The sequence below is a fragment of the Hyla sarda genome, unplaced genomic scaffold (genome assembly GCF_029499605.1).
Source record: "Hyla sarda isolate aHylSar1 unplaced genomic scaffold, aHylSar1.hap1 scaffold_815, whole genome shotgun sequence".
Taxonomy (NCBI): Eukaryota; Metazoa; Chordata; class Amphibia; order Anura; family Hylidae; genus Hyla; species Hyla sarda.
In genome coordinates this window covers 10,129-126,033 of record NW_026610842.1, presented here as the reverse complement: position 1 = coordinate 126,033, position 115,905 = coordinate 10,129, and the positions used below count along the sequence as shown (strand labels likewise).

Here is a 115,905-nt window from a genome sequence, read left to right as displayed (position 1 = left end):
GAGACCGGTCAACTTGCATAGCCTCCACGGCGGGAGGCACAGGAACGGATTGCAGAGGACCAGAGGAGAGAGGAGCCGGGGGGAAAAAACGCCTCGTGCGAACAAAGTCCATATCCAGGCGGAGCTCCAGACGCCATCCGGAAGAACGCATGTCAATGCGAGTGGCAAGATGAATGAGTTCATGTAGGTTAGCAGGAGTCTCTCGTGCGGCCAGAACATCTTTAATGTTGCTGGATAGGCCTTTTTTAAAGGTCGCGCAGAGGACCTCACTATTCCAGGACAACTCGGAAGCAAGAGCACGGAACTGAATGGCGTACTCTCCAACGGAAGAAACACCCTGGGCCAGGTTCAGCAGGGCAGTCTCGGCAGAAGAAGCTCGGGCAGGCTCCTCGAAGACACCACGGACCTCAACGAAGAAGGACTGGACTGTGGCTGTGGCAGGATCTTTGCGGTCCCAGAGCGGTGTGGCCCAAGACAAGGCCTTTCCAGAAAGGAGACCACGGCAGAGTCTAGAGTCCCCATCAAATTTGTCCGGCAGGGACAAGCAGGGGTTAGGAGCGGCCGGACGCTGCGGAGGAGTTGCAGGAGCCGGCGGAGGAGATGGTTGTTGCAGTTGCAGCTGCTGTGTCAGTGACAGCAGCTGCTGTATCTGTGACTTCAGTTGCTGTGTCACGGTGGTCAAGTATGCCAGCTGGTGATTTCGTTGGGTGATCATCGTGGAAATGTCGGCAAGACTTGACAGCGGCACCTCAGCGGAATCCATGGCCGGATCTACTGTCACGATGCCGGCTGGCAGGAGGTGGATCCTCTGTGCCAGAGAGGGATTGGCGTGGACCGTGCCAGTGGACCGGTTCTAAGTCACTACTGGTTTTCACCAGAGCCCGCCGCAAAGCGGGATGGTCTTGCTGCGGCGGTAGTGACCAGGTCGTATCCACTAGCAACGGCTCAACCTCTCTGACTGCTGAAGATAGGCGCGGTACAAGGGAGTAGACAGAAGCAAGGTCGGACGTAGCAGAAGGTCGGGGCAGGCAGCAAGGATCGTAGTCAGGGGCAACGGCAGGAGGTCTGGAACACAGGCTAGGAACACACAAGGAAATGCTTTCACTAGGCACAAGGGCAACAAGATCCGGCGAGGGAGTGCAGGGGAAGTGAGGTATATATAAGGAGTGCACAGGTGAACACACTAATTAGAACCACTGCGCCAATCAGCGGCGCAGTGGCCCTTTAAATCGCAGAGACCCAGCGCGCGCGCGCCCTAGGGAGCGGGGCCGAGCGCGCCGGGACAGGACCGACGGAGAGCGAGTCAGGTACGGGAGCCGGGGTGCGCATCGCGAGCGGGCGCCACCCGCATCGCAAATCGCATCCCGGCTGGAGGCGGTACCGCAGCGCACCCGGTCAGTGGATGAGGCGAGCGCTCCGGGGAGGAACGGGGACCCGGAGCACTCGGCGTAACAGGTAGATACCAGCTGTACACAGGATCTGTATATCATATAAGTGATTACATACAGGACCATATAGAGGTAGATACCAGCTGTACACAGGATCTGTATACCACATAAGTGATTATATACATGACCATATAGAGGTATATACCAGCTATACACAGGATCTGTATACCATATAAGTGATTATATTCAGGACCATATAGAGGTAGATACCAGCTGTACACAGGATCTGTATACCACATAAGTGATTATTTACAGGACCATATAGAGGTAGATACCAGCTGTACACAGGATCTGTATACCATGTAAGTGATTATATTGTGGACCATATAGAGGTATATACCAGCTGTACACAGGCTCTGTATACCATGTAAGTGATTACATACAGGACCATATAGAGGTATATACCAGCTGTACACAGGCTCTGTATACCATGTAAGTGATTATATACAGGACCATATAGAGGTAGTGGGCTGCAAAATCTACAAAAGCAAATCTGCAGCAGAAAATATGCAGGTGTGAACGTAGACATAAAATTACATCTAGGGACTCACAGATAGTGTCTTTTCTGATCAGCGGTGTCCTCTTTCCTTTTCTTATCCATTCAGATCAGACCAACATGATGGCTTTTTCCAGCCAAAACTTCATCTCTTCGGCATGTGCAGGACAAACATGCCAGATTCCACATTTTTCCAGTGCCCTCCAGTGCCAATACCCTCCTCTACACAATCTCCCAATCTATAGACCTCCATATTGTTTAAAAAAAAGCTCTCACGTTGTCCCACTCAGAAAACATGGGCATGTAGTTAGCCAAGTATGTAGGTAGGTAACTAGCCAGGTAGCATTTTTTTTTAAGGTAAGTAGGTAGATAGTCAGGTATGTTGCTAGGCAGTTAGGTAGGCATGTATGTAGATAAGTCAGGTAGCCCAGTATGACAGTAGGTGAGTGTTTCCCAACCAGGGTGCCTTCAGCTGTTGCTAAACTATAACTCTCAGGATGCTGAAACAGCCTTTGGCTGTCTGGTCATGCTGAGAGTTGTAGTTTTGCAACACCTGGAGGCACCCTGGTTGTGGAACACTGTCTTGGAAGCCTTTCAATGCAGTGTTTTCTTTACAACCAAGGTGCCTCTAGATGTTTCAAAACTACAACTCCCAGCAACACCAGTCTGGGCATGCTGAGAGTTGTAGTTTTCCTACATCTACAGAGAGACGTAAGATGGCGGTGGGGTCGTGGTGTGGCAAACATCTCTACCCCACCTCTTCATCATGTGGGTCAATGTAGGCAGCATAGTTCCCCCACATTAGGCAGCATAGTTTCCCCACATTAGGCAGGTAGCATAGTTTCCCCACATTAGGCAGCATAGTTTCCCCACATTAGCAGGTAGCATAGTTTCCCCACATTAGGCAGCATAGTTTTCCCACATTAGAAGGTAGCATAGTTTCCTCACATTAGGTAGAAGTTTCCCCACATTAGGTAGGTAGCATAGTTTCCTCACATTAGGTAGAAGTTTCCCCACATTAGGTAGGTAGCATAGTTTCCTCACATTAGGCAGCATAGTTTCCCCACATTAGGTAGGTAGCATAGTTTCCCCATATTAGGTAGCATAGTTTCCCAACATTAGGTAGCAGTTTCCCCACATTAGGCAACATAGTTTCCCCACATTAGGTAGGCAGCATAGTTTCCTCACATTTGGTGGCAGTTTCCCCACATTAGGTAGGCAGCATAGTTTCCCCACATTAGGTAGGTAGCATAGTTTCCCCACATTAGGTAGGCAGCATAGTTTCCCCACATTAGGTAGGCAGCATAGTTTCCCCACATTAGGTAGCATAGTTTCCCCACATTAGGCAGCATCGTTTCCCCACATTAGGTAGGTAACATAGTTTCCCCATATTAGGTAGCATAGTTTCCCAACATTAGGTAGCAGTTTCCCCACATTAGGTAGGTAGCATAGTTTCGCAACATTAGGTTGGCAGCATAGTTTCCCCACATTAGGCAGCACAGATTCCCCACATTAGGCAGCACAGTCTCCCCACATTAGGTCGCAGTTTCCCCACATTAGGTAACATAGTCTCCCCCCAAACACCCCCCCCCCCCCCTCCCCTCCCATGCCCCAACACACACAGACAGACACAAACACAGATACACTCACCTGGCAGCGCTTATTTTCTCCGGCAGTGGCCTGAAGAGTGACGTCACTGACATCCTCATGCGCGGGTCTGCGGAGGAACGTCACTTGCACAACATCCCTCCTCAGACCCGGGCTAGCCGGCAGACTCACTGTCTTAAAGTGGCCGCTGCGCTATTGTGCCGCGTCTGCTTTAAATAGCGCCGAACCCGGGCTATTGGGGTTACTCCCCTGGCGACGTCCCTGTACATTTCATTGCTGTCCTCCGACGCCTACCTTTTTCCCACCCTTAGAGACACATGCACGCTCAGCTTGGCCAAGTGTGCATGTGTTCTGAATGGAAAGAGGGTAAGCAGCAGCAGACCCCTCTGTACCCCTCAGACTATTCAGAGATAAAATAAGACCTTAGATCTAACGTCTGACCGTTCTCTCCCCTAAATCTGCTGTTGGAGCCCCTAAATATTATAGGGTCAGTCCCTTCCGTTTATAATCATCACATACGTGTAAGTTACACAGATTGTCTGAGGAAGGTCCTGCATCTACATCTGCACTGTCTATGGCAGTGTTTCCCAACTAGGACGCCTCCAGCTGTTGCAAAACTACAACTCCCAGCATGCCCGGAGAGCCAAAGGGGTGGTGTATAAAAACTATATATATACTGAGCCAATAGAGATAGTATCAGTATACAGATAGAGCTGGAGGGGAGGGGTATAACAACTATATATCCTGATCCCATAGAGAAATAGCAGCAGTATACAGATAGAGTTGAAGGGGAGGGGTATAACTACTATATATCCTGATTCCATAGAGAAATAGCAGCAGTATACAGATAGAGCTGGAGGGGAGGTGTATAACAACTATATATCCTGATCCCATAGAGATAGCAGCAGTATACAGATAGAGCTGGAGGTGTATAACTGCTATTTATCCTGATCCCAAAGAGATAGCAGCAGTATACAGATAGAGCTGGAGGTGTATAACTGCTACATATCTGGATCCCATAGAAATAGAAGCAGCAGTATAAAGATAGATCTGGGAGAGGAGGGGTATAACTACTATATATATATATATATATATATATATATATATATATATATATATATATATATACTGATCCCATAGAGACAGCAGCAGCAGTATACAGATAGAGCTGGGAGAGGAGGGGTATAACTACTATATATATATATATATATATATATATATATATATATATATATATATATACTGATCCCATAGAGACAGCAGCAGCAGTATACGGAGGGGTATAACTACTATATATATATATATATATATATATATATATATATATATATATATATATATATACTGATCCCATAGAGACAGCAGCAGCAGTATACAGATAGAGCTGGAGGGTTATTAATAAAGATTATCATCATTATCATCATCAGCGATAAAGTGCTGCAATGACCCTGGTCCTCCAGCAGATGTCAGCACAACACACCAGAAGTGAAGGAGACGTCAGCGTCTGATGTGTGATGTCAGCGGGTCACGTGACCTCAGTTTCTATGTGGGATTTTTCCTCCCTTTCTTGTTACCATAATAAAATGTTTCCATCCATTAAAACTGATGGGGGGTGCACCAAAATCTGCAAACCATTAAATGGTGAGGGGTGATGATATTGGGCGGGGTGAGGGCTCTGCGCTCTGTGGGGTCTCTGAATCTGACAGGACAAACAGGACCCCACAACCAGACAAATAATTATATTATGGGGGCACTCTGAAATTGTTTATGGTGACCATTAGCACTGTTTATGGGGGCACTCTGATGTTGTTTATAGGTATCTCTTCATGGGGCACTCTGATGTTACTTTTAGGTATCTCTTTACGGGGGCAGCACTCTGATGTTACTTATAGGTATCTCTTCATGGGGGCACTCTGATGTTACTTATAGGTATCTCTTCATGGGGCACTCTGATGTTACTTATAGGTATCTCTTTATGGGGGCACTCTGATGTTGCTTATAGGTATCTCTTCATGGGGCACTCTGATGTTACTTATAGGTATCTCTTCATGGGGACACTCTGATGTTACTTATAGGTATCTCTTTATGGGGGCACTCTGATGTTACTTATAGGTATCTCTTCATAGGGACACTCTGATGTTACTTATAGGTATCTCTTTACGGGGGCAGCACTCTGATGTTGCTTATAGGTATCTCTTCATGGGGCACTCTGATGTTACTTATAGGTATCTCTTCATGGGGACACTCTGATGTTACTTATAGGTATCTCTTCATGGGGACACTCTGATGTTACTTATAGGTATCTCTTTATGGGGACACTCTGATGTTACTTATATGTATCTCTTCATGGGGACACTCTGATGTTACTTATAGGTATCTCTTTATGGGGGCACTCTGATGTTACTTATAGGTATCTCTTCATGGGGCACTCTGATGTTACTTATAGGTATCTCTTTATGGGGGCACTCTGATGTTACTTATAGGTATCTCTTCATGGGACACTCTGATGTTGCTTATAGGTATCTCTTCATGGGGACACTCTGATGTTACTTATAGGTATCTCTTTATGGGGGCACTCTGATGTTACTTATAGGTATCTCTTTATGGGGGCACTCTGATGTTACTTATAGGTATCTCTTCACGGGGGCAGCACTCTGATGTTGCTTATAGGTATTTCTTCATGGGGCACTCTGATGTTACTTATAGGTATCTCTTCATGGGGCACTCTGATGTTACTTATAGGTATCTCTTCATGGGGCACTCTGATGTTACTTATAGGTATCTCTTTATGGGGGCACTCTGATGTTACTTATAGGTATCTCTTTATGGGGGCACTCTGATGTTGTTTATAGGTATCTCTTTATGGGGCTACTCTGATGTTGCTTATGGGTATCTCTTTATGGGGGCACTCTGATGTTGTTTATAGGTATCTCTTTATGGGGGTACTCTGATGTTGTTTATAGGTATCTCTTTATGGGGGTACTCTGATGTTGTTTATAGGTATCTCTTTATGGGGGTACTCTGATGTTGCTTATAGGTATCTCTTTATGGGGGCACTCTGATGTTGTTTATGGAGACTTTTTAGCATTATTTATCAGGGCATTCAGACATTGTATATTGGGAGCTATAGCACTTTTTTATGCACTCCAAATCATTGTTTATGGGGGGACTCTGTTGTTTATGGGGAGCTCCAGCACTGTTTATTAGAGAACTCCGACATTGTTTATGGAGGTGCTCTGGCACTGTTTAAGGGGACATTCTAGCATTATTTATAGGTGTAGTCTGGCATTGTTTGAGAGGGCACTCGGGCACTGTTTTTAGCAGCTATTTGGCAGTGTTTTTGGGGCATCTTCCCACTGTTTATGGGGGGCTCTAGTACTTTTTATAGGGGCACATTGGCACTATTTATGAGGTGCACTGTGACACTGCTATGTGGGCACACTAGCACCGTTTATGGGTGCACACTGGCCCTGTTTATGGGTGCACACTGGCCCTTTTTATGGGTGCACACTGGCACTGTCTATGGGTGCACACTGGCACTGTTTATGGGTGCACACTGGCACTGTTTATGGGTGCACACTGGCACTGTTTATGGGTGCACACTGACACTGTTATGGGGCACACTGGCACTGTTTATGGGTGCACACAGGCACTGTTTATGGGTGCACACTGGCACTGTTTATGGGTGCACACTGACACTGTTTATGGGTGCACACTGGCACTGTTATGGGGCACACTGGCACTGTTTATGGGTGCACACAGGCACTGTTATGGGGCACACTGCACTGTTTATAGATACACTCTGGCATTATTTATAGGGGCACTGTTGCTACAGCGAATTTGTCTATATTTCCCCTTATTCAGAATATAATCACATCACATTTGTCACGATGCCGGCTGGCAGGTAGTGGATCCTCTGTGCCAGAGAGGGATTGGCGTGGACCGTGCTAGAGGATCGGTTCTAAGTCACTACTGGTTTTCACCAGAGCCCGCCGCAAAGCGGGATGGTCTTGCTGCGGCGGTAGTGACCAGGTCGTATCCCCTAGCAACGGCTCAACCTCTCTGGCTGCTGAAGATAGGCGCGGTACAAGGGAGTAGACAGAAGCAAGGTCGGACGTAGCAGAAGGTCGGGGCAGGCAGCAAGGATCGTAGTCAGGGGCAACGGCAGAAGGTCTGGAATCACAGGCAAGGAACACACAAGGAACGCTTTCACTGGCACTAGGGCAACAAGATCCGGCGAGGGAGTGAAGGGGAAGTGAGGTGATATAGGGAAGTGCACAGGTGTAAACACTAATTGGAACCACTGCACCAATCAGCGGTGCAGTGGCCCTTTAAATCGCAAAGACCCGGCGCGCGCGCGCCCTAGGGAGCGGGGCCGCGCGCGCCGGGACAGAACTGACGGGGAGCGAGTAAGGTACGGGAGCCGGGGTGCGCATCGCGAGCGGGCGCTACCCGCATCGCGAATCGCATCCCGGCCGGAGGTGGTAACGCAGCGCCCCGGGTCCGTGGAACCGACCGGGGCGCTGCAGTGAGGGAAGTGTAGCGAGCGCTCCGGGGAGGAGCGGGGACCCGGAGCGCTCGGCGTAACAGTACCCCCCCCCTTGGGTCTCCCCCTCTTCTTGGGGCCTGAGAACCTGAGGATCAGACTTTTGTCCAGGATATTGTCCTCAGGTTCCCAGGACCTCTCTTCTGGACCACAACCCTCCCAATCCACTAAAAAAAAAGTTCTTCCCCTGACCTTTTTAGAGGCCAAAATCTCTTTGACAGAGAAGATGTCCGAGGAGCCGGAAACAGGAGTGGGAGGAACAGATTTAGGAGAAAAACGGTTGAGGATGAGAGGTTTAAGAAGAGAGACGTGAAAGGCATTAGGGATACGAAGAGAAGGAGGAAGAAGAAGTTTGTAAGAGACAGGATTAATTTGACACAAAACTTTAAAAGGACCAAGATAGCGTGGTCCCAACTTATAGCTCGGGACACGGAAACGGACATATTTAGCGGAGAGCCATACCTTGTCTCCAGGGGAAAAAATGGGAGGAGCTCTTCTTTTCTTATCTGCGAATCTCTTCATGCGAGAAGAAGCCTGTAAGAGAGAATTTTGGGTCTCTTTCCATATGGTGGAAAGATCACGAGAAATTTCATCCACAGCGGGCAGACCAGAGGGCAAGGGGGTAGCGGTTCTTAACCGTGATTTTATTAAGACCGCGGTAGTCAATGCAAGGACGTAGAGAGCCATCTTTTTTGGACACAAAGAAAAATCCGGCTCCGGCAGGAGAGGAGGATTTACGGATAAAGCCCTTTTTTAAATTTTCTTGGACGTATTCAGACATGGCAAGAGTCTCTGGGACGGACAGAGGATAGATTCTGCCCCGGGGTGGAGTAGTGCCCGGGAGGAGGTCAATGGGACAATCATAAGGCCTGTGAGGAGGTAGAGTCTCAGCTTGTTTTTTGCAAAAAACGTCCGCAAAGTCCATATAGGCCTTAGGGAGACCGGTTACATGAGGAAGCACAGGGACACGGCAAGGTTTACTGGGAACCGGTTTTAAGCAGTCCTTGGAACAAGAGGGCCCCCAACTCTTGATCTCCCCAGTGGACCAATCCAGGATTGGGGAATGGAGTTGAAGCCAGGGAAGTCCAAGAAGGATTTCAGAAGTGCAATTGGGGAGGACCAACAGTTCAATCCTCTCGTGATGAGATCCGATGCACATTAGAAGGGGCTCCGTGCGGAAACGTATAGTACAGTCCAATCTTTCATTGTTTACACAATTGATGTAGAGGGGTCTGGCGAGACTGGTCACCGGGATGTTGAACCTGTTGACGAGAGAGGCTAAGATGAAATTTCCTGCAGATCCAGAGTCCAAGAAGGCCACAGCAGAGAAGGAGAAGGCAGAGGCAGACATCCGCACAGGCACAGTAAGACGTGGAGAAGCAGAGTAGACATCAAGGACTGTCTCACCTTTGTGCGGAGTCAGCGGACGTCTTTCCAGGCGGGGAGGACGGATAGGACAATCCTTCAGGAAGTGTTCGGTACTAGCACAGTACAGGCAGAGATTCTCCATGCGGCGTCGTGTCCTCTCTTGGGGTGTCAGGCGAGACCGGTCGACCTGCATAGCCTCCACGGCGGGAGGCACAGGAACAGATTGCAGGGGACCAGAGGAGAGAGGAGCCGGGGAGAAGAAACGCCTCGTGCGAACAGAGTCCATATCCTGGCGGAGCTCCTGACGCCGTTCGGAAAAACGCATGTCAATGCGAGTGGCAAGATGGATGAGTTCATGTAGGTTAGCAGGGATTTCTCGTGCGGCCAGAACATCTTTAATGTTGCTGGATAGGCCTTTTTTAAAGGTCGCGCAGAGTGCCTCATTATTCCAGGATAATTCTGAAGCAAGGGTACGGAACTGTACGGCATACTCGCCAACGGAAGAATTACCCTGGACCAGGTTCAACAGGGCAGTCTCAGCAGAAGAGGCTCGGGCAGGTTCCTCAAAGACACTTCGAATTTCCGAGAAGAAGGAGTGTACAGAGGCAGTGACGGGGTCATTGCGGTCCCAGAGCGGTGTGGCCCAAGCCAGGGCTTTTCCAGACAGCAGGCTGACTACGAAAGCCACCTTAGACCTTTCAGTGGGGAACTGGTCCGACATCATCTCCAAGTGTAATGAACATTGGGAAAGAAAGCCACGGCAAAACTTAGAGTCCCCATCAAATTTATCCGGCAAGGATAGTCGTATTCCAGAAGCGGCCACTCGCTGCGGAGGAGGTACAGGAGCTGGCGGAGGAGATGATTGCTGGAGCTGTGGTAGTAACTGTTGTAGCATAACAGTCAGTTGAGACAGCTGTTGGCCTTGTTGCGCAATCTGTTGTGACTGCTGGGCGACCACCGTGGTGAGGTCAGCGACAACTGGCAGAGGAACTTCAGCGGGATCCATGGCCGGATCTACTGTCACGATGCCGGCTGGCAGGTAGTGGATCCTCTGTGCCAGAGAGGGATTGGCGTGGACCGTGCTAGAGGATCGGTTCTAAGTCACTACTGGTTTTCACCAGAGCCCGCCGCAAAGCGGGATGGTCTTGCTGCGGCGGTAGTGACCAGGTCGTATCCCCTAGCAACGGCTCAACCTCTCTGGCTGCTGAAGATAGGCGCGGTACAAGGGAGTAGACAGAAGCAAGGTCGGACGTAGCAGAAGGTCGGGGCAGGCAGCAAGGATCGTAGTCAGGGGCAACGGCAGAAGGTCTGGAATCACAGGCAAGGAACACACAAGGAACGCTTTCACTGGCACTAGGGCAACAAGATCCGGCGAGGGAGTGAAGGGGAAGTGAGGTGATATAGGGAAGTGCACAGGTGTAAACACTAATTGGAACCACTGCACCAATCAGCGGTGCAGTGGCCCTTTAAATCGCAAAGACCCGGCGCGCGCGCGCCCTAGGGAGCGGGGCCGCGCGCGCCGGGACAGAACTGACGGGGAGCGAGTAAGGTACGGGAGCCGGGGTGCGCATCGCGAGCGGGCGCTACCCGCATCGCGAATCGCATCCCGGCCGGAGGTGGTAACGCAGCGCCCCGGGTCCGTGGAACCGACCGGGGCGCTGCAGTGAGGGAAGTGTAGCGAGCGCTCCGGGGAGGAGCGGGGACCCGGAGCGCTCGGCGTAACAACATTTCACACATCCTGACAACTATTCCCAGTCATTTGTACAGGTGTGTGTCTTGGGGGTACAGGGGTGTGTCTAAGTAGTACACATATGTGTCTCAATGGTACAGGTATGTGTCTTGTTGGTACAGTTGTGTGTCTAGGTTGCACAGGTATGTGTCTTGGTAGTACAGGTATGTATCTAGGTAGTACAGATATGTGTCTAGGTGGTACAGGTATGTGTCTAGGTAGTACAGGTGTGTGTCTAGGTTGCACAGGTATGTGTCTAGGTAGTACAGGTATGTGTCTAGGTGGTACAGGTATGTGTCTAGGTGGTACAGGTATGTATCTCAGTGGTACAGGTGTCTAGGTCAGTATTTCTCAAGCGTGGTCCTCAAGAACCCCCAACAGGTCATGTTTTCTGGATTTCCTTGGTCTGTCACAGATGATATAGATTTGGTGATTCCTGATTCACTAACCATAATTATATCACCTGTGAAAGACTAAGGAAATCCTGAAAACATGACCTGTTGGGGGTTCTTGAGGACCGCGCTTGAGGAAAACTGGTCTAGGTGGTGCAGGTATGTGTCTCAGCAGTACAGGTGTGTATCTAGGTAATACAGGTATGTCTCAGTACTACAGGTTTGTTCCTAGGTGGTAAAGGTATGTGTCTCAGTAGTACAGGTGTGTGTCTCAGTAGTACAGCTGTGTGTCTCAGTAGTACAGGTATGTGCCTCAGTAGTACAGGTGTGTGTCTCAGTAGTACAGGTGTGTGTCTCAGTAGTACAGTTGTGTATCTAGGTAGTACAAGTATGTCTCAGTACTAAAGGTTTGTTCCTAGGTGGTACAGGTATGTGTCTCAGTAATACAGGTATATGTTTCAGTAGTACAGGTGTGTGTCTCAGTAGTACAGGTGTGTGTCCCAGTAGTACAGGTGTGTATCTAGGTGGTACAGGTGTGTGTCACAGTAGTACAGGTGTATTTTACAGTAGTACAGGTGTGTTTTTCAGTAGTACAGGTGTGTTTCTCAGTGGTATAGGTGTGTGTCTCAGTAGTACCGGTGTGTGTCTAGATAGTAAAGGTGTGTGTCTCAGTAGTACAAGTATTTGTCTCAGTAGTACAGGTATGTGTCTCAGTAATACAGGTGTTTTTCTAGTTTGTACAGGTGAGTGTCTCAGTAGTACAGGTGTGTGTCTCAGTAGTACCGGTGTGTGTCTAGATGGTAAAGGTGAGTGTCTCAGTAGTACAAGTATTTGTCTCAGTAGTACAGGTATGTGTCTCAGTAATACAGGTGAGTGTCTCAGTAGTACAGGTATGTGTCTCAGTAATACAGGTGAGTGTCTCAGTAGTACAGGTGTGTGTCTAGATGGAAAAGGTGTGTGTCTCAGTAGTACAAGTATTTTTCTCAGTAGTACAGGTATGTGTCATAGTAATACAGGTGAGTGTCTCAGTAGTACAGGTGTGTTTCTTAGTGGTGCAGGTGTGTCTCCTGTACCAGCCATACAAGTCCCCCCCCCCCATAGTCCCTTGCAGGGATCCGGGGTGAGGAGAGGACAGGCTGAGCCTCTGCCAGCATCACAGGCACATGACTGGGTGAAGTGGGTGACTGGATTGCTATTTTGGACCTTACAACCTGTGACTGCCATATAAGCTGTTCCTATAGGAGACCCCCAGGTGCTGCTCAGTCAGGGCTCTTCCACCTTCCCTCAGGTCACATGACTCAGTTCCAGCAGTAAATATGCAGGAGTGATCTCCAGGGGCCACACCTGGATGAGTGTGAATAAGCGATGCCAAGAGATCTGGGGGATGCTGTGGCCCCGGGGTGAATTCTTTTAGAATCTGGATATTAGGTTGGCAGAGACATGACAGGTTGTAGAGCCGATGCGGATGAGGTATGGTCACATGATGTAATACCGCCATACCGCTCCTGTTCACACACTTCTGTCTAGTCATCTCACCTCATTGTCCTCTTCTCTATCTTATAGTAGAGGCCGGGCTCATGGCACCAAACAATGAACATATCTTCTCCTGTCCTCCCTCACATGTTCTCCTGCCCTCCCTCACATGTTCTCCTGCCCTCCCTCACATGTTCTCCTGCCCTCCCCCACATGTTCTCCTGCCCTCCCTCACATGTTCTCCTGCCCTCCCTCACATGTTCTCCTGTCCTCCCTCACATGTTCTCCTGTCCTCCCCCACATGTTCTCCTGCCCTCCCTCACATGTTCTCCTGCCCTCCCCCACATGTTCTCCTGCCCTCCCCCACATGTTCTCCTGCCCTCCCCCACATGTTCTCCTGCCCTCCCCCACATGTTCTCCTGCCCTCCCCCACATGTTCTCCTGCCCTCCCCCACATGTTCTCCTGCCCTCCCCCACATGTTCTCCTGCCCTCCCCCACATGTTCTCCTGCCCTCCCCCACATGTTCTCCTGCCCTCCCCCACATGTTCTCCTGCCCTCCCCCACATGTTCTCCTGCCCTCCCCCACATGTTCTCCTGCCCTCCCTCACATGTTCTCCTGTCCTCCCCCACATGTTCTCCTGCCCTCCCTCACATGTTCTCCTGTCCTCCCCCACATGTTCTCCTGTCCTCCCTCATATGTTCTCCTGCCCTCCCCCACATGTTCTCCTGTCCTCCCTCATATGTTCTCCTGCCCTCCCCCACATGTTCTCCTGCCCTCCCTCACATGTTCTCCTGCCCTCCCTCATATGTTCTCCTGTCCTCCCTCACATGTTCTCCTGCCCTCCCTCATATGTTCTCCTGCCCTCCCTCATATGTTCTCCTGTCCTCCCTCACATGTTCTCCTGCCCTCCCTCACATGTTCTCCTGCCCTCCCTCATATGTTCTCATGTCCTCCCTCACATGTTCTCCTGCCCTCCCTCATATGTTCTCATGTCCTCCCTCATATGTTCTCCTGCCCTCCCCCACATGTTCTCCTGCCCTCCCCCACATGTTCTCCTGCCCTCCCCCACATGTTCTCCTGCCCTCCCCCACATGTTCTCCTGCCCTCCCTCACATGTTCTCCTGCCATCCCTCACATGTTCTCCTGCCCTCCCTCACATGTTCTCCTGTCCTCCCTCACATGTTCTCCTGCCCTCCCTCATATGTTCTCCTGTCCTCCCTCATATGTTCTCATGCCCTCCCTCATATGTTCTCATGCCCTCCCTCATATGTTCTCATGTCCTCCCTCATATTTTCTCCTGCCCTCCCTCATATTTTCTCCTGCCCTCCCTCATATGTTCTCCTGTCCTCCCTCATATGTTCTCCTGCCCTCCCTCACATGTTCTCCTGTCCTCCCTCACATGTTCTCCTGCCCTCCCCCACATGTTCTCCTGCCCTCCCTCATATGTTTTCCTGTCCTCCCTCACATGTTCTCCTGCCCTCCCTCACATGTTCTCCTGCCCTCCCTCATATGTTCTCCTGTCCTCCCTCATATTTTCTCCTGCCCTCCCTCACATGTTCTCCTGTCCTCCCTCATATGTTCTCCTGCCCTCCCTCACATGTTCTCCTGTCCTCCCTCACATGTTCTCCTGCCCTCCCTCACATGTTCTCCTGCCCTCCCTCACATGTTCTCCTGCCCTCCCTCACATGTTCTCCTGCCCTCCCTCACATGTTCTCCTGCCCTCCCTCATATCTTCTCCTGCCCTCCCTCATATTTTCTCCTGCCCTCCCTCATATTTTCTCCTGCCCTCCCTCATATTTTCTCCTGCCCTCCCTCACATGTTCTCCTGCCCTCCCTCATATTTTCTCCTGTCCTCCCTCACATGTTCTCCTGCCCTCCCTCACATGTTCTCCTGCCCTCCCTCATATTTTCTCCTGCCCTCCCTCATATCTTCTCCTGCCCTCCCTCATATTTTCTCCTGCCCTCCCTCATATTTTCTCCTGCCCTCCCTCACATGTTCTCCTGTCCTCCCTCATATTTTCTCCTGCCCTCTCTCATATGTTCTCCTGCCCTCCCTCACATGTTCTCCTGCCCTCCCTCACATGTTCTCCTGCCCTCCCTCACATGTTCTCCTGTCCTCCCTCACATGTTCTCCTGCCCTCCCTCATATGTTCTCCTGCCCTCCCTCATATTTTCTCCTGCCCTCCCTCATATTTTCTCCTGCCCTCCCTCATATTTTCTCCTGCCCTCCCTCACATGTTCTCCTGCCCTCCCTCACATTTTCTCCTGTCCTCCCTCACATGATCTCCTGCCCTCCCTCATATGTTCTCCTGCCCTCCCTCATATTTTTTCCTGCCCTCCCTCATATGTTCTCCTGTCCTCCCTCACATTTCCCTACTCTCTCTAATTTTTTTCTTATACTTTATCCTGCCATTCTTCTTACCTTTATGCCCTTTCTCTGCCCTGTTGTGTCTCATATTCTCTCCTGCCCTATCTTAGAGTTCCTCATGCTCTTCCTCATACTCTCTCCTGCCCTCCCTCAAATTATCCTGCCCTCTGTCACAGCCTATTCTGCTACCTCTCATACTCTCTATCTCTGGCCCTTCCTCACACTTTATCTTTCCCCACATACTCACCCCTGTCCTTCATACTATCTAACTCTGCCCTACCTCATACTCTCTCCTGCCCTTCATACTCTCTCCTGCCTTTCACACTCTCTCTTGCCCTTCATACTGTGTCCTGCCCTTCATACTGTGTCCTGCCCTTCATACACTATCCTGCCCTTCATACTGTGTCCTGCCCTTCATACTGTGTCCTGCCCTTCATACACTATCCTGCCCTTCATACTGTGTCCTGCCCTTCATACTGTGTCCTGCCCTTCATACTGTGTCCTGCCCTTCATACACTATCCTGCCCTTCATACTGTGTCCTGCCCTTCATACTGTGTCCTGCCCTTCATATTCTCTCCTGCCTTTCAAACTCTCCTGCCCTTCATACTGTGTCCTGCCCTTCATACTCTCTCCTGCCCTTCATAATCTCTCCTGCTCTTCATACTCTTTTGTCCTTCATATTCTCTTTCCCTTCATACTCTCTCCTTCCCCTCATACTCTCCCCTGTCCTTCATACTATCTACCCCTGCCCTACCTCATACTCTCATGCCCTTCATATTTTCTCCTGTCCTTCATATTCTCTCCTGCCTTTCAAACTCTCTTGCTCTTCATACTCTCTTATGCTCTTCATACTCTCTCCTGCCGTTCACACTCTCTTGCCGTTCATATTCTCTCTAGCCCTTTGTACTCTCACCTGCCCTTCATACTCTATCCTGCTATTAATACACTCTCCTGCCCTTCATACTCTCTTCTGCTCTTTGTACTCTCTTGCCCTTCATATTCTCTCCTGACCTTCATTCTGTCTCCTGCACTTCATACTCTCTTGCCGTTCATATTCTCTCTTGCCCTTTATACTCTCACCTGCTCTTCATACTCTCTCAAGCTATTAATACTCTCTCCTGCCTTTCACACTCTCTTGCCCTTCATATTCTGTCCTGCCCTTTATACCCTCTCCTGCCCTTCACATTTACATAGTTACATAGTTAGTACGGTCGAAAAAGACATATGTCCATCAAGTTCAACCAGGGAATTAAGGGGTAGGGGTGTGGCGCGATATTGGGGAAGGGATTGGATTTTATATTTCTTCATAAGCATTAATGTTATTTTGTTCCAGGAATGTATCTAATCCTGTTTTAAAGCTGTTAATTGTTCCTTCTGTGACCAGTTCCTGAGGTAGACCGTTCCATAAATTCACAGTTCTCATGGTAAAGAAGGCGTGTCGCCCCTTGAGACTAAACTTTTTCTTCTCCAGACTGAGGGAGTGCCCCCTCGTCCTTTGGGGGGGTTTAACCTGGAACAGTTTTTCTCCATATTTTTTGTATGGGCCATTAATATACTTATATACGTTTATCATATCCCCCCTTAAACGTCTCTTCTCAAGACTAAACAATTGTAACTCCTTTAATCGCTCCTCATAGCTAAGATGATCCATGCCCCATATTAGTTTAGTCGCACGTCTCTGCAGCCTTTCCAACTCCGCAGTGTCCCTTTTATGGACAGGTGCCCAAAACTGAACAGCATATTCCAGGTGAGGCCGTACCAATGCTTTATAAAGGGGGAGTATTATGTTCCTGTCCCTTGAGTCCATGCCTCTTTTGATACATGACAATATCCTGCCGGCTTTGGAAGCAGCAGCCTGACATTGTGCTATTCTGTAGTCTGTGATCTACAAGTCACCCAGATCCTTCTCTACCAGTGACTCTGCCAGTTTAATCCCCCCTAAGACATACGATGCTGCAGGTTATTAGTATACACAGCCCCCCTCTATATACACAGCCCCCCTAAGACATACGATGCATGCAGGTTATTAGTATACACAGCCCCCCTCTATATACACAGCCCCCCTAAGACATACGATGCTGCAGGTTATTAGTATACACAGCCCCCCTCTATATACACAGCCCCCCTAAGACATACGATGCTGCAGGTTATTAGTACCCAGATGCAGAACTTTACATTTATCCACATTGAACCTCATTTGCCAAGTGGATGCCCAGACACTTAGTCTATCCAAGTCATCTTGTAACTTATGCACATCCTCTATAGACTGTACCCCCCCTCTATATACACAGCCCCCCTCTATATACACATCCTCTATAGACTGTACCGTGCTACAAAGCTTGGTGTCATCTGCAAAGATAGAAACAGAGCTGTCATTACCATCCTCTATATACACAGCCCCCCTCTATATACACAGCCCCCCTCTATATACACAGCCCCCCTCTATATACACAGCCCCCTCTATATACACAGCCCCCCTCTATATACACAGCCCCCTCTATATCCACAGCCCCCCTCTATATACACAGCCCCCCTCTATATACACAGCCCCCCTCTATATACACAGCCCCCCTCTATATACACAGCCCCCCTCTATATACACAGCCCCCCCTCTATATACACAGTCCCCCCTCTATATGCACATCCTCTATAGACTGTACTGTGCTACAAAGCTTGGTGTCATCTGCAAAGATAGAAACAGAGCTGTTAATACCATCCTCTATATCATTGATAAATAAATTAAACAACAGCGGGCCCAGTACTGAACCTTGGGGTACACCACTAATAACCGGGGACCAATCAGAGTACGAATCATTGACCACCACTCTCTGGGTACGATCCATGAGCCAGTGTTCAATCCAGTTACAAACTAAAGTTTCCAAACCCAAAGACCTTAACTTACCTGTCAGACGTCTATGAGGGACAGTATCAAACGCTTTAGCAAAATCCAGAAACACTATATCCACAGCCATTCCTCTATATACAGAGCCCCCCTTTATATACACAGCCCTCCTCTATATCCACAGCCATTCCTCTGTCAAGGCTTCTACTCACCTCTTCATAAAAGCAAATTAGATTGGTTTGACAACTTCTATCCTTAGTAAACCCATGCTGGCTATCACTTATAATACAATTATCCCCTATGTATTCCTGTATGTAATCCCTTATAAGTCCTTCAAACAATTTACCCACAATGCACGTTAGACTTACCGGTCTATAATTGCCTGGCGAAGACCTAGAGCCCTTCTTGAAGATTGGCACCACATTCGCCTTGCGCCAGTCCCTTGGCACAATACCAGACACCAGAGAATCTCTAAATATCATGAACAGGGGTACAGATATTACTGAACTTACCTCTCTAAGAACTCTTGGGTGTAGTCCATCCGGCCCTGGGGATTTGCTTACCTTTATATCACTTAACTTACCTTGTACCATCTCTACATTAAGCCAGTTCAGTACATTACATGATGTGTTACCAGCACTGACCTGTACATGATGTGTTACCAGCACTGACCTGTACATGATGTGTTACCAGCACTGACCTGTACATGATGTGTTACAAGCACTGACCTGTACATGATGTGTTACCAGCACTGACCTGTACATGATGTGTTACCAGCACTGACCTGTACATGATGTGTTACCAGCACTGACCTGTACATGATGTGTTACAAGCACTGACCTGTACATGATGTGTTACCAGCACTGACCTGTACATGATGTGTTGCCAGCACTGACCTGGCCAATGTCAGCTCCTTTTTCCATAGTGTATACAGAACTAAAGAACCCATTCAGTAGCTCCGCTTTCTCTTTATCGCCCGTGACAACCTCCCCATTATCATTATTAAGGGGTCCTACATGCTCTGTCCTTGTTTTTTTTGCATTTATATATCTAAAAAAATATTTAGGATTAGTTTTGCTTTCTTTGGCCACCTGTCCCTCGTTTTGAATTTTTGCTGATTTTACAGATTTTATTAAGCTCTTTGTACTGTTTAAATGTTATCGCTGACCCATCAGATTTGTATTTTTTGATACTTCATACTCTTTACTACCCTTCATATTCTCTCCTACCCATCATATTCTCTCTTTCCCTTCCTCACACTATCTCCTGCTCTTCATACTCTCTCATGCCCTTCATACTCTCTTTTGCTCTTAATACTCTCTTGCCCTTCATATTCTCTCTTGTCCTTCATATTCTCACCTGCTCTTCATACTCTCTCCTGCTCTTCATACTCTCTCCTGCTCTTCATACTCTTTGCCCTTCATATTTTCTCCTGCCCTTTATACTGTCTCCTGCACTTCATATTCTCTTCTGCCCTTCATACTGTGTCCTGCCGTTCAAAATATCTTGTTCTTCATACTCTCTCTTGCCCTTCATATTCTCTTGTCCTTAATATTCTCTTGCCCTTCATACTCTCTCCTGCTCTTCATACTCTCTCTACTGTCATTCATATTCTCTCTTGCCCTTCATATTTTTTCCTGCTCTTCTTACTCTCTCCTGCTCTTCTTACTCTCTCCTGCCCTTCACATTCTCTTTTGCTCTTCATACTCTCTCCTGCCCTTCGTATTCTCTCTTACTCTTACCGATCATATTCTCTCTTTCCCTTCCTCACACTCTCTCCTGCCCATCATACTTTCTCCTGCCCTTCATACTGCCTCATGCTCTTCATACTCTCTTGTCCTTCATTTTCTCTTTTGCTCTTCATACTCTCTCCTTCTCTTTATACTCTCTCATGCTCTTCATATTCTCTCTTGCCCTTTATACTCTCTCCTGGTCTTCATACTCTCTCCTGCCCTTCACATTCTCTCTTGCTCTTCATACTCTTTACTACCCTTCATATTCTCTGTTTCCCTTCCTCACATTATCTCCTGCCCTTCATACTTTCTCCTGCCCTTCATAATCTCTCCTGCTCTTCATACTCTCTCCTGCTCTTCATACTCTCTTGCCCTTCATATTCTCTCTTGTCCTTCATATTCTCTCCTGCTCTTCAAACTCTCTCATGCCCTTCATACTCTCTTTTGCTCTTAATACTCTCTTGCCCTTCATATTCTCTCTTGTCCTTCATATTCTCACCTGCTCTTCATACTCTCTTGCTCTTCATACTCTCTCCTGCTCTTCATACTCTTTTGCCCTTCATATTTTCTCCTGCCCTTCATACTGTCTCCTGTACTTCATACTCTCTCCTGCTCTTCATAATCTCTTGCCCTTCATATTCTCCCCTGCCCTTCATACTGTCTCCTGCACTTCATACTCTCTTGCCCTTCATATTCTCTTCTGCCCTTCATACTGTGTCCTGCCTTTCAAAATCTCTTGTTCTTCATACTCTCTCCTGCTCTTCATACTCTCTCTTGCCCTTCATATTCTGTTGTCCTTCATATTCTCTTGCCCTTCATACTCTCTCCTGCTCTTCATACTCTCTCTACTGTCATTCATATTCTCTCTTGCCCTTCATACTTTCTCCTGCTCTTCTTACTCTCTCCTGCTCTTCTTACTCTCTCCTGCTCTTCTTACTCTCTCCTGCCCTTCACATTCTCTCTTGCTCTTCATACTCTCTCCTGCCCTTCGTATTCTCTCTTACTCTTACCCATCATATTCTCTCTATCCCTTCCTCACACTCTCTCCTTCCCTTCATACTTTCTCCTGCCCTTCATACTGCCTCATGCTCTTCATACTCTCTTGTCCTTCATTTTCTCTTTTGCTCTTCATACTCTCTCCTTCTCTTTATACTCTCTCATGCTCTTCATATTCTCTTGCCCTTCATATTCTCTCTTGTCCTTCATATTCTCACCTGCTCTTCATACTCTCTTGCTCTTCATACTCTCTCCTGCACTTCATATTCTCTTGCCCTTCATATTCTCTTCTGCCCTTCAGACTGTGTCCTGCCGTTCAAAATCTCTTGTTCTTCATGCTCTCTCCTGCTCTTCATACTCTCTCTTGCCCTTCATATTCTCTTGTCCTTCATATTCTCTTGCCCTTAATACTCTCTCCTGCTCTTCATACTCTCTCTACTGTCATTCATATTCTCTCTTGCCCTTCATACTTTCTCCTGATCTTCTTACTCTCTCCTGCTCTTCTTACTCTCTCCTGCTCTTCTTACTCTGTCCTGCTCTTCTTACTCTCTTCTGCCCTTCACATTCTCTCTTGCTCTTCATACTCTCTTCTGCCCTTCGTATTCTCTCTTACTCTTACCCATCATATTCTCTCTTTCCCTTCCTCACACTCTCTCCTGCCCTTCATACTTTCTCCTGCCCTTCATACTGCCTCATGCTCTTCATACTCTCTTGTCCTTCATTTTCTCTTTTGCTCTTCATACTCTCTCCTTCTCTTTATACTCTCTCATGCTCTTCATATTCTCTTGCCCTTCATATTCTCTCTTGTCCTTCATATTCTCACCTGCTCTTCATACTCTCTTGCTCTTCATACTCTCTCCTGCTCTTCATACTCTTTGCCCTTCATATTTTCTCCTGCCCTTCATACTGTCTCCTGTACTTCATACTCTCTCCTGCACTTCATACTCACTTGCCCTTCATATTCTCTACTGCCCTTCATACTGTGTCCTGCCGTTCAAAATCTCTTGTTCTTCATACTCTCTCCTGCTCTTCATACTCTCTCTTGCCCTTCATATTCTGTTGTCCTTCATATTCTCTTGCCCTTCATACTCTCTCCTGCTCTTCATACTCTCTCTACTGTCATTCATATTCTCTCTTGCCCTTCATACTTTCTCCTGCTCTTCTTACTCTCTCCTGCTCTTCTTACTCTCTCCTGCCCTTCACATTCTCTCTTGCTCTTCATACTCTCTCCTGCCCTTCGTATTCTCTCTTACTCTTACCCATCATATTCTCTCTTTCCCTTCCTCACACTCTCTCCTGCCCTTCATACTTTCTCCTGCCCTTCATACTGCCTCATGCTCTTCATACTGTCACGATGCCGGCTGGCAGGAGGTGGATCCTCTGTGCCAGAGAGGGATAGCGAGGACCGTGCTAGTGGACCGGTTCTAAGACACTACTGGTTTTCACCAGAGCCCGCCGCAAAGCGGGATGGTCTTGCTGCGGCGGTAGTGACCAGGTCGTATCCACTAGCAACGGCTCACCTCTCTGGCTGCTGAAGATAGGCGAGGTACAAGGGAGTAGGCAGAAGCAAAGTCGGACGTAGCAGAAGGTCGGGGGCAGGCGGCAAGGTTCGTAGTCAGGGGAGATAGCAGAAGTTCTGGTACACAGGGTTTTAAACACACAAAACGCTTTCACTAGGCACAAGGGCAACAAGATCCGGCAAGGAAGTGCATGGGAGGAGGTTAGATATAGTCAGGGACCAGGTGGGAGCCAATTAAGCTAATTGGGCCAGGCACCAATCATTGGTGCACTGGCCCTTTAAGTCTCAGGGAGCTGGCGCGCGCGCGCCCTAGAGAGCGGAGCCGCGCGCGCCAGCACATGACAGCAGGGGACGGGAACGGGTAAGTGACCTGGGATGCGATTCGCGAGCGGGCGCGTCCCGCTGTGCGAATCGCATCCCCAACGGCCATGACAGAGCAGCGCTCCCGGTCAGCGGGACTGACCGGGGAGCTGCAGGGAGAAAGACGCCGTGAGCGCTCCGGGGAGGAGCGGGGACCCGGAGCGCTAGGCGTAACAGTACCCCCCCCCCTTAGGTCTCCCCTTCTCTTTATCGGGTAACTGCCTCCCCTGGGATGAGGACACCGGGAAAGGATGGAGGGATTCCTCAACGGCAGGCAGAACCGCAGGAGTAGGAATGGGGAGAGAGGGCAGAGGGCGAGACCTGGCACGGGGCAGTGTGACACCAGGACGAGGGCCATGAGGGGACACAGAAGCTTGCCTGATGGAACTGGGAGGGGGGGAGGGGCATTTCCTGTGGCAGGCAGAGTCCTTAATGACCTTAGGGGGACCGGATACAGGAGGAACCACAGGGTCACGGCAGGGAGTACTGGGAACCGGTTGAAGGCAGTCCTTGGAACAAGAGGGACCCCAACTCTTGATCTCCCCAGTGGACCAATCCAGGGTTGGGGAATGGTGTTGAAGCCAGGGTAGTCCAAGGAGAACTTCAGAAGTGCAATTAGGAAGGACAAAAAATACAATCTCCTCGTGATGAGGTCCGATGCACATTAGGAGGGGCTCCGTGCGGTAACGCACGGTGCAATCCAACCTGGCTCCGTTGACCGCGGAAATGAGGAGTGGCTTGACAAGACGGGTCACCGGAATGCGGAATTTATTCACAAAGGACTCCCGAATAAAATTCCCAGAAGCTCCAGAGTCCAGGCAGGCCACGGCTGAGAGGGGAGAGCTGGCTGAAGTGGAAATCCGAACAGGTACCGTGAGACGTGGAGAAGCCGACTTGGCATCAAGAGACGCCACACCCACGAGAGCTGGGTGCGAGCGTGCGTTTCCCAGACGTGGAGGACGGATTGGGCAATCCACCAAAAAATGTTCAGTACTGGCACAGTACAGACAAAGATTCTCTTCCTTACGGCGATTCCTCTCCTCCTGGGTCAGGCAAGACCGATCCACTTGCATGGCCTCCTCGGCGGGAGGCCTAGGCGCAGATTGCAGTGGAGACTGTGGGAGAGGTGTCCAGAGATCTAAGTCTTTTTCCTGGCGGAGCTCTTAATGCCTCTCAGAAAAACGCATGTCAATGCGAGTGGCTAGATGAATGAGTTCATGCAGGTTAGCAGGAGTCTCTCGTGCGGCCAGAACATCTTTAATGTTGCTGGATAGGCCTTTTTTAAAGGTCGCGCAGAGAGCCTCATTATTCCAGGATAGTTCAGAAGCAAGAGTACGGAATTGTATGGCGTACTCGCCAACGGAGGAATTACCCTGGACCAGGTTCAGCAGGGCAGTCTCAGCAGAAGAGGCTCGGGCAGGTTCCTCAAAGACACTTCGAATTTCCGAGAAGAAGGAGTGTACAGAGGCAGTGACGGGGTCATCGCGGTCCCAGAGCGGTGTGGCCCATGACAGGGCTTTTCCAGACAGAAGGCTGACTACGAAAGCCACCTTAGACCTTTCAGTAGGAAACTGATCCGACATCATCTCCAAGTGCAAGGAACATTGCGAAAGAAAGCCACGGCAAAACTTAGAGTCCCCATTAAATTTGTCCGGCAAGGACAGGCGGAGGCTAGGAGCGGCCACTCGCCGCGGAAGGGGTGCTGGAGCTGGCGGAGGAGATGGTTGTTGCTGCTGTAGCTGCGACTGTACTTGCTGTAGTTGTGACTGGAGTTGCTGTGTCATGGTGGTCAAGTACGACAGCTGGTGATCTTGTTGCGCTATCTGTTGCGACTGCTGGGCGATCTGACGAGCTTGCTGGGCGACCAGCGTAGGGAGGTCAGCGACAACTGGCAGAGGAACTTCAGCGGGATCCATGGCCGGATCTACTGTCACGATGCCGGCTGGCAGGAGGTGGATCCTCTGTGCCAGAGAGGGATAGCGAGGACCGTGCTAGTGGACCGGTTCTAAGACACTACTGGTTTTCACCAGAGCCCGCCGCAAAGCGGGATGGTCTTGCTGCGGCGGTAGTGACCAGGTCGTATCCACTAGCAACGGGTCACCTCTCTGACTGCTGAAGATAGGCGCGGTACAAGGGAGTAGGCAGAAGCAAAGTCGGACGTAGCAGAAGGTCGGGGGCAGGCGGCAAGGTTCGTAGTCAGGGGAGATAGCAGAAGTTCTGGTACACAGGGTTTTAAACACACAAAACGCTTTCACTAGGCACAAGGGCAACAAGATCCGGCAAGGAAGTGCATGGGAGGAGGTTAGATATAGTCAGGGACCAGGTGGGAGCCAATTAAGCTAATTGGGCCAGGCACCAATCATTGGTGCACTGGCCCTTTAAGTCTCAGGGAGCTGGCGCGCGCGTGCCCTAGAGAGCGGAGCCGCGCGCGCCAGCACATGACAGCAGGGGACGGGAACGGGTAAGTGACCTGGGATGCGATTCGCGAGCGGGCGCGTCCCGCTGTGCGAATCGCATCCCCAACGGCCATGACAGAGCAGCGCTCCCGGTCAGCGGGACTGACCGGGGAGCTGCAGGGAGAAAGACGCCGTGAGCGCTCCGGGGAGGAGCGGGGACCCGGAGCGCTAGGCGTAACACATACTCTCTTGTCCTTCATTTTCTCTTTTGCTATTCATACTCTCTCCTACCTTTCGTACTCTCTCCTGCTCTTCATTCTATCTCATACTCATCATACTCTCTCCTGCCCTCATATTTTTCTCTTCCCTTCATATTCCCTCCTGCCCTTTATATTTTTCCCTGCCCTTCATACTCTTTCCTGCCTTTCAAACTCTCTTGCTCTTCATACTCTCTCGTGCTCTTCATACTCTCTCCTGCCTGTCAGATTCTCTCCTGGTCTTAATACTCTCTCATGCTCTTCATTCTCTCTCATGCCCTTTATACTCTCTCCTGCCCTTTATACTCTCTCCTGCCCTTTATACTCTCTCCTGCCCTTCATACTCTCTCATGCTCTTCATTCTCTCTCCTGCTCTTCATTCTCTCTCCTGCCCTTTATACTCTCTCCTGCCCTTCATTCTCTCTCCTGCCCTTTATACTCTCTCCTGCCCTTCATTCTCTCTCCTGCTCTTCATTCTCTCTCCTGCCCTTCATTCTCTCTCCTGCCCTTCATTCTCTCTCCTGCCCTTTATACTCTCTCTTTCCCTTCATATTTTTTCTTACCCTTTATACTCTCTCCTGCCCTTCATTCTCTCTCATGCTCTTCATTCTCTCTCCTGCTCTTCATTCTCTCTCCTGCCCTTCATACTCTCTCCTGCTCTTCATTCTCTCTCCTGCCCTTTATACTCTCTCATGCTCTTCATTCTCTCTCCTGCTCTTCATTCTCTCTCCTGCCCTTTATACTCTCTCATGCTCTTCATTCTCTCTCCTGCCCTTCATTCTCTCTCCTGCTCTTCATTCTCTCTCCTGCCCTTCATACTCTCTCCTGCTCTTCATTCTCTCTCCTGCCCTTCATACTCTCTCCTGCTCTTCATTCTCTCTCCTGCCCTTTATACTCTCTCCTGCCCTTCATTCTCTCTCCTGCTCTTCATTCTCTCTCCTGCCCTTTATACTCTCTCCTGCCCTTCATTCTCTCTCCTGCTCTTCATTCTCTCTCCTGCCCTTTATACTCTCTCCTGCCCTTCATTCTCTCTCCTGCTCTTCATTCTCTCTCCTGCCCTTTATACTCTCTCCTGCCCTTCATACTCTCTCCTGCTCTTCATTCTCTCTCCTGCCCTTCATACTCTCTCCTGCTCTTCATTCTCTCTCCTGCCCTTTATACTCTCTCCTGCCCTTCATTCTCTCTCCTGCTCTTCATTCTCTCTCCTGCCCTTTATACTCTCTCCTGCCCTTTATACTCTCTCTTTCCCTTCATATTTTTTCTTACCCTTTATACTCTCTCCTGCTCTTCATATTCTCTCCTCCCATCATATTCTCTCTTACCCTTCCTCACACTCTTCCCTGCCCTCCATACACTCTCCTGCTCTTCATGGTCTCTCTTTCCCTTCATATTCTTTCTTACACTTTATACTCTCTCCTGCCCTTCATACTCTCTCCTGCCCTTCATACCCTCTCTTACCCTTCCTCACACTCTCTTGACAAATCTGCTAATAATATTATTATTAATGATATTGTTGTTATGATTATTATTAGGCAGCTTCTATGTAGTGCTCTGTGGCTTCTTCCCTTTTCTCTCCTCTCACTTTTCTCTTTCCTTCCTTCTCTTTCCTCATTCCTTCACTCTCTCTCTTCTCTCTCACTTCCCTCCTCCTCCTCTCTCCTCCGCCCTTTTCGTCACATTTCTGGGGGCGGATAGAGGAAATGGGACAGACCTAAAGCTTAAGGATTCAGGATACCGAGACTGAGTCATTCATTCCTGTACAGGGAGACAGTCAGAGGGGGGAAAGGGAGAGTGCAGGCAGGAGGGCAGAGACTGAGGGCAAAGAGACTACAGAGGACGAGGAGGAGAAGAAGAGGCATAAAGAAAGAGAGAGAGGGATAAAGAGAGTATAGGATAGATAGAGGGATAAAGAGAGAGAGGGATAAAGAGACAGAGGGATAAAGAGACAGAGGGGGGTCAGTGACTCATTCATTCCTCCAGACAGTCAGAGACAGGCAGACAGCACAGAGCTCAGTGCCAGGACTTAGGAAAGTGACTCATTCATTCCTTGGAGGAAAGTGAGGGAATGAGGAGAGGGAGAGACCGCTGGCACCGGTAAGTGGTCACCCATCTCTACACGTGGCAAGTGAGCAGCGGAGCAAGGGCCACCCGGGCAACAACTGAGGGGCCACAGACCCTGCGGAGATGATGAGAGTCTGCCACCTGCTGCAGCCCCTGCTTATTCTTCTTCTGATGAGAATGAGCATGGGGGAGTTCACAGGTAAGACCTATGGGGGGTCTACAGCGGGGGTTGGGGGTCTGCCACAGGGGGATAATATTTATATGGCACCAACATGTAGCACTAACTACTAACCTACTAACTATAACATGTACCAACTATAACATGTACTGTCTATAACATGTACCAACTATAACATGTACCAACTATAACATGTACTAACTATAACATGTACTGACTATAACATGTACCAACTATAACATGTACCAACTATAACATGTACCAACTATAATATGTACCAACTATAACATGTACCAACTATAACATGTACCCACTATAACATGTACTAACTATAACATGTACTGACTATAACATGTACCAACTATAACATGTACCAACTATAACATGTACCAACTATAACATGTACTAACTATAACATGTACTGACTATAACATGTACCAACTATAACATGTACCAACTATAACATGTACTAACTATAACATGTACCAACTATAACATGTACTGTCTATAACATGTACCAACTATAACATGTACCAACTATAACATGTACCAACTATAACATGTACCAACTATAATATGTACCAACTATAACATGTACCAACTATAACATGTACCCACTATAACATGTACCCACTATAACATGTACCCACTATAACATGTACCAACTATAACATGTACCAACTATAACATGTACCCACTATAACATGTACCCACTATAACATGTACCAACTATAACATGTACCCACTATAACATGTACCCACTATAACATGTACCAACTATAACATGTACCCACTATAACATGTACCAACTATAACATGTACCAACTATAACATGTACTGTCTATAATATGTACCAACTATAACATGTACCAACTATAACATGTACCAACTATAACATGTACCCACTATAACATGTACCAACTATAACATGTACCCACTATAACATGTACCAACTATAACATGTACCAACTATAACATGTACTGTCTATAATATGTACCAACTATAACATGTACCCACTATAACATGTACCAACTATAACATGTACCAACTATAACATGTACTGTCTATAACATGTACCAACTATAACATGTACTGTCTATAACATGTACCAACTATAACATGTACCAACTATAACATGTACCCACTATAACATGTACCAACTATAACATGTACCCACTATAACATGTACCAACTATAACATGTACCAACTATAACATGTACTGTCTATAATATGTACTAACTATAACATGTACCAACTATCACATGTACCAACTATAATATGTACCAACTATAACATGTACCAACTATAACATGTACCCACTATAACATGTACCCACTATAACATGTACCAACTATAACATGTACCAACTATAACATGTACCCACTATAACATGTACCCACTATAACATGTACCAACTATAACATGTACCAACTATAACATGTACTGTCTATAATATGTACTAACTATAACATGTACCAACTATCACATGTACCAACTATAATATGTACCAACTATAACATGTACCAACTATAACATGTACCAACTATAACATGTACCCACTATAACATGTACCAACTATAACATGTACCAACTATCACATGTACCAACTATAATATGTACTGTCTATAACATGTACCAACTATAACATGTACCAACTATAACATGTACCAACTATAACATGTACTGTCTATAACATGTACCAACTATAATATGTACCAACTATAACATGTACCAACTATAACATGTACCAACTATAACATGTACCAACTATAACATGTACTGTCTATAACATGTACCAACTATAATATGTACCAACTATAACATGTACCAACTATAACATGTACCAACTATAACATGTACCAACTATAACATGTACTGTCTATAATATGTACTAACTATAACATGTACCAACTATCACATGTACCAACTATAATATGTACTGTCTATAACATGTACCAACTATAATATGTACCAACTATAACATGTACCAACTATAACATGTACCAACTATAACATGTACCCACTATAACATGTACCAACTATAACATGTACCAACTATCACATGTACCAACTATAATATGTACTGTCTATAACATGTACCAACTATAACATGTACCAACTATAACCTGTACCAACTATAACATGTACTAACTATAACATGTACCAACTATAACATGTACCAACTATAACATGTACTGTCTATAATATGTACCAACTATAACATGTACCAACTATAACATGTACCAACTATAACATGTACCAACTATAACATGTACCAACTATAACATGTACTGTCTATAATATGTACCAACTATAACATGTACTAACTATAACATGTACCAACTATAACATGTACTGTCTATAACATGTACCAACTATAACATGTACTGTCTATAATATGTACTAACTATAACATGTACTAACTATAACATGTACCAACTATAACATGTACCAACTATCACATGTACCAACTATAATATGTACTGTCTATAACATGTACCAACTATAACATGTACCAACTATAACCTGTACCAACTATAACATGTACCAACTATAACATGTACTGTCTATAATATGTACCAACTATAACATGTACCAACTATAACATGTACCAACTATAACATGTACCAACTATAACATGTACCAACTATAACATGTACTGTCTATAATATGTACCAACTATAACATGTACTAACTATAACATGTACCAACTATAACATGTACTGTCTATAACATGTACCAACTATAACATGTACTGTCTATAATATGTACCAACTATAACATGTACCAACTATAACATGTACCAACTATAACATGTACCAACTATAACATGTACCAACTATAACATGTACTGTCTATAATATGTACCAACTATAACATGTACTAACTATAACATGTACCAACTATAACATGTACTGTCTATAACATGTACCAACTATAACATGTACTGTCTATAATATGTACTAACTATAACATGTACTAACTATAACATGTACCAACTATAACATGTACCAACTATCACATGTACCAACTATAATATGTACTGTCTATAACATGTACCAACTATAACATGTACCAACTATAACCTGTACCAACTATAACATGTACCAACTATAACATGTACTGTCTATAATATGTACCAACTATAACATGTACCAACTATAACATGTACCAACTATAACATGTACCAACTATAACATGTACCAACTATAACATGTACTGTCTATAATATGTACCAACTATAACATGTACCAACTATAACATGTACCAACTATAACATGTACCAACTATAACATGTACCAACTATAACATGTACTGTCTATAATATGTACCAACTATAACATGTACTAACTATAACATGTACCAACTATAACATGTACTGTCTATAACATGTACCAACTATAACATGTACTGTCTATAATATGTACTAACTATAACATGTACTAACTATAACATGTACCAACTATAACATGTACCAACTATAACATGTACCAACTATAACATCTACTACAGTGTTTCCCAACCAGGGAGCCTGCAGCTGTTGCAAAACTACAACTCCCAGCATGCCCGGACAGCTAACAGCTGTCCGGGCATGCTGGGAGTTGTAGTTTTGCAACAGCTGGAGGCACCCTTGTTGAGAAAACACTGATCTACTAACTATAACATGTAAAATGATGTGACAATCTCATACAGGTAGCAGTAGGGGGGGTGATAGGTGGCCCTGCTATGTGTACACAGCTCCCTGCAGGGACAACTATTATCTGCTACCAGGAAACTGACACTAAATATCAGAATAGGAAAGTGCAGAATGTTGCAATCCCAGTGATGTCATCCTGACGGCGAATGTGTAAACTGAGGCAACTCTGCTACATATAGCGGGGGCGGGGGTCAAGATCAAGGGGGAGGGGCGGGGGGGGGGGGTCAAGATGAAGGGGGAGGGGCGCTATAAGGAATTGAGTAATAAATGGCAGGGAGGTTGGAGCACAGCTTCATATACATGTGCTTACGATTAGAGTCCATCACTGGTGGCCCACAGTACTTACCTGCAGTCCTATGTAACCACAGATAACAGTGATAACTCTCTGAGTACAGATAATGTATAGATGTGATCTGCAGTCCTATGTAACACCACAGATAACACAGTGATAACTCTCTGAGTACAGATAATGTATAGATGTGACCTGCAGTCCTATGTAACACCACAGATAACAGTGATAACTCTCTGAGTACAGATAATGTATAGATGTGACCTGCAGTCCTATGTAACACCACAGATAACAGTGATATCTCTCTGAGTACAGATAATGTATAGATGTGACCTGCAGTCCTATGTAACACCACAGATAACACAGTGATAACTCTCTGAGTACAGATAATGTATAGATGTGACCTGCAGTCCTATGTAACACCACAGATAACAGTGATATCTCTCTGAGTACAGATAATGTATAGATGTGACCTGCAGTCCTATGTAACACTACAGATAACACAGTGATAACTCTCTGAGTACAGATAATGTATAGATGTGACCTGCAGTCCTATGTAACACCACAGATAACACAGTGATAACTCTCTGAGTACAGATAATGTATAGATGTGACCTGCAGTCCTATGTAACACCACAGATAACACAGTGATAACTCTCTGAGTACAGATAATGTATAGATGTGACCTGCAGTCCTATGTAACACCACAGATAACACAGTGATAACTCTCTGAGTACAGATAATGTATAGATGTGACCTGCAGTCCTATGTAACACCACAGATAACAGTGATATCTCTCTGAGTACAGATAATGTATAGATGTGACCTGCAGTCCTATGTAACACCACAGATAACACAGTGATAACTCTCTGAGTACAGATAATGTAGTAGATGTGACCTGCAGTCCTATGTAACACCACAGATAACACAGTGATATCTCTCTGAGTACAGATAATGTATAGATGTGACCTGCAGTCCTATGTAACACCACAGATAACACAGTGATAACTCTCTGAGTACAGATAATGTACAGATGTGACCTGCAGTCCTATGTAACACCACAGATAACAGTGATAACTCTCTGAGTACAGATAATGTATAGATGTGACCTGCAGTCCTATGTAACACCACAGATAACAGTGATAACTCTCTGAGTACAGATAATGTATAGATGTGACCTGCAGTCCTATGTAACACCACAGATAACACAGTGATATCTCTCTGAGTACAGATAATGTATAGATGTGACCTGCAGTCCTATGTAACACCACAGATAACACAGTGATAACTCTCTGAGTACAGATAATGTATAGATGTGACCTGCAGTCCTATGTAACACCACAGATAACAGTGATATCTCTCTGAGTACAGATAATGTATAGATGTGACCTGCAGTCCTATGTAACACTACAGATAACACAGTGATAACTCTCTGAGTACAGATAATGTATAGATGTGACCTGCAGTCCTATGTAACACCACAGATAACACAGTGATAACTCTCTGAGTACAGATAATGTATAGATGTGACCTGCAGTCCTATGTAACACCACAGATAACACAGTGATAACTCTCTGAGTACAGATAATGTATAGATGTGACCTGCAGTCCTATGTAACACCACAGATAACACAGTGATAACTCTCTGAGTACAGATAATGTATAGATGTGACCTGCAGTCCTATGTAACACCACAGATAACAGTGATATCTCTCTGAGTACAGATAATGTATAGATGTGACCTGCAGTCCTATGTAACACCACAGATAACACAGTGATAACTCTCTGAGTACAGATAATGTAGTAGATGTGACCTGCAGTCCTATGTAACACCACAGATAACACAGTGATATCTCTCTGAGTACAGATAATGTATAGATGTGACCTGCAGTCCTATGTAACACCACAGATAACACAGTGATAACTCTCTGAGTACAGATAATGTACAGATGTGACCTGCAGTCCTATGTAACACTACAGATAACACAGTGATAACTCTCTGAGTACAGATAATGTATAGATGTGACCTGCAGTCCTATGTAACACCACAGATAACACAGTGATAACTCTCTGAGTACAGATAATGTATAGATGTGACCTGCAGTCCTATGTAACACCACAGATAACACTGTGATAACTCTCTGAGTACAGATAATGTATAGATGTGACCTGCAGTCCTATGTAACACCACAGATAACACAGCGATAACTCTCTGAGTACAGATAATGTATAGATGTGACCTGCAGTCCTATGTAACCACAGATAACAGTGATAACTCTCTGAGTACAGATAATGTATAGATGTGACCTGCAGTCCTATGTAACACTACAGATAACACAGTGATAACTCTCTGAGTACAGATAATGTATAGATGTGACCTGCAGTCCTATGTAACACCACAGATAACAGTGATATCTCTCTGAGTACAGATAATGTATAGATGTGACCTGCAGTCCTATGTAACACCACAGATAACACAGTGATAACTCTCTGAGTACAGATAATGAATAGATGTGACCTGCAGTCCTATGTAACACCACAGATAACACAGTGATAACTCTCTGAGTACAGATAATGTATAGATGTGACCTGCAGTCCTATGTAACACCACAGATAACACAGTGATATCTCTCTGAGTACAGATAATGTATAGATGTGACCTGCAGTCCTATGTAACACCACAGATAACATAGTGATAACTCTCTGAGTACAGATAATGTATAGATGTGACCTGCAGTCCTATGTAACACCCCAGATAACAGTGATAACTCTCTGAGTACAGATAATGTATAGATGTGACCTGCAGTCCTATGTAACACCACAGATAACACAGTGATAACTCTCTGAGTACAGATAATGTAGATGTGACCTGCAGTCCTATGTAACACCACAGATAACAGTGATAACTCTCTGAGTACAGATAATGTATAGATGTGACCTGCAGTCCTATGTAACACCACAGATAACACAGTGATAACTCTCTGAGTACAGATAATGTATAGATGTGACCTGCAGTCCTATGTAACACCACAGATAACACAGTGATAACTCTCTGAGTACAGATAATGTATAGATGTGACCTGCAGTCCTATGTAACACCACAGATAACAGTGATATCTCTCTGATTACAGATAATGTATAGATGTGACCTGCAGTCCTATGTAACACCACAGATAACACAGTGATAACTCTCTGAGTACAGATAATGTATAGATGTGACCTGCAGTCCTATGTAACACCACAGATAACAGTGATAACTCTCTCAGTACAGATAATGTAGTAGATGTGACCTGCAGTCCTATGTAACACCACAGATAACACAGTGATAACTCTCTGAGTACAGATAATGTATAGATGTGACCTGCAGTCCTATGTAACACCACAGATAACAGTGATATCTCTCTGAGTACAGATAATGTATAGATGTGACCTGCAGTCCTATGTAACACCACAGATAACACAGTGATAACTCTCTGAGTACAGATAATGTATAGATGTGACCTGCAGTCCTATGTAACACCACAGATAACAGTGATAACTCTCTGAGTACAGATAATGTATAGATGTGACCTGCAGTCCTATGTAACACCACAGATAACAGTGATAACTCTCTGAGTACAGATAATGTATAGATGTGACCTGCAGTCCTATGTAACACCACAGATAACAGTGATAACTCTATGAGTACAGATAATGTATAGATGTGACCTGCAGTCCTATGTAACACCACAGATAACACAGTGATAACTCTCTGAGTACAGATAATGTATAGATGTCACCTGCAGTCCTATGTAACACCACAGATAACACAGTGATAACTCTCTGAGTACAGATAATGTAGTAGATGTGACCTGCAGTCCTATGTAACACCACAGATAACACAGTGATAACTCTCTGAGTACAGATAATGTATAGATGTGACCTGCAGTCCTATGTAACACCACAGATAACACAGTGATAACTCTCTGAGTACAGATAATGTATAGATGTGACCTGCAGTCCTATGTAACACCACAGATAACACAGTGATAACTCTCTGAGTACAGATAATGTATAGATGTGACCTGCAGTCCTATGTAACACCACAGATAACAGTGATAACTCTCTGAGTACAGATAATGTATAGATGTGACCTGCAGTCCTATGTAACACTACAGATAACACAGTGATAACTCTCTGAGTACAGATAATGTATAGATGTGACCTGCAGTCCTATGTAACACCACAGATAACACAGTGATAACTCTCTGAGTACAGATAATGTATAGATGTGACCTGCAGTCCTATGTAACACCACAGATAACAGTGATAACTCTCTGAGTACAGATAATGTATAGATGTGACCTGCAGTCCTATGTAACACCACAGATAACAGTGATAACTCTCTGAGTACAGATAATGTATAGATGTGACCTGCAGTCCTATGTAACACCACAGATAACACAGTGATAACTCTCTGAGTACAGATAATGTATAGATGTGACCTGCAGTCCTATGTAACACCACAGATAACAGTGATAACTCTCTGAGTACAGATAATGTATAGATGTGACCTGCAGTCCTATGTAACACCACAGATAACACAGTGATAACTCTCTGAGTATAGATAATGTATAGATGTGACCTGCAGTCCTATGTAACACCACAGATAACACAGTGATAACTCTCTGAGTACAGATAATGTAGTAGATGTGACCTGCAGTCCTATGTAACACCACAGATAACACAGTGATAACTCTCTGAGTACAGATAATGTATAGATGTGACCTGCAGTCCTATGTAACACCACAGATAACAGTGATAACTCTCTGAGTACAGATAATGTATAGATGTGACCTGCAGTCCTATGTAACACCACAGATAACAGTGATAACTCTCTGAGTACAGATAATGTAGTAGATGTGACCTGCAGTCCTATGTAACACCACAGATAACACAGTGATAACTCTCTGAGTACAGATAATGTATAGATGTGACCTGCAGTCCTATGTAACACCACAGATAACAGTGATAACTCTATGAGTACAGATAATGTATAGATGTGACCTGCAGTCCTATGTAACACTACAGATAACACAGTGATAACTCTCTGAGTATAGATAATGTATAGATGTGACCTGCAGTCCTATGTAACACCACAGATAACACAGTGATAACTCTCTGAGTACAGATAATGTATAGATGTGACCTGCAGTCCTATGTAACACCACAGATAACACAGTGATAACTCTCTGAGTACAGATAATGTAGTAGATGTGACCTGCAGTCCTATGTAACACCACAGATAACACAGCGATAACTCTCTGAGTACAGATAATGTAGTAGATGTGACCTGCAGTCCTATGTAACACCACAGATAACAGTGATAACTCTCTGAGTACAGATAATGTATAGATGTGACCTGCAGTCCTATGTAACACCACAGATAACAGTGATAACTCTCTGAGTACAGATAATGTATAGATGTGACCTGCAGTCCTATGTAACACCACAGATAACACAGTGATAACTCTCTGAGTACAGATAATGTATAGATGTGACCTGCAGTCCTATGTAACACCACAGATAACACAGTGATAACTCTCTGAGTACAGATAATGTATAGATGTGACCTGCAGTCCTATGTAACACCACAGATAACACAGTGATAACTCTCTGAGTACAGATAATGTAGTAGATGAGACCTGCAGTCCTATGTAACACCACAGATAACAGTGATAACTCTCTGAGTACAGATAATGTATAGATGTGACCTGCAGTCCTATGTAACACCACAGATAACACAGTGATAACTCTCTGAGTACAGATAATGTATAGATGTGACCTGCAGTCCTATGTAACACCACAGATAACAGTGATAACTCTCTGAGTACAGATAATGTATAGATGTGACCTGCAGTCCTATGTAACACCACAGATAACAGTGATAACTCTCTGAGTACAGATAATGTATAGATGTGACCTGCAGTCCTATGTAACACCACAGATAACAGTGATAACTCTCTGAGTACAGATAATGTATAGATGTGACCTGCAGTCCTATGTAACACCACAGATAACACAGTGATAACTCTCTGAGTACAGATAATGTATAGATGTCACCTGCAGTCCTATGTAACACCACAGATAACAGTGATATCTCTGAGTACAGATAATGTATAGATGTGACCTGCAGTCCTATGTAACACCACAGATAACACAGTGATAACTCTCTGAGTACAGATAATGTATAGATGTGACCTGCAGTCCTATGTAACACCACAGATAACAGTGATAACTCCCTGAGTATAGATAATGTATAGATGTGACCTGCAGTCCTATGTAACACCACAGATAACACAGTGATAACTCTCTGAGTACAGATAATGTATAGATGTGACCTGCAGTCCTATGTAACACCACAGATAACACAATGATAACTCTCTGAGTACAGATAATGTAGTAGATGTGACCTGCAGTCCTATGTAACACCACAGATAACACAGTGATAACTCTCTGAGTACAGATAATGTATAGATGTGACCTGCAGTCCTATGTAACACCACAGATAACACAGTGATAACTCTCTGAGTACAGATAATGTATAGATGTGACCTGCAGTCCTATGTAACACCACAGATAACACAGTGATAACTCTCTGAGTACAGATAATGTAGTAGATGTGACCTGCAGTCCTATGTAACACCACAGATAACACAGTGATAACTCTCTGAGTACAGATAATGTATAGATATGACCTGCAGTCCTATGTAACACCACAGATAACAGTGATAACTCTCTGAGTACAGATAATGTATAGATGTGACCTGCAGTCCTATGTAACACCACAGATAACACAGTGATAACTCTCTGAGTACAGACAATGTATATATGTGACCTGCAGTCCTATGTAACACCACAGATAACACAGTGATAACTCTCTGAGTACAGACAATGTATAGATGTGACCTGCAGTCCTATGTAACACAGCTCGGTCCGTTTACATCTATTTCACCTACACTATAGGACGGGGAGATGCCCTGCAGTGGAAAGTACAGGGGTGAGATGATCTGCAGGATTCTTTTTTATGAATGAACAAGTTCACATGCTGGTGGTAGCCCCGCCCCCTATCTTCTCTGATTGGCTGGAATAGTATGATGTCGTACACATTGGAATGTTCCTTTTAATAGTCTTAAAGGCGCAGGCCCCTCCTCTCTGGACTTTCCTTACCAGACGAGTCACGAGGCGCCCGGACCAGGAGACCTGTCGGGTTTTCTCAAGTTATATTTAGCAACGTAAACAAACAGCTGTGTACAGAACTGAGTACACGAGAGTGCCGCTCTGGAGGTGACTGGAGGATAAGACATGAAGTAACAGCAGAATAGTGAGTGCAGCTCTGGAGGTGACTGGAGGATAAGACATGATGTAACAGCAGAATAGTGAGTGCAGCTCTGGAGGTGACTGGAGGATAAGACATAAAGTAACAGCAGAATAGTGAGTGCAACTCTGGAGGTGACTGGAGGATAAGACATGAAGTAACAGCAGAATAGTGAGTGCAGCTCTGGAGGTGACTGGAGGATAAGACATGAAGTAACAGCAGAATAGTGAGTGCAGCTCTGGAGGTGACTGGAGGATAAGACATGAAGTAACAGCAGAATAGTGAGTGCAGCTCTGGAGGTGACTGGAGGATAAGACATAAAGTAACAGCAGAATAGTGAGTGCAGCTCTGGAGGTGACTGGAGGATAAGACATGAAGTAACAGCAGAATAGTGAGTGCAGCTCTGGAGGTGACTGGAGGATAAGACATGAAGTAACAGCAGAATAGTGAGTGCAGCTCTGGAGGTGACTGGAGGATAAGACATGAAGTAACAGCAGAATAGTGAGTGCAGCTCTGGAGGTGACTGGAGGATAAGACATGAAGTAACAGCAGAATAGTGAGTGCAGCTCTGGAGGTGACTGGAGGATAAGACATGAAGTAACAGCAGGATAGTGAGTGCAGCTCTGGAGGTGACTGGAGGATAAGACATGAAGTAACAGCAGAATAGTGAGTGCAGCTCTGGAGGTGACTGGAGGATAAGACATGAAGTAACAGCAGAATAGTGAGTGCAGCTCTGGAGGTGACTGGAGGATAAGACATGAAGTAACAGCAGAATAGTGGGTGCAGCTCTGGAGGTGACTGGAGGATAAGACATGAAGTAACAGCAGAATAGTGAGTGCAGCTCTGGAGGTGACTGGAGGATAAGACCTGATGTAACAGCAGAATAGTGAGTGCAGCTCTGGAGGTGACTGGAGGATAAGACATGAAGTAACAGCAGAATAGTGAGTGCAGCTCTGGAGGTGACTGGAGGATAAGACATGAAGTAACAGCAGAATAGTGAGTGCAGCTCTGGAGGTGACTGGAGGATAAGACATGAAGTAACAGCAGAATAGTGAGTGCAGCTCTGGAGGTGACTGGAGGATAAGACATGAAGTAACAGCAGAATAGTGAGTGCAGCTCTGGAGGTGACTGGAGGATAAGACCTGATGTAACAGCAGAATAGTGAGTGCAGCTCTGGAGGTGACTGGAGGATAAGACATGAAGTAACAGCAGAATAGTGAGTGCAGCTCTGGAGGTGACTGGAGGATAAGACATGAAGTAACAGCAGAATAGTGAGTGCAGCTCTGGAGGTGACTGGAGGATAAGACATGAAGTAACAGCAGAATAGTTAGTGCAGCTCTGGAGGTGACTGGAGGATAAGACCTGATGTAACAGCAGAATAGTGAGTGCAGCTCTGGAGGTGACTGCAGGATAAGACATGAAGTAACAGCAGAATAGTGAGTGCAGCTCTGGAGGTGACTGGAGGATAAGACATGAAGTAACATCAGAATAGTGAGTGCAGCTCTGGAGGCGACTGGAGGATAAAACATGAAGTAACAGCAGAATAGTGAGTGCAGCTCTGGAGGCGACTGGAGGATAAGACATGAAGTAACAGCAGAATAGTGAGTGCAGCTCTGGAGGTGACTGGAGGATAAGACATGAAGTAACAGCAGAATAGTGAGTGCAGCTCTGGAGGCGACTGAAGGATAAGACATGAAGTAACAGCAGAATAGTGAGTGCAGCTCTGGAGGCGACTGAAGGATAAGACATGAAGTAACAGCAGAATAGTGAGTGCAGCTCTGGAGGCGACTGGAGGATAAGACATAAAGTATAACAGCAGAATAGTGAGTGCAGCTCTGGAGGTGACTGGAGGATAAGACATGAAGTAACAGCAGAATAGTGAGTGCAGCTCTGGAGGTGACTGGAGGATAAGACATGAAGTAACAGCAGAATAGTTAGTGCAGCTCTGGAGGTGACTGGAGGATAAGACCTGATGTAACAGCAGAATAGTGAGTGCAGCTCTGGAGGTGACTGGAGGATAAGACATGAAGTAACAGCAGAATAGTGAGTGCAGCTCTGGAGGTGACTGGAGGATAAGACATGAAGTAACAGCAGAATAGTGAGTGCAGCTCTGGAGGCGACTGGAGGATAAGACATGAAGTAACAGCAGAATAGTGAGTGCAGCTCTGGAGGTGACTGGAGGATAAGACATGAAGTAACAGCAGAATAGTGAGTGCAGCTCTGGAGGTGACTGGAGGATAAGACATGAAGTAACAGCAGAATAGTGAGTGCAGCTCTGGAGGCGACTGAAGGATAAGACATGAAGTAACAGCAGAATAGTGAGTGCAGCTCTGGAGGCTACTGAAGGATAAGACATGAAGTAACAGCAGAATAGTGAGTGCAGCTCTGGAGGTGACTGGAGGATAAGACATGAAGTAACAGCAGAATAGTGAGTGCAGCTCTGGAGGTGACTGGAGGATAAGACATGAAGTATAACAGCACAATAGTGAGTGCAGCTCTGGAGGTGACTGGAGGATAAGACATGAAGTAACAGCAGAATAGTGAATGCAGCTCTGGAGGTGACTGGAGGATAAGACATGAAGTAACAGCAGAATAGTGAGTGCAGCTCTGGAGGTGACTGGAGGATAAGACATGAAGTAACAGCGGAATAGTGAGTACAGCTCTGGAGGTGACTGGAGGATAAGACATGAAGTATAACAGCAGAATAGTGAGTGTAGCTCTGGAGGTGACTGGAGGATAAGACATGAAGTAACAGCAGAATAGTGAATGCAGCTCTGGAGGTGACTGGAGGATAAGACATGAAGTAACAGCAGAATAGTGAGTGCGGCTCTGGAGGTGACTGGAGGATAAGACATGAAGTAACAGCAGAATAGTGAGTGCTGCTCTGGAGGTGACTGGAGAATAAGACATGAAGTAACAGCAGAATAGTGAGTGCCGCTCTGGAGGTGACTGGAGGATAAGACATAAAGTAACAGCAGAATAGTGAGTGCCGCTCTGGAGGTGACTGGAGGATAAGACATGAAGTAACAGCAGAATAGTGAGTGCAGCTCTGGAGGCGACTGGAGGATAAGACATGAAGTAACAGCAGAATAGTGAGTGCAGCTCTGGAGGTGACTGGAGGATAAGACATGAAGTAACAGCAGGATAGTGAGTGCAGCTCTGGAGGTGACTGGAGGATAAGACATGAAGTAACAGCAGAATAGTGAGTGCAGCTCTGGAGGCGACTGGAGGATAAGACATGAAGTAACAGCAGAATAGTGAGTGCAGCTCTGGAGGTGACTGGAGGATAAGACATGAAGTAACAGCAGGATAGTGAGTGCAGCTCTGGAGGTGACTGGAGGATAAGACATGAAGTAACAGCAGAATAGTGAGTGCAGCTCTGGAGGTGACTGGAGGATAAGACATGACGTAACATCAGAATAGTGAGTGCAGCTCTGGAGGTGACTGGAGGATAAGACATGACGTAACATCAGAATAGTGAGTGCAGCTCTCAAGGTGACTGGAGGATAAGACATGACGTAACATCAGAATAGTGAGTGCAGCTCTGGAGGTGACTGGAGGATAAGACATGACGTAACATCAGAATAGTGAGTGCAGCTCTGGAGGTGACTGGAGGATAAGACATGAAGTAACATCAGAATAGTGAGTGCAGCTCTGGAGGTGACTGGAGGATAAGACATGACGTAACATCAGAATAGTGAGTGCAGCTCTGGAGGATAAGACATGGTAGTGCGGCAGAATTATGGGTGCAGCTCTGGATATGACTGGAGTATAAGAAGAAAAGTGACCGCAGCTCTGGAGGTGATTAAAGTATAAAACAGTGTTTACCAACCAGAGTGCCTCCAGCTGTTGCACAACTACAACTCCCAGCATGCTGGGTGCAGCTCTGGAGGTAACTGGAGGATAAGATATGAAGTAACAGCAGAATAGTGAGTGCAGCTCTGGAGGTGACTGGAGGATAAGACATGATAGAACAACAGAATAGTGAGTGCAGCTCTGGAGGTGACTGGAGGATAAGACATGATAGAACAACAGAATAGTGAGTGCAGCTCTGGAGGTGACTGAAGGATAAGACATTATGTGATCTGTAGATGCCACATGTGTAATAGTAATGTGAGGGGAGAGTGTAGTGTGAAGGGTGAGTGTAGTGTGAGGGGTGAGTGTAGTGTGAAGGGTGAGTGTAATGTGAGGGGTGTGTGAAGGGTGAGTGTAATGTGAGGGGTGTGTGAAGGGTGAGTGTAGTGTGAAGGGTGAGTGTAATGTGAAGGGTGAGTGTAATGTGAGGGGTGAGTGTAGTGTGAAGGGTGAGTGTAGTGTGAGGGGTGAGTGCAGTGTGAGTGCAGTGTTAAGGGAGAGAGTAGTGTGAAGGGTGAATGAGGGGTGAGTGTAGTGTGAGGGGTGAGTGTAGTGTGAAGGGTGAGTGTAGTGTGAAGGGTGAGTGTAGTGTGAAGGGTGAGTGTAGTGTGAAGGGTGAGTGTAGTATGAAGGGTGAGTGTAATGTGAGGGGTCAGTGTAGTATGAAGGGTGAGTGTAGTGTGAGTACAGTGTGAAGGGTGAGTGCAGTGTGAAGGGTGAGTGTAGTGTGAGGGGTGAGTGTACTGCGAAGGGTGAGTGCAAAGTGAAGGGTGAGTGTAGTGTGAAGGGTGAGTGCAGTGTGAGGGGTGAGTGCAGTGTGAGGGGTTAGTGCAGTGTGAAGGGTGAATGCAGGGTGAATGTAGTGTGAGGGGTGAATGTAGTGTGAAGGGTGAGTGTAGTGTGAGGGGTGAGTGCAGTGTGAGTGCAGTGTTAAGGGAGAGAGTAGTGTGAAGGGTGAATGAGGGGTGAGTGTAGTGTGAGTGGTGAGTGTAGTGTGAAGGGTGAGTGCAGTGTGAAGGGTGAGTGCAGTGTGAAGGGTGAGTGTAGTGTGAAGGGTGAGTGTAGTGTGAAGGGTGAGAGTAGTGTGAAGGGTGAGTGTAGTGTGAAGGGTGAGTGTAGTGTGAAGGGTGAATGAGGGGTGAGTGTAGTGTGAAGGGTGAGAGTAGTGTGAAGGGTGAGTGTAGTGTGAAGGGTGAGTGTAGTGTGAAGGGTGAGTGCAGTGTGAGGGGTGAGTGCAGTGTTAAGGGAGAGAGTAGTGTGAAGGGTGAATGAGGGGTGAGTGTAATGTGAAGGGTGAGTGCAGTGTGAGGGGTGAGTGTAGTGTGAAGGGTGAGTGCAGTGTGAGGGGTGAGTGTAGTGTGAAGGGTGAGTGCAGTGTGAGGGGTGAGTGCAGTGTGAGGGTTCAGTGTAGTGTGAGGGGTGAGTGTAGTGTGAAGGGCGAGTGTAGTGTGAGGGGTGAGTGCAGTGTGAGGGGTGAGTGCAGTGTGAGGGTTCAGTGTAGTGTGAGGGGTGAGTGTAGTGTGAAGGGTGAGTGTAGTGTGAGGGATGAGTGTAGTGTGAGGGGTGAGTGCAGTGTGAGTGGTGAGTGTAGTGTGAAGGGTGAGTGTAGTGTGAAGGGTGAGTGCAGTGTGAGGGGTGAGTGTAGTGTGAGGGGTGAGTGTAGTGTGAGTGGTGAGTGTAGTGTGAAGGGTGAGTGTAGTCTGAAGGGTGAGTGTAGTGTGAGGGGTGAGTGTAGTGTGAAGGGTGAGTGCAGTGTGAAGGGTGAGTGTAGTGTGAAGGGTGAGTGTAGTGTGAGTGGTGAGTGTAGTGTGAGGGGTGAGTGTAGTGTGAAGGGTGAGTGTAGTGTGAAGGGCGAGTGTAGTGTGAGTGTAGTGTGAAGGGTGAGTGTAGTGTGAGGGGTGAGTGTAGTGTGAAGGGCGAGTGTAGTGTGAGTGTAGTGTGAAGGGTGAGTGCAGTGTGAAGGGTGAGTGCAGTGTGAAGGGTGAGTGTAGTGTGAAGGGTGAGTGTAGTGTGAGTGGTGAGTGTAGTGTGAGGGGTGAGTGTAGTGTGAAGGGTGAGTGTAGTGTGAAGGGTGAGTGTAGTGTGAGGGGTGAGTGTAGTGTGAAGGGTGAGTGCAGTGTGAAGGGTGAGTGTAGTGTGAAGGGTGAGTGTAGTGTGAGTGGTGAGTGTAGTGTGAGGGGTGAGTGTAGTGTGAGTGTAGTGTGAGTGGTGAGTGCAGTGTGAGGGGTGAGTGTAGTGTGAGTGGTGAGTGCAGTGTGAGGGGTGAGTGTAGTGTGAAGGGCGAGTGTAGTGTGAAGGGCGAGTGTAGTGTGAGTGTAGTGTGAGTGGTGAGTGTAGTGTGAGGGGTGAGTGTAGTGTGAAGGGCGAGTGTAGTGTGAGTATAGTGTGAGTGGTGAGTGTAGTGTGAGGGGTGAGTGTAGTGTGAAGGGCGAGTGTAGTGTGAGTGGTGAGTGTAGTGTGAGTGGTGAGTGTAGTGTGAGTGTAGTGTGAGGGGTGAGTGCAGTGTGAGGGGTGAGTGCAGTGTGAGTGGTGAGTGCAGTGTGAGTGGTGAGGGCAGTGTGAGAGGTGAGTGTAGTGTGAGGGGTGAGTGTAGTGTGAGGGGTGAGTGCAGTGTGAGGGGTGAGTGTAGTGTGAAGGGCGAGTGTAGTGTGAGTGGTGAGTGTAGTGTGAGTGGTGAGTGCAGTGTGAGTGGTGAGCGCAGTGTGAGGGGTGAGTGCAATGTGAGTGGTGAGTGCAGTGTGAGAGGTGAGTGTAGTGTGAGGGGTGAGTGTAGTGTGAGGGGTGAGTGCAGTGTGAGGGGTGAGTATAGTGTGAAGGGCGAGTGTTGGGTGAGGGGTGAGTGTAGTGTGAGTGTAGTGTGAGGGGTGAGTGCAGTGTGAGGGGTGAGTGTAGTGTGAAGGGCGAGTGTTGTGTGAGGGGTGAGTGTAGTGTGAATGGTGAGTGCAGTGTGAGTGGTGAGTGCAGTGTGAGGGGTGAGTGCAGTGTGAAGGGTGAGTGTAGTGTGAAGGGTGAGTGCAGTGTGAGTGGTGAGTGTAGTGTGAGTGGTGAGTGTAGTGTGAGGGGTGAGTGTAGTGTGAAGGGTGAGTGTAGTGTGAAGGGTGACTGTAGTGTGAAGGGTGAGTGTAGTGTGAGGGGTGAGTGTAGTGTGAAGTGTGAGTGTAGTGTGAGGGGTGAGTGTAGTGTGAAGGGTGAGTGTGGTGTGAGGGGTGAGTGCAGTGTGAGTGGTGAGTGTAGTGTGAGTGGTGAGTGCAGTGTGAGGGGTGAGTGTAGTGTGAAGGGTGAGTGTAGTGTGAGGGGTGAGTGCAGTGTGAAGGGTGAGTGTAGTGTGAGGGGTGAGTGCAGTGTGAGTGGTGAGTGTAGTGTGAAGGGTGAGTGCAGTGTGAGTGGTGAGTGCAGTGTGAGAGGTGAGTGTAGTGTGAGGGGTGAGTGTAGTGTGAAGGGTGAGTGTAGTGTGAGGGGTGAGTGCAGTGTGAAGGGTGAGTGCAGTGTGAAGGGCGAGTGTAGTGTGAGGGGTGAGTGTAGTGTGAGTGGTGAGTGTAGTGTGATGGGTGAGTGCAGTGTGAGTGGTGAGTGTAGTGTGAAGGGCGAGTGTAGTGTGAAGGGCGAGTGTAGTGTGAGTGTAGTGTGAGGGGTGAGTGCAGTGTGAAGGGTGAGTGCAGTGTGAGGGGTGACTGTAGTGTGAGTGTAGTGTGAGGGGTGAGTGTAGTGTGAGTGTAGTGTGATGGGTGAGTGTAGTGTGAAGGGCGAGTGTAGTGTGAGTGTAGTGTGAGGGGTGAGTGCAGTGTGAAGGGTGAGTGCAGTGTGAAGGGTGAGTGCAGTGTGAGGGGTGACTGTAGTGTGAGGGGTGAGTGTAGTGTTAGGGGTGAGTGCAGTGTGAGGGGTGAGTGTAGTGTGAGGGGTGAGTGTAGTGTGAGGGGTGAGTGTAGTGTGAGGGGTGAGTGTAGTGTGAGTGGTGAGTGTAGTGTAATGGGTGAGTGTAGTGTGAAGGGTGAGTGTAGTGTGAGGGGTGAGTGTAGTGTGAGGGGTGAGTGTAGTGTGAGAGGTGAGTGTAGTGTGAGGGGTGAGTGCAGTGTGAGGGGTGAGTGTAGTGTGAGGGGTGAGTGTAGTGTGAGGGGTGAGTGTAGTGTGAGGGGTGAGTGCAGTGTGAGGGGTGAGTGTAGTGTGAGGGGTGAGTATAGTGTGAGGGGTGAGTGCAGTGTGAGGGGTGAGTGTAGTGTGAGTGGTGAGTGTAGTGTGAGGGGTGAGTATAGTGTGAGGGGTGAGTGCAGTGTGAGTGGTGAGTGTAGTGTGAGGGGTGAGTGTAGTGTGAAGGGTGAGTGTAGTGTGAGGTGTGAGTGTAGTGTGAAGGGTGAGTGCAGTGTGAGGGGTGAGTGCAGTGTGAGTGGTGAGTGTAGTGTGAGGGGTGAGTGTAGTGTGAAGGGTGAGTGTAGTGTGAGGTGTGAGTGTAGTGTGAAGGGTGAGTGCAGTGTGAGGGGTGAGTGCAGTGTGAGTGGTGAGTGTAGTGTGAGGGGTGAGTGTAGTGTGAAGGGTGAGTGTAGTGTGAGGTGTGAGTGTAGTGTGAGGGGTGAGTGTAGTGTGAAGGGTGAGTGTAGTGTGAGGTGTGAGTGTAGTGTGAAGGGTGAGTGCAGTGTGAGGGGTGAGTGCAGTGTGAGTGGTGAGTGTAGTGTGAGGGGTGAGTGTAGTGTGAAGGGTGAGTGTAGTGTGAGGTGTGAGTGTAGTGTGAAGGGTGAGTGCAGTGTGAGGGGTGAGTGCAGTGTGAGTGGTGAGTGTAGTGTGAGGGGTGAGTGTAGTGTGAAGGGTGAGTGTAGTGTGAGGGGTGAGTGCAGTGTGAGGGGTGAGTGTAGTGTGAAGGGTGAGTGTAGTGTGAGGTGTGAGTGTAGTGTGAGGGGTGAGTGTAGTGTGAAGGGTGAGTGTAGTGTGAGGGGTGAGTGCAGTGTGAGGGGTGAGTGTAGTGTGAGGTGTGAGTGTAGTGTGTAGTGTGAGTGTAGTGCGAGTGTAGTGTGGGTGACTGTGGGGGTCCTGCCAGGCCTCATCCCCCCCCCCCCCCCCTTCTTGTCCCAGTTTAGCTCCTGACCTCAGCTGCTCAGTATGAACCTGTATGAATCACTGAGCAGGGGGGCCGCGCTGGGCGTCCTCCACTCCATGAGTCACCGGGCATGAGCCCTCCGCCTGGTATGTGAGTGTGTGGGAGCCCGGAGACAGCAGAGCTGGGGGCCACACAGGCGGCTCCACTCTTATACTGTGTCCACTATGTTCTGGGGGTCGAGGTCTCTGGGGGGGTCTTACCCCAAACTCACATAGTCCCAGAGAGTCACCGGACCCCAACACTGTCAGGAGCGATGAGATAAGTGCCGGGGACCGCTGAGCCAGCACCATGTGACCGCACCGCTATATATACCAGCAGGGATTACATTACAGCATCTGTCCCTGTGACATCATCAGCTCTCACCGTCCTGTGACATCACCAGAAACAAACACGTGTCATCACCGTATATATAGGAAGAGGGGCCCATATCTCCCTGTGTATAGTAATGTGGTCCTCAGAGAGTCGGGACCCCATCTGGCTCCCCCATGGTTGGTGTCCTGCCCTGTCCTGATGATGTCATCGCTGTTATATAATCACATTATAATGATCTTTCTCTCTCCAGGGTCTGAATGTCCTGACGGATGGAAATGGAGCGACGACCTCGGCAAATGTAAAGACTGCAAGATCTGCGACACGTCCAGCAAGGACGACTTCTGCCAGCAGTGTAAGAGACAGTCCGAGAGATGACTGTGAGAGTGCTGAGTGTAATACTGAGAGAGGGCGGGGATACTGTGAGAGTGCTGAGTGTAATACTGAGAGAAGGCGGGGATACTGTGAGAGTGCTGAGTGTAATACTGAGAGAAGGCGGGGATACTGTGAGAGTGCTGAGTGTAATACTGAGAGAAGGCGGGGATACTGTGAGAGTACTGACTGTAATACTGAGAGAAGGCGGGGATACTGTGAGAGTGCTGAGTGTAATACTGAGAGAGGGCGGGGATACTGTGAGAGTACTGACTGTAATACTGAGAGAAGACTGAGATACTGTGAGAGTGCTGACTGTAATACTGAGAGAAGGCGGGGATAGTGTGAGAGTACTGACTATAATACTGAGAGAAGGCGGGGATACTGTGAGAGTGCTGAGTGTAATACTGAGAGAGGGCGGGGATACTGTGAGAGTGCTGAGTGTAATACTGAGAGAAGGCGGGGATACTGTGAGAGTACTGAGTGTAATACTGAGAGAAGGCGGGGATACTGTGAGAGTGCTGAGTGTAATACTGAGAGAAGGCGGGGATACTGTGAGAGTACTGACTGTAATACTGAGAGAAGGCGGGGATACTGTGAGAGTGCTGAGTGTAATACTGAGAGAGGGCGGGGATACTGTGAGAGTACTGACTGTAATACTGAGAGAAGACTGAGATACTGTGAGAGTGCTGAGTGTAATACTGAGAGAAGGCGGGGATACTGTGAGAGTGCTGAGTGTAATACTGAGAGAAGGCGGGGATAGTGTGAGAGTACTGACTATAATACTGAGAGAAGGCGGGGATACTGTGAGAGTGCTGAGTGTAATACTGAGAGAGGGCGGGGATACTGTGAGAGTGCTGAGTGTAATACTGAGAGAGGGCGGGGATACTGTGAGAGTGCTGAGTGTAATACTGAGAGAGGGCGGGGATACTGTGAGAGTGCTGAGTGTAATACTGAGAGAGGGCGGGGATACTGTGAGAGTGCTGAGTGTAATACTGAGATATGGCGGGGGTAGTGTGAGAGTACTGACTGTAACTGAGAGAAGGCGGGGATACTGTGAGAGTACTGACTATAATACTGAGAGAGGGCGGGGATACTGTGAGAGTACTGACTGTAATACTGAGAGAAGGCTGAGATACTGTGAGAGTACTGACTGTAATACTGAGAGAGGGCTGAGAGATACTGTGAGAGTGCTGACTGTAATACTGAGAGAGGGCGGGGATAGTGTGAGAGTACTGAGTGTAATACTGAGAGAAGGCGGGATACTGTGAGAGTACTGACTGTAATACTGAGAGAAGGCGGGGATACTGTGAGAGTACTGACTGTAATACTGAGAGAGGGCGGGGATACTGTGAGAGTGCTGAGTGTAATACTGAGGGAAGGCGGGGATACTGTGAGAGTACTGACTGTAATACTGAGAGAGGGCGGGGATACTGTGAGAGTGCTGAGTGTAATACTGAGAGAAGGCGGGGATACTGTGAGAGTACTGAGTGTAATACTGAGAGAAGGCGGGGATACTGTGAGAGTACTGAGTGTAATACTGAGAGAAGGCGGGGATACTGTGAGAGTGCTGAGTGTAATACTGAGAGAGGGCGGGGATACTGTGAGAGTGCTGAGTGTAATACTGAGAGAAGGCGGGGATACTGTGAGAGTGCTGAGTGTAATACTGAGAGAGGGCGGGGATACTGTGAGAGTACTGACTGTAATACTGAGAGAAGGCTGGGATACTGTGAGAGTACTGACTGTAATACTGAGAGAAGGCGGGGATACTGTGAGAGTACTGAGTGTAATACTGAGAGAAGGCGGGGATACTGTGAGAGTACTGAGTGTAATACTGAGAGAAGGCGGGGATACTGTGAGAGTGCTGAGTGTAATACTGAGAGAAGGCGGGGATACTGTGAGAGTACTGACTGTAATACTGAGAGAAGGCGGGGATACTGTGAGAGTACTGAGTGTAATACTGAGAGAAGGCGGGGATACTGTGAGAGTACTGACTGTAACTGAGAAAAGGCGGGGATACTGTGAGAGTACTGACTATAATACTGAGAGAGGGCGGGGATACTGTGAGAGTACTGACTGTAATACTGAGATATGGCGGGGTTAGTGTGAGAGTACCGAGTGTAATACTGAGAGAAGGCTGAGATACTGTGAGAGTACTGACTGTAATACTGAGAGAGGGCTGAGATACTGTGAGAGTGCTGACTGTAATACTGAGAGAAGGCGGGGATACTGTGAGAGTGCTGAGTGTAATACTGAGAGAGGGCGGGGATACTGTGAGAGTGCTGAGTGTAATACTGAGAGAAGGCGGGGATACTGTGAGAGTGCTGAGTGTAATACTGAGAGAGGGCGGGGATACTGTGAGAGTACTGACTGTAATACTGAGAGAAGGCTGGGATACTGTGAGAGTACTGACTGTAATACTGAGAGAAGGCGGGGATACTGTGAGAGTACTGAGTGTAATACTGAGAGAAGGCGGGGATACTGTGAGAGTACTGAGTGTAATACTGAGAGAAGGCGGGGATACTGTGAGAGTACTGAGTGTAATACTGAGAGAAGGCGGGGATACTGTGAGAGTACTGACTGTAATACTGAGAGAAGGCGGGGATACTGTGAGAGTACTGAGTGTAATACTGAGAGAAGGCGGGGATACTGTGAGAGTACTGACTGTAACTGAGAAAAGGCGGGGATACTGTGAGAGTACTGACTATAATACTGAGAGAGGGCGGGGATACTGTGAGAGTACTGACTGTAATACTGAGATATGGCGGGGTTAGTGTGAGAGTACTGAGTGTAATACTGAGAGAAGGCTGAGATACTGTGAGAGTACTGACTGTAATACTGAGAGAGGGCTGAGATACTGTGAGAGTGCTGACTGTAATACTGAGAGAAGGCGGGGATACTGTGAGAGTACTGACTGTAATACTGAGAGAGGGCGGGGATAGTGTGAGAGTACTGAGTGTAATACTGAGAGAAGGCGGGATACTGTGAGAGTACTGACTGTAATACTGAGAGAAGGCGGGGATACTGTGAGAGTACTGACTGTAATACTGAGAGAGGGCGGGGATACTGTGAGAGTGCTGAGTGTAATACTGAGAGAAGGCGGGGATACTGTGAGAGTACTGACTGTAATACTGAGAGAGGGCGGGGATACTGTGAGAGTGCTGAGTGTAATACTGAGAGAAGGCGGGGATACTGTGAGAGTACTGAGTGTAATACTGAGAGAAGGCGGGGATACTGTGAGAGTACTGAGTGTAATACTGAGAGAAGGCGGGGATACTGTGAGAGTGCTGAGTGTAATACTGAGAGAGGGCGGGGATACTGTGAGAGTGCTGAGTGTAATACTGAGAGAAGGCGGGGATACTGTGAGAGTGCTAAGTGTAATACTGAGAGAGGGCGGGGATACTGTGAGAGTACTGACTGTAATACTGAGAGAAGGCTGGGATACTGTGAGAGTACTGACTGTAATACTGAGAGAAGGCGGGGATACTGTGAGAGTACTGACTGTAATACTGAGAGAAGGCGGGGATACTGTGAGAGTACTGAGTGTAATACTGAGAGAAGGCGGGGATACTGTGAGAGTACTGAGTGTAATACTGAGAGAAGGCGGGGATACTGTGAGAGTACTGACTGTAATACTGAGAGAAGGCGGGGATACTGTGAGAGTACTGAGTGTAATACTGAGAGAAGGCGGGGATACTGTGAGAGTACTGAGTGTAATACTGAGATATGGCGGGGATACTGTGAGAGTACTGAGTGTAATACTGAGAGAAGGCGGGGATACTGTGAGAGTACTGACTGTAATACTGAGAGAAGGCGGGGATACTGTGAGAGTACTGAGTGTAATACTGAGAGAAGGCGGGGATACTGTGAGAGTACTGAGTGTAATACTGAGAGAAGGCGGGGATACTGTGAGAGTACTGACTATAATACTGAGAGAGGGCGGGGATACTGTGAGAGTACTGACTGTAATACTGAGATATGGCGGGGTTAGTGTGAGAGTACTGAGTGTAATACTGAGAGAAGGCTGAGATACTGTGAGAGTACTGACTGTAATACTGAGAGAGGGCTGAGATACTGTGAGAGTGCTGACTGTAATACTGAGAGAAGGCGGGGATACTTTGAGAGTACTGACTGTAATACTGAGAGAGGGCGGGGATAGTGTGAGAGTACTGAGTGTAATACTGAGAGAAGGCGGGATACTGTGAGAGTACTGACTGTAATACTGAGAGAGGGCGGGGATACTGTGAGAGTGCTGAGTGTAATACTGAGATATGGCGGGGGTAGTGTGAGAGTACTGACTGTAACTGAGAGAAGGCGGGGATACTGTGAGAGTACTGACTATAATACTGAGAGAGGGCGGGGATACTGTGAGAGTACTGACTGTAATACTGAGATATGGCGGGGTTAGTGTGAGAGTACTGAGTGTAATACTGAGAGAAGGCTGAGATACTGTGAGAGTACTGACTGTAATACTGAGAGAAGGCAGGGATACTGTGAGAGTACTGACTGTAATACTGAGAGAGGGCGGGGATAGTGTGAGAGTACTGAGTGTAATACTGAGAGAAGGTGGGATACTGTGAGAGTACTGACTGTAATACTGAGAGAGGGCGGGGATACTGTGAGAGTGCTGAGTGTAATACTGAGATATGGCGGGGGTAGTGTGAGAGTACTGACTGTAATACTGAGAGAAGGCGGGGATACTGTGAGAGTACTGACTGTAATACTGAGATATGGCGGGGATACTGTGAGAGTGCTGAGTGTAATACTGAGATATGGCGGGGGTAGTGTGAGAGTACTGAGTGTAATACTGAGAGAAGGCGGGGATACTGTGAGAGTACTGACTGTAATACTGAGAGAAGGCGGGGATACTGTGAGAGTACTGACTGTAATACTGAGATATGGCGGGGTTAGTGTGAGAGTACTGACTGTAATACTGAGAGAAGGCTGAGATACTGTGAGAGTACTGACTGTAATACTGAGAGAGGGCTGAGATACTGTGAGAGTGCTGACTGTAATACTGAGAGAAGGCAGGGATACTGTGAGAATACTGACTGTAATACTGAGAGAGGGCGGGGATAGTGTGAGAGTACTGAGTGTAATACTGAGAGAAGGCGGGATACTGTGAGAGTACTGACTGTAATACTGAGAGAGGGCGGGGATACTGTGAGAGTGCTGAGTGTAATACTGAGATATGGCGGGGGTAGTGTGAGAGTACTGACTGTAATACTGAGAGAAGGCGGGGATACTGTGAGAGTACTGACTGTAATACTGAGATATGGCGGGGATACTGTGAGAGTGCTGAGTGTAATACTGAGATATGGCGGGGGTAGTGTGAGAGTACTGAGTGTAATACTGAGAGAAGGCGGGGATACTGTGAGAGTACTGACTGTAATACTGAGAGAAGGCGGGGATACTGTGAGAGTACTGACTGTAATACTGAGAGAAGGCGGGGATACTGTGAGAGTGCTGACTGTAATACTGAGAGAAGGCGGGGATAGTGTCAGAGTACTGACTGTAATACTGAGAGAGGGCGGGGATAGTGTGAGAGTACTGACTGTAATACTGAGAGAAGGCGGGGATACTGTGAGAGTGCTGACTGTAATACTGAGAGAAGGCGGGGATACTGTGAGAGTGCTGACTGTAATACTGAGAGAAGGCGGGGATACTGTGAGAGTGCTGAGTGTAATACTGAGAGAGGGCGGGGATACTGTGAGAGTACTGACTATAATACTGAGAGAGGGCGGGGATACTGTGAGAGTACTGACTGTAATACTGAGATATGGCGGGGTTAGTGTGAGAGTACTGAGTGTAATACTGAGAGAAGGCTGAGATACTGTGAGAGTACTGAGTGTAATACTGAGAGAAGGCGGGGATAGTGTGAGAGTACTGACTATAATACTGAGAGAGGGCGGGGATACTGTGAGAGTGCTGAGTGTAATACTGAGAGAAGGCGGGGATACTGTGAGAGTACTGACTGTAATACTGAGAGAGGGCTGAGATACTGTGAGAGTGCTGACTGTAATACTGAAAGAAGGCGGGGATACTGTGAGAGTACTGAGTGTAATACTGAGAGAGGGCTGAGATACTGTGAGAGTGCTGACCGTAATACTGAGAGAGGGCTGAGATACTGTGAGTACTGACTGTAATACTGAGAGAGGGCTGAGATACTGTGAGAGTGCTGACTGTAATACTGAGAGAGGGCTGAGATACTGTGAGAGTACTGACTGTAATACTGAGAGAAGGCTGAGATACTGTGAGAGTGCTGACTGTAATACTGAGAGAGGGCTGAGATACTGTGAGAGTACTGACTAATACTGAGAGAAGACTGAGATACTGTGAGAGTACTGACTGTAATACTGGGAGAAGGCTGAGATACTGTGAGAGTACTGACTGTAATACTGAGAGAGGGCTGAGATACTGTGAGAGTACTGACTGTAATACTGAGAGAGGGCTGAGATACTGTGAGAGTACTGACTGTGATACTGAGAGATGGCTGGGATACTGTGAGAGTACTGACTGTCATACTGAGAGAAGGCGGGGATACTGTGAGAGTACTGACTGTAATACTGATAGAAGGCTGGTATACTGTGAGAGTACTGACTGTAATACTGAGAGAGGGCTGAGATACTGTGAGAGTACTGACTGTACAACTGAGAGAAGACTGAGATACTGTGAGAGTACTGACTGTAATACTGAGAGAAGGCTGAGATACTGTGAGAGTACTGACTGTAATACTGAGAGAAGGCTGAGATACTGTGAGAGTACTGACTGTAATACTGAGAGAAGGCTGAAATACTGTGAGAGTACTGACTGTAATACTGAGAGAAGGCTGAGATACTGTGAGAGTACTGACTGTAATACTGAGAGATGGCTGTGATACTGTGAGAGTACTGACTGTAATACTGAGAGATGGTTGTGATACTGTGAAAGTGCTGACCGTAATACAGAGAGGGATGTGATACTGTGAGAGTGCTGACTATAGCACTGAGAGACGACTGTGATACTGTGAGAGTGCTAACTGTAATACTGAGTGACAGCTGTTATACCGTGAGAGAGCTGACAGTAATGCTGAGAGACAGCTTTGATACTGTGAGAGTGCTGACTGTAATACTGAGGGATGGCTATGATACTGTGAGAGTACTGACTGTTATACTGAGAGAAGGCTGAGATACTGTGAGAGTACTGACTGTAATACTGAGGGATGGCTATGATACTGTGAGAGAACTGACTGTAATACTGAGAGAAGGCTATGATACTGTGAGAGTACTGACTGTAATACTGAGGGATGGCTATGATACTGTGAGAAAACTGACTGTAATACTGAGGGATGGCTATGATACTGTGAGAGTACTGACTGTAATACTGAGAGAAGGCTATGATACTGTGAGAGTACTGACTGTAATACTGAGAGAAGGCTATGATACTGTGAGAGTACTGACTGTAATACTGAGGGATGGCTATGATACTGTGAGAGTACTGACTGTAATACTGAGAGATGGCTATGATACTGTGAGAGTGCTGACTGTAATACTGAGAGAAGGCTGAGATACTGTGAGAATACTGACTGTAATACTGAGAGAAGGCTATGATACTGTGAGAGTACTTACTGTAATACTGAGGGATGGCTATGATACTGTGAGAGTACTGACTGTAATACTGAGGGATGGCTATGATACTGTGAGAGTACTGACTGTAATACTGAGGGATGGCTATGATACTGTGAGAGTACTGACTGTAATACTGAGGGATGGCTATGATACTGTGAGAGTACTGACTGTAATACTGAGAGAAGGCTGTGATACTGTGACAGTACTGACTGTAATACTGAGAGAAGGCTATGACACTGTGAGAGTACTGACTGTAATACTGAGGGATGGCTATGATACTGTGAGAGTACTGACTGTAATACTGAGGGATGGCTATGATACTGTGAGAGTGCTGACTGTAATACTGAGAGAAGGCTGAAATACTGTGAGAGTACTGACTGTAATACTGAGAGAAGGCTATGATACTGTGAGAGTACTGACTGTAATACTGAGGGATGGCTATGATACTGTGAGAGTACTGACTGTAATACTGAGGGATGGCTATGATACTGTGAGAGTACTGACTGTAATACTGAGGGATGGCTATGATACTGTGAGAGTACTGACTGTAATACTGAGGGATGGCTATGATACTGTGAGAGTACTGACTGTAATACTGAGGGATGGCTATGATACTGTGAGAGTACTGACTGTAATACTGAGAGAAGGCTATGATACTGTGAGAGTACTTACTGTAATACTGAGGGATGGCTATGATACTGTGAGAGTACTGACTGTAATACTGAGGGATGGCTATGATACTGTGAGAGTACTGACTGTAATACTGAGGGATGGCTATGATACTGTGAGAGTACTGACTGTAATACTGAGGGATGGCTATGATACTGTGAGAGTACTGACTGTAATACTGAGGGATGGCTATGATACTGTGAGAGTACTGACTGTAATACTGAGAGATGGCTATGATACTGTGAGAGTACTGACTGTAATACTGAGAGAAGGCTGAGATACTGTGAGAGTACTGACTGTAATACTGAGGGATGGCTATGATACTGTGAGAGTACTGACTGTAATACTGAGAGAAGGCTATGATACTGTGAGAGTACTGACTGTAATACTGAGGGATGGCTATGATACTGTGAGAGAACTGACTGTAATACTGAGAGATGGCTATGATACTGTGAGCGTACTGACTGTAATACTGAGAGAAGGCTATGATACTGTGAGAGTACTGACTGTAATACTGAGAGAAGGCTATGATACTGTGAGAGTGCTAACTGTAATACTGAGTGACAGCTGTTATACCGTGAGAGAGCTGACAGTAATGCTGAGAGACAGCTTTGATACTGTGAGAGTGCTGACTGTAATACTGAGGGATGGCTATGATACTGTGAGAGTACTTACTGTAATACTGAGGGATGGCTATGATACTGTGAGAGTACTGACTGTAATACTGAGGGATGGCTATGATACTGTGAGAGTGCTGACTGTAATACTGACAGAAGGCTGAGATACTGTGAGAGTACTGACTGTAATACTGAGAGAAGGCTATGATACTGTGAGAGTACTTACTGTAATACTGAGGGATGGCTATGATACTGTGAGAGTACTGACTGTAATACTGAGGGATGGCTATGATACTGTGAGAGTACTGACTGTAATACTGAGGGATGGCTATGATACTGTGAGAGTACTGACTGTAATACTGAGAGAAGGCTATGATACTGTGAGAGTACTGACTGTAATACTGAGGGATGGCTATGATACTGTGAGAGTACTGACTGTAATACTGAGGGATGGCTATGATACTGTGAGAGTACTGACTGTAATACTGAGAGAAGGCTATGATACTGTGAGAGTACTGACTGTAATACTGAGGGATGGCTATGATACTGTGAGAGTACTGACTGTAATACTGAGAGAAGGCTATGATACTGTGAGAGTACTGACTGTAATACTGAGGGATGGCTATGATACTGTGAGAGTACTGACTGTAATACTGAGAGAAGGCTATGATACTGTGAGAGTACTGACTGTAATACTGAGGGATGGCTATGATACTGTGAGAGTACCTACTGTAATACTGAGGGATGGCTATGATACTGTGAGAGTACTGACTGTAATACTGAGAGAAGGCTATGATACTGTGAGAGTACTGACTGTAATACTGAGGGATGGCTATGATACTGTGAGAGTACTGACTGTAATACTGAGGGATGGCTATGATACTGTGAGAGTGCTGACTGTAATACTGAGAGAAGGCTGAGATACTGTGAGAGTACTGACTGTAATACTGAGAGAAGGCTATGATACTGTGAGAGTACTTACTGTAATACTGAGGGATGGCTATAATACTGTGAGAGTACTGACTGTAATACTGAGAGAAGGCTATAATACTGTGAGAGTACTGACTGTAATACTGAGGGATGGCTATGATACTGTGAGAGTACTGACTGTAATACTGAGAGAGGGCTATGATACTGTGAGAGTACTGACTGTAATACTGAGGGATGGCTATGATACTGTGAGAGTACTGACTGTAATACTGAGGGATGGCTATGATACTGTGAGAGTACTGACTGTAATACTGAGAGAAGGCTATGATACTGTGAGAGTACTGACTGTAATACTGAGGGATGGCTATGATACTGTGAGAGTACTGACTGTAATACTGAGGGATGGCTATGATACTGTGAGAGTGCTGACTGTAATACTGAGAGAAGGCTGAGATACTGTGAGAGTACTGACTGTAATACTGAGAGAAGGCTATGATACTGTGAGAGTACTTACTGTAATACTGAGGGATGGCTATGATACTGTGAGAGTACTAACTGTAATACTGAGAGAAGGCTATGATACTGTGAGAGTACTGACTGTAATACTGAGGGATGGCTATGATACTGTGAGAGTACTGACTGTAATACTGAGAGAAGGCTATGATACTGTGAGAGTGCTGAGTGTAATACTGAGGGATGGCTATGATACTGTGAGAGTACTGACTGTAATACTGAGGGATGGCTATGATACTGTGAGAGTACTGACTGTAATACTGAGGGATGGCTATGATACTGTGAGAGTACTGACTGTAATACTGAGAGAAGGCTATGATACTGTGAGAGTACTGACTGTAATACTGAGGGATGGCTATGATACTGTGAGAGTACTGACTGTAATACTGAGGGATGGCTATGATACTGTGAGAGTGCTGACTGTAATACTGAGAGAAGGCTGAGATACTGTGAGAGTACTGACTGTAATACTGAGAGAAGGCTATGATACTGTGAGAGTACTGACTGTAATACTGAGGGATGGCTATGATACTGTGAGAGTACTGACTGTAATACTGAGAGAGGGCTATGATACTGTGAGAGTACTGACTGTAATACTGAGGGATGGCTATGATACTGTGAGAGTACTGACTGTAATACTGAGGGATGGCTATGATACTGTGAGAGTACTGACTGTAATACTGAGAGAAGGCTATGATACTGTGAGAGTACTGACTGTAATACTGAGGGATGGCTATGATACTGTGAGAGTACTGACTGTAATACTGAGGGATGGCTATGATACTGTGAGAGTGCTGACTGTAATACTGAGAGAAGGCTGAGATACTGTGAGAGTACTGACTGTAATACTGAGAGAAGGCTATGATACTGTGAGAGTACTTACTGTAATACTGAGGGATGGCTATGATACTGTGAGAGTACTAACTGTAATACTGAGAGAAGGCTATGATACTGTGAGAGTACTGACTGTAATACTGAGGGATGGCTATGATACTGTGAGAGTACTGACTGTAATACTGAGAGAAGGCTATGATACTGTGAGAGTGCTGAGTGTAATACTGAGGGATGGCTATGATACTGTGAGAGTACTGACTGTAATACTGAGGGATGGCTATGATACTGTGAGAGTACTGACTGTAATACTGAGAGAAGGCTATGATACTGTGAGAGTACTCACTGTAATACTGAGGGATGGCTATGATACTGTGAGAGTACTGACTGTAATACTGAGGGATGGCTATGATACTGTGAGAGTGCTGACTGTAATACTGAGAGAAGGCTGAGATACTGTGAGAGTACTGACTGTAATACTGAGAGAAGGCTATGATACTGTGAGAGTACTTACTGTAATACTGAGGGATGGCTATGATACTGTGAGAGTACTGACTGTAATACTGAGGGATGGCTATGATACTGTGAGAGTACTGACTGTAATACTGAGGGATGGCTATGATACTGTGAGAGTACTGACTGTAATACTGAGGGATGGCTATGATACTGTGAGAGTACTGACTGTAATACTGAGGGATGGCTATGATACTGTGAGAGTGCTGACTGTAATACTGAGAGAAGGCTGAGATACTGTGAGAGTACTGACTGTAATACTGAGAGAAGGCTATGATACTGTGAGAGTACTTACTGTAATACTGAGGGATGGCTATGATACTGTGAGAGTACTGACTGTAATACTGAGAGAAGGCTATGATACTGTGAGAGGACTGATTGTAATACTGAGGGATGGCTATGATACTGTGAGAGTACTGACTGTAATACTGAGAGAAGGCTATGATACTGTGAGAGTACTGACTGTAATACTGAGAGAGGGCGGGGATAGTGTGAGAGTACTGACTGTAATACTGAGAGAGGGCGGGGATAGTGTGAGAGTACTGACTGTAATACTGAGAAGACTGAGATACTGTGCGAGTACTGACTGTAATACTGAGAGAAGGCGGGGATAGTGTGAGAGTACTGACTGTAATACTGAGAGAGGGCGGGGATAGTGTGAGAGTACTGACTGTAATACTGAGAGATGACTGCGATACTGTGAGAGTACTGACTGTAATACTGAGAGTGGGCGAGGATAGTGTGAGAGTGCTGACTGTAATACTGAGAGAAGGCGGGGATACTGTGAGAGTGCTGACTGTAATACTGAGAGAAGGCTGGGATACTGTGAGAGTACTGGCTGTAATACTGAGAGAGGGCTGGGATACTGTGAGAGTACTGACTGTAATACTGAGAGATGACTGAGATACTGTGAGAATACTGACTGTAATACTGAGAGAAGGCGGGGACACTGTGAGAGTACTGACTGTAATACTGAGAGAAGGCGGGGATAGTGTGAGAGTACTGACTGTATTACTGAGAGAGGGCGGGGATAGTGTGAGAGTACTGACTGTAATACTGAGAGAGGGCGGGGATAGTGTGAGAGTACTGACTGTAATACTGAGAGAAGGCGGGGATACTGTGAGAGTACTGACTGTAATACTGAGAGAGGGCTGGGATACTGTGAGAGTACTGACTGTAATACTGAGAGATGACTGAGATACTGTGAGAGTGCTGACTGTAATACTGAGAGAAGGCTGAGATACTGTGAGAGTACTGACTGTAATACTGAGAGATGGCTGGGATACTGTGAGAATACTGACTGTAATACTGAGAGAAGGCTGAGATACTGTGAGAGTACTGACTGTAATACTGAGAGAAAGCTGAGATACTGTGAGAGTACTGACTGTAATACTGAGAGAAGGCTGAGATACTGTGAGAGTACTGGCTGTAATACTGAGAGAAGGCTGGGATACTGTGAGAGTACTGACTGTAATACTGAGAGAAGGCTGAGATACTGTGAGAGTACTGACTGTAATACTGAGAGAATGTGGGGATACTGTGAGAGTGCTGACTGTAATACTGAGAGAGGGCTGGGATACTGTGAGAGTGCTGACTGTAATACCGAGAGAATGCGAGGATACTGTGAGAGTGCTGACTGTAATACTGAGAGAAGGCTGGGATACTGTGAGAGTACTGACTGTAATACTGAGAGAGGGCTGGGATACTGTGAGAGTACTGACTGTAATACTGAGAGAAGGCTGAGATACTGTGAGAGTACTGACTGTAATACCGAGAGAATGCGGGGATACTGTGAGAGTGCTGACTGTAATACTGAGAGAGGGCTGGGATACTGTGAGAGTACTGACAGTAATACTGAGAGAAGGCTGAGATACTGTGAGAGTGCTGACTGTAATACTGAGAGAGGGCTGGGATACTGTGAGAGTACTGACTGTAATACTGAGAGAAGGCGGGGATACTGTGAGAGTACTGACTGTAATACTGAGAGAAGGCTGAGATACTGTGAGAGTGCTGACTGTAATACTGAGAGAAGGCTGAGATACTGTGAGAGTACTGACTGTAATACTGAGAGAAGGCTGAGATACTGTGAGAGTACTGACTGTAATACTGAGAGAAGACTGAGATACTGTGAGAGTACTGACTGTAATACTGAGAGAGGGATGAGATACTGTGAGAGTACTGACTGTAATACTGAGAGAAGGCTGAGATACTGTGAGAGTACTGACTGTAATACTGAGAGAAGACTGAGATACTGTGAGAGTACTGACTGTAATACTGAGAGAATGCTGAGATACTGTGAGAGTACTGACTGTAATACTGAGAGAGGGCTGAGAAACTGTGAGAGTACTGACTGTAATACTGAGAGAGGGCTGAGATACTGTGAGAGTGCTGACTGTGATACTGAGAGAGGGCTGAGATACTGTGAGTACTGATTGTAATACTGAGAGAGGGCTGAGATACTGTGAGAGTGCTGACTGTAATACTGAGAGAGGGCTGAGATACTGTGAGAGTACTGACTGTAATACTGAGAGAAAACTGAGATACTGTGAGAGTACTGACTGTAATACTGAGAGAGGGCTGAGATACTGTGAGAGTACTGACTGTAATACTGAGAGAGGGCTGAGATACTGTGAGAGTACTGACTGTGATACTGAGAGATGGCTGGGATACTGTGAGAGTACTGACTGTCATACTGAGAGAAGACTGAGATACTGTGAGAGTACTGACTGTAATACTGAGAGAATGCTGGGATACTGTGAGAGTACTGACTGTAATACTGAGAGAGGGCTGAGATACTGTGAGAGTGCTGACTGTAATACTGAAAGAGGGCTGAGATACTGTGAGTACTGACTGTAATACTGAGAGAGGGCTGAGATACTGTGAGAGTGCTGACTGTAATACTGAGAGAGGGCTGAGATACTGTGAGAGTACTGACTGTAATACTGAGAGAAGGCTGAGATACTGTGAGAGTGCTGACTGTAATACTGAGAGAGGGCTGAGATACTGTGAGAGTACTGACTAATACTGAGAGAAGACTGAGATACTGTGAGAGTACTGACTGTAATACTGAGAGAGGGCTGGGATACTGTGAGAGTACTGACTGTAATACTGAGAGAAGGCTGAGATACTGTGAGAGTACTGACTGTAATACTGAGAGAGGGCTGAGATACTGTGAGAGTACTGACTGTAATACTGAGAGAGGGCTGAGATACTGTGAGAGTACTGACTGTGATACTGAGAGATGGCTGGGATACTGTGAGAGTACTGACTGTCATACTGAGAGAAGGCGGGGATACTGTGAGAGTACTGACTGTAATACTGATAGAAGGCTGGGATACTGTGAGAGTACTTACTGTAATACTGAGAGATGGCTATGATACTGTGAGAGTACTGACTGTAATACTGAGAGAAGGCTATGATACTGTGAGAGTACTGACTGTAATACTGAGGGATGGCTATGATACTGTGAGAGTACTGACTGTAATACTGAGAGAGGGCTGAGATACTGTGAGAGTACTGACTGTAATACTGAGAGAAGACTGAGATACTGTGAGAGTACTGACTGTAATACTGAGAGAAGGCTGAGATACTGTGAGAGTACTGACTGTAATACTGAGAGAAAGCTGAGATACTGTGAGAGTACTGACTGTAATACTGAGAGATGGCTGTGATACTGTGAGAGTACTGACTGTAATACTGAGAGATGGTTGTGATACTGTGAAAGTGCTGACCGTAATACAGAGAGGGATGTGATACTGTGAGAGTGCTGACTATAGCACTGAGAGACGACTGTGATACTGTGAGAGTGCTAACTGTAATACTGAGTGACAGCTGTTATACCGTGAGAGAGCTGACAGTAATGCTGAGAGACAGCTTTGATACTGTGAGAGTGCTGACTGTAATACTGAGGGATGGCTATGATACTGTGAGAGTACTGACTGTAATACTGAGAGAAGGCTGAGATACTGTGAGAGTACTGACTGTAATACTGAGGGATGGCTATGATACTGTGAGAGTACTGACTGTAATACTGAGAGAAGGCTATGATACTGTGAGAGTACTGACTGTAATACTGAGGGATGGCTATGATACTGTGAGAGAACTGACTGTAATACTGAGAGAAGGCTATGATACTGTGAGAGTACTGACTGTAATACTGAGGGATGGCTATGATACTGTGAGAGAACTCACTGTAATACTGAGGGATGGCTATGATACTGTGAGAGTACTGACTGTAATACTGAGAGAAGGCTATGATACTGTGAGAGTACTGACTGTAATACTGAGAGAAGGCTATGATACTGTGAGAGTACTGACTGTAATACTGAGGGATGGCTATGATACTGTGAGAGTACTGACTGTAATACTGAGAGATGGCTATGATACTGTGAGAGTACTGACTGTAATACTGAGGGATGGCTATGATACTGTGAGAGTACTGACTGTAATACTGAGGGATGGCTATGATACTGTGAGAGTACTGACTGTAATACTGAGGGATGGCTATGATACTGTGAGAGTACTGACTGTAATACTGAGAGAAGGCTATGATACTGTGAGAGTAATGACTGTAATACTGAGAGAAGGCTATGATACTGTGAGAGTACTGACTGTAATACTGAGGGATGGCTATGATACTGTGAGAGTACTGACTGTAATACTGAGGGATGGCTATGATACTGTGAGAGTGCTGACTGTAATACTGAGAGAAGGCTGAAATACTGTGAGAGTACTGACTGTAATACTGAGAGAAGGCTATGATACTGTGAGAGTACTTACTGTAATACTGAGGGATGGCTAGGATACTGTGAGAGTACTGACTGTAAAACTGAGGGATGGCTATGATACTGTGAGAGTACTGACTGTAATACTGAGGGATGGCTATGATACTGTGAGAGTACTGACTGTAATACTGAGGGATGGCTATGATACTGTGAGAGTACTGACTGTAATACTGAGAGAAGGCTATGATACTGTGAGAGTACTGACTGTAATACTGAGGGATGGCTATGATACTGTGAGAGTACTGACTGTAATACTGAGGAATGGCTATGATACTGTGAGAGTACTGACTGTAATACTGAGAGAAGGCTATGATACTGTGAGAGTACTGACTGTAATACTGAGGGATGGCTATGATACTGTGAGAGTACTTACTGTAATACTGAGGGATGGCTATGATACTGTGAGAGTACTGACTGTAATACTGAGGGATGGCTATGATACTGTGAGAGTACTGACTGTAATACTGAGAGATGGCTATGATACTGTGAGAGTACTGACTGTAATACTGAGAGAAGGCTATGATACTGTGAGAGTACTGACTGTAATACTGAGAGATGGCTATGATACTGTGAGAGTACTGACTGTAATACTGAGGGATGGCTATGATACTGTGAGAGTACTGACTGTAATACTGAGGGATGGCTATGATACTGTGAGAGTACTGACTGTAATACTGAGGGATGGCTATGATACTGTGAGAGTACTGACTGTAATACTGAGAGAAGGCTATGATATTGTGAGAGTACTGACTGTAATACTGAGGGATGGCTATGATACTGTGAGAGTACTGACTGTAATACTGAGGGATGGCTATGATACTGTGAGAGTACTGACTGTAATACTGAGGGATGGCTATGATACTGTGAGAGTACTGACTGTAATACTGAGGGATGGCTATGATACTGTGAGAGTACTGACTGTAATACTGAGGGATGGCTATGATACTGTGAGAGTACTGACTGTAATACTGAGGGATGGCTATGATACTGTGAGAGTACTGACTGTAATACTGAGGGATGGCTATGATACTGTGAGAGTACTGACTGTAATACTGAGGGATGGCTATGATACTGTGAGAGTACTGACTGTAATACTGAGAGAAGGCTATGATACTGTGAGAGTACTGACTGTAATACTGAGGGAAGGCTATGATACTGTGAGAGTACTGACTGTAATACTGAGGGATGGCTATGATACTGTGAGAGTACTGACTGTAATACTGAGGGATGGCTATGATACTGTGAGAGTGCTGACTGTAATACTGAGGGATGGCTATGATACTGTGAGAGTACTGACTGTAATACTGAGAGAAGGCTGAGATACTGTGAGAGTACTGACTGTAATACTGAGGGATGGCTATGATACTGTGAGAGTACTGACTGTAATACTGAGGGATGGCTATGATACTGTGAGAGTACTGACTGTAATACTGAGGGATGGCTATGATACTGTGAGAGTACTGACTGTAATACTGAGAGAAGGCTATGATACTGTGAGAGTACTGACTGTAATACTGAGGGATGGCTATGATACTGTGAGAGTGCTGACTGTAATACTGAGAGAAGGCTGAGATACTGAGAGAGTACTGACTGTAATACTGAGAGAAGGCTATGATACTGTGAGAGTACTGACTGTAATACTGAGAGAAGGCTATGATACTGTGAGAGTGCTAACTGTAATACTGAGTGACAGCTGTTATACCGTGAGAGAGCTGACAGTAATGCTGAGAGACAGCTTTGATACTGTGAGAGTGCTGACTGTAATACTGAGGGATGGCTATGATACTGTGAGAGTACTTACTGTAATACTGAGGGATGGCTATGATACTGTGAGAGTACTGACTGTAATACTGAGGGATGGCTATGATACTGTGAGAGTGCTGACTGTAATACTGAGGGATGGCTATGATACTGTGAGAGTACTGACTGTAATACTAAGGGATGGCTATGATACTGTGAGAGTGCTGACTGTAATACTGAGGGATGGCTATGATACTGTGAGAGTACTGACTGTAATACTAAGGGATGGCTATGATACTGTGAGAGTACTGACTGTAATACTGAGAGAAGGCTATGATACTGTGAGAGTACTGGCTGTAATACTGAGGGATGGCTATGATATTGTGAGAGTACTGACTGTAATACTGAGGGATGGCTATGATACTGTGAGAGTGCTGACTGTAATACTGAGAGAAGGCTGAGATACTGTGAGAGTACTGACTGTAATACTGAGAGAAGGCTATGATACTGTGAGAGTACTTACTGTAATACTGAGGGATGGCTATGATACTGTGAGAGTACTGACTGTAATACTGAGAGAAGGCTATGATCCTGTGAGAGTACTGACTGTAATACTGAGGGATGGCTATGATACTGTGAGAGTACTGACTGTAATACTGAGAGAAGGCTATGATACTGTGAGAGTACTGACTGTAATACTGAGAGAGGGCGGGGATAGTGTGAGAGTACTGACTGTAATACTGAGAGAGGGCGGGGATAGTGTGAGAGTACTGACTGTAATACTGAGAAGACTGAGATACTGTGCGAGTACTGACTGTAATACTGAGAGAAGGCGGGGATAGTGTGAGAGTACTGACTGTAATACTGAGAGAGGGCGGGGATAGTGTGAGAGTACTGACTGTAATACTGAGAGATGACTGCGATACTGTGAGAGTACTGACTGTAATACTGAGAGAGGGCGGGGATAGTGTGAGAGTGCTGACTGTAATACTGAGAGAAGGCGGGGATACTGTGAGAGTGCTGACTGTAATACTGAGAGAAGGCTGGGATACTGTGAGAGTACTGACTGTAATACTGAGAGAGGGCCGGGATACTGTGAGAGTACTGACTGTAATACTGAGAGATGACTGAGATACTGTGAGAATACTGACTGTAATACTGAGAGAAGGCGGGGACACTGTGAGAGTAATGACTGTAATACTGAGAGAAGGCGGGGATAGTGTGAGAGTACTGACTGTATTACTGAGAGAGGGCGGGGATAGTGTGAGAGTACTGACTGTAATACTGAGAGAGGGCGGGGATAGTGTGAGAGTACTGACTGTAATACTGAGAGAAGGCGGGGATACTGTGAGAGTACTGACTGTAATACTGAGAGAGGGCTGGGATACTGTGAGAGTACTGACTGTAATACTGAGAGATGACTGAGATACTGTGAGAGTGCTAACTGTAATACTGAGAGAAGGCTGAGATACTGTGAGAGTATTGACTGTAATACTGAGAGAAGGCTGAGATACTGTGAGAGTACTGGCTGTAATACTGAGAGAAGGCTGGGATACTGTGAGAGTACTGACTGTAATACTGAGAGAAGGCTGAGATACTGTGAGAGTACTGACTGTAATACTGAGAGAATGTGGGGATACTGTGAGAGTGCTGACTGTAATACTGAGAGAGGGCTGGGATACTGTGAGAGTGCTGACTGTAATACCGAGAGAATGCGAGGATACTGTGAGAGTGCTGACTGTAATACTGAGAGAGGGCTGGGATACTGTGAGAGTACTGACTGTAATACTGAGAGAGGGCTGGGATACTGTGAGAGTACTGACTGTAATACTGAGAGAAGGCTGAGATACTGTGAGAGTACTGACTGTAATACCGAGAGAATGCGGGGATACTGTGAGAGTGCTGACTGTAATACTGAGAGAGGGCTGGGATACTGTGAGAGTACTGACTGTAATACTGAGAGAGGGCTGGGATACTGTGAGAGTACTGACTGTAATACTGAGAGAGGGCTGAGATACTGTGAGAGTGCTGACTGTAATCCTGAGAGAGGGCTGGGATACTGTGAGAGTACTGACAGTAATACTGAGAGAAGGCTGAGATACTGTGAGAGTGCTGACTGTAATACTGAGAGAGGGCTGGGATACTGTGAGAGTACTGACTGTAATACTGAGAGAAGGCGGGGATACTGTGAGAGTACTGACTGTAATACTGAGAGAAGGCTGAGATACTGTGAGAGTGCTGACTGTAATACTGAGAGAAGGCTGAGATACTGTGAGAGTACTGACTGTAATACTGAGAGAAGGCTGAGATACTGTGAGAGTACTGACTGTAATACTGAGAGAAGACTGGGATACTGTGAGAGTACTGACTGTAATACTGAGAGAGGGCTGAGATACTGTGAGAGTACTGACTGTAATACTGAGAGAAGGCTGAGATACTGTGAGAGTACTGACTGTAATACTGAGAAAAGACTGAGATACTGTGAGAGTACTGACTGTAATACTGAGAGAATGCTGAGATACTGTGAGAGTACTGACTGTAATACTGAGAGAGGGCTGAGATACTGTGAGAGTACTGACTGTAATACTGAGAGAGGGCTGAGATACTGAGAGAGTGCTGACTGTGATACTGAGAGAGGGCTGAGATACTGTGAGTACTGATTGTAATACTGAGAGAGGGCTGAGATACTGTGAGAGTGCTGAATGTAATACTGAGAGAGGGCTGAGATACTGTGAGAGTACTGACTGTAATACTGAGAGAAGACTGAGATACTGTGAGAGTACTGACTGTAATACTGAGAGAGGGCTGAGATACTGTGAGAGTACTGACTGTAATACTGAGAGAGGGCTGAGATACTGTGAGAGTACTGACTGTGATACTGAGAGATGGCTGGGATACTGTGAGAGTACTGACTGTCATACTGAGAGAAGACTGAGATACTGTGAGAGTACTGACTGTAATACTGAGAGAATGCTGGGATACTGTGAGAGAACTGACTGTAATACTGAGAGAGGGCTGAGATACTGTGAGAGTGCTGACTGTAATACTGAGAGAGGGCTGAGATACTGTGAGTACTGACTGTAATACTGAGAGAGGGCTGAGATACTGTGAGAGTGCTGACTGTAATACTGAGAGAGGGCTGAGATACTGTGAGAGTACTGACTGTAATACTGAGAGAAGGCTGAGATACTGTGAGAGTGCTGACTGTTATACTGAGAGAGGGCTGAGATACTGTGAGAGTACTGACTAATACTGAGAGAAGACTGAGATACTGTGAGAGTACTGACTGTAATACTGAGAGAGGGCTGGGATACTGTGAGAGTACTGACTGTAATACTGAGAGAAGGCTGAGATACTGTGAGAGTACTGACTGTAATACTGAGAGAGGGCTGAGATACTGTGAGAGTACTGACTGTAATACTGAGAGAGGGCTGAGATACTGTGAGAGTACTGACTGTGATACTGAGAGATGGCTGGGATATTGTGAGAGTACTGACTGTCATACTGAGAGAAGGCGGGGATACTGTGAGAGTACTGACTGTAATACTGATAGAAGGCTGGTATACTGTGAGAGTACTGACTGTAATACTGAGAGAGGGCTGAGATACTGTGAGAGTACTGACTGTAATACTGAGAGAAGACTGAGATACTGTGAGAGTCCTGACTGTAATACTGAAAGAAGGCTGAGATACTGTGAGAGTACTGACTGTAATACTGAGAGATGGCTGAGATACTGTGAGAGTACTGACTGTAATACTGAGAGAAGGCTGAGATACTGTGAGAGTACTGACTGTAATACTGAGAGAAAGCTGAGATACTGTGAGAGTACTGACTGTAATACTGAGAGATGGCTGTGATACTGTGAGAGTACTGACTGTAATACTGAGAGATGGTTGTGATACTGTGAAAGTGCTGACCGTAATACAGAGAGGGATGTGATACTGTGAGAGTGCTGACTATAGCACTGAGAGACGACTGTTATACTGTGAGAGTGCTAACTGTAATACTGAGTGACAGCTGTTATACCGTGAGAGAGCTGACAGTAATGCTGAGAGACAGCTTTGATACTGTGAGAGTGCTGACTGTAATACTGAGGGATGGCTATGATACTGTGAGAGTACTGACTGTAATACTGAGAGAAGGCTGAGATACTGTGAGAGTACTGACTGTAATATTGAGGGATGGCTATGATACTGTGAGAGTACTGACTGTAATACTGAGAGAAGGCTATGATACTGTGAGAGTACTGACTGTAATACTGAGGGATGGCTATGATACTGTGAGAGAACTGACTGTAATACTGAGGGATGGCTATGATACTGTGAGAGTACTGACTGTAATACTGAGAGAAGGCTATGATACTGTGAGAGTACTGACTGTAATACTGAGAGAAGGCTATGATACTGTGAGAGTACTGACTGTAATACTGAGGGATGGCTATGATACTGTGAGAGTACTGACTGTAATACTGAGAGATGGCTATGATACTGTGAGAGTACTGACTGTAATACTGAGGGATGGCTATGATACTGTGAGAGTACTGACTGTAATACTGAGGGATGGCTATGATACTGTGAGAGTACTGACTGTAATACTGAGGGATGGCTATGATACTGTGAGAGTACTGACTGTAATACTGAGAGAAGGCTATGATACTGTGAGAGTAATGACTGTAATACTGAGAGAAGGCTATGATACTGTGAGAGTACTGACTGTAATACTGAGGGATGGCTATGATACTGTGAGAGTACTGACTGTAATACTGAGGGATGACTATGATACTGTGAGAGTGCTGACTGTAATACTGAGAGAAGGCTGAAATACTGTGAGAGTACTGACTGTAATACTGAGAGAAGGCTATGATACTGTGAGAGTACTTACTGTAATACTGAGGGATGGCTATGATACTGTGAGAGTACTGACTGTAATACTGAGGGATGGCTATGATACTGTGAGAGTACTGACTGTAATACTGAGGGATGGCTATGATACTGTGAGAGTACTGACTGTAATACTGAGGGATGGCTATGATACTGTGAGAGTACTGACTGTAATACTGAGGGATGGCTAGGATACTGTGAGAGTACTGACTGTAATACTGAGGGATGGCTATGATACTGTGAGAGTACTGACTGTAATACTGAGGGATGGCTATGATACTGTGAGAGTACTGACTGTAATACTGAGAGAAGGCTATGATACTGTGAGAGTACTGACTGTAATACTGAGGGATGGCTATGATACTGTGAGAGTACTGACTGTAATACTGAGGGATTGCTATGATACTGTGAGAGTGCTGACTGTAATACTGAGAGAAGGCTGAGATACTGTGAGAGTACTGACTCTAATACTGAGAGAAGGCTATGATACTGTGAGAGTACTTACTGTAATACTGAGGGATGGCTATGATACTGTGAGAGTACTGACTGTAATACTGAGGGATGGCTATGATACTGTGAGAGTACTGACTGTAATACTGAGGGATGGCTATGATACTGTGAGAGTACTGACTGTAATACTGAGAGAAGGCTATGATACTGTGAGAGTACTGACTGTAATACTGAGGGATGGCTATGATACTGTGAGAGTACTGACTGTAATACTGAGGGATGGCTATGATACTGTGAGAGTACTGACTGTAATACTGAGAGATGGCTATGATACTGTGAGAGTACTGACTGTAATACTGAGGGATGGCTATGATACTGTGAGAGTACTGACTGTAATACTGAGGGATGGCTATGATACTGTGAGAGTACTGACTGTAATACTGAGGGATGGCTATGATACTGTGAGAGTACTGACTGTAATACTGAGAGAAGGCTATGATACTGTGAGAGTAATGACTGTAATACTGAGAGAAGGCTATGATACTGTGAGAGTACTGACTGTAATACTGAGGGATGGCTATGATACTGTGAGAGTACTGACTGTAATACTGAGGGATGGCTATGATACTGTGAGAGTGCTGACTGTAATACTGAGAGAAGGCTGAAATACTGTGAGAGTACTGACTGTTATACTGAGAGAAGGCTATGATACTGTGAGAGTACTTACTGTAATACTGAGGGATGGCTATGATACTGTGAGAGTACTGACTGTAATACTGAGGGATGGCTATGATACTGTGAGAGTACTGACTGTAATACTGAGGGATGGCTATGATACTGTGAGAGTACTGACTGTAATACTGAGGGATGGCTATGATACTGTGAGAGTACTGACTGTAATACTGAGGGATGGCTAGGATACTGTGAGAGTACTGACTGTAATACTGAGGGATGGCTATGATACTGTGAGAGTACTGACTGTAATACTGAGGGATGGCTATGATACTGTGAGAGTACTGACTGTAATACTGAGAGAAGGCTATGATACTGTGAGAGTACTGACTGTAATACTGAGGGATGGCTATGATACTGTGAGAGTACTGACTGTAATACTGAGGGATTGCTATGATACTGTGAGAGTGTTGACTGTAATACTGAGAGAAGGCTGAGATACTGTGAGAGTACTGACTGTAATACTGAGAGAAGGCTATGATACTGTGAGAGTACTTACTGTAATACTGAGGGATGGCTATGATACTGTGAGAGTACTGACTGTAATACTGAGGGATGGCTATGATACTGTGAGAGTACTGACTGTAATACTGAGGGATGGCTATGATACTGTGAGAGTACTGACTGTAATACTGAGAGAAGGCTATGATACTGTGAGAGTACTGACTGTAATACTGAGGGATGGCTATGATACTGTGAGAGTACTGACTGTAATACTGAGGGATGGCTATGATACTGTGAGAGTACTGACTGTAATACTGAGGGATGGCTAGGATACTATGAGAGTACTGACTGTAATACTGAGGGATGGCTATGATACTGTGAGAGTACTGACTGTAATACTGAGGGATGGCTATGATACTGTGAGAGTACTGACTGTAATACTGAGAGAAGGCTATGATACTGTGAGACTACTGACTGTAATACTGAGGGATGGCTATGATACTGTGAGAGTACTGACTGTAATACTGAGGGATTGCTATGATACTGTGAGAGTGCTGACTGTAATACTGAGAGAAGGCTGAGATACTGTGAGAGTACTGACTGTAATACTGAGAGAAGGCTATGATACTGTGAGAGTACTTACTGTAATACTGAGGGATGGCTATGATACTGTGAGAGTACTGACTGTAATACTGAGGGATGGCTATGATACTGTGAGAGTACTGACTGTAATACTGAGGGATGGCTATGATACTGTGAGAGTACTGACTGTAATACTGAGAGAAGGCTATGATACTGTGAGAGTACTGACTGTAATACTGAGGGATGGCTATGATACTGTGAGAGTACTGACTGTAATACTGAGGGATGGCTATGATACTGTGAGAGTACTGACTGTAATACTGAGAGAAGGCTATGATACTGTGAGAGTACTGACTGTAATACTGAGGGATGGCTATGATACTGTGAGAGTACTGACTGTAATACTGAGAGAAGGCTATGATACTGTGAGAGTACTGACTGTAATACTGAGGGATGGCTATGATACTGTGAGAGTACTGACTGCAATACTGAGAGAAGGCTATGATACTGTGAGAGTACTGACTGTAATACTGAGGGATGGCTATGATACTGTGAGAGTACTGACTGTAATACTGAGGGATGGCTATGATACTGTGAGAGTACTGACTGTAATACTGAGAGAAGGCTATGATACTGTGAGAGTACTGACTGTAATACTGAGGGATGGCTATGATACTGTGAGAGTACTGAGTGTAATACTGAGGGATGGCTATCATACTGTGAGAGTGCTGACTGTAATACTGAGAGAAGGCTGAGATACTGTGAGAGTACTGACTGTAATACTGAGAGAAGGCTATGATACTGTGAGAGTACTTACTGTAATACTGAGGGATGGCTAGTATACTGTGAGAGTACTGACTGTAATACTGAGGGATGGCTATGATACTGTGAGAGTACTGACTGTAATACTGAGGGATGGCTATGATACTGTGAGAGTACTGACTGTAATACTGAGGGATGGCTATGATACTGTGAGAGTGCTGACTGTAATCCTGAGGGATGGCTATGATACTGTGAGAGTACTGACTGTAATACTGAGGGATGGCTATGATACTGTGAGAGTACTGACTGTAATACTGAGAGAAGGCTATGATACTGTGAGAGTACTGACTGTAATACTGAGGGATGGCTATGATACTGTGAGAGTACTGACTGTAATACTGAGGGATGGCTATGATACTGTGAGAGTACTGACTGTAATACTGAGAGAAGGCTATGATACTGTGAGAGTACTGACTGTAATACTGAGGGATGGCTATGATACTGTGAGAGTACTTACTGTAATACTGAGGGATGGCTATGATACTGTGAGAGTACTGACTGTAATACTGAGGGATGGCTATGATACTGTGAGAGTACTGACTGTAATACTGAGGGATGGCTATGATACTGTGAGAGTGCTGACTGTAATACTGAGGGATGGCTATGATACTGTGAGAGTACTGACTGTAATACTAAGGGATGGCTATGATACTGTGAGAGTGCTGACTGTAATACTGAGGGATGGCTATGATACTGTGAGAGTACTGACTGTAATACTAAGGGATGGCTATGATACTGTGAGAGTACTGACTGTAATACTGAGAGAAGGCTATGATACTGTGAGAGTACTGGCTGTAATACTGAGGGATGGCTATGATATTGTGAGAGTACTGACTGTAATACTGAGGGATGGCTATGATACTGTGAGAGTGCTGACTGTAATACTGAGAGAAGGCTGAGATACTGTGAGAGTACTGACTGTAATACTGAGAGAAGGCTATGATACTGTGAGAGTACTTACTGTAATACTGAGGGATGGCTATGATACTGTGAGAGTACTGACTGTAATACTGAGAGAAGGCTATGATCCTGTGAGAGTACTGACTGTAATACTGAGGGATGGCTATGATACTGTGAGAGTACTGACTGTAATACTGAGAGAAGGCTATGATACTGTGAGAGTACTGACTGTAATACTGAGAGAGGGCGGGGATAGTGTGAGAGTACTGACTGTAATACTGAGAGAGGGCGGGGATAGTGTGAGAGTACTGACTGTAATACTGAGAAGACTGAGATACTGTGCGAGTACTGACTGTAATACTGAGAGAAGGCGGGGATAGTGTGAGAGTACTGACTGTAATACTGAGAGAGGGCGGGGATAGTGTGAGAGTACTGACTGTAATACTGAGAGATGACTGCGATACTGTGAGAGTACTGACTGTAATACTGAGAGAGGGCGGGGATAGTGTGAGAGTGCTGACTGTAATACTGAGAGAAGGCGGGGATACTGTGAGAGTGCTGACTGTAATACTGAGAGAAGGCTGGGATACTGTGAGAGTACTGACTGTAATACTGAGAGAGGGCCGGGATACTGTGAGAGTACTGACTGTAATACTGAGAGAGGGCGGGGATAGTGTGAGAGTACTGACTGTAATACTGAGAGAAGGCGGGGATACTGTGAGAGTACTGACTGTATTACTGAGAGAGGGCGGGGATAGTGTGAGAGTACTGACTGTAATACTGAGAGAGGGCGGGGATAGTGTGAGAGTACTGACTGTAATACTGAGAGAAGGCGGGGACACTGTGAGAGTACTGACTGTAATACTGAGAGAAGGCGGGGGATAGTGTGAGAGTACTGACTGTATTACTGAGAGAGGGCGGGGATAGTGTGAGAGTACTGACTGTAATACTGAGAGAGGGCGGGGATAGTGTGAGAGTACTGACTGTAATACTGAGAGAAGGCGGGGATACTGTGAGAGTACTGACTGTAATACTGAGAGAGGGCTGGGATACTGTGAGAGTACTGACTGTAATACTGAGAGATGACTGAGATACTGTGAGAGTGCTAACTGTAATACTGAGAGAAGGCTGAGATACTGTGAGAGTATTGACTGTAATACTGAGAGAAGGCTGAGATACTGTGAGAGTACTGGCTGTAATACTGAGAGAAGGCTGGGATACTGTGAGAGTACTGACTGTAATACTGAGAGAAGGCTGAGATACTGTGAGAGTACTGACTGTAATACTGAGAGAATGTGGGGATACTGTGAGAGTGCTGACTGTAATACTGAGAGAGGGCTGGGATACTGTGAGAGTGCTGACTGTAATACCGAGAGAATGCGAGGATACTGTGAGAGTGCTGACTGTAATACTGAGAGAGGGCTGGGATACTGTGAGAGTACTGACTGTAATACTGAGAGAGGGCTGGGATACTGTGAGAGTACTGACTGTAATACTGAGAGAAGGCTGAGATACTGTGAGAGTACTGACTGTAATACCGAGAGAATGCGGGGATACTGTGAGAGTGCTGACTGTAATACTGAGAGAGGGCTGGGATACTGTGAGAGTACTGACTGTAATACTGAGAGAGGGCTGGGATACTGTGAGAGTACTGACTGTAATACTGAGAGAGGGCTGAGATACTGTGAGAGTGCTGACTGTAATCCTGAGAGAGGGCTGGGATACTGTGAGAGTACTGACAGTAATACTGAGAGAAGGCTGAGATACTGTGAGAGTGCTGACTGTAATACTGAGAGAGGGCTGGGATACTGTGAGAGTACTGACTGTAATACTGAGAGAAGGCGGGGATACTGTGAGAGTACTGACTGTAATACTGAGAGAAGGCTGAGATACTGTGAGAGTGCTGACTGTAATACTGAGAGAAGGCTGAGATACTGTGAGAGTACTGACTGTAATACTGAGAGAAGGCTGAGATACTGTGAGAGTACTGACTGTAATACTGAGAGAAGACTGGGATACTGTGAGAGTACTGACTGTAATACTGAGAGAGGGCTGAGATACTGTGAGAGTACTGACTGTAATACTGAGAGAAGGCTGAGATACTGTGAGAGTACTGACTGTAATACTGAGAAAAGACTGAGATACTGTGAGAGTACTGACTGTAATACTGAGAGAATGCTGAGATACTGTGAGAGTACTGACTGTAATACTGAGAGAGGGCTGAGATACTGTGAGAGTACTGACTGTAATACTGAGAGAGGGCTGAGATACTGAGAGAGTGCTGACTGTGATACTGAGAGAGGGCTGAGATACTGTGAGTACTGATTGTAATACTGAGAGAGGGCTGAGATACTGTGAGAGTGCTGACTGTAATACTGAGAGAGGGCTGAGATACTGTGAGAGTACTGACTGTAATACTGAGAGAAGACTGAGATACTGTGAGAGTACTGACTGTAATACTGAGAGAGGGCTGAGATACTGTGAGAGTACTGACTGTAATACTGAGAGAGGGCTGAGATACTGTGAGAGTACTGACTGTGATACTGAGAGATGGCTGGGATACTGTGAGAGTACTGACTGTCATACTGAGAGAAGACTGAGATACTGTGAGAGTACTGACTGTAATACTGAGAGAATGCTGGGATACTGTGAGAGTACTGACTGTAATACTGAGAGAGGGCTGAGATACTGTGAGAGTGCTGACTGTAATACTGAGAGAGGGCTGAGATACTGTGAGTACTGACTGTAATACTGAGAGAGGGCTGAGATACTGTGAGAGTGCTGACTGTAATACTGAGAGAGGGCTGAGATACTGTGAGAGTACTGACTGTAATACTGAGAGAAGGCTGAGATACTGTGAGAGTGCTGACTGTTATACTGAGAGAGGGCTGAGATACTGTGAGAGTACTGACTAATACTGAGAGAAGACTGAGATACTGTGAGAGTACTGACTGTAATACTGAGAGAGGGCTGGGATACTGTGAGAGTACTGACTGTAATACTGAGAGAAGGCTGAGATACTGTGAGAGTACTGACTGTAATACTGAGAGAGGGCTGAGATACTGTGAGAGTACTGACTGTAATACTGAGAGAGGGCTGAGATACTGTGAGAGTACTGACTGTGATACTGAGAGATGGCTGGGATATTGTGAGAGTACTGACTGTCATACTGAGAGAAGGCGGGGATACTGTGAGAGTACTGACTGTAATACTGATAGAAGGCTGGTATACTGTGAGAGTACTGACTGTAATACTGAGAGAGGGCTGAGATACTGTGAGAGTACTGACTGTAATACTGAGAGAAAACTGAGATACTGTGAGAGTCCTGACTGTAATACTGAAAGAAGGCTGAGATACTGTGAGAGTACTGACTGTAATACTGAGAGAAAGCTGAGATACTGTGAGAGTACTGACTGTAATACTGAGAGATGGCTGAGATACTGTGAGAGTACTGACTGTAATACTGAGAGAAGGCTGAGATACTGTGAGAGTACTGACTGTAATACTGAGAGAAAGCTGAGATACTGTGAGAGTACTGACTGTAATACTGAGAGATGGCTGTGATACTGTGAGAGTACTGACTGTAATACTGAGAGATGGTTGTGATACTGTGAAAGTGCTGACCGTAATACAGAGAGGGATGTGATACTGTGAGAGTGCTGACTATAGCACTGAGAGACGACTGTTATACTGTGAGAGTGCTAACTGTAATACTGAGTGACAGCTGTTATACCGTGAGAGAGCTGACAGTAATGCTGAGAGACAGCTTTGATACTGTGAGAGTGCTGACTGTAATACTGAGGGATGGCTATGATACTGTGAGAGTACTGACTGTAATACTGAGAGAAGGCTGAGATACTGTGAGAGTACTGACTGTAATATTGAGGGATGGCTATGATACTGTGAGAGTACTGACTGTAATACTGAGAGAAGGCTATGATACTGTGAGAGTACTGACTGTAATACTGAGGGATGGCTATGATACTGTGAGAGAACTGACTGTAATACTGAGGGATGGCTATGATACTGTGAGAGTACTGACTGTAATACTGAGAGAAGGCTATGATACTGTGAGAGTACTGACTGTAATACTGAGAGAAGGCTATGATACTGTGAGAGTACTGACTGTAATACTGAGGGATGGCTATGATACTGTGAGAGTACTGACTGTAATACTGAGAGATGGCTATGATACTGTGAGAGTACTGACTGTAATACTGAGGGATGGCTATGATACTGTGAGAGTACTGACTGTAATACTGAGGGATGGCTATGATACTGTGAGAGTACTGACTGTAATACTGAGGGATGGCTATGATACTGTGAGAGTACTGACTGTAATACTGAGAGAAGGCTATGATACTGTGAGAGTAATGACTGTAATACTGAGAGAAGGCTATGATACTGTGAGAGTACTGACTGTAATACTGAGGGATGGCTATGATACTGTGAGAGTACTGACTGTAATACTGAGGGATGACTATGATACTGTGAGAGTGCTGACTGTAATACTGAGAGAAGGCTGAAATACTGTGAGAGTACTGACTGTAATACTGAGAGAAGGCTATGATACTGTGAGAGTACTTACTGTAATACTGAGGGATGGCTATGATACTGTGAGAGTACTGACTGTAATACTGAGGGATGGCTATGATACTGTGAGAGTACTGACTGTAATACTGAGGGATGGCTATGATACTGTGAGAGTACTGACTGTAATACTGAGGGATGGCTATGATACTGTGAGAGTACTGACTGTAATACTGAGGGATGGCTAGGATACTGTGAGAGTACTGACTGTAATACTGAGGGATGGCTATGATACTGTGAGAGTACTGACTGTAATACTGAGGGATGGCTATGATACTGTGAGAGTACTGACTGTAATACTGAGAGAAGGCTATGATACTGTGAGAGTACTGACTGTAATACTGAGGGATGGCTATGATACTGTGAGAGTACTGACTGTAATACTGAGGGATTGCTATGATACTGTGAGAGTGCTGACTGTAATACTGAGAGAAGGCTGAGATACTGTGAGAGTACTGACTCTAATACTGAGAGAAGGCTATGATACTGTGAGAGTACTTACTGTAATACTGAGGGATGGCTATGATACTGTGAGAGTACTGACTGTAATACTGAGGGATGGCTATGATACTGTGAGAGTACTGACTGTAATACTGAGGGATGGCTATGATACTGTGAGAGTACTGACTGTAATACTGAGAGAAGGCTATGATACTGTGAGAGTACTGACTGTAATACTGAGGGATGGCTATGATACTGTGAGAGTACTGACTGTAATACTGAGGGATGGCTATGATACTGTGAGAGTACTGACTGTAATACTGAGAGATGGCTATGATACTGTGAGAGTACTGACTGTAATACTGAGGGATGGCTATGATACTGTGAGAGTACTGACTGTAATACTGAGGGATGGCTATGATACTGTGAGAGTACTGACTGTAATACTGAGGGATGGCTATGATACTGTGAGAGTACTGACTGTAATACTGAGAGAAGGCTATGATACTGTGAGAGTAATGACTGTAATACTGAGAGAAGGCTATGATACTGTGAGAGTACTGACTGTAATACTGAGGGATGGCTATGATACTGTGAGAGTACTGACTGTAATACTGAGGGATGGCTATGATACTGTGAGAGTGCTGACTGTAATACTGAGAGAAGGCTGAAATACTGTGAGAGTACTGACTGTTATACTGAGAGAAGGCTATGATACTGTGAGAGTACTTACTGTAATACTGAGGGATGGCTATGATACTGTGAGAGTACTGACTGTAATACTGAGGGATGGCTATGATACTGTGAGAGTACTGACTGTAATACTGAGGGATGGCTATGATACTGTGAGAGTACTGACTGTAATACTGAGGGATGGCTATGATACTGTGAGAGTACTGACTGTAATACTGAGGGATGGCTAGGATACTGTGAGAGTACTGACTGTAATACTGAGGGATGGCTATGATACTGTGAGAGTACTGACTGTAATACTGAGGGATGGCTATGATACTGTGAGAGTACTGACTGTAATACTGAGAGAAGGCTATGATACTGTGAGAGTACTGACTGTAATACTGAGGGATGGCTATGATACTGTGAGAGTACTGACTGTAATACTGAGGGATTGCTATGATACTGTGAGAGTGCTGACTGTAATACTGAGAGAAGGCTGAGATACTGTGAGAGTACTGACTGTAATACTGAGAGAAGGCTATGATACTGTGAGAGTACTTACTGTAATACTGAGGGATGGCTAGGATACTGTGAGAGTACTGACTGTAATACTGAGGGATGGCTATGATACTGTGAGAGTACTGACTGTAATACTGAGGGATGGCTATGATACTGTGAGAGTACTGACTGTAATACTGAGAGAAGGCTATGATACTGTGAGAGTACTGACTGTAATACTGAGGGATGGCTATGATACTGTGAGAGTACTGACTGTAATACTGAGGGATGGCTATGATACTGTGAGAGTACTGACTGTAATACTGAGGGATGGCTAGGATACTATGAGAGTACTGACTGTAATACTGAGGGATGGCTATGATACTGTGAGAGTACTGACTGTAATACTGAGGGATGGCTATGATACTGTGAGAGTACTGACTGTAATACTGAGAGAAGGCTATGATACTGTGAGACTACTGACTGTAATACTGAGGGATGGCTATGATACTGTGAGAGTACTGACTGTAATACTGAGGGATTGCTATGATACTGTGAGAGTGCTGACTGTAATACTGAGAGAAGGCTGAGATACTGTGAGAGTACTGACTCTAATACTGAGAGAAGGCTATGATACTGTGAGAGTACTTACTGTAATACTGAGGGATGGCTATGATACTGTGAGAGTACTGACTGTAATACTGAGGGATGGCTATGATACTGTGAGAGTACTGACTGTAATACTGAGGGATGGCTATGATACTGTGAGAGTACTGACTGTAATACTGAGAGAAGGCTATGATACTGTGAGAGTACTGACTGTAATACTGAGGGATGGCTATGATACTGTGAGAGTACTGACTGTAATACTGAGGGATGGCTATGATACTGTGAGAGTACTGACTGTAATACTGAGAGATGGCTATGATACTGTGAGAGTACTGACTGTAATACTGAGGGATGGCTATGATACTGTGAGAGTACTGACTGTAATACTGAGGGATGGCTATGATACTGTGAGAGTACTGACTGTAATACTGAGGGATGGCTATGATACTGTGAGAGTACTGACTGTAATACTGAGAGAAGGCTATGATACTGTGAGAGTAATGACTGTAATACTGAGAGAAGGCTATGATACTGTGAGAGTACTGACTGTAATACTGAGGGATGGCTATGATACTGTGAGAGTACTGACTGTAATACTGAGGGATGGCTATGATACTGTGAGAGTGCTGACTGTAATACTGAGAGAAGGCTGAAATACTGTGAGAGTACTGACTGTTATACTGAGAGAAGGCTATGATACTGTGAGAGTACTTACTGTAATACTGAGGGATGGCTATGATACTGTGAGAGTACTGACTGTAATACTGAGGGATGGCTATGATACTGTGAGAGTACTGACTGTAATACTGAGGGATGGCTATGATACTGTGAGAGTACTGACTGTAATACTGAGGGATGGCTATGATACTGTGAGAGTACTGACTGTAATACTGAGGGATGGCTAGGATACTGTGAGAGTACTGACTGTAATACTGAGGGATGGCTATGATACTGTGAGAGTACTGACTGTAATACTGAGGGATGGCTATGATACTGTGAGAGTACTGACTGTAATACTGAGAGAAGGCTATGATACTGTGAGAGTACTGACTGTAATACTGAGGGATGGCTATGATACTGTGAGAGTACTGACTGTAATACTGAGGGATTGCTATGATACTGTGAGAGTGCTGACTGTAATACTGAGAGAAGGCTGAGATACTGTGAGAGTACTGACTGTAATACTGAGAGAAGGCTATGATACTGTGAGAGTACTTACTGTAATACTGAGGGATGGCTAGGATACTGTGAGAGTACTGACTGTAATACTGAGGGATGGCTATGATACTGTGAGAGTACTGACTGTAATACTGAGGGATGGCTATGATACTGTGAGAGTACTGACTGTAATACTGAGAGAAGGCTATGATACTGTGAGAGTACTGACTGTAATACTGAGGGATGGCTATGATACTGTGAGAGTACTGACTGTAATACTGAGGGATGGCTATGATACTGTGAGAGTACTGACTGTAATACTGAGGGATGGCTAGGATACTATGAGAGTACTGACTGTAATACTGAGGGATGGCTATGATACTGTGAGAGTACTGACTGTAATACTGAGGGATGGCTATGATACTGTGAGAGTACTGACTGTAATACTGAGAGAAGGCTATGATACTGTGAGACTACTGACTGTAATACTGAGGGATGGCTATGATACTGTGAGAGTACTGACTGTAATACTGAGGGATTGCTATGATACTGTGAGAGTGCTGACTGTAATACTGAGAGAAGGCTGAGATACTGTGAGAGTACTGACTGTAATACTGAGAGAAGGCTATGATACTGTGAGAGTACTTACTGTAATACTGAGGGATGGCTATGATACTGTGAGAGTACTGACTGTAATACTGAGGGATGGCTATGATACTGTGAGAGTACTGACTGTAATACTGAGGGATGGCTATGATACTGTGAGAGTACTGACTGTAATACTGAGAGAAGGCTATGATACTGTGAGAGTACTGACTGTAATACTGAGGGATGGCTATGATACTGTGAGAGTACTGACTGTAATACTGAGGGATGGCTATGATACTGTGAGAGTACTGACTGTAATACTGAGAGAAGGCTATGATACTGTGAGAGTACTGACTGTAATACTGAGGGATGGCTATGATACTGTGAGAGTACTGACTGTAATACTGAGAGAAGGCTATGATACTGTGAGAGTACTGACTGTAATACTGAGGGATGGCTATGATACTGTGAGAGTACTGACTGCAATACTGAGAGAAGGCTATGATACTGTGGGAGTACTGACTGTAATACTGAGGGATGGCTATGATACTGTGAGAGTACTGACTGTAATACTGAGGGATGGCTATGATACTGTGAGAGTACTGACTGTAATACTGAGAGAAGGCTATGATACTGTGAGAGTACTGACTGTAATACTGAGGGATGGCTATGATACTGTGAGAGTACTGAGTGTAATACTGAGGGATGGCTATCATACTGTGAGAGTGCTGACTGTAATACTGAGAGAAGGCTGAGATACTGTGAGAGTACTGACTGTAATACTGAGAGAAGGCTATGATACTGTGAGAGTACTTACTGTAATACTGAGGGATGGCTAGTATACTGTGAGAGTACTGACTGTAATACTGAGGGATGGCTATGATACTGTGAGAGTACTGACTGTAATACTGAGGGATGGCTATGATACTGTGAGAGTACTGACTGTAATACTGAGGGATGGCTATGATACTGTGAGAGTGCTGACTGTAATCCTGAGGGATGGCTATGATACTGTGAGAGTACTGACGGTAATACTGAGGGATGGCTATGATACTGTGAGAGTACTGACTGTAATACTGAGAGAAGGCTATGATACTGTGAGAGTACTGACTGTAATACTGAGGGATGGCTATGATACTGTGAGAGTACTGACTGTAATACTGAGGGATGGCTATGATACTGTGAGAGTACTGACTGTAATACTGAGAGAAGGCTATGATACTGTGAGAGTACTGACTGTAATACTGAGGGATGGCTATGATACTGTGAGAGTACTTACTGTAATACTGAGGGATGGCTATGATACTGTGAGAGTACTGACTGTAATACTGAGGGATGGCTATGATACTGTGAGAGTACTGACTGTAATACTGAGAGATGGCTATGATACTGTGAGAGTACTGACTGTAATACTGAGAGAAGGCTATGATACTGTGAGAGTACTGACTGTAATACTGAGAGATGGCTATGATACTGTGAGAGTACTGACTGTAATACTGAGGGATGGCTATGATACTGTGAGAGTACTGACTGTAATACTGAGGGATGGCTATGATACTGTGAGAGTACTGACTGTAATACTGAGGGATGGCTATGATACTGTGAGAGTACTGACTGTAATACTGAGAGAAGGCTATGATACTGTGAGAGTACTGACTGTAATACTGAGGGATGGCTATGATACTGTGAGAGTACTGACTGTAATACTGAGGGATGGCTATGATACTGTGAGAGTACTGACTGTAATACTGAGGGATGGCTATGATACTGTGAGAGTACTGACTGTAATACTGAGAGAAGGCTGAGATACTGTGAGAGTACTGACTGTAATACTGAGGGATGGCTATGATACTGTGAGAGTACTGACTGTAATACTGAGGGATGGCTATGATACTGTGAGAGTACTGACTGTAATACTGAGGGATGGCTATGATACTGTGAGAGTACTGACTGTAATACTGAGAGAAGGCTATGATACTGTGAGAGTACTGACTGTAATACTGAGGGATGGCTATGATACTGTGAGAGTACTGACTGTAATACTGAGGGATGGCTATGATACTGTGAGAGTACTGACTGTAATACTGAGGGATGGCTATGATACTGTGAGAGTACGGACTGTAATACTGAGAGAAGGCTGAGATACTGTGAGAGTACTGCCTGTAATACTGAGGGATGGCTATGATACTGTGAGAGTACTGACTGTAATACTGAGGGATGGCTATGATACTGTGAGAGTACTGACTGTAATACTGAGAGATGGCTATGATACTGTGAGAGTACTGACAATAGTATTGGGAGACAGCTATGATATTATGGAAAGTTGTAGTGAGGAAGACACCAGGTTTTTCAGCACGATCCACCAGGCAGGAGACTTCTTTAGGCAGCAAAGTTCTATATAATTTGTATAGCCACAACATTACGCGTTACGAGGTTTTGGACCCTCTTCCTCAGATGTACTCTGGTAGCTGAGCAACCTGGTTTCTTCCTCACTATCACTTTCCACGTGCACCATCGGCCAGAAAGCTGCTCCGCCATATATCCCATTCATGCACCTATTGCTGATGTGACATCATATACAAGACGAGCTCGGTCTCATTATTGGGCACTTTGCTTCACTATAAACCCATAATGTGGTTACCAAACATACTGACCTATGAGGAGCTCTGTGCCTTATGAGTACTGACAGTAATAATGAGAGATGGCTATGATACTGTGAGAGTGCTGCTGTAATACTGAGGGATGGCTATGATACTGTAAGAGTACTGACTGTAATACTGTGAGAGTGCTGACTGTAATACTGAGGGATGGCTATGATACTGTGAGAGTACTGACTGTAATACTGAGGGATGGCTATGATACTGTGAGAGTGATGATTGTAATACTGAGGGATGGCTATGATACTGTGAGAGTACTGACTGTAATACTGAGGGATGGCTATGATACTGTGAGAGTACTGACTGTAATACTGAGGGATGGCTATGATACTGTGAGAGTACTGACTGTAATACTGAGGGATGGCTATGATACTGTGAGAGTACTGACTGTAATACTGAGGGATGGCTATGATACTGTGAGAGTGATGATTGTAATACTGAGGGATGGCTATGATACTGTGAGAGTGCTGACTGTAATACTGAGAGAAGGCTATGATACTGTGAGAGTGCTGACTGTAATACTGAGAGAAGGCTATGATACTGTGAGAGTACTGACTGTAATACTGTGAGAGTGCTGACTGTAATACTGAGGGATGGCTATGATACTGTGAGAGTACTGACTGTAATACTGAGGGATGGCTATGATACTGTGAGAGTGATGATTGTAATACTGAGGGATGGCTATGATACTGTGAGAGTACTGAGTGTAATACTGAGGGATGGCTATGATACTGTGAGAGTACTGACTGTAATACTGAGGGATGGCTATGATACTGTGAGAGTGATGATTGTAATACTGAGGGATGGCTATGATACTGTGAGAGTACTGACTGTAATACTGAGAGAGTGCTGACCATAATACTGAGAGAGGGCAGTAATACTGAGAGAGTGCTGACCGTAATACTGTGAGAGTGCTGACCATTATACTGAGAGACAGTGGTGATACTGTGAGAGTGCTGACCATATTACTAAAAGATGGCAGTGATACTGTGAGACTGCTGACTGTAATACTGAGAGAGGGCAGTGATACTGTGAGAGTGCTGACTGTAATACTGAGAGACTGCTGACCGTAATACTGAAAGATGGCAGTGATACTGTGAGAGTGCTGACTGTAATACTGAGAGAGTGCTGATATATTTCTCTTGTCCATCAGGTGACAGCTCCGACAAACAAGGTGACTTCCCTTGGCTATTGGTCATCAGTATCTCCGCAGTCGCCGCCTGTCTCATCACCTTGGTCCTCGGTCTCACTGTCTACCTGGTGCGCTGCCGGCCTAAGAAGAAGTTTACCAGTGAGTATCAGATACTATGCTTTGCAATGCACAATAGGCCTAGATACAGTTACTCAGCAGTTGGTATCACACATGATAGGCTTAGATACAGCAGCTAAGTGGACAGTATTACACATAACAACATTCTGCCTGCAGCCACCACTAGGGGGAGCTCACTGCATACTGTGTTATTAAATTTGCACTCCAGGGAAGTATATATAGAAAAAATAATCAGCAAAGTCACCGCAATACCTGGATATGTTCCCTGTAAACTATCCTGCCAGATATACATGGCCCCTGTGTCCCCTGTTGTCTTCTCTGGCTGCTTGATTTTCATTGCCATCCTTCGCTCCCCTTGCCTACATCTCCCAGCAATCATTGCAGCTCTGCTTTGCCAGCCCACTCTTTGAGAGCAGCCCCCACCCTCCTGCTCTGAGCAGCAGAGAGAGATTCAGTGTCTGATTGGCTGAGGTCGCACACACCTCCCAATTCTCAGCACTAAAAAGAGGGTGACTCATCAGTGCAGGGCAGAAACCATGTGGTCTGTGTCTCTCAGGAGGGTGGGGGCTACTTTCAGAGAGGGATTTGGACAGAGACAGAGTGGATGGCTGGATGATGTCATTCCCTCACTTTATGCATATAAGTGAGGGGAAACTGCTCTATATAGCTAATGAATGATAAATAGGTCAATGAGATGGAAAGGAAGGGCTATGGGTTTAGTTCCCCGGAGTACCCCTTTAATTAATTCAATAATATAATCTGTATGCAGTGAGCTCCCCCTACTGGTATATCCTGTATTCTGACATATTCTTCTATTGTCTTCACAGCCCCCATAGAGGAAACCGGAGCCCACTCTGCTGAAGCCCTTCTCATACACTGAAGGTGAGATGGTCTGCAAGATTTGCTAATTTTAGTGAGATAGTCTGCACAGACAGTATTTGTAATTAAGTTACTCAGAATGTGCAATGCTCTGCAGATATAGGTCAACATGGCAGCTTTGTAAAGTTTGGATTGTTAATATTAGTCTTAAAGAATTTTAGGAATAATCATAGATGCTCTGCAGAATTCTACTATTAATCAATCAGATGCTCTGCAGAATTCTATTAATACCTAGAGAGATGCTCTGTAGAATTCTATCAATACCTAGAGAGATGCTCTGCAGAATGATATCAATACCTAGAGAGATGCTCTGCAGAATTATATCAATACATAGAGAGATGCTCTGTAGAATTCTATCAATACCTAGAGGGATGCTCTGCAGAATTCTATCAATACCTAGAGAGAAACTCTGTATAATTATATCAACCCCTAGAGAGATGCTCTGCAGAATTTCATCAATACATAAAAAGATGCTCAGCAGAATGCTATCAATACCTAGAGAGATGCTCTGCAGAATGCTATTAATACCTAGAGAGATGCTCTGCAGAATTCTATCAATACCTAGAGAGAAACTCTGTATAATTATATCAACCCCTAGAGAGATGCTCTGCAGAATTTCATCAATACATAAAAAGATGCTCTGCAGAATTCTATCAATACCTAGAGAGATGCTCTGCAGAATGCTATTAATACCTAGAGAGATGCTCTGCAGAATTCTATCAATACCTAGAGAGAAACTCTGTATAATTATATCAACCCCTAGAGAGATGCTCTGCAGAATTTCATCAATACATAAAAAGATGCTCTGCAGAATTCTATCAATACCTAGAGAGATGCTCTGCAGAATTATATCAATACATAGAGAGATGCTCTGCAGAATTATATCAATACATAGAGAGATGCTCTGCAGAATTATATCAATAGATAGCGAGATGCTCTGCAGAATTATATCAATACATAGAGAGATGCTCTGCAGAATCTTATCATTACCTATGAGATGTCTAGCATTATTGTACCAGTAATCAGTATAATACTCTGCAGAAAGTTACTGACAACTGGGTGAGATGCTCTGCAGAATGTTACCACCAATCGGTGAGTTGCTCTGCAGAATGTTACCACCGACTGGTGAGATGCTCTGCAGAATGTTACCACCGGCTGGTGAGATGCTCTGCAGAATGTTATCACCGACTGATGAGATGCGCTGCAGAATGTTACCACCAACCGGTGAGATGCTCTGCAGACGCTGCAGGGTCACTAATCGCTTTATCTTCTTGTTTCAGATCACCACAGCCGGATGCTCCTCCTCCCAGAAAGGAAGCTGCTACTGTGCACTGTGTATATATACATATATATGTATAGGAGGTGTATATACTGTATCTATATGTATGTATATATATTATATCCTGCGCTGGACGCAGAATGGGACTTTTTTTTAACCCTCTCTCGCCCGGAGCGATTTGGATTTATTGCTGAGCAGTGTCATAGACTTCCCTCCCTGGCAGGCAAGGGGTTAGTCCCCCTCCCCCGCTTCCTGTGCCCCCCATCTTCCACACGTTCTGCCGAAACACCACCGGATCACGACCCATCGCCACTCATGACACATTCCACCCGGAGTAGTGACTGTTAGCTCCGCCTACCAGGAGACGCCTCATGTGCCTTGTCAGAACCGCAGGGGAATCGAATAAAATGCGGAGTTCTTGTTTTGCAGCCCCTGAGTTATTGGTGGTCTGTGTCCGGCGTATCATGTACTGCACATATTGGCCACTAGATGTCAGTAACATGAACAGAGTAAAGCACAGACACCTCACTTTACAGCTGCAGTAAATAGATCAGTGTCAAAGTTGCTTCCAATAGCAATGCTGCGGGAGCCTAGATAAGCGGTTTTGCAATAACTGATTTATTTCCGGCATATCATGTACTGCACATAATGGCCACTAGATGTCAGTGGAATGGACATACAGTACGTCTCTGTGTGCTAAAGCAGAAACACCTCACTTTACAGCTGCTGTAAATAGATCAGTGTCAAAGTAATTTCCTATAGTAGTACTGCGGAAGCCTAGATAAGCAGGCTCATACACTGTTTACTTTGTAATTGTCAAATCGCCTATAAAGTCACTGTTTCACAACCAGTGTTCCCCTACCTGTTGAAAAACTACAACTCCCAGCATGCCTGGACAGCCAAAGGCTGTCCAGGCATGCTGGGAGTTGTAGTTTTGCCACAACTGTGATCTGTATCCGGCATATCATGTACTTCACATAATGGCCACTAGATGGCAGTAAGATGGACATATGTCCCTGTCTGCTAAAGCAGAAACACCTCACTTTACAGCTGCTGTAAATAGATCAGTGTCAAAGTAATTTCCTATAGTAGCACTGCGGAAGCCTAGATAAGCAGTTTTGCAACAACTGAGATCAGTGTGCGGCGTATTATGTACTGCACATAATGGCCACTAGATGTCAGTAAGATGGACATATGTCCCTGTATGCTAAATCAAAAACACCTCACTTTACAGCTGCTGTAAATCAGTTTCAAAGTCATTTCTGATAGTAGTGCTGCAGGAACCTAGATAAGCAGGCTCAGACACTGATTACTTTGTAATTGTCAAATTACCTATTAAGGTCATTGCTTTCCAACCAGTGTGCCTCCAGCTGTTGCAAAATGAAAACTTCGGCTGTCTGGGTATGCTGGGAGTTGTAGTACTGTAACAACTGTGATCTGTGTCTGGCGTATCATAATTCGCAGGTAATGGCCACTAGATGTCAGCAAGATGGACATAAGTCCCTGTCAAAGCAGAAACACCTCACTTTACAGCTGCTGTAAATAGATCAGTATGAAAGTAATTTCCTATTGTAGTGCTGAGGGAACCTAGATAAGCAGTTTTGCAACAACTGTGATCTGTGTCCGGCGTATTATGTACTGCACATAATGGCCACTAGATGTCAGTAAGATGGACATACGTCCCTGTCTGCTAAAGCAGAAAAACCTCACTTTACAGCTGCTGTAAATAGATCAGTGTCAAAGTAATTTCCAATAATAGTGCTGTGGGAGCCTAGATAAGTAGGCACATACAGACACTGGTTACTGTGTCATTGTCAAATATCCTATTAGGCCATTGTTTCCCAACTACATGCCTCCAGCTGTTGCAAAACTACAACACCCAGCATGCCCGGACAGCCAAAGGCTGTCTGCGCATGCTGGGAGTTTTAGTTTTGCAACAGCTGGAGGCACACTGGTTTGGTAACTCTTAGTTAATAGAGGGTATCTACAAAAAGCGTCTCTTCCTCTGGAGGACCGGATGTGTCCATGGGGGGTCCTCCTGACCACCCTACACCTTACAATCAGGTCATTGTCATGAGACCCTTCTAACAAAACATGCTTGCGAAAAGCAGGAAACTCCTTTATTACTGCAGTTTTCAAAATGGCCACTAGATGTCAACATGTCAGATATACCATCAACTTTGTACTGTTACTCTGTACTGCCGCTGGAGCCCAGATAGGCAGGCGCACACAAGAGACACTGGTCATCTTAAAAGGTTTAGAGAACTCACTGTCAAATATCTTATTCGGTAATAGAGGAGGGAGGGTGTGTTGGGGGGGGGGGGTAATTAACAGAGGAGGGGGGGGGTGGTGCCCTTTTCTGGATTAAAAGGGGCGAGAGCAGCTACAAAGAGTGTCTCTTCCTCTGGAGGACCTGACATGTCCATGTATAACACAGCCTATTGAATTCAGTTGGCACAATGTAGTTACTTCATTTTTCCTCCAGAGGGCTCCCCACAAATTATAGATGACCCCTGGGGTTTCAGCAGCATTACGTCATTGTCAAGGCACTCATATTACATTTTGTCAACCATATAAAAAAATCCTTTATTACTGCAACTTCCATATCGGCCACTAGATGTCAGTATTTCAGATACACACTCCTGACTGGTAACCCTGAAACAGCTCCTTTTACAGCTGCTGTGAAGATACCAAGACTGTTTCAATATTGTTGCTTGTGACTGGTTACTTTTTATACTGCTGCTGGAGCCAAGATAAGCAGGCACGCACACAAAAACTTCCTGACTAGTAACCCTGAAACAGCTCATTTTACAGCTGCAGTGAAAATAGCAAGACTGTTTCAATAATGCTGCTTGTGACTGGATACCTTTTACTGCCGCTGGAGCCAAGATAAGCAGGCGTGCACAAAGACAATAGGCATTTTGAAAACAAGATATAAAAAACTCATTGTAAAAAATCCTATTAGTTAATTCTGAGTTAACAGAAAGGGACCCCCTGTTCTGGATTTAAAGGGGAGACCAGCTACAAAGAGCGTGCCTTCCTCAGGAGACCCTGACATGTCCATGACTTACACAGACAGCCTATCGAGTTCAGTTCTTACTATGTAATAACTCATTTTTCCCCCAGTGGACTTCCATCATGTTACAGCTGCCCACTGGGGTTTTAGCAGCAGGACAACCTACAATCAGGTCATTGTCAGGACACCTATCTAACAAAATAAGTCAAACATAGAAAACTCCTTTCTGACTGCAGTTCTCATAACAGCCACTAGATGTCAGATATACACTCCTGACTGGTAACTCTGGAACAGCTCGGATTACAGCTGCTGTAAAATGAACAGGCCTGTTTCATTCAAGCTCGACGGGATCAGTTTTTTCATACTGCTGCTTTAGCCAAGATAAGCAGGCACACACAGGGGCATGATATGGACTGTGCTTACCGTATTACTACTCTGCCTATGCCAACGTTCCTGATTGTACTCACACACTACAGCCACTAGATGTCAGATATACACTCCTGACTGGTAACCCTGGAACAGCTCAGATTACAGCTGCTGTAAAACCAGGATTGGTTCATTAAAGGGGTTCTCCACCATAAGGTGATTTTAGTAGGTACCTGGCAGGCAGTAATGGACATGCTTAGGAAGGATCTGCGCTTGTCTTGGGGCTAAATGGCTATGTTGTGAGATTACCATAACACTGTGGCTAGCTTTTTGTGAGTTGGTATTTCCTGTTTGATTTTTCTTTTTTTTTTTTACAAAAAAATCCCGTAATTCCATTTTCCTCCCTCCCACACATCAGCCACCCCACCCATTGAAACATAAATGAGCTGCATCCATTCAAAAGACCTGTGGTTTTCAATCAGGGTGCCTCCAGTTGTTGCATTAGTTGCAGATTGATCCCTCCACCCATTGAAGCAGACAGGCTCCCCGTCATCAGCTGACTAGTGATGTCAGGTCTCGGACGCATTGCAACCTGGGAAAAATCTGAGACAACAGTCATTTTGTATGCTGGTAAAAATAAATATTGGGGTGAAAATCACAGAATTGTGAGAAAACCGTCACACACAGGTACAGACACTATATTATGAACTACACTAACTTTACAGCCGCTGTAGCATAGTCACATAAAAAAAATTCCTGCAATACCCCTTTAAAGCTGGATGGGATCACTTTGTGTTGCTGCAGGAGCCAAGATAAGCAGGCACGTACAGGGGATAATATGGACTGTGCTTACTGACTGTACCTGTACTGTAGTGCTCACACAGCACAGCCAGTAGGTACCGGTGGACCCCACAAAATAGTGCCCCTATAATAGTGTCATATAGCAGAGTACCCCAAAAAGTAGATCCAATATAGACATTTTACATAATAAGGGGGCATCTACATGTATCAGACTAAGTGATAATGGACTACAAATCCCAGCATGCATCACAGGTGTGATCGGGGATGTCACATGACACCCCAAAACGTATGTCAGCCCACAGTGGTCTAAATATGGGAACTCCCCAGTAATTAGGGCCTGATTGGTCCCTAAGCTATGACACTCCAGCTATGGCAAAACTACAACTCCTAGGATGCACGCGGGGAGCTATGGAAAAGGCGTCACAGCTGGGAGCGCGCAATTCTTTCCTGACCCCGGTCTCGTCCCGCACGTGTGCCCGCTGGGATTCCCTTGGCTGCCGCAGCAGCTCAGAAGGTCAGGAGTTTAGAGACAAACCCAACAGCGCCATCTAGTGTCTGCTCTGTGGTGTGTCAGCTGCAAAAACTACAACTCCAAACGATTGGACCCCGGAGATACAGCGGGGGGGGGGGGGGGGGGGGGGGAAGTATTTAGTCAGCCCCCAATTGTACACGTTCTCCCCCTTATAAAGATGAGAGGCTGTAATTATCCTCATAGGTTATAACCTAGTTGAGAGACAGAATGAGAAAAAAATCCATCAAATCACATTGTCCGATGATTGTAAATGATGGTGGAAAATAAGTATTTGGTTCATCTCAATACTTTGTTATATCCAAAGAACGTAGCGTTGGGGGATGGGCACTGCAGCACTAATAGCGATAGCCTCAATATGGCACAAATGGAACCAGCGATTTCACAAAAAATATCCAAAAGAGGAAGAATGACTGTCTGCACTCACCATACTGAAGATAAAATCCCAACTTTAAAGGGGTACTCCGGCCCTAAGACATCTTATCCCTTATCCAGAGGATAGGGTATAAGATGTCTCACCGTGTGGGTCCCGCCGCTGGGGACCCCCGCAATCTTGTATTCAGCACCAACCTTGTGGAGCTGCACGCCGCGCTGCCAGCTCACAAACTGCCAGGTGGCTACCACGGGGCCGGAGTATAGTGATGTCACGACTCCGCCCCCGTGTGATGTCTCCACCCCTGCCCCCGCTATGCAAGTCTATGGGAGGGGGCGTCACGCCCCCTCCCATAGACTTGCATAGCGGGGGGCGGGGGTGACGTCACACGGGGCGGAGTCATGATGGCCGTCACGCCCCCTCCCATAGACTTGCATAGCGGGGGGTGACGTCACACGGGGGGCGGAGTCGTGATGGCCGCCACGCCCCCTCCCATAGACTTGCATAGCGGGGGTTGACGTCACACGGGGGGCGGAGTCGTGATGGCCGCCACGCCCCCTCCCATAGACTTGCATAGCGGGGGGTGACGTCACACGGGGGGCGGAGTCGTGACAGCCGCCACGCCCCCTTCCATAGACTTGCATAGCTGGAGGAAGGGGTGACGTCATACGGGGGCGGAGTCGTGACGTCACTATACTCCGGCCCCGTGGTCGCCACCCAGCTGTTGGTGAGCTGGCACCGCGGCGTGCAGCTCAAACAGGTGGGTGGCGAATACAAGATTGCGGGTGTCCCCAGCGGCGGGACCCCCGCGGTGAGACAACATCCCCTATCCTTTGGATAGGGGATAAGATGTCTCAGGGCTGGAGTACCCCTTTAAAACACTGTAGCATAGCCTCCATTGAGAGCACATACAAATACCAGTGTGGCTACTTCTTGCTGGGTTTTTAACCATTAGATTTTCATAAGTCTTATTTATAAATACAAGAAATAAAAGTTACATTTTTAAAGGGAAGGTGTTTCATATGGGGTATTGCACATCCAGCTGGAGTCACTCCCAGGTGTGGGGTTTGGTTATATGCACAAAATTATTGGCCCCTTTCAAAATTGTGGAAACATAAGATTGTTTCCAGCATGTGATGTTCCTTTAAACTCACCTGGGGCAAGTAACAGGTGTGGGCAATATAAACATCACACCTGAAAACAGATAAAAAGGAGAGAAGTTCACTTAGTCTTTGCATTGTGTGTCTGTGTGTGCCGCACTAAGCATGGACAACAGAAAGAGGAGAAGAGAACTGTCTGAGGACTTGGAAACCAAAAATGTGGAAAAATATCAACAATCTCCAGGTTACAAGTCCATCTCCAGAGACCTAGATTTGTCTTTGTCCACAGTGCGCAACATTATCAGGGAGTTTACAACCCATGGCACTGTAGATAATCTCCCTGGGTGTGGACGGAAGAGAAAAACTGATGAAAGGTGTCAAGGCAGGATAGTCCGGATGGTGGATAAGCAGCCCCAAACAAGTTCCAAAGATATTCAAGCTGTCCTGTAGGCTCAGGGAGCATCAGTGTCAGCGCAAACTATCCGTCCACATTTAAATTAAATGAAACGCTATGGAGGAGACCCAGGAGGACCCCACTATGGAGGAGACCCAGGAGGACCCCACTATGGAGGAGACCCAGGAGGACCCCACTATGGAGGAGACCCAGGAGGATCCCACTATGGAGGAGACCCAGGAGGACCCCACTATGGGAGGAGACCCAGGAGGACCCCACTATGGAGGAGACCCAGGAGGACCCCACTATGGAGGAGACCCAGGAGGACCCCACTATGGAGGAGACCCAGGAGGACCCCGCTATGGAGGAGACCCAGGAGGACCCCGCTATGGAGGAGACCCAGGAGGACCCCGCTATGGAGGAGACCCAGGAGGACCCCGCTATGGAGGAGACCCAAGAGGACCCCGCTATGGAGGAGGCCCAGGAGGGCCCCGCTATGGAGGAGACCAAGGAGGGCCCCGCTATGGAGGAGACCCAGGAGGACCCCGCTATGGAGGAGACCCAGGAGGACCCCACTATGGAGGAGACCCAGGAGGACCCCACTATGGAGGAGACCCCGGAGGACCCCACTGCTGACACAGAGACATAAAAAAGTAAGACCACATTTTACCAAAATGAACTTGAGTAACCAAAATCCTTCTGGGAAAACGTCTTGTGAACAGATGAGACCAAGATAGAGCTTTTTGGTAAAGCAAATCATTCTACTGTTTACCGAAAACGTAATGAGGCCTACAAAGAAAAGAGCACAGTACCTACAGTGACATATGGGGGAGGTCAGTGATGTTTTGGGTTGTTTTGCTGCCTCTGGCACTGGGGGCCTTGAATGTGTACAAGACATCATGAAATCTGAGGATTACCAATGGATTTTGGGTCGCACTGTACAGCCCAGTGTCAGAAAGCTGGGTTTGTGTCCGAGATCTTGGGTCTTCCAGCAGGACAATGACCCCAATCATACGTCAAAAAGCCCCAGAAATGGACGACAACACAGTGCTGGAGAGTTCTGAAGTGTCAGCAATGAGTCCAGAGCTAAATCCCATTGATCACCTGTGGAGAGATCTTATAATTACTGTTGGGAAAAGGCGCCGTCCAATAAGGGACCGGGAGCAGTTTGTAAAGGAAGAGTGGTCCAACATTCCGGCTGAGAGGTGTAAGAAGCTTATTGATGGTTATAGGAAGAGTGGTCCAACATTCCGGCTGAGAGGTGTAAGGAGCTTATTGATAGTTATAGGAAGAGTGGTCCAACATTCCGGCTGAGAGGTGTAAGAAGCTTATTGATGGTTGTAGGAAGAGTGGTCCAACATTCCGGCTGAGAGGTGTAAGAAGCTTATTGATGATTATAGGAAGAGTGGTCCAACATCCCGGCTGAGAGGTGTAAGAAGCTTATTGATGGTTATAGGAAGAGTGGTCCAACATTCCGGCTGAGAGGTGTAAGAAGCTTATTGATGGTTATAGGAAGACACTGATTTCACTTATTTTTTCCAAAGGGTGCAACCAAATATTAAGTTAAGGGGCCAATAATTTTGTCCAGACCATTTTTTCCTCCCTTTTTTGGTTTAGTTCCAATACACACAAAGGGAATAAACATGTGTATAGCAAAACCTGTGTTACTGCAATCCTTTCCTGTGAGAAATACTTCATTTTATAGAAAAATTTCAGGGGTGCCAATATTTACGGCCATGACTGTATGTATAATGTGATATATAATAGGTGGAGCTGTGATGTATAATGTGATATATAATAGGTGGAGCTGTGATGTATAATGTGATATATAATAGGTGGAGCTGTGATGTATAATGTGATATATAATAGGTGGAGCTGTGATGTATAATGTGATATATAATAGGTGGAGCTGTGATGTATAATGTGATATATAATAGGTGGAGCTGTGATGTATAATGTGATATATAATAGGTGGAGCTGTGATGTATAATGTGATATATAATAGGTGGAGCTGTGATGTATAATGTGATATATAATAGGTGGAGCTGTGATGTATAATGTGATATATAATAGGTGGAGCTGTGATGTATAATGTGATATATAATAGGTGGAGCTGTGATGTATAATGTGATATATAATAGGTGGAGCTGTGATGTATAATGTGATATATAATAGGTGGAGCTGTGATGTATAATGTGATATATAATAGGTGGAGCTGTGATGTATAATGTGATATATAATAGGTGGAGCTGTGATGTCATCTATTATACAGGGGGCGATGGGCAATCTGAGGTCATAAAAGAAACAACAATGGTGTTTAGAAAATATTTTATTGGTAAAAAGTACAATGTGTCTGTATGTACCAAAAACAGAACCTGGTATTACTGGCACCGCCCACCACTGACATCACACAGTGCACCGCCCACATGACACCACACAGCGCACCGCCCACCTGACACCACACAGTGCACCGCCCACCTGACACCACACAGTGCACCACCCACCTGACACCACACAGTGCACCACCCACCGGACACCACACAGTGCACCACCCACCTGACACCACACAGTGCACCACCCACCTGACACCACACAGTGCACCGCTCCCACCTGATACCACACACTGCACTGCCCCAACCTGACACCACACAGTGCACCACCCACCTGACACCACACAGTGCACCGCCCACCTGACACCACACTGTGCACCACCCACCTGACGCCACACAGTGCACCACCCACCTGACACCACACAGTGCACCACCCACCTGACACCACACAGTGCCCCGCCCATATATATATACATAAGGCGGAGTCTTGATAACTCCTTCCTTCCCAGAGCATTGGGTGGGCTATCTACATGCTATATCGGTACATACAGGATTACGAGGAAAGATTCTCAGTCTGATGAAGAGTAAAATCTGGTTACATTGTTATATATTGTAAATGATTCAGCAAATCTGCTGACATACTGCTCACACACTGACACGGCGTTCCCCAACCTGTGGCTGTCAAAATACAACTCCCATCATGCCCTGACAAAGTTGGACAGCCACAGATTGGGGCAATGCTGCGGGGTCAGCAGGGGGTTACAGGGTTTTCTTTACACCAATCAACTGGCAGGATTAATAATACAAGCAGGAAATACTGGAGAACGGGTCACATGACCGCAGCCATTAGATAAATTACGGAAAAATAGTTTTTATTTAAAAAATTCTCATAGAAGAGATCACACGAGGAAGACGAGAATTAACCCACTGGTAGCAGAGTCTTGGGGATGGGATAGGCTGATCGGAGGCAGGGGGGTGGGAGGGGCTGAAGGAGACTCTGGATCTGCGGCTGCGGAGTAAAAGAAGAGAGAAAATAATGAGTAAATAAAGGGGATCCCCACGGGAGAGATCATCATGGGGGCCGATGATGTCACCAACTGTACTGGGGAAGCTGTCTCTCGGGACTCTGGGAAAGCTGGGTCACAGCGCCCATATTGGTGATGGTCACCCAGCTTATCCAGAAATTGGTACAATAGAGCAGTGATCTCCAAACTGTGGACCCCCAGAGGTTGCAAAACTACAACTCCCAGCATGCCAGGACAGTCGTTGGCTGTCCGGGCATGCTGGGAGTTGTGGTTTTGCAGCATTTAAACAATATCTAATGGACAATGGGGGGATTTTTGGGGTAAAAACATTAAAGACTAAAACTTCACTCACCTTCAAAGCGATTTAAAAAAAATCTGGGGAAAAAAAAGAAAGAAAATACAAAAACGTTAGTCAAGACTCATCTCTATTACGACTATTCTCTTTACAAGAACTTTTTACCAGAAATGGGTCAAAAGGGATCATGTAACCCCCCGGGACTCCTCCTGCCCTGGGCCCAGGAAGGTCAGTGGTGTTATGGGGACAATCAGTGAATCACCCCCTAAAACCTAAGACTAGATGTGTTATCACAGGGGCAATTGGTGGATCACCCCCTAGAGCTCAAGACTAGAAGTGTTATCATAGGGACAATCAGTGGATCACCCCCTAGAGCTCAAGACTAGAAGTGTTATCATAGGGACAATCAGTGGATCACCACCTAGAGCCCAAGAAGTGTTATCATAGGGACAATCAGTGGATCACCACCTAGAGCTCAAGAAGTGTTATCATAGAGACAATCAGTGGATCACTCCCTAGAGCTTGAGACTAGATGTGTTATCATAGGGAATATTGGTGGATTACCCACTAGATCTCAAGATTAGAAGTATTATCATAGGGACGATTGGTGGATTACCCCCTAGAACCCAAGACTAGATGTGTTATCACGGGGGGCAATTGGTAGATCCCCTAGCAATTGGTAGATCCCCCAGAGCTCAAGAAGTGTTATCATAGGGACAATTGGTGGATCACCCCACAGAACTCAAGTAGATGTGTTATGGGGAGAGAGGAGCTGCAGGTGCTGAACACCAACCCCCCCCCAGGAGCCAATGAGGTTCGGGAACCAAATTTCTAGAAGACACCGGACTGGTTGTGACGTACCACCAAGCTTGTAGGTTTTGGGGCTCCCCTCGTTGTGGGTCACCTCGCACGAGTACTCCACTCCTTCCTTGGGGACGAACTTTGTGTAAATCATTTTGTGGTATGTCCAGTCCCGTTCAAAGGACAGGTCAGACTCATTGAAGTCCTTAATCGCGTCCCCTCCCTGCTTCAGGGTCATGGTGATGCGCGGTGGGTGGAATCCGCTGCAGTGACAGATCAGTTCATTCTCCACCCCAAACTCCACGGGCCTCCGGGTGTAGACGTTCACAGTGGGCGACTCTGGAGAAAGGAAAACAGAATGAGGTGTGAAATGAGGTCACCACACCCCGGCTGAAACACTCTGTGCAGCTGTGAGGTCCCCACACCCCGGCTGAAACACTCTGTGCTGCTGTGAGGTCACCACACCCCGGCTAAAACACTCTGTGCTGCTGTGAGGTCACCACACCCCGGTTTAAACACTCTGTGCTGCTGTGAGGTCACCACACCCCGGCTTAAACACTCTGTGCTGCTGTGAGGTCCCCACACCTCGGCTGAAACACTCTGTGCTGCTGTGAGGTCCCCACACCCTGGCTGAAACACTCTGTGCTGCTGTGAGGTCCCCACACCCCGGCTGAAACACTCTGTGCTGCTGTGAGGTCCCCACACCCCGGCTGAAACACTCTGTGCTGCTGTGAGGTCCCCACACCCCGGCTGAAACACTCTGTGCTGCTGTGAGGTCCCCACACCCCGGCTAAAACACTCTGTGCTGCTGTGAGGTCCCCACACCCCGGCTGAAACACTCTGTGCTGCTGTGAGGTCACCACACCCTGGCTGAAACACTCTGTGCTGCTGTGAGCTCCCCACACCCCGGCTGAAACACTCTGTGCTGCTGTGAGGTCCCCACACCCCGGCTGAAACACTCTGTGCTGCTGTGAGGTCCCCACACCCCGGCTGAAACACTCTGTGCTGCTGTGAGGTCCCCACACCCTGGCTGAAACACTCTGTGCTGCTGTGAGGTCCCCACACCCCGGCTGAAACACTCTGTGCTGCTGTGAGGTCACCACACCCTGGCTGAAACACTCTGTGCTGCTGTGAGGTCACCACACCCTGGCTGAAACACTCTGTGCTGCTGTGAGGTCCCCACACCCTGGCTGAAACACTCTGTGCTGCTGTGAGGAGGCGGCTGCTTCCACTCGGGCCCCTCACAACTCTTCTGACTCCTCCTATGGACAAGAAAGGAACATTCTCGCCTAATCTCTGACCAAAACCTTTATGAGTGAAAACTCTCAGGACACTCCGACCTCCGATCACTCGTCCAGAAATCTACAGGACACCCAACAATTTATAGATACTCTATGGTCTTCATTGTCCATGATCACTTCTCTCTCCTGTCCCAAGCAGAGCCCCCTACACAGCCTTGGCTGTATTCTTCCATGTTCTAGGTAAGCCTAAGATCTGGAGAATGACTGGTTCTAGGAACACGCCTAGAACCTAAAACTGGAGGACAGAGGAGTCTGGAGGAGGTTGGAGGAGTCTGGAGGACAGAGGAGTCTGGAGGAGGACAGAGGAGTCTGGAGGACAGAAGAGTCTAAAGGAGGACAGAGGAGTCTAAAGGAGGACAGAGGAGTCTAAAGGAGGACAGAGGAGTCTGGAGGAGGACAGAGGAGTCTGGAGAAGGACAGAGGAGTCTGGAGGACAGAAGAGTCTGGAGGAGGACAGAGGAGTCTGGAGGAGGACAGAGGAGTCTGGAGGAGGACAGAGGAGTCTGGAGGACAGAAGAGTCTAAAGGAGGACAGAAGAGTCTGGAGGAGGACAGAGGAGTCTGGAGGAGGACAGAGGAGTCTAAAGGAGGACAGAAGAGTCTGGAGGACAGAAGCGTCTGGAGGACAGAGGAGTCTGGAGGAGGACAGAGGAGTCTGGAGGAGGACAGAGGAGTCTGGAGGAGGACAGAGGACTCTAAAGGAGGACAGAAGAGTCTGGAGGACAGAAGAGTCTGGAGGACAGAGGAGTCTGGAGGAGGACAGAGGAGTCTGGAGGAGGACAGAGGAGTCTAAAGGAGGACAGAAGAGTCTGGAGGACAGAGGAGTCTGGAGGAGGACAGAGGAGTCTGAAGGAGTTTGGAAGAATCCGAAGGAGGACAGAGGAGGCCATAAAAAGAAACAACGGTTTTGCAACAGCTATTGGCAAACTGGTTAGAAGAGACGTCATTTACAGGACAGCTGAATACAATCTATTACTCTCTGTTATCAGCCATCTCAGGCTCGGGAAGAGGCTGCTGCAGGGGTCTTCCCAGAGATGGGTGACAAGGGCCACAGACGTCTCCCCTCCCCCATAATCTCTCATTTCTGCCAAAATAAGACGCTGACAAAAGTGAAAGTAACATCCGATGTGATTCCGGGAAACGATTAAGGGGGAGGGGGGATATTATATTGTCTTGTGGATTATAACCCCTCAGCAGTCACATCCTCCATATATTTATATTATATTCCTCTGTCCGGGCATGCTGGGAGTTGCAGTTTTGCAACAGCTGGAGACACCCAGTTTGGAAAACTCTGCTATAGTTATATTTTATTCTTTTATTATATTCTGTAGTTATATTTTAGTCTTTTGTTATATTATATAGTTATAGTATACACTGATACTGTACTTTGTTATTTAGAACCTTTTCTGTATTTGTCACCATTAAGCGCCATTTCTCACTTTATTTCCGTCTTATGGGACGAGTAATAGGTGGAGACAGAAGTTATGTCGTAGTTTTTAATATACGGCCGAAAGTGATACGTCACCGTACAGACTGCGAATAATGATAAAGAAGTATAATATATATCTAGAACATAACTATAGAATAAAATATAAATATAGCAGTGTTCTCCAAACAGCGTGTCTCTAGCTGTTGCAAAACTACAACTCCCAGCATGCTGAGAGTTGTAGTTTTGCAACAGCTGAAGACACGCTGTTTGGAAAACACTGAACTATAGAACATAATATAACTGTCTGACTATAGAATAGAATATAAGTATATAAAATAACTATAATAACTATAGAATATAATATAAGTATATAAAATAACTATAGAATATAAGTATATAATATAACTATAGAATAAAAGTATATAAAATAACTATAGAATATAAGTATATAATACAACTCTAGAATACAGTGGTCCCTCAACATATGATATTAATTGGTTCCAGGAGAACCATCATATGTTGAAACCATCATATGTCGAGTACATATGTCTATGTAAAAATGGTAATTGCTTCTGGGGCCTCGGAACCATTGTATGTTGAATCCATATCTCTATAGGAAACTGCTAATTGGTTCTGGGATGACCATTGTATGTGGAGTGTATGGGGAGTGTTTAACAAACCAGGGTGCCTCCAGCTGTTGCACAACTACAACTCCCAGCATGCATGTACAGCCACTGACTGTCTGGGCATGCTGGGAGTTATAGTTTTGCAACAGCTGGAGGCACACTGATAGGGAAACATTGATGTATGGGGTGTATAGTGTGTATATGTATTGTATGTGATGTGTGACATCGCATACAGTACTGTACAGTTCTTTATATACCTTCAGGGGGGACAGAATGTCCTCCATTACCATCCTGCCGACTACAGCTCTATAGGAAAGGAAGGGGAGGGCAGCCAGCAGCTCATTGGATGCCTGCAGCAAGATGCTGCAGGCTATTGGCTATGGCTGCACTGGGGGGGCGGGGCTTACAAGGAGCTCACAGTGGAAGCCTGTATGAGATAGCAGGACAGCATGTGAGTAACAGGAGGCAGAACGGGGCACACGGGGACATTATACAACTATCTGTCAGTTGCTGAAGTTGTCAGCGCTGTCAGATAGCTGTTTGTACGATGGCCCCGACACACAGCAGCATCATATGTCGAGGCTGCCTTCAACATACGATGGGCTCTGAGAGGCCATCATATGTTGAAATGATCATATGTCGAGGCCATCATAAGTCGAGGGGGCACTGTATAAGTATATAATATAACTATAGAATAAAAGTATATAATATAACTATAGAATATAAGTATATAATATAACTATAGAATATAAGTATATAATATAACTATAGAATATAAGTATATAATATAACTATAGAATATAAGTATATAATATAGGTATAGAATATAATATAAGTATATAATATAACTATAGAATAAGAGTATATAATACAACTATAGAATAAAAGTATATAATATAACTATAGAATATAAGTATATAAGTATATAATATAACTATAGAATATAAGTATATAATATAGGTATAGAATATAATATAAGTATATAAAATAACTACAGAATATAAGTATATAATATATCTATAGAATAAGAGTATATAATATAACTATAGAATATAAGTATATAATATAACTATAGAATATAAGTATATAAGTATATAATATAACTATAGAATATAAGTATATAATATAGGTATAGAATATAAGTATATAAGTATATAATATAACTATAGAATATAAGTATATAATATAGGTATAGAATATAATATAAGTATATAAAATAACTACAGAATATAAGTATATAATATATCTATAGAATAAGAGTATATAATATAACTATAGAATATAAGTATATAATATAACTATAGAATATAAGTATATAATATAGGTATAGAATATAATATAAGTATATAAAATAACTACAGAATATAAGTATAATATATCTATAGAATATCAAATAAGTATATAATTAAACTATAGTATAGAGAAGAGCCATGTCCTATACTGACTCTGCTCAGGCCAGGCGGGGGCCACAACCAGCACAAGGGCCACAGAGCCCAGGATCACGAGGCTCCGCATCTTCTTCTGACTGCAGCCCCGGAGCCGCTCACTATATACACTGCGCCTCTTAGGCTCCTTTCACACTATGAGTATTCATCCGTTATTAAACAACCATTTTCATTCCATGTATAATAACGGATGAAATAACGTCCGTCAAAATAACCGCATATTCATCCGTTAAGACCTGTTATAACATCCGTTATGTACGGCCGTTTTAACACCTCTGCCTACAGACTCCCACAGCCGGGACAACTACTACTCCCATCATGGAACAGACTTGATTCCAAGATGAGAGTAGTAATTCCCCAGCTGCAGGAGTCTGCCGGTGGCTGGGGAGGCTACATTAGTGTTTGTACTACAACCCCCATCATGGAACATTGCATGATGGGGGTTGTAGTACAGGGGCTGAGGGATTGATCGCACCGGGTCTCACTTCTGAGACCCACTGCGATTAGAAGTTTTTAAAGGACATCTGTACTGCATGAATTTTACATATTCCTGTGCCCGGGCTGCAAAAATAAGCAAAATATACTGACTCCCCTTCCTACGTTCCCCCGTTGCTCCGGTATTGGCCTCACTGTTCTCCGCTGCGATCCTCATGCTGCTTCCTGGGGACGGTGACGTCAAAGAGCTGTCAGCGTATCACTGGCCGGCTCCTTACATGACAGTGCGCTCAGCCTATCACCGGCCGGCTCCTTACATGACAGTGCGCTCAGCCTATCACCGGCCGGCTCCTTACATGACAGTGCACTCAGCCTATCACCGGCCGGCTCCTTACATGACAGTGCGCTCAGCCTATCACCGACCGGCTCCTTACATGACAGTGCACTCAGCCTATCACCGACCGGCTCCTTACATGACAGTGCACTCAGCCTATCACCGACCGGCTCCTTACATGACAGTGCACTCAGTCTATCACCGGCTGGCTCCTTACATGACAGTGCGCTCAGCCTATCACCGACCGGCTCCTTACATGACAGTGCACTCAGCCTATCACCGACCGGCTCCTTACATGACAGTGCGCTCAGCCTATCACCGACCGGCTCCTTACATGACAGTACGCTCAGCCTATCACCGACCGGCTCCTTACATGACAGTGCACTCAGCCTATCACCGGCCGGCTCCTTACATGACAGTGCGCTCAGCCTATCACCGGCCGAGGCGGAACATTGCTGCACCCGGTGATACGCTGACAGCTCTGTGAGGATCGCAGCGGAGAACAGTGAAGCCAATACGGGAGCAACGGGGGAACGTAGGAAGGTGAGTCAGTTTATTTTGCTTATTTTTGCAGCCCGGGCACAGGAATATGTAAAATGCATGCAGTACAGATGTCCTTTAAGCAGGGGAGTGGGCGGCATGGTCCGCAACCCTGCGATGTATCGTGTGTTTTCACTTTCATCTTTAAATCCCCAGCGAGGAGCCCTGAGTGGCCGGTAACGAGGAGCCAATCAGGGCTCTCAGCTGGGTTTTTAAAATGAACATTGTGAGTGGCAGCGGGGGCCATATGTGTATTAAAAGCGCTGTGGGGGGCAAGATATATAGTGCTTTAGGGGGGGCAGACATTTAGCCTATATATCTAGCCTCCCAGTGCATTTATAATATGCCCCCCGCAGCGCATTAATAAAGATATGACCCCCGCTGGCGCATTTATAAATATACACTCCCCGCAGTGTATGTATAATGTGCCCCCCGCAGCACTATATGTGAAAATTATTCTAGCAGCAGTGTCGGCCCGATGATGGTGATAGAAATACTTTTCATACACAGCGCTGCAGGGGTGCGTGTATATTGAAGCACTGGGGGGGGGGGGGGTAGAGCTATAGCATTATCTAGCCCCCACAGCACTTCTATATACATATCTTTATTAATGCACTGCGGGGGGCATATTATAAATGCCCTGGGGGGCTAGATATATAGGCTATATATCTGCCCCCCCCCCCACAGTGCTATATTTCTTGCCCCCCCACAGCGCTTTTAATATACATATGGCCACCGCTGCCACTCACAATGTTCATTTTAAAAACCTCGCCGGGAGCCCTGAATGGCTCCTCAGTACCGGCCACTCAGGGCTCCCGGTGGGGGATTCAAAAATACATTGCAGGGTTGTAGAGCTTGCCGCCCGCTCCCCTGCTTAATAACTTCAGATCGCATCAGGTCTCAGAAGTGAAACCCGATGCGATCAATCCCTCAGCCCCTCTACTACAACCCCCATCATGGAACAGACTCCGGCTGTCCAGGCATGCTGGGAGATGTAGTTTTGCAACATCTGGAGGGCCACAGTTTGGAGACCACTGAGCTAGAGGCCGGCGGACGGACACAATCCACTGTTATCGGTCGCCTGCCATCAGGCGAGGAAGAGATCGACCGCAGGACGGGTGAATTCTCTTGTTCTCTGTTATCAGCCATTTCAGACTAGGCCAAGGCTGACCGCAGGACGGGGGAAACGATGTCACGTGTCATCAGCCACTTACATTACAGGTAACTACAATCTATTGCTCTCTGTTATCAGCCACATCGGGCGCAATGTTTCCCAACCAGGGTGCCTCCAGCTGTTGCAAAAATTAAAACTACCAGCATGCTCGGACAGCCAAAGGCATACTGGGAGTTGAAGTTTTGCAACAGCTGGAGGCACCCTGGTTGGGAAACACTAGGCTAGAGAGACGCCATATGCAGGACAGCTGACTACAATCTATTTCTCTCTGTTATCAGCCATCTCGGGCTCAGGGTGAGGGGGCTGCAGGGGTCTTCCCAGAGATGGGTGACGGGGGCCGCAGTCGTCTGTCTCCCCTCCCCCATAATCTCTCATTTCTGCCAAAACAAGACGCAGATGAAAGTGAAAGTAACGTCCAATGTTTTTCCGGGAAACAATAAGGGGGGAGGGAGGGGGGGATATTATATCGTCTTGTAGATTATAACCCCCCTGCAGTTACCTCCACCATATATATAGTATCCTACTTCATCGTTATTCGCAGTCTGTACGGTGACGTATCACTTTCTGCCGTATATTATAAACTACGACATAACTTCTGTCTCCACCTATTACTCGTCCCATAAGACGGAAATAAAGTGATCGAGAGGCGACAAATGTTCCCAAATACAGAAAAGGTTCTAAATAACAAAGTATTGAATATAACTATAATATAACCATAGAATAAAATAGAAATATAGAATATAACTATAATATAACTATAGCAGTGTTTTCCAAACAGTGTGTCTCCAGCTGTTGCAAAGGCTGTCCGGGCATGCTGGGAGTTGTAGTTTTGCAACAGCTGGAGACACACTGTTTGGAAAACACTGAACTATAATATAAGTATATAATGTAAATATAGAATAATATAAGTATATAACTATAGAGCAGTGGTCTCCAACCTGCGGACCTCCACATGTTGCAAAACTACAACTCCAAGCATGCCCGGACAGCCGTTGGCTGTCCGGGCATGCTTGGAGTTGTAGTTTTGCAACATCTGGAGGTCCACAGGTTGGAGACCACTGCATATAAGTATATAATACAACTATAGAATATAACATAAGTATATAAAATAACTATAGAATATAATAGAAGTATATAATATAAATATAGAATATAATAGAAGTATATAAAATAACTATAGAATATAAGTATAAAATATAACTATAGAATATAATAGAAGTATATAATATAAATATAGAATATAATATAAGTATATAATATAAATATAGAATATAAGTATAAAATATAACTATATAATATAATATAAGTATATAATATAAATATAGAATATAATATAAGTATATAATATAAATATAGAATATAATATAAGTATATAAAATAACTATAGAATATAATATAAGTATATAAAATAACTATAGAATATAAGTATAGAATATAATATAAGTATATAAAATAACTATAGAATATAAGTATATAAAATAACTATAGAATATAATATAAGTATATAAAATAACTATAGAATATAATATAACTATATAATATAACTATAGAATATAATATAAGTATATAAAATAACTATAGAATATAATATAAGTATATAAAATAACTATAGAATATAAGTATATAAAATAACTATAGAATATAATATAAGTATATAAAATAACTATAGAATATAATATAAGTATATAAAATAACTATAGAATATAAGTATATAAAATAACTATAGAATATAATATAAGTATATAAAATAACTATAGAATATAATATAAGTATATAAAATAACTATAGAATATAAGTATATAAAATAACTATAGAATATAATATAAGTATATAAAATAACTATAGAATATAAGTATATAAAATAACTATAGAATATAATATAAGTATATAAAATAACTATAGAATATAATATAAGTATATAAAATAACTATAGAATATAATATAAGTATATAAAATAACTATAGAATATAATATAAGTATATAATATAACTATAGAATATAAATATATAAAATAACTATAGAATATAATATAAGTATATAAAATAACTATAGAATATAATATAAGTATATAAAATAACTATAGAATATAATATAAGTATATAATATAACTATAGAATATAAATATATAAAATAACTATAGAATATAATATAAGTATATAAAATAACTATAGAATATAATATAAGTATATAAAATAACTATAGAATATAATATAAGTATATAATATAACTATAGAATATAAGTATATAAAATAGCTATAGAATATAAGTATATAGTATAAGTATATAACATAACTATAGTACAGAGAGGAGCCATGTCCTACACTCACTCAGCTCAGCCCAGGCGGGGGCCACAACCAGCACAAGGGCCACAGAGCCCAGGATCACGAGGCTCCGCATCTTCTCCGTCCGCACAGACTTCTGACTGCAGCCCCGGAGCCGCTCACTATATATACAGCGCCGCTCAGCGGCCAATCAGAGCGCCAGGATCCGGCCGCGTCATCAGTCACTAGGAGAAGGCCACAAGAACAGGCTCGAGCGGAGCGCAGTGCGCATGCGTCAATGTCCCTGTGATTTCCCGTAAACGGTTACAATGTATCCGAGTTCTGTCTGTTTGTTTATGTTTTTTGTTGCGACGAGAATCGAACGATGAGAAATGATAAAATGATTAAGGGACAAATATATATAAATATAATTATACACATCTATTATAATATATATAAATATAATTATACACATCTATTATAATATATATAAATATAATTATACACATCTATTATAATATATATAAATATAATTATACACATCTATTATAGTATATATAAATATAATTATACACATCTATTATAGTATATATAAATATAATTATACACATCTATTATAATATATATAAACAGCTATTTGTTATAATAATTCACTTATACACATCTATTATTATAGTTTATATATATGTATTGTATGATGTTATATATATATATATTTACATATATGTGTGCACTTACTCTGTTTACATCCACCAAATACTTTAATTCATATGTGATCTCCGGCTATGATTGAAAATTAACCCCTTAAGGACGCACCAGTTTTTCCTGTCCCTGCATTTTTAAATTTTTTCCTCTTCGCCTTGTAATAATCATCACTCATTTTGCCACAAAATCTATAGTGAAACCCAAAAATTTTAGGAGGGCAAAATAGGAAGAAAATAAAACTGTAACTTTTGAGGGGGTTGTTTCTACACAGTGCTCCATAGATAAAAATGACACGTTATCTTTATTCTGTAGGTCCGTCCCATTACAACCATACCCAATTAAGGGTAACACAGGACATACTTTGCTGCCTATATTCCTGCCTATTGAAGTAAATGGGTAGCATAACCAGCTGCAGAAAATACGCAGCAAAATAGGGCACGTGTGACCCTACCCTGAGACTACATTTCCGCTTAGGCCTCGTTCACATTGGGCGGGCTCCGCTATTCTGAGTTCAAGAGAATGGGGTCCATCATAAAAAATGTAAGAAGCGATCTGATTGGTTGCTATGGGCAACTCAGCAACTTTTCCTCTGGACAGGTTTTGATAAATCTCCCCAATGTATGTGTGTATGTATATAAATGTGTGTATGTGTGTATGTATATAAATGTGTGTATGTATATAAATGTGTGTGTGTATATAAATGTGTGTATGTGTGTATGTATATAAATGTGTGTATGTATATAAATGTGTGTGTGTATATAAATGTGTGTATGTGTGTATGTATATAAATGTGTGTATGTGTGTATGTATATAAATGTGTGTATGTGTGTATGTATATAAATGTGTGTATGTATATAAATGTGTGTATGTATATAAATGTGTGTATGTGTGTATGTATATAAATGTGTGTATGTATATAAATGTGTGTATGTATATAAATGTGTGTATGTGTGTATGTATATAAATGTGTGTATGTGTGTATGTATATAAATGTGTGTATGTATATAAATGTGTGTATGTATATAAATGTGTGTATGTGTGTATGTATATAAATGTGTGTATGTGTGTATATATATAAATGTGTGTATGTATATAAATGTGTGTATGTATATAAATGTGTGTATGTATATAAATGTGTGTATGTATATAAATGTGTGTATGTGTGTATGTATATAAATGTGTGTATGTGTGTATGTATATAAATGTGTGTATGTATATAAATGTGTGTATGTGTGTATGTATATAAATGTGTGTATGTGTGTATGTATATAAATGTGTGTATGTGTGTATGTATATAAATGTGTGTATGTATATAAATGTGTGTATGTGTGTATGTATATAAATGTGTGTATGTATATAAATGTGTGTGTGTATATAAATGTGTGTATGTGTGTATGTATATAAATGTGTGTATGTATATAAATGTGTGTGTGTATATAAATGTGTGTATGTGTGTATGTATATAAATGTGTGTATGTGTGTATGTATATAAATGTGTGTATGTGTGTATGTATATAAATGTGTGTATGTATATAAATGTGTGTATGTATATAAATGTGTGTATGTGTGTATGTATATAAATGTGTGTATGTGTGTATGTATATAAATGTGTGTATGTATATAAATGTGTGTATGTGTGTATGTATATAAATGTGTGTATGTGTGTATGTATATAAATGTGTGTATGTGTGTATGTATATAAATGTGTGTATGTATATAAATGTGTGTATGTATATAAATGTGTGTATGTGTGTATGTATATAAATGTGTGTATGTGTGTATGTATATAAATGTGTGTATGTGTGTATGTATATAAATGTGTGTATGTATATAAATGTGTGTATGTGTGTATGTATATAAATGTGTGTATGTGTGTATGTATATAAATGTGTGTATGTATATAAATGTGTGTATGTATATAAATGTGTGTATGTGTGTATGTATATAAATGTGTGTATGTATATAAATGTGTGTATGTATATAAATGTGTGTATGTGTGTATATATATAAATGTGTGTATGTGTGTATGTATATAAATGTGTGTATGTGTGTATGTATATAAATGTGTGTATGTATATAAATGTGTGTATGTGTGTATGTATATAAATGTGTGTATGTGTGTATATATATAAATGTGTGTATGTATATAAATGTGTGTATGTGTGTATGTATATAAATGTGTGTATGTGTGTATATATATAAATGTGTGTATGTATATAAATGTGTGTATGTGTGTATGTATATAAATGTGTGTATGTGTGTATGTATATAAATGTGTGTATGTGTGTATGTATATAAATGTGTGTATATAAATGTGTGTATGTGTGTATGTATATAAATGTGTGTATATAAATGTGTGTATATAAATGTGTGTATGTGTGTGTATATAAATGTGTGTATGTGTGTGTATATAAATGTGTGTATGTGTGTGTATATAAATGTGTGTATGTGTGTATATATATAAATGTGTGTATGTGTGTATATAAATGTGTGTATGTGTGTATATATATAAATGTGTGTATGTATATAAATGTGTGTATGTGTGTATGTATATAAATGTGTGTATGTGTGTATATATATAAATGTGTGTATGTATATAAATGTGTGTATGTATATAAATGTGTGTATGTATATAAATGTGTGTATGTATATAAATGTGTGTATGTGTGTATGTATATAAATGTGTGTATGTGTGTATATATATAAATGTGTGTATGTATATAAATGTGTGTATGTGTGTATGTATATAAATGTGTGTATGTATATAAATGTGTGTATGTATATAAATGTGTGTATGTATATAAATGTGTGTATGTATATAAATTTGGGTATGTATATAAATGTGTGTATGTATATAAATTTGGGTATGTATGTATGTGTGTGTGTGTATGTATATAAATTTGTGTATATGTATGTGTGTATGTATATAAATGTGTGTATGTGTGTGTGTATATATATATATGTGTGTGTGTATGTATGTATGTATATGTATGTGTGTATGTTCCAGCATCACTTCTAAACGGCTAAAGATATTAAAGGGGTACTCCGCCCCTAGACATCTTATCCCCTATCCTGCTGGGGACCCCCGGGATGTACCATGCGGCACCCACCTTTAGCAGTTTCTGGAACTGCTGGAGGTCCTCAGGCTGAGTCCATCTCGACCACGGGTACGGAAGATCGTGACATCATGACTCGACCCCCATGTGACGTTACACTCCGCCCCTCAATGCAAGTCTATGGGAGGGGGCGTGACAGCTTGCATTGAGGGGCGAAGTGGGACGTCACACGGGGGCGGAGTCGTGACATCACGATCTTCATCCATTCCGTTCTCGGGATCAGTGAGGGTCCCTTTTTATTATGAGAGTACCCCTTTAAGGGAAAAGCAATATGAAAGCATAAGAAAAAAACTTGAGTAATAACCGCAGCCGCAACCATTCGTGGGAATGTTATGCAACGTGATCCTTCCAGTCCATGTGAACGAACCCTAATAGAGGGAGAGGACTTCAGCAACCAGAGGGGGCGCTCCTGGGGCAGTGTCCATAGTTGTCATTTAGTATTTTTATGTATTTATTATGATGTATTTTTATAGTTAATATTATAATTATTATAATTATATTATGTATTTATAATTATTATTATTTATTGTTATTATGATGTAATTATTGTGTTTTATTGTATCTTATGTATTTATTATTATAATTATTATGTTATGTATTTTTATTATTATTATTAATATTATGAATTTATTGTTATTTATTATATATTATTATGTAATTATTATGTATTTTTTTTATTATTTATTGTTATCATTATGTATTTATTATGTTTTATTATATATATTAGGATTTATTATTATTGTTGTTGTTATATATTATTATGTAATTATTTTGTTTTATTATTACTAGCTGAGTACCCAGCGTTGCCCGGTTTCTCCTTCCTAATCCTTGTTGGGGAGGAAAATCAACAAAGGAGGAAGCTTTTGACTTAATATTCTATCCTCATATATTGTAGTCATATCTCAACCTCCTATCCTGTCTTCATATCCCATCCTCATATCCCGTCCTCATATCCCGTCCTCATATCCCGTCCTCATATCCCGTCCTCATATCTCTTTCCTCCCATCCCGACCTCATATCCTGTCCTCATATCCCGTCCTCATATCCTGACCTCATATCCTGACCTCATATCCTGTCCTCATATCCCGACCTCATATCCCATCCCTATATCC

The 115,905-nt window shown here is 44.7% G+C and overlaps 2 protein-coding genes across 3 annotated transcripts; one reads left to right on the top strand and one right to left on the bottom strand.

Annotated features, from left to right (window-relative positions):
• The first annotated feature begins 27,275 nt into the window (after positions 1-27,275).
• Positions 27,276-90,813, top strand: TNFRSF12A (TNF receptor superfamily member 12A). 2 transcript variants are annotated; one of them, XM_056554633.1, is made up of 5 exons: positions 27,276-27,794; positions 48,622-48,723; positions 88,124-88,261; positions 89,068-89,122; positions 90,400-90,813. In XM_056554633.1, exons 1-4 carry the CDS (start codon positions 27,719-27,721, stop codon positions 89,118-89,120), a joined length of 369 nt encoding a protein of 122 aa, XP_056410608.1. In that variant the 5' UTR covers positions 27,276-27,718; the 3' UTR covers positions 89,121-89,122; positions 90,400-90,813. The 2 variants fall into 2 exon arrangements, with proteins under 2 accessions (XP_056410608.1, XP_056410609.1); XM_056554634.1 differs by lacking the exon at positions 27,276-27,794 and adding an exon at positions 48,207-48,547.
• An 8,488-nt stretch (positions 90,814-99,301) lies between these two features.
• On the bottom strand, positions 99,302-111,197 carry LOC130347212 (beta-2-microglobulin-like). Its single transcript, XM_056554635.1, has 4 exons — positions 111,039-111,197; positions 101,489-101,767; positions 100,685-100,707; positions 99,302-100,316 (listed from the first exon to the last, which is right to left on the bottom strand). Exons 1-3 carry the CDS (start codon positions 111,106-111,108, stop codon positions 100,697-100,699), a joined length of 360 nt encoding a protein of 119 aa, XP_056410610.1. The 5' UTR covers positions 111,109-111,197; the 3' UTR covers positions 99,302-100,316; positions 100,685-100,696.
• Positions 111,198-115,905: the final 4,708 nt, after the last annotated feature.

Excerpts from the sequence above, each read along its gene's own strand:
- TNFRSF12A (XM_056554633.1), top strand. The coding sequence starts at position 27,719 with ATGATGAGAGTCTGCCACCTGCTGCAGCCCCTGCTTATTCTTCTTCTG. Across the intron at positions 27,795-48,621 it reads GAGCATGGGGGAGTTCACAG|GGTCTGAATGTCCTGACGGA; the intron begins GTAAGACCTATG and ends TTCTCTCTCCAG. Across the intron at positions 88,262-89,067 it reads GCCTAAGAAGAAGTTTACCA|CCCCCATAGAGGAAACCGGA; the intron begins GTGAGTATCAGA and ends TTGTCTTCACAG.
- LOC130347212 (XM_056554635.1), bottom strand. The coding sequence starts at position 111,108 with ATGCGGAGCCTCGTGATCCTGGGCTCTGTGGCCCTTGTGCTGGTTGTG. Across the intron at positions 101,768-111,038 it reads CCCCGCCTGGGCTGAGCTGA|AGTCGCCCACTGTGAACGTC; the intron begins GTGAGTGTAGGA and ends TCCTTTCTCCAG.